This window comes from Anas platyrhynchos, chromosome Z (assembly GCF_047663525.1).
Source record: "Anas platyrhynchos isolate ZD024472 breed Pekin duck chromosome Z, IASCAAS_PekinDuck_T2T, whole genome shotgun sequence".
In the NCBI taxonomy this organism is placed as follows: Eukaryota; Metazoa; Chordata; class Aves; order Anseriformes; family Anatidae; genus Anas; species Anas platyrhynchos.
The window spans coordinates 69,860,963-69,965,066 of NC_092621.1; the positions used below are offsets into that span (position 1 = coordinate 69,860,963).

Here is a 104,104-nt window from a genome sequence, read left to right on the forward strand (position 1 = left end):
TGCCAGCACAATGTATACTCATGCTGGACAGTCTAGAGTGTTTTATAATTTAGAAAAGAAAGGACCATTATTGCCTACACAGAATCCTTACAACTGATCTCAGCAAAATTATGTTCAAAGCAAAACATTTTTATTTTCCAGATCCTATCGGATTCACAACTCTCACCAAACAGAAACAGCAAGCTGTTATTCCACGTGGGCGTTTCTGCTTATTTTGCAGTTCAAAATGCACTGTTAGCTACTCCATTCATAGGAACTGCTTGCGTGTTCCCTAGGTCCAGGGTCAAAATACATTTAAATAAATTCAACTAACAATCCTTTACAATAAATAAATGTAATGCTAGGTTATTTTTTATTATTATTTTTTTGTTTCCCAGAAAAGTGATTGCTTAACTCTGAGCAAATCCTGTATAGTCTTTCTCGGGAAGTTATTTGTATTAGTATGTGTTCCAAACAGAGCTGGAAATAAGCTATTAAATGTTAAAAGTCAGTGTTTTTGGAGCAAAAATGCCTTGCTTGTTGTATCATCACATTTGCTAGAGGACTGGGCATAAAGCTTCAGACTTTTAACCTTTCTATGTTGTTACATGTTTTTTTTCTATCAGCTTTGAGATAGCTCATTATTTAGAAGTCTCAGTTCTGTTAGCAGAGCCAGGGGTGCTCCTGACACAGCAAGAAGTGTAAATGTTATAATATGGTGTGACTTCTGCAGTTCAGTCTGCCTGCAATAAATGCCTCTACCTTTTTGTTAGACTCCTTAACAATGTTAACTACAGTGATTTATTTTTTTTTTAATGAAGCTGTATTAATTCATGCTGTCTCTGCAGTTTTTGCCCCCACAATAGATGGATGCATGTCAGCTGAAGGAAATAGCACTTTCTCCTCACCTAAGTCTCTGTACTGTGTGTGGGGTGCTGTATCTTATGAAGTATATGCCTCATAATTAATGTTCTGGTGTTCAAGAGGACAGACATTTTAATTTCCTTTATAAAAAAAAAAAAAAAAAAAAAAAAAAAGCTTGTGTAGTCTTATATGTTATTTATGTTGACCTGTTGACCTTTACCTGAAAAGTTGTAATCTCTTAATTTGTCTATATAAAGAATCAAATCAAAAATTGAAAGCCATATCATCTATCTTACTAGTGTTACTTGAAACTGAGCCAGAACTTTTTGTTGGCTTTCCATACCTGTGTTTTGCTTCTCCTACTTATCGGCAGTTGAAGCTTTCAGCCAAACAGTTTATGCTTGTGATTTATTTCTCGTGTGGTCAGTGTAATTATCTTAAAGGAATTTTTGTCAGGAAGTAAGACGTACAGCTACTACAAAGCAAAAAGGAAACTAATTAGATGCTAGGGACATACTGATAATCCTTTCCAGTGTGGGTCTGAGAAGCTGCATGTCCCTTTTGCTTTCCATTGCAAACCATAGAGAGCACAAACATGACCTAGTACTTCTCCAGTCTGTTCAGCTGTCAGATTTTTGTAAATCTCACATTTGAGGCCTGGTGAGATGCATGGGGATAGAAAGTGCCAGTGTCCACGGACAATATTAGAATTGGTATCCCATTCAAATGAACATCAGGATTCACTTTTGGTTTAGCCATCACCAACTGAAATCACAAGCCCTGGTTCCCATGGGGGACTTCAACAACCCTGATACCTGCTGGAAAGACCACACAGCTTGGCACAAACAGCCCAGGAGGTTCCAGATGTGAAGGTCAGGGGCAGCCTTGGCTGCAGTGACCATGATATCGTGGAGCTCAGGTTCTTGCGAGGAGGAAGCAGAGCAGAAACTATGATTGTGACTCTGGACTTCATGGGAGCAAACTCTGGTTTCTTCAGGGATCTGCTTGGATGAATCCCATGGATTAGGGCCCTAGAAGGGGGGAGGTGTGGGGGGTGTCCAAACAGGTGGTCAGTATTCAAGCATCACTTCCTCCAGGCTCAAGATCGATGTATCCCTAGGATTAAGAAGGCCAGCAAAAAGGGCAGAAGATCAGCATGGATGAGCAGGAAGCTCCCAGCAAATCTTAAACAGAAGAAGAAAGTATACAGCATGTGGGAAAAGGGACAGGCCATTTGGGAGGAATGTAGGGACACTGTCAATGTATGCAGGGATGTGACAAGGAAGCCCAAAGCCCATTTGGATTTAAATCTGGCAAGGGATGGCAAGAACAACAAGAAGAGCTTCTTCACATCCATCATCAGCAAAAGGAAGACAAGGGAAAATGTTGGGCCCGCTGCTGAATGGGGTGGTGCCCTGGTGATGAAGGATACAGAGAAGGCAGAGGTGCTGAATGCCTTCTTTGCTTCAGTCTCTACTGCTAAGATCAGCTCCCAGGAATCCCAGACCCTGGAGACAAAAGAGGAAGTCTGGAGTGGGTCTTTTTTCAGTGGTGCTCAGTGACAGGACGAGAGGCAACAGGCACAGACTGAAACACAGAAGTTCTGGCTGAATATGAGAAAACACTTCTTCCCTGTGAGGGTGACAGACCACTGGGACAGGCTGCCCAGAGAGGCTGTGCAGTCTCCTTCGCTGGAGATACTCAAAACCCACCTGGATGTGATCTTGTGCAACGTGCTCTGGGTGACCCTGCTTGGCAGGGGGGTTGGACTGGATGCTCTCCAGAGGTCCCTCCCTACCTCAACCGCTCTGTGACTCTGTCACTCTGTGAAAGTACAGAGAAGTGGAAAAGCTGCAAATCTGAAACTTCCCCTGACTAGGAAGCTGACACATGAGCCATTACTACTAAGTTATCCCTCAAATTCCAAATATTTATATGCTTATTTAAATGAAAGCAAAGTAAAGCAAACCAAACCAAACCAAAAAAATCCAAGCCCTTTCTTCCAACTGGCTGCCAACAGCAAGGTATATGCAAAACTCTGTCTGTGTTTTAAATGAAATGAAAGTGGTGAGTAACTGGATTTCATTGCATTGTCAAGGAAACATCGATATAATTTATTACTTATAAGATAAAAATATGGTGTGATATTAAGAGCACATCACACTTACTTAATCCTATTCATAAAATGGGAGTAATGTACCAGAACTTGCACTTCTCAGTTGTACCACATGCCTTCTACCTGCCAAAATTTCCTCTCCCCAGGCATGCAGAGTTCAAGGAGATTACAGAAAGTTCAGAAGATCAAGGTGTAAAGCTTGAACAATTTACAGAATACACCTTTACTGAGCCAAGAGGCTTCGAAAAATTAGGATTTTGCTGAATTGCCTGCTCTAGAGTTGTGTCACTGGAGTTTAATGAGGTTGTAGCAAGCCAAAAACACAAAACGTTTACTTGACTATAAAACTGATTAAATGATGGTTGCAGAGGTTGCAGTTGGTTGCATTTTGACCTTTGTTGCTAATCTTGTCAAGACATAGCAAATGGATGCTTTTACAATTTTACCTCTCTTCACCTGTTTGTGGCTCTTCTTTACTCAAAAACAAAGGTAAACCTAAGAAGTGGTATAACTGTGTTTATTCCATCTTTCAGTTGTCAGTCTGTGAGGCATCAATTTCTGCGTGAATATAAAACCCTTGTATTTACTGCAAATTGAAGATTTATGTAGATACGTAGATCTTTTGTATATATATTCTTGAAATAGTTCATTGAGGCATGATGGATGCCGCATCATTTTACATATTCATAGAGGGATTGGAGAAGAGAGAGAGAGAGAGAGAGAGAGAGAGGGAGACTCTAAGAGCCACTGAGGAATATTTAAGAAAGGCAATACTGTGATCACTATGAGCTCTTGATTTTACTGTTAAAGCACACAGGTAGAAACTACTTCTTCATCTATTCATCTATAGTCCATGCTAGAGTATGTGGGAATGTTGGTCCTTAATGGAAGGCTTGCTGGAATTCCACAAAATATTAAAAACTAGAAATGCTGAAGGATGACTATCCATGGGAATACAAAATTTGTTAGTTAACCAAAACATTTTTTCCCCTAATGTGCTTTGACTGTTGTATCTGAATATGCTGTTGCCAACAATTTCTGGAGAATTACCTTCCTCAGATAGCCTGACCTGGCCGACCTCGTACAGTTTCACCTAAATGAGCTGCCAGCCAAGAATGCACTGGTGCTTAAAACTGGTGATAATTCTGTCCTAGCAGAACTGCAGGAGACAAACAGTACTAGGACCGTGATTATAACTGTGACCTTGAGCAATAGCATCCATTTTCCAAGGTTTGCTATGATCCAGACACCTCAAAGAAACTGTTTCTTTGGTCTGGCAAGGTTTTTCTTTTGACTCTTCCAGAACAGGTAACTGCCCTTGAAACAGGTAACACTGCCCTTATCCTTTTAGCTGCACACATTCTTGCAGCTGTGAGTGCAGACAGTCATGCTAGCTGCAAAGAGGACTCTGTCCTCTTTGGCTCAGGCAAACTGCTGTTTCGTCTCCAAAAAGAGTTTAGCTACTACTTTTTTATAAAGATCAGTGTATGACCTGCTTATAAAGGACACCTTGACAGGAGATAAAAAATATATATATATATATCTTATCATTCTTCTCTTTTTGGATGAGGATCCTGAGTGCAGACATAAAGGTGGTAGAAACCTTGCAGTTAAGACGACCAAGCTCTGAGTCAGGAAGTGTTATCAGACACCTCTAGAGAGCTATCATATTTATCAATGTGACACCTCTGGTAATAATTTCTTACTTTGCTCTTCTCAGCTGTCAAGGACTAGGTCCTTGTTATACATATGTGAAACGGGAAGAATGGCTGTCCTTCAAATCCTGCCATATTCCATGGCTGCTGGCAGTGGAGGTGGAAACAGGCGTGGCTGAAGACAATCAGATGGTTTAGGTTGTTTTGAATTATTAGACTGGTTGCTCAGAGATAAAAATGGAAGTTAAAGCACAGCAAATATAGATCACAAATGCCTTTGTGTTACAGCACATAAATATGTATCTGAGACATGAAAAAATAGCCAAAATCTTAGATGGTCATTTACACCTTAGCAATACAAATTACCATTTCACAGGTAACTTCAAGGAAACCCTGTGAAAATCCTGCACTGGCAGCTAATGCAGTAATGTATCTGAATTACTGTTCATTGAATGCATTTTCACATTTGTATAAAAATATGTATTAATTACTTCCTCAAGCTCTTGAAACAAGGCCAAATTCTCAACTGTCCTCATGAGGCAGCTCAGCGTATTTCCCTGATCGTAGGAAAGAGTTGTTCACAGAAGCTTCAGCTTTCCAACTCCTGGGCCTCCGTCCTTTGATCCATACAAAAGAATGACTGCTAAAGAGGACAGTCTATTTAGAAAATTAAGGTAGGGCAGGTTAACAGAGCAGCTGAGGTGAGATGCTTTTTAGATGCATTCTTGAAGAAAAGCAAGAGAAGGGGTCTTTTTAGGTAGATAAGAGTACAATGACATGGGCTAAGCAAATAGGGAAGGGGTTTCCTCTCCTGAGCAAGGAGGCAAGTCCCAAAGAACAAATCTGGCAAAGAGCACTGAACTCAATCTACAGAAACACTGCCAAATCTAATCTAATTGAAACTTTTGTCATGCATCTTGGAATTGCTGTCAAAGATAAACTTTCTGATACGTCAAACTTGAATTGTTTTAGAGCACTGAAATACAGTATGTGGGAGTTGAGGCACACAGATGTAAGGGCAAACAGACTCTGTTAGACTTAGTTCCCCTTTCTCTATGCTCAACAGGAATTTAAATAAATGTACCTGTAGTCTCCCTGCATTCTGGTGGCCTGTGTGAACATCTACACTCTCAGCCACTGTACACAGAGATAAAACTTGAGGAACTACATCAGCGTGTACCAACTGACAACCCAGACATGTCTCTAAAAGTGAGAGTGCTTGTGTGTGTATTGAGGTCCATTCACAGTTGAAATGTCTGAGTGTAACATTCTGAAAAATAAGATCATGTGAAAGTTAAGATGGGAACACATCTCAGGTCAGCTAGTCTATTATCTGACCTCACAAGTGAGGACAGACCAGGCTGCTCACGGTATACCCAGTCTTGTCTTGAAAAGTTTGAGACAGAAAGGGCATAAGCTCTCTAGATAACTTGCTTCTCTGCTTGAGTGCCTTTGCAGTGGAATGGTACTTTCCACTTATATCCAGCTTGAAGGACTCTTGTTTGAAGTCATGACCACTGCCTCTTGTCCTCCCAGCACACACCACTATAAAGAACCTTGCTCCATCTTCTCAAAAACCTCTCTGCAGATAATAGGGAGCTGCCCTAAGGTCCCCCTGAAGCTGTCTCTTCTGCAGGCTAAGCCCTGCTCCTTCAGCTTCCACTCACATGGTAAGTACTCCAGCTCCTAGCCGTCCCGGTGGTTCTCCACTGAACTTGCTTCAATTTGTCTTTGTGCTTTCTTCCTGTACTGTGGGCCAAACCTGTATACAATACTCCTGACACAGTCTGATAAATGCTGAGGAGATGGGTATAATCCCTGCTCTAGGTCTACTGGCTGTGCTCCTGTTCATATAGCCAAGGATGTTGTTGACCCTTATTGTTGCAAGGGTGCTCATATTCAGCTCACTGTCAACACAGGTGAGACACACAGGACCTTTTCTGCAGAGCTGCTCCCTTGTCTGCCTGCCCATTCCTCCTGCCTGTCCACGTCCCTCTGGATGGCAGTGCAATAACTGTTTCCCCCAGCCTGATGTCATGTGGAAAATTGACAATTGTGCTTGGCACCACCTTCTCTGTGTTGTTGATAAAGATCCTAAATGTGGCAGGTGCCAGGAGAGACCCCTGCTACACTCCTCCTGTTACTGGCCTCCAGGCAGATTTCAAGTATAAACCATTAACCACTACGTCCTGAGACAACCCTCCAAGCAGTTTTTTCACACATTTAGTTGTCTACTGATCTGGACATGGAATATCCCAGTTGGGATATAAGAATATTGTGGCAGACCATGTCATAAGCCTTGCTGAAGCCAAGGTTTCACTGCTCTCCCCTCCTACTTGTTTTGTCCTGGAAGCAAACCAGTCTGGTCAGGTATCATTGCTCCTTGGGAAACCTGTGCCAGCTCTTCCTGATCATTGTCTTCTCCTCCATGTGCCCAGAAATGTGTTCCTTGTTCTATGATCTTCACACAGACCATACTGAGGATGAGTTTTTGGAAGATAGCACCAGGCATTATGGGCTTTATTTCATTCTTTGTATTCAGCACGCACACGTCTTCAACTGAAAGGGTTTTCTGCAGCCTCTTTTAGTGCAGGTCCACCTGGTGCTCCACCAGGGGCTCCTCCACCCATGGGGGAGCTGCAGCGTGGAGATCTGCTCCATGTGGGACCCATGGGCTGCAGGGGGACAGCCTGCTCCACCAGGGGCCTCTCCCTGCACAGGCCACAGGGGAACTGCTGCTGCCTGCCTGCAGCACCTCCTGCCTTCCTGCTGCACTGCCCATGGGGGCTGCAGGGCTGGCTCTCACCCCTCTCCCCCAGCTGCTGTTCCACTGCAGGTTTTTTTTTCTCCCCTTTCTTAAATCTGCTCTCACAGAGGTGCAAATAACATCACTTACTGGCTTGGCTCTGGTCAGCAACGGCGCCCTTATCTAACATGGGGCAGCTTCTGGATCCTTCTCACAGAAGCCACCCCCACGGCCCCCTGCTACCAAAGCCTTGCCATATAAACCCACTACAGGTATACAAAACCCAACGACATAGCTTCCTTTCTTGTCCCAGTGTATTCCTGCTACGGTTCTTTGTTTAATTTAATAACAAAGACATGGAAGTATTTCTGAGGCAGGGACGACTGGTGGGATGGAAACATCCTGGAGTGCAGTTTTCAAAACTGGAATAAGAAGTACTAAGAAGATGAAGTGGACAACAGAAACGTGTTATAAAGGATTAAGTGCTAAAGAGATCACTAGGCACTAATTTTTTTTCCTCATAAAGGCAGAGTTCTTGAGAGTCGAAGGCAGGACAACTCAGGGCAAGCCTTCCCTTCCACCCAAACGCACCACCAGAAATGCTGCTCCTCTCCAAGCGGTGCTGGGTGCGGGTCACAGCACTCGTCCTGCTCCATGGGGCAGCGAGACGCTGGAACTCTTTTTAATGAGCATCTCTCTGCTCCATGCCACACAGCGAGGCCTCCCCGCGGGCAGGGCTCCTCCGCCTCTCTGCTGCAGTTTCTCAACGTGTTGTGTTTTTTTTTTTTTTTTTTTTTTTTTTTTTGAGGGGGCGGTGAAGGATTTTTATTTTCAAACAAAGGTGATTCTGACAAACCAGGGGCTGGCTTTGCCCCAAGGGTAGGCCCACAGCGGCTGGCGGCCGGCAGGCGGCGGCGCGGCGCCGGAGGGAGAGGCCCCTCAGCGGGGCGCCGCCTCCGCCCGCCCCATGCCGACACCGACACCGACACCGCCGCCGCCGCTTGGGGCGGAAGCGAGGGCGGTCGGCGGCCGGTGCCGGGTTGGAGGAGCCGGGGCATGGCGGACGGGAGCCGCTCGGTGCGCGGTGGTGGCGGCAGCCCGGGCTCCAGCCCGGTGCTGGGCGGGCGGTGCCGCGGCTGGGCGCCGTCCGCCGTGCCGCCGGGTCACGGCTTCCGCAGGGTGACCCTGACCAAGCCCACCTTCTGCCACTACTGCACCGACTTCATCTGGGGGCTGGCCGGCTACCAGTGCGAGGGTAAGGGGCTGGGGCTGTGGTTGGGGGGTGTGGGTGGGTAAAGGGGATGTGGGGGAGGATTTTGGGGGTGCTCGGAGCGGTTTCAGCGCTGCCCCGTCCCGGGAGTGCGCTGCTGAGAGGCACCCGGCACCCCCGCGGGCACCTCCCGGTGTCCCGCAGCAGCGGCGTTATCGCAGCCCGGCCCGCTTTTTTTCGCAAAATACAGCCTTAAAAATACCCTTCTGCTTCCTCCGGCTGGAAGCCGGGGTGTTTGCCTAGTTCGGGAGGCTGTCCGGAGCGCTTTTGCCCTCCAGGGTGGCTCCTCCGAGGGGTTTGTGCCCTGGGGAGGTGCTGCCCAGCCACCTCGGCTCCGGTGGTGCCTGCAAAAAATCCCCGGTCTGAAGGCTCCAGCCTAAACGAGGGTGAGCGAGAGGTGGCCAGGGAGAGAAAAACACCCGGGGAGAGAGATAAATGTTAGGGAAATACCTATAACATCACCGGGTATGCGCATCTCCACATAGCACAGGGTGCGATATCACGGGGCGCACGTGTGTCCTTATGTCAAAAAAAAATATGTGTTTTCTTATTCTTGTTTTGCTTTATTCCTGCTGTTTTCAACCGGCTGCGCTCCTCGCTGTGTTTCTCTTTCCTGGTAACTCGCTGCTAAACGATGGGTTTCACCAGTACCTGGTGTGTTATCTGCTGGCTGGGGCTGCTTTTGACAGGTCGCGGTGCCTCCTCAGGCAGCTCGCTCTTTCTGGGTTATTTCATGGACGCTAAAGCGCTTTCTCCAGCAGTATTTGAAGTGAATCCTGTTTAATAATTACCTCCCTGCCACATTCGCTCTAACTAGTGGAATTTGATCATTGTTCTTTAGCAAGTAATAAAAGGGTGCCACGTTGATCAAAAAATCGAAAATAACCCACCCTGCTTTTAGCGAAGGCAATGTTTGCAGCAGACTGAAAAACTTGGTGGGTAATAGCTATCTCCTCCTCCCCAGAGAGGCTGGGATTACAGGTGTAATTGCAGCTGAGCTGATCTCTTACTTAGCTGGGCTCCTTTCGATGAACGGCATGCAGGCTTCAAAATGTAGCTACTCCATGGCCTTTTTCTGGCTTTCTGGATTTGCAACAGCTTCTCCTACAAATCCTCTGTTTTCAGGTGCTCAGTCACCTGATGCTCCTTGTGTCTTGATAAAACCGGTCTGGACCAAACTGAAAGTTTCTGGACTTTGAAGAGAATTGAGCAAGCTGCAGATAAGACTCCTCCAAAGTAAAGGGGCTGGGGGCAGAGAGCTTGCCAGTCATTGCTTTGAGCAGTTGTGTGGCCTAAATGGCCTGGATTTGAATTTTAATTGCAGTCATGCTTTCGGCCCTGTGAAAATGACATCTTGCGTATGTGTATTTTCTGGTCTATGGAGTTCTTTGGTAAGCTTACCAAACTGCTCAGCATGGACTGACACATGCCCACATGGGTTATGTGGCTGTTTACAAAAATACAGGAAAGTATAATGAATGCTTAGCACATTTCTGGCTGTGTGGGCCAAGATGAGTGCTTCTTTCCTTTTCTTCATGCAGACTCTGAAAAATACATAGGAGAGATGCTCCGATGCTCTTCACATAAGGCACAGAGCATCCTGCATCTAACCCCTCTGTTTTAAGGTGAAGCACACCTCTCCAGTGCAGGGCCTGTAGCACTGTGTCGCCAGAACTTTGCACAGGAAGGGAGACAAATCTGGGGAGAACTGCAGCTGTCCTGCTGGAGCGGCATAGGTATTTTTGTAAGTGATGTTTTAGATGGAAGCTGGTAGTCTTACCATGCAGACTAAGTTGTGTCTGAAGATGTTACTGTCTTATGTTTTTGTGCACGTACTTAGTTTAATCTCAGTCAAACAGGCTTGCAGATGTTTGCCCTTTTTTTTTCTTCACATTTGTTTTCCATAAGCCCTTTCTAAATGACTCGTTATTTTTCTTGCCACTTTACACTGTAGCTGTCACTTCCTTTGATAAGTATGTGTATGTGAAAGAATAAGTGATGTTTCGATTGCAACAAGAACAATGACTCTCTTGTATTCGTCTTGCTTTCCAAAGCCTGGTCATTTCAATTTTGAGTGGGTTTTGAATTTCCTCAGGCTTCTCAGGGAAGAAGCGTGTAAGTGGCTGGTTTTCTGTACGTGTATGTGTGCATCCTGTAAGTTCAATATATAAATCTATTCAGTACGTAAAGTCTACATATGAAACAAAGACAGCTGAGTTGTTATGGGTAGTGGAATTAATTTCATACACTCAGAAAATTGTGTTTTGTTTTTTTTAGCAAATACTGAATTTGAAGTTTTGGATTTATATCTATCTACCAATAAATACACTCTTTTCACAATGCTTTTCCTTTTTTATTTTTATATATCAGATTAAAAAAAAAAAAAAACGTGTAGGAAGAATTATGGATGATTCTATGACCCGTATGTTCTGGAGGCTACACATTCTTCTAGTGCTATAAATCCTTCTAATGTGAAATTAAGTTGATTTATTTTAGCCAAAGGTAAAACATTTGGGATTTAAGTAATAAGCAAGTTGGTTGGCAAATTAAACAGAATTATTCAGTCATTTTTAGGTTATTTTTATATCTTTTACTGGAGCATTTATTGGAAGACATGATTAGGGTCTTTTTTGTATTTTTTTGAACCCCTTCTGCTAGGAAAATGTAATTCAAGCACATAAGGTGCTTGTCTGGATGTGAAGGCATTAAGTGAAGTAATACTTAGGGAAATATCGTCCTTGTTTTCTGTTTTGTTGCTTATGTTTTAAGGCTTTGTATTCTAAGCAGAACCTCCAAACTTACTCCAAGGCACAGAAATTCCTGTTTCTCCTAAGCTGGTTCCGCTGCTGTCTGACAGCACTTCAACTTTTTCAGAATGCAATGCAAATGGTGAACTGGAGTTAAGTTTGTTGTAAGCCCCTCCCTTAAAAAACATAGCCATAAAGGATTTTTATTTTAGGCGAAGCTGCTGTGATTCAGATATGCATGTCCTAGACATGGGCAAGCCATGTTGTGTCTTGCTGGTGCAGGAGAACATGGAGGTGTTCAGACAGCATCTCTGCAGTGATCTGGAGATGCACATGTGATCCTGGTTTAGTTTAAATCTGGGAGCTGGACCCATAGGCAGTTTCTCTCTTCAGAGATGTGGAAATAGCAGCAGGGAGCACAGGGAAGAGGAGCGATCCCCTTGAACTCTCATCCTTTCTGGTTAGTTCTGTGCTTGGGTCAGGCAGCTGGAACATCCTTGACCCTGCTGGTTTGGTTCAGCTTAGTTTTGAGGGAAGTGAATGATCTATGAGATTCCCCAGAAGGTCTTAATGCTTGCAGTTCAAAAGAAAAACAAATTATTCTGTCTTCCAGTGAGCTTGGCTTGCTTTGTTGCATTTTAAACTAAAAATAAAAGCTGCAAGGAGGTAAAACCACAGTAAAATCTCGCTTCTATCCCACAATCAGTTTTAATTTTCAGTACTAGCTTTCTTTGTTCTCCTGTATGTTCCATGTCAGTGGTGAGGCCTTTCAGTGCGACAATAGGTGTTTGATGTCGAGGTGTGATGTGAGTTTGTGGTTGAAGTGTTGCTGTGTAGATGTGACTGCTGCATTTAAAGCTTACATTGAGCCATGTAGCTCCAAGTCCATCTGAGGAACAAACACAAACAATGTCAAAAAATAAAAATAGGACAAAACCCCCAAAACAAACAAACAAAAATAAAGCTCCAAAAGAAACCCTGAGACAGAAACTTAGCTCAGCTCTGGTCAAGTTAAAACACATGTTGGGAAAAAAGCTGGGAACATTGACTGACAGACAGAAAGATGCCATTTATTTACCAGTCTGCATTTTGAGGATAAACCATTTTGCACTAAAGAGAATTTCTTCTCTTTTCACCTTCTCCCTCTGACAGTGCTTCAGAGAAAAAATGTCATTGTCACCATCAGTGATGCGAAGGAACGTATAGGGAACTTTGCAAGGATGAGCACAGCTCGTGTAGCCAGAAGCTATATTTTGTGTTGATGGAGTAGACCCACATTTGAGTCCAGGAACTAAATTAGGTAGGAAATGACTTGCTGCAGAAAGTGTTAAAGCCAGTAATCCAATACCAGGCTTCCCACAGCACGTTTATATATCATCTCTGTCACTGCCTCGGTCTGACTTGGTGATAAATGACAAAAGCAATAAAGAAGGTGCTCATCAATCCATCACGTTGTGGAGTAGCTGAGGGCTGCAGCTTGTTCTCTGCAGGTTTTCTTTCCAGGCAATCTTTCATTTAGTATTACTTATTTTTAAAATGTTCAGGTATTCCTCAGCCACTTTCTAGGCTTATACCCTCTGGTTCCGTTCCTCTTGCAAGAAATTTTTTCAGTCTTCCTCTGATGAGTTTCCCACGGACCATAGTTCTTGCTGTACTGTGTAAAGGGTCTAAAAGCCTTCTATTCATTCTTGCAGTTATGTGGGAGATGAATGCCTGACTAGTTATTTTTTTCTGATAAACAAAGCACATTGAACTCTAAGGCTTTCCCTGTAAAGCGTTTTCCAAGCGCTGTACTTGAGTCCCTTAACAGCATTTTCTTAAAGAAGCTGGATAGACTGTTTCAGGCAGAGGTGAGGTCAGTACTTCGTGGCTACAAAGATGCTCTTCTGCTCCTGCTTTCCAAGATATTTGTGTGCATGCCCCTCGGCTCAGGTCCGGTTCCTTTCTGGGAGTCAGTGCACTGTGGTATCCCCTTTCCTCTCTCCCGTGTTGGTGGTGTGCATTCCCTGTTTCTAGACGTAGGAGTTTGTATTAAAGTGGCATGTAGCACATCTCTCCCAGTGACGCACATCGCTCTGTGTGATTACTCTGTGCTCCTGTGGGTTTAGTCATCAGCACTTTTTTTTTTTTAAGTAGTGATTTTGCTTTTATGTCAATGTTTTCCTAAAATAACCTGTGGTAGCACTAGGCATAGTATCCTGGGGTTTCCTACATGAAATAATCCCACTAAGCAACCACGTTGCACTGGCAGTTTCCTTGCAACAAGGGACATGTTATGTGTAATGGGCATTGAGTAGCCCAAGCACAGATGCTGATCTGGAGATAGGGTCTCCTGCTTATTGTCCAGTACAAGATGACATGCAGTGGTTTTAGCTTTCATTCTCTTCTTGGAAGCTTGTAGCAGATGTTTCTAGTGTTGCCTTTTTTCCTTCTTCCCTCTATCTTGTTCTGATTTCCAAGTCCAAGGATAAGGAATTTTCCTGCATCATTTTCAGTGAGCTCTTTTGGGGGAAGCTCCTCCCAGCTTGTCTGTTTTCTCCTCTTTTATTATATACACTTTAGAACTTATCTACAGTGGTTTTTTTTTTTTTTTTTTTTTTTTTTCCTGCTTACTGTCCTTTCAGAAATCTGATTCTCTTTCTGCCTTTGGAGCTTTTTTCTCAGGTGGCAGCATTTTCCTGACTTATATTTGACTCATGTTGTCCCTAGATGACTTCTGCATTTTGGTCATATTGCTTGTCTCCCAGAGTTGTTTTTAATGCTGCATTTCATCACTTCAAATTGTCATTTTTCTGGGCCACTTGTTGCCCATAAGGTCCATCCTGAGCTGGCTCAAAGTCCTTGCCTGCTTGGGTAAAGCCCTTTGGAGAAACTGCTTTTGCAACGCCTATCGAAACCAGATGAGTAAGTTACCTTCATGTATTTACTTTGACTCAGCTGCAGTGTGTGGAAAGAACAGGATGTGTGTCTAGCATAGAGCCCTACTAAACGACAAAATGATGTCTTTTGATCACTTCTTGTTCTTTTCTCTCTCTTTTATTTTTCCAGTCTTTTTTGCTTGATGGTGCCTTTAAGTTGTGAGAGAGGGCTGTGAGGAAACACACCCAAACAAAGAGCAAAAACTAATCTTTGCATTATCACTTTGTGATAGGGAATTTGCTGGAAGCATACTTCTTTTTTCTTTTTCTTTTTTTTTCTAGGTGTGCATACAATATTCTTCCCTTTAAATTGTATTGTTGCCCACTGACGCCTCACTTGTGGAAGTCCCATCAAGTCTGGTACTCACTAGAGTAGAATTGACCCCTAATTTCACTTCTTATGTTAATTTAAATATTTTTATTCTCTTGAATCTGAAAGAATGCATGTATTTGCATATATACATCTTCATGTATGCATATTTCCATGTATATGTGAATATAGATATAAAAGAGCATGTTTGTATTTTTCTGTATGTCTTTGTTTCTTTTTTTTTTTTTCCTATTTAAACGATTTAGTCTGAATGATGTATGTGGAAAGCAGGATTAGGATTGTACAGTATGCTGATACTGTTTACCTGCTTGGTGGCTTTTTAAATACCACACGTATGATATAAAGTTCATGCCACTTGCTTTGTAAAAACAAGGTAGTTTAAGATGTGAAGCAACTCAAAATGATAAAAATAAAATTGACTTGAGTTGGCCAGCTTAATCAGTCCCTGGAGGTTTCACATACAGAAGATTGCTGGAGGCATTCTGAATACTTTGCTAAATGCAGGTGCTTAGGAGAAACTGAATGATTTGAGCTTCTGGTGTTAAAGTAGGAGGAGTATGTTGTTCTGCAGGGTTGTATTGGATTACACTGGTAAGGAAATAGGACTTCCAGTTTGTGTGAGATTAGGTAGCAAAACAATCTCTGTTCCTCTTTGCATTATTGACTTGGCAGAATGTGTCATGTTTGAATGCCTTGGCTTGTCATGATGTAATTCAGGAAATGACACTGTCCTTTTTCTGCAGTACTTTCTCCGTAGCATGTGGAGATAAGAACTGGTACGCTCTGTTAAGCAGTGAGTATGGAAGTGCTCTACTAACCAGTCCCTGAAGTGTTTTGAAGGAGAATACTTCCTCAGTGCTGAAATCTTTTGGGAGCTTCAGAAGAAGACAGAAGAATACAAGGAAATTGCTAAGATTCCTCCACGTATGAAGAGCGCATGTGGGAAGTGTCTGGGTATAGAATGGAAAGGCTCGATGGGATCGAGTGCACCCTCAGCAGGTTTGCTGATGGCACCAAGCTGTGTGGTGCAGTTGACACACAGGAGGGAAGGGATGCCATCCAGGGGGACCTGGACAGGCCTGAGAGGTGGGCCTGTGTGAACATCATGAGGTTCAACAAGGTGATGTTCAAGGTCCTGCATCTGGGCCAGGGCAATCCCAAACACAAATACAGGCTGGGCGGAGAATGACTGAGAGCCTTGAAGAGAAGGAGTTGGGGGTGCTGGTTGATGAGAAGCTAGACACAAGCCCACAACTCGTGCTTGCAGCCCAGAAAGCCAACCACATCCTGGGGTGCACCAAAAGCAGCATGGCCAGCAGGGTGAGGGAGGGGATTCTCCCCCTCTGCTCTGCTCTCCTGAGACCCTGCCTGGAGTGCTGTGCTCGGCGCTGGGGCCCCCAGCACAAAAAGGGCATGGAAGTGTTAGAACGAGTCCAGAGGAGGGCCATGGGAATGATCAGAGGGCTGGAGCACCTCTCCTGTGAAGACAGGCTGAGGGAGCTGGGGTTGTTCAGCCTGGAGAAGGCTCTGGGGAGGCCCTGCAGTGGCCTGCCAGTGCCTAAAGGGGCCTACAGGAAAGCTGGAGGGGGACTCTGTGTCACGGGGTACAGTGATAGGGCAAGGAGTGATGGCTTTAAACTGAGAGGTAGTAGGTTTAGATTAGGTATTAGGAAGAAAATATTTAACAGGGTGGTGAGGGAGTGGACCAGGTTGCCTAGAGACTGCCCCATCCCTGGAGGTGTCCCTGACCAGGTTGGATGAGGCCCTGGGCAACCTGATCTAGTGGGTGGTATGCCTGCCTGTGGCAGGGGGACTGGAACTGGACGGTCTTTAAGGTCCCTTCCAACCCAAACCATTTTATGTCTCTGATTCTAGTCCTCTCTGAGACACTTGGTCTTTCTTTCAGGATTGAAAATACCTCTTGTGAGATGAAAGATTTTCTTCAGAGCTTACTTAAGATGCCAAAGTGTAAATCATTACAAACACAAATTTGCAGGGGAAAGTGCTTAGAGTTAGCATTCCTGGACTGTATCTGCTACAAAAATAGCCTTTAAATGTGAAGCAAAGGTGTGAGTTGAGTAGCACGACCTAAGAAAAACAGCTTGTTCATGTTATCCACTTCTGAAAACAGTGTTGATATGGATGAAAAGAACGGGGGATTTCAGATTTCATGGATATTCACAAATATCTAGGGAATTTAATGCTCTCTAGATGCTTCTGCAAGCTGATGCAGAAATTCTGGGAGGCAACAGAGGCCATTGCATGTACTGGTGCTGTAGTACCATACTGGGATCATTGTTGCTGGCCTGAGTGCATGAGTTGTGTGCAGCACATCTCCACCCACTCCCGGGGATCTGTCATTGGTGTCAACAACAGCCCTTCAGAAAGTAATTACAACACTTTATCATAGAAGGGGATGGAGTTACAGCTTGAGGAAATGGCACTCACAGTTACGTTTGACACCTGGATTGTGGGGACTTAACTGTGCCAATAGCAGATGCTGACTGAGAAACCAAGTGTATGACCCAAAGTTAGTGGAGGAAGAGAGGCACAACTTTCCAGAAAAGTGAAATATTGGATACCCTGTGGGAGGCACAGGGAGGGAATATGCTGTTTGTCCCATTGCAGGGAGGAGACAGGCTTTCATTGTAATATAAATCCTAAGAGCTGTAAGTTTTGAGAAAAGAGCTTTTGAATTGAAACACAGCATCTACTCCTCTTATGGTTTCCTTTTGTTGTTGTTTTTTTTCTCTTGTGTGAAGATGGCTTTCCTGTGTGAACAATACCAAGTGAAGCAATTCTTGCTTTGGTTTCTGTGCCATTGACTGCTTTAACTGTAGTTTCTCTTTTAATGATAATGAAGTTAACCACTGCCTCATTTTCCCAGTAGAAGCTGTGTCCATCAGACCTCCCCAGCCAAATCCTTGGTCAGAAATAGGCTGAAGTAGCAAGTAAAAATACTGTAATGTTAAAAATGCTCTTCAAGACAGTTAAGTATCCTCATGTCTATGCTGGTTCAGACCTCCTTTATTCTATCCCTCCTATATTTTCTTCTATCCAGAATAGCTCCTTTTTTGGCAAGTGCCTTGAGGTTTCTTGAAACCACTGTATTTTTCATTCAAGCATTATTCTTCAGTAGGAGCAAGTAGATTATTTTAAAAGTAAGTTCTCCTCCTCTTCCTTCCCCTGAGTCTGGAAGGATAATGGAGATATATCACACTAATTCAGTACTTCAGGGGTAGACTATGAATTTTATTGGTTCAAGAACTGAGCTATTGCTTGTTGAAAGATCTGGTGTAGTTGTAGGTGTTGTATATAACATTTTGACATTGCAGGCTTCTGTTCTCCAGTTAGATGTTAATGTTCAGCTTCTATGAATTATATATGAACTTATTCATGTGAAGGAGAGACCGTTCCTTAAATTCAAGATAAGTATAGGCCTGAGTCTCATCATTGACTCAAGCCAGTGTGGTAGAATTGAAATCACCACTCTTTCTTGACAGGAATCTTTTTAAAATATTTGAAATTTGTAGTAAGATAGGAACGGTGATTCCAAAAAGTAGCACAAAGATTAACAAGTTCAGTTTGGGAGCCTTTCCTTAAACAGTGTTTTATTTTTTCCTCTGGTCTGCCTTGTATGAATCATTTACCTTTAGTTTCCGGATCATGTCAATACCCTTGTAACAAACAAGCTAAAGAAAGCATTGAGTGTACTTATCCAGCTGGCCCAGGAACTTGTTTCTTTGGATTTATTTATTTTTAAATTTGTGTTTCTAGCTCAGTTTTTCACTCGAGTCCTGTAGTTTTGTACACTTCTGTCTGCGCTGCACTTTGGAAACAGAGCACTACAGGAATGAGAGGTAGGGGTTACCATGGCAACTGCTCTTTTTCTTTCCTCCCTTGTTTTGTTGTGTTTCATGGTGATGTGAAGTGTTGAGATGTGCTAAATAATGTTGAAATTACCCGTGTTAAAAGAGCAAGAGCACTTACCTTGGGTTAAAAAATACTAATAATTTGGCCGACATTTAAGCTGTACGTGGTGTTTCTTTTAAAATTATAACTTCAGTGAAGGTAGGTGGGTGCTATTGTAGTTAAGAATAACTGTGTTTTATTCTAGTCTCTTCAATTTTATTTTATTTTTTTTTTACTGCATTTTCATGTTCTGTATTCACTTTCTGAAAGGGGCAGTGAAAGGAGCTGCACCTACTAGGGAATCCAGCCCTCTGGCATGCTGGTTGTGTCACTGAGTGGAGAAACTTTGTTTTATATGAAATGCTGCTGTTCTTTCCTTAATGCATTTGAAGACTTAGGTGTGTTTTGGAGGGAAATTTTGCTTTCTTTCCTCCAGGGCACTGAGCAAATTGATTTGGTCTCTGTGTGCGTGCGATACGCATGCACTGTACCTCTGTACCCCCAGCAATGCACTCTGTGGTCTCAGGACTGCATTAAGACCTTTCCCCATACTGTAACATTCAAAGCATCACCAAATCTTGGTGTTTTGTGAGGGATTCCAGGCAATTATTTCAACACCATCGTTTTCTGACAAAATACCGTCATGGCATGTGAAGTCCTACTGTGCCTTAAATTCTGTTACAGTTTACCCTGCTGATTTAACTCAAATTCTTCTTTTTAAAACCCGAAGATGTGATTTTGTTGTTTCTCCTTTGTGTGAGGAGATGTTTTGGTGTGTGTGTCTAAACTTGCAGAAGTGTTAACAGGGCTGTTTTTTCTTTGTAGGAGACCTCTGTGTTGTTTACCTGGGTTTTCAGAAGCTACTTACTGATGTGTGACATTGACACTGCTGTGTGTGAAGTTGTGCACGCTGTGCTGGGCAGGCAACCCGCAGGAGCGATGCAGGGAACTGTGCATGGTATTTGAGGGCTGCAAACTTACAATATTTAGCTCAGTTGCCCAGGCACGATGAAGATTTGGTTGTGAGGATGCTTAGAGTGAATGTCAAATAGTTCTAGTGGAGTTTCCTTAAAACCAAGGGCTGGGGTGGGACCACCTTGTGGTTGGCGTTGTGCTGTTTTGTTCTGAATACTGCCAGCTATAGCTCTTTGTTTTGCCCAGTAACCCCAAGTCAGCTGGAGAAGGATGGTAAACAATTGACAAAGTTTCTCTTTGTAAAGCCTGGATTTGAAAGCAGTAAGTTGGAGAAGCTGTTGCAGACAACTGCTGCAGGGTGTTAAGTACCATGTCTTTAGTATTCATGACACTGGTGTGCACATCCTCCTTCGGACTGGCTGAGTCTCCCTCTGAGCTCTCCTTTTTTATCTGCTACACGTTTCTCTGCCCCTGCCTTCCCTCTTTGCTTACAGAGCTGGCATTTCTCTGCTGTAGCCCTTGTTTTTTTAATCCACAGTTCAGTTGATGGCGTGGGCAGTCTACACTAGAGGACAAAAGAGGCTTCAGCTTTAGACAAAGCCAGGGAAAAGAGTGTTATTTAAGTACTTTTCAAGGGGGTTGTCCGTAATGGCAGGTGATCTGTGATTTTCTTCTTATCCCTATGGCATCTTGCTGAAATTCTGAGTTGGCTGTCACCAAAAGATCCCTGCTCTGCCTTCCAGGAGCATGAGGAGGTACACCCCTTCCTTCCCTGCAGGTACAGGACCTCGGGGGTGTTCTGACAGATGCTGATCCGTAGGACCAGGATGTGCTCTAGGTGTTGAGTGTGGTGTTCACACCACTGCACTGGGCTCAAGGCCTTTGCAGGTTTATTTGAACTCTAAAATGTATTTACCTTGCGAAGGCAAAGAGGGGAAAGCCGTGCCATTTTTGGAAAAAGTTATTCCAGCAGTTCTCGGAGAAGCTACATACTCCGTTTCAACGACAAAGAATCTAGGTTGAATTGGTTGGATGTATCTTGTTGGTAGCATGGAGGGTTGTGGTTCTTTATTATAACACTATGATGAGTGGAAGGAATGGTATTATTTTGCTGCAGGTGCAGTGTGCTTGTTCTTTGGTCAGACCCCGAAGTGGATTGACTCTTTCTAGCTCCACAAAGGCTGCAATCTGGAAGAGGTGGCAAAAAGCCAGGGCTCCATTGCATGGGCTGGCATCTGGTTTATATGGGCAGCCTGTATCCTCTAGCCTGTATGGAAGCTACTGGAGTGCTTAATTGTTGTCCCTCAGACAGGCAGATGTCCGTGGTTCAGAGCCTGAGAATGGGAGGCTGTGGTTCCTCTTTGTTGGGCCGGGAGTTACAGCCATCCCAGAGGCCTGTTGGTGTGGCATCGCGGGTGTCAGTTCCCATGCAAGAGACACTTCAGTGGAAAAATTAATTCACTGGACGGAAGGGGAAGAACTGCATCCCTCCAGGCTCCCTTTACAACTCCACGTTGTGAACAGGATGCCTCTTCCTCTGAGAATCTTCTGGGGAAACTGTCGAGAGGTAATTTGCCAAGTTCTCTCCCAGTGCTGGAAAACTTCTTGGAAAATTGCCCTCTTGGAAATTTCTTGTTTTCCAGCAGTGAGCCAGCATCTTGTCCCAAGACACCGTGGTCCTGTCTGTGGGCTAAAACTGAAGGAAAAGGAAGGTGTTGATGCATTCTGGGTGTAAATGTGAGTTAAGCACTAGCCATCTGTCGAAGGAAGAAAAAAATCTCGTAATGCCAGGGACTTGTTCTAAGCAGAAACCACGTGCCTTTGAAATCCTGTGCCCAAATTATTTCAGAGGTGAGAAGTCTGACCCAGCTTTCTGTTGAGAGGGAGAAAGTAAAGTATATGCAAAACTTACCTTTTTTTGTTCATTGAGGCCTGTACTCAGCCAGACTGTATTGTTACTGGACATATCTTACAGCAAGGAAGGAGAGGACCTCACCGTGAAGACTTTCTTCTTGTTATATGTAGGGTGCCTAGGACTTCTGCTGGATGTGGGTATGACCTGGGGACAGCCTCTTGACCAGGTAGAAATGGCACTTTTACCATGGTGGTACAGCCTGCTTGTGCCACTGTTTCTTGCTCCCGAAGTGCAAAACCCTGGTGGAGCAAAACGCCGAGCGTGGGTGGCTTCGTTGCCTCTGCAGCTGCAGGTGCTCTGGCTTTGCCTGCACAGCAGGGTTTGGGGAGCTTGCTCTGGGTGAAGCCAGGGGATGGAGGATGGTGAGGGTGCTTTTCTGACAGGTGAGGACCTGTTCATTTGTCAGTTCAGGGCTTACCGTGCCGGAGAGGGTGGAGAAACAAAATGAGGCTTGTTGTTGACCCTGGACTATTCGCAGCCTGCTGATGAGAGAAAGAGAGGGGTCCTTGGTGCAGTACAGGGGCTCTGTAAGGTTGCCACAAGTCAATCAGGCCTACGTAACCAAATCAGTGCTTTCATGATTGACAGTCCAAGTATATCACTGAATTCATTTGACTCTGCCTCGTTATTCAGTGGCTTGTCTTGTTTTCACTTGACTGGTTTCTATGTTATTTCCGAACAGCAACATCTGAAATACAAATGAATAGGGATTCAAGTGCGCTGCCTTGAAATTACAGAGCTCAAATGTTTTGAAAACATTTCTTTTGGGTATCTGTACCTATATATAGAGCTTGCTGTCATGCAGGCAGTTTTGGAAGCGTAAAATACCACACTATCCCCACTGTGCAGGGGGAAACTGTGTTTTGGTCAGATGGAGCGTATCCTTGTAGCTCTTTTTAAAGCAGGGATAAGCATGGATGGTTAGTGAGTAAGACAAGAGTCCCAGAAAGGACCTGGCATGTATGACTGATCAATAAGATGCTCAGTAAATGATGAGAAAATCTCAACAGGTTTCCGAATCTCAGTGGATTTGCAGAGAAATGGAATCCACAACGTGGTCGAACTGAACTGTAAGACGAACGGGGGCCGGCGTTGTCTCACTGCAGTGAGAGAGGAAGGTGTTTTAACGCCTGACTTCTTAAAGCTTTCAGAGATTTTTCCATCCATGCCCTGCCATTGTGTGAGGCGTCCTGGGCCGGCCACAGCTTCTGGTGACAGCTTCTCTGGTGACATTTAGCAAGCATTGCGCAACAGACTGCTAAACTTATCCTAGGTTATGCCTTGCCTGAGAGAGCACACCAATATTGCACACAGGTCTTCGCATGTTTCTGCTGAATTGGGAAACAAGCTGGCAAGGAGCATGGCTGCATCCAGCATTCCTCTCAGTGAATAGTCCCAGTATTCAGACTGCCCTGTGGTCACAGTCCTAAACACAAAAGCTAAATGTGTCTGTGTTGGCAAGCTGTTACAATGGAAAAGGAGCTCAAAGCTGTGTAGCAAATGTAAAATTTAGTCCTGCAAGCTTCCTGTGAAAAGAGAACAGTGCTTTCAAGTTACTGATGAAAAGACCCTCTCATCCATTAGCTTGAGTGCTGCTGTTTGTATAATCTACCTGATAACAATGTGTTTTATATTCATTTTAAAAAAAGAGAGATTTAAAAAAATGTATTTTTCTCCAATCTGTGAGTGCTTAGCCTCTGGGCATTTCCTCAAGGCTATTGTCTTCTAATTATCAATGGATCTCTTCAGTGAACACAAAGGCAGTCCTGCTGAGCAAAACAGCCTGCTCGCAGGACCAAGGACAACTGCAGGGGTGAGCGAAAAGGCCCCTACATGGCAGAGAGGCGGTAAGCTTAGCTTGTGTTTTGGCCTGTGTCACATCATGAGCATGCTCTGGAAGAGCAGGAGGGGAGGAGGAAATAACCTTCCCAATTCTGACCAAAATAAAACTGTTTTGATTGTGTTAGGGTGACTTGGCCTGAGTTGTCTTGGTGCTCATATGCCCTTTAAGTCCCACTGATTCATTGTTTGGAAAGCAGAGGCTGTTTCAGTTGGCTTGCACAACAGCTTTGAAGCTCTGGTTTACTCCATGGCGTTGCTAGATTCCTTGTTTGTTTGTGCTCCGTCCATCTACAGGCAGTTGCACTTCCTCCTCCCAGCCTTCAAGTATGCAGCAGCAGCAACACCTTCTGCGCAGAACATCCTTGCCATTGTGTGCCTGTGTATTTTTATTGAACTGATCTGAACAAGCTGACTTCCATTTTTGGCTACTCTGGACCTGTCTTTTCTTCCCCAGCTGCTGCGAACAGCCTCTTCAGAAACCACTGCTACTGTGCTGAGACGTGGAGCCCTGCAGAGCTGGAGCAAAAGCTACACCATCTTACAAATGCTGACAAATAGAGTGTTGTTCTGGAAACCTTTCCAGGTCCTGGGCTGAAATAGTTTGGTTTAGTGATCCACCAGAAGTCCAGGGGGCCCTTCTGTGTTTTAGGGTAAAGTTGGGGAAAGTGGCTGAACTGAATAAACACTCGCTGTCTTTTTTTTTTCTCTTTCTTTCTTGAATTCTAGCAGTGATAGCAAGTGCTCTTACTAACAGAGATGTTTTTCGATTTGCTGAGCCCTGTCCTTTTTTCTTCTGGGAGGGGAGAGGTAAGAAATAACCACCTGAAAGACGAGATAAGATTTGCCACTTTGTGTTTTCTGCTCTGCTTTCTGTTCCACTGTCAGTAGATGCCCAAAATAAGCCCCTTTGAAGGTTGAAATAACCACCACCACCTTGCCTTGCTGTCGTAGCTAGCTGTAAAAACAGTTGCAAAGAGAAAGGAAGATAAATGGTTCTTCATGGTTGTAGCAAACAGGGCAAGAAATGCTAGACATACCTTTTAATGAGGGAGATTCAGCTTTTGCACATCAAGCATTGGGCTCCTAACAGCAAAGGCTTGAAAGGATACAGGGTGAGGCTGTGGATTGTCTCTCCTGGGTGAATTTCTGGAGCATGTTTGGCTGATGCCTGTCAGGAATGCAAGATTAGCTGAGCCCTTGAGGCTGTTTGCTGCCTGGATTTCTGCAAAAATTAATGTATTACCTACATAATTTCATTGCAGTTAACTCTGGAACGTACTGAGGTTCGTGCCCAAAATAGTACATACTTCTGCAAAAAAACAATTTTGAACAATGTAGGTATGTGCTACAGAAATAAAATGCTATTTAAACCATAGCCTGGATGTTTGAAACCAACTGGGGCAGACTTGTTACTGCTCTTCTGCCTTTCTTCATGAGCTGAGTTTCAGTTTGCAGCTCTGAGAAGGGGATTTAAATCCTAATGCTTCCATCATCCTTTGTGTTCAGGAACGTCCTCGACTCTTCTTCCTTCCTGAGTAGGTGCCTTTTTCGGGAGAAAACCATGGAAGACCTGTACATTCCTGCAGGGATTTGTTTTGATAAATACCAAGATTCTCCTGTTAATCACAGAATTTGTAGCATTCTCAGAGTGGAGCTGGCGAATGTTTCATAATTCTGAAGAACTCCTCGTAGTTCTGTCTTTGGGGAGAGGAAATGCCTGTAGCCAGAGAGTAGGTTGCAGTGTTGGCTTGATGCAGCACAGGCAAATTCAAATACTCCCTCTTGCTCTGAGTTGTTGATGCCTTATTTAAGTTGCTGATGTACAGAGCAAAGATTTGTAATAATTATGTCTAGTTAAGAGGAATATTTACGTTGCTAGAAGTACTGATGGATATCTCTTCTCACCAGTAACGTTGACAGGAAGCCTGGCAATGTAGCTGAGGGTATAATTTACCTCTCATTCATTCTTTGTCTTGATGAAAATGAGATGTATGCTACGTGTTCTAATTTATAATCTGCTGTATTGACTCGAAGGAAAAGAATCTTGGCTTCTGCAAGTTGTTGTGCTTCAGTGAGCTTCAGGGAGTCACACTGATTTACAGCATATGAGAGTGACCCTAGCTCTTCAGGCTGTGTAAGGTGTACTTTCTCTGAAAGCCTGCTCCACTCTTTAACATCAGTGCTCTCTACTGCAGTTAATGAAAATGAAAAATACTGAAATTATTGAAAAAGAATCAAAAAATTTCCCCCTGCTGGAGTAAATTACCTCTTTGGAGGAAATGGCATGAGCGCTCATTCTTTCTGTAGTACCTGCTGCAGTTAAAACATTTCCTGTGAAGCAGAGGGCTTGAAACTGAACCGCATATTCTTCGTGCTGCTGTGAGACTGCTGCTTGACTCGATGCCTCGGAGAGGAGGGTCTGCAGGACCGCGTGCGTGGCACCGTGGAAGGGAAGATGCACACACACTGCCTTTCCAGGGAGTCCATCCAGCCCCCAGCAGCAGACCCGTATTCGTGGTGCCCACCACCATGGTGTTTGCAGCCTGGAGGCAGGTGCTTCTTCAGTTTGTCAGCTAGCAATGTGAGCTCTCATCAAGGTCCTGCTTCTTTTCAGCCAACTTCGCTTGGCAGCAGTGCTGCTGCTGGTAGCTGCTGGGATTTCTTCAGCTGGAAAAGCAAAAAATTTATTGCGGATGAGTTTTGTCTGATGCATAGAAAACCTTAACGAGCTGAAGGCTGTGGCGCGAAGGAGGAGAAAGAGTCCTGGGTTGTGGTGTTTTATGATAAAGAGATGAAGTACAGTAAGGTTAGAGGTAGGGAAAACATAATTGTACAACCTGCATCTAATACAGGAAGCTACTTCTAAATGTGCTCAGTTTTTAAGATGAATACATTAAAATTTAAGCCTAAAACTGCTGTGTATTCCAGTTCAAGGCAGTAGGAGTACTTCTAAAGTTGCACTTCAGATACTCATTGAGGATTTCACCTCTATTTCCCCATCTACTGCTTCATCTTTTTTACAGATGACCCTTTCAGGATGATGTATGTTTGGAGAGCTATCATCTGTAACACTTGCAGGCAACCGATGTTGGGTAAAAGCTGCACAAAATTTAATCTAGTAGAACCATCCTTTTTTTTTTTTTTTTTTTTTTTTTTTTTTTCCATCCTGCGGTTTCCATACATTCAAGGAAATGCTGGCAATGCTCCCCTGCATACCCAAAGGGTGGTCTGGTGCCAGAGTCAGTTGTTGGCTGTAACCACAACCTTTTCTTTGTTGTTTTTTTCTGAATATCTTACCAGCAGATAGATGTAGCCATGGCTAGAGTACACGGAAAGGACCTGCCTGGAACTGAAAGTTGGCATTCACCACGTGTGAAATGCTGAAATAAAACCAGACTGAGGGCAGGCCTGCTTTTGAGCAGCAGACAGAAGCGATAAAGGGAAGCAATGAACTTGGACAAGGCTGCAGGTGGGATCTGGGCTGTGGTGCCTTGGTAGGGATGTGGATGTGGATGCTGCTCCAGTTGCCCACCACCCCCTCTGAAAGGGCAGCAGTGAGCTGTGAGTTTAAAAGGGACGGTGGCTGCTGAGGGCTGCAGGGGAATCTTTGTTTTGAGTGATTTAATTTCAGTCCACCATTGTATTGCCAGGGGCTGATGAATATAAGGTGGAGTGCTTGAAGGTGACATGCACAAATGCCTATGTAGCCTTTTAGGTTTTTTTTGTAGAGAAATGCAGAGAGTTTTCATTTGTGCTCTCCTTTCACACGTCAGGCAATCCTGTCCTGTAAACCCTCTGAGACAGGGATTTCTTCCAAGTCTTAAATTTAACAAGATGCCCCAGTGAATTATTGCTTTTCATTTAGTTTTATTTATATTCACATTAATGAGTTGAGTATGTGCTTTAATGTGTTGCTCTTATGTTTTTCCAGAAATGAAAAACTTAATGTACACTGATAGCTGGGAAAACAATTCTGAGTTACTAGTCCATTTGTGGCTGAGCTAATGTTTGTTTTAAAAACAAACAAACAAACAAAAAAAGCCATTTAGTCAACTGGGTCATTCAGTGATCGCTAACTGTAGTTAAAAGGTTAGAAGAAACTCTGGCAGGTGCTTGCTGAGAGTGGTAATTCGTGCAGGTGAGCACAGTGTGAGCTAGTGAGCTCTGGCGTTCGTGCAGAACTTAACAGAATTGTTATGTGTCAACTCACCCAGGCAATATTGAGAGGTCGTGTTGTCTCTTCATGATAGGAGATGATATTTTCCCAGTGCTGTCCATGCAACAGGCAGTTGGCAGAGATGTTGTGGTGTTTCTTTTGAATTTCTGGAGCTTGCTGTAGGTCTGCACATGCAGGGCATGCATGGAGAGAGCTCCCTGCAGCACAAAGAGGATCAGATCACACAGACAGCAAGAGGGGATTGCTGGAAGGAGGAGAGAGAGCGTGGTTGCTGCTTGTGGTGCTGGTGCGCCTGAATTGTGGGGTGTTCGGACCAGAGGCAGAGGAGGATGTCAGGATGAGCGCAGGCTGCAATCTGGGAAATATTTAGGTAAGCCCTGCTCCGGGAAAGCATTGGAGGGTGTGTTTGGAGGAAGAATTGCAGTTTTCTTTGGAGGTGCTTTTGTTAAGCTCGAACTGTGTGCCCACTGAAATGAGATGGATGCTCCTGGGTTACGAACACACATGTCGGTAGGTCCAGAGTGAGTCTTGTGTTAAGTCTGTCACACTTCGAGGAGAGGGGCAAACCTGCTTTGGTCTTTGTATTGGCATTCCTTGGTCCTCCTTGGAGAGCAATTTGGTAGCTCTACTTTTAGAGCTACAAGTGCTAAATGTGCTTGTATTGGCCCCTGTGGGACAGGGAAACGACACTTAGCTAGGGCTGTCCTCTCTGCTAGACTCAATGCACGTGACAAGCAGTGGAGGCATGTACCTCCTGAAAAACTCGTGGAAACCTTTCATGAAAAATGTTAAAATCTCCTCTTGAGCACTGCTACCTCCCGCATTTGCCTACTAACATTTCTTAATTTGATTCTGTGCAAATGGTCCCAGCTTTTCCATTGAAATTCTAGGAAATTCAGTACTTTGAATGTTGTCTCGATCTGTGACAACTTCTGGCTTTCCCAAAGTTGTTGGCTTGAATTCTTCTTTAGTACATGTTTCTGTGCCCAGCTGAACCATGAGGTGCTGCCTTTATGCAGTGACTTGGGTTGGCTGTGTAAATGGAGAACACCTCAAGGTCCGTGCCCAGGGGAGAGAGAAGGCCCACTGCTGTTGGCTGATTTAGAGCACTCTTCTGTGAATTCCTCGAGGTGTTTCTGTAGGGGTTGGTTGACTTGTTATTGAGCACGCTTAAAATTTAGGCAGTAGCCACCTGGTCTTGCAGACTTCTCTTGTCTGCTGCTTCTTCCAGATCAAAACGTTTGTGGGAGCCATCTACAGTGCGTTGCTCTGTTATTCCCTTTGTGGTCTGACTAGTTGAGAACCAGGAAAATGCAGGAGAAAGCTGCCATTTTAATTAATTTCTTCAGTCACTGAAGTTTCCTCCTTGACTCTCTCTCATCCCTTTGTGAAGTTCTTGAGAGCAGCCTGTAGGTGTCTGAAGCTTCATGTTGTCTCCTTTTGCAGGCTGGGGACCTAAGAGCCTCTGTCAGCTTGCTCCTGCCAGCCCCCTGCACCTAGACAGGTTCAGCTTAAACTTCAGGGACCACCCGCAAAATAGTGAAGAGGCTTCCTAAACAAGTGGTTGGGGCAAATGTTTTCTGGTGGTAGCGTGTGTGGTAAAACCCAGACTGGTGGGAAGTGGGCAGCTAGCTTTTTTCCTGCAGCCTCTGCAGACCTGTCTGCACAGCAGCCAGGTGCCTTCCTGCAAGCCTGAGTGGAAATGTTGTGGAGACCTGAGGGGAGACTCAGTTTCACCTGTCTACAACCTACATCTACATCCGATCTAAGTGAATTCGTAAGAATTCACCATTCTGGGTCTGACCTGCTTTTTTTGAGCAGGAGATGCATCTACAGTTATTAGATTCTCCTTGGTTTCATCTGTGCTGATGTGCTATATGCTCCTTCACGTGACAACATTTACATACGTTGGGTGTCTGCATTTTCAGCTCTGAGAATTCCTTTATCACCCCTTCGTTGGCTGTTTCTGCTGCTTATCTGCCCCATGGAGTCAGGAATATTATCAGCCATACAGGTAGATGTAACACCTGATAGCACCAAAGAGAAGGCCTCGATCTGCTCTGTTCCTGCTTTGCATTTCATTTCTGTAGTGGTCACTCTGTGTTCAGCCATGGATGGCGAATAGCACAGCAATGACTTGCAGTGGTTTTTTTTTCTCCGTGACTTCCAGACAGATGAAAAGCAAATGTCAGCCTACCACACATATTAAAAGGAGCGCTTATATGAATGGGGTCATCTTCCTTTCCATGCCACCGAAAGGAAAGGTTGCTTTCTGTGGGCTGACAGTAAGCCACAGAAAGGAGTGGGCCTGCATTTAAATTGTTGTGTTGACATGGGAGAAGGTGGTGTTGTGAAATCATGAGTAAATGAGCTGGAGAAAAGGGAGGAGAAGAAAATGATCTGCCTGTGATGGCATGAGCACATACTACCAGTAACAGCAACGTGAGTCCTGCACATGGGCTGCAGATGGGAAGCTTGACGTGGGTTTTCTGCAGTTGCTCGTGAAGCTTAGGAAGCGTGCAGCATGCTTCTGAAAACCAGGGACGTGCAAAAACTTCATGTGTACCATGATCACTGCAACTCGTGAGGGATCTGCCAGAAGCTCTGGAAAGGTGCTTCTACGTGAGGGACTGAGGCCTGAGCCTGTACGCTTAAGGCTTCGTGCTTGAACTGGAAGAGAGTAATTCTGAAAGGTGGATGACTCTAAAGCCATACCTGCATGGCTTATTAGTTCGTTGGTGCGAGGTGGTGACAACGAGATAAAGAATCCCTTGTTCCCTGTGTGCAAACTAAACCTGTAAACCCGCGGCACGGAGCTGTGGAAAATAGCATCCCCATGAAAGACGATTCATCAAACGCTGTCTTGGTCAAAATGCATTTAATAAAGCTTGGGTGAAATTCTAAACCTGATACTGACACAGTAATAAATAAATAAATACATAAATAAAATAATTAATTGCTCTTGACTTTCAAAGCTGCATGTAACTGCTTTTAGTTTTGTCTCCTTCATCCATTACGCTCAGTGAGTGTGAACACTGTCTTCCTGTTTATTGCTGTCACACGCACTAGCTTTTAGAAAAAATCCCTTTTAAACATGTCCATCTACTCTGGCAACATCAAAGAGATCTTTTGGACCACAGGCTGCTTAAAATCTCTTCTGAAAAATTAAGAGCTCATTTTGGCACTTAGAGAGAGTGAGTTTGGGGGTGGGAATGACTTGCTGCTGGCCTGCAATGCATTCAGATAGGCTCTCCTCCTTTATTTTCTATCACCAACATCTTGGTAACAAAACTGGCTGGAGACGTGTAACAGTCGTGTGGATACCATATCTAGTGGAGAGCAAATGTGATTAAGAAGATGTTTTCCCAACCGTATTTCACTCCACGTGATTATTTTTTGTTGTTTTCTTCTTTTTTTTTTCCACCAAAATGTCCCTTCTTTGTGAAAGACTTGCTTACAGTTCTTTCTTTGGTTTCCACAGTTTGCAACTTCATGTCTCATGAAAAGTGCCTCAAGAATGTCAAGATACCTTGTTCGTGTATTGCTCCCAGCCTTGTAAGGGTGAGTAAGCACACACTGTCATGTCTCTTTCATGGCACAACAGGACAGATTTATTGCTAGATAATATGGTGTAGTACAGTAGTGGCTTGTTAATATTGAAATGCTTAAATCAATCGTGTTAGTCATCACTTAAGCTTTTATGGCTGCTCAGAGAAAAAAATCTACATTTCCTTTGAAACGTCCCTGATATGGGCAGCTGTAGACAGTCTGTCTTCAAAGAGTGGTTATTTGCATTCTTTATATATTACTAGACATTTTTAATTGTGTCATTACCTGGAAGTCTCACAATAATGGAATGGGGTGACTGATTGAAATCAGTGCTCTCAGGAAACTATACCATGTATCATACTTGAAGAACTCTACCACCATTTTTTTCAACAGTAATTACACCTTACTGGAAAAATGCTAAAGCTTTTCTGACTAGTGAAGGGGCTGTGTTTGGCTTCTATTGATTACTGCTCTTAAGAATTTGCTTGCTTATTGTGACCAGAGAATAAAGGTGTTGCATTAAAAGCATAGGACTTAAAAAGAAATAATAATAAAATTAAAAAAAAATCTAAAGACAGGGCTTCCAATTGATGGTAAGAGTTCAAATGTATGTATTTTGGTTATTAATAAAGTATATTCTCTTCAGATGTCCTGTGACATTTTCTGCCCTATGACCTTAGGTGTAAGAGAGGGATTGATTTTGAAGATGTTAAGGTGTTGCAACTATGGTATTAAGAAGCTAAATTGAGGAGAAAACTGTGTGTTATCCACCTGGGGGGAAAAAAGGGGTGAGAAGCTTTCTAGATAAGTAGGAAGACACTACAAATACCATACAGAGCATTATGCAGAAGTCAAATGAGACTGCTGTAAAATCAAAATGAGAAAATGGTGAGCCTTACAGACCTCACTGACTAAAACCATGTTTATGAGATACTCACTTATAGATCTGGGAACCTGCAAGGGGGGCTGTATTTCCTTTGTATTCAGAAAAGCTTTACGGGTTCCTTTAAGTCGTGGAAGCCTATGTAGGGGATGGTAGGAGAAGGTCTAAAACAGCACGTAACTAGAGTTACAGGAAGCAGACAGAGACATTACCCACTCGTTTTTATTTGATGTGCTTTGTCTAGATGCTGCTGCTGTTCAGCCTTTGCTACATACTTCATCTTCCCCACGTACTTTCATCTTGGGAGGTGTAATTTAGATTAGGAAAAGTTGTCTGATGCACAGAATGTCGCCAGTGAAAGAATAAGAAATATTGCTATTATTCTTACAACCCCAGTGAAGGGACATGTAGGTGGTGAGAAATGTTATTACTAAGAATTAGCATCTCCACTGTTTCAGTATGCTGGCAGTCAATTGTGGCATGGGAAAAGGAATGATGAGTCACACAGCAGAGGGATCGTTAGGGGCATAGTACACATCTAATTTAGAAATATTAATTTAGTTCAGAGACAAACTTCTGAACATTTTTGACTTCTTCTTTTGTAAATTTGCTCCACATATAATTTATTGTTCAAAATAGTACTTGTTGCTTTGCTTTTGCATGTTGAATATCATGCACTGAAATACATTAATGGTCCTACTTTCACCAGTCATGGGCATCAGTTTAGGGGTTTGTTTTGTTCCCTTGCCAGTTCCTGTTCCCTACTTGCCCCAACACATACATTTGATCTAATTGTTCGTCGTTTACACATCAAATCTGAGTAATCTTACTGTGCAGTGGAACTTATGAGTGCTGTTGTCTGCTCTCAAGACTGTTTGCTGTTCAGCGTTGCTGAATTTAGCTGTGAAGTCATCTGCCTTATCCATGTTAAGTTGTAATGATTATGTTTCAAAAATACAGCATTGTGCTATTCTTTCTAGACAGGCTTGTCATCCTTGACATAGTCATCCAGGTTGCATTAATCCTGGTCTTCTGTGGAAGTGAAGTCTGACATATGGGAGATGTTGTTTTGCATGCAAGTTCTGTCGAAGTAAATGTTGAATTTGGCACTTGCTTCAAAAACAAAACAGAGCAAAAAATGAATGATGGTCATTTATAGAATGTGTGGAGAGTTTATTTTCTTAATCTCTGTGTGCTTTCAGATAACTTGAATGTATCTTTTTATTAAAAGGTCCAGTGTAGGAGGGATCACAGGTAGGATTTTTTTTCTGGTACTTCCTACTAGCATGTTAATATTCAGTGTATTACAGAAATCAGATTTTTATTTTTTTTCTAATCCCCTGCATTTCATCTGGAGAAGAGGGCAATCGCTAAAGCTCATCAGACTGTATGTCATTGAGTACTAAGCCAAACTGTCAGAGAATCATTTTTCAGCAGACATTTCATGGAAACTTTCATTCCTGAGAGTAGGGTTTCCTTCCTAGGGTCAAGTAAAGGCCCATAGAGTTGCAAGCATGCCATGGCTACATCCAGTCTCAGATAATTCTTAATGAGTTTGCTCTTTAGGCTGCCCTAAGGAGTTTTCCTGCACTATTATTAATCATTCTCACCTGCACTCAGTGTTCTAGACTGGATCCAGGTCATGATGTTTCAAAATGAAACTTCACAGGTTGGTCTTCTGAGCAAGCCTGTTTTTTTTATGGTTTGCAAGATTTGTTCCACTGCTGAGGTCTCTGCAACTTGTCCAAGTTTAAACACACTCCTCCCTACATTCCCATAGGTATTTGTCTACTCTGAGGCATGTGTTTAAAAAAAAAAAAAAAAGTCCAAGCAAAAGACAAAATAACAATGAAAACAAAATCTGTTTGCATGAGAAATGCAAGGTTTTCTTTTCCTTTGTTAGGTAACAATGAGTTACAAATTTTTGCCTCTTAAATTTGCCATGTAAGTGAGGGGTGGTTGTATATAGCTGTACTTTGAACACTAAATATAAACGAGAGTATAATACAAGTAGTTTTAGTGAAGTTGGACATTTATGATACTTGTTTTTCCTCAATTTGTTTTTGTGTTGGGCATTGCTGTAATGTTTTCTAAACGTTTCCTCTTCAAGAAGGGTTGATAAACTGTTTGCAAAATGTCCCTAAGTGCCTTTGTTCTTAAAGCCAGGTTGTCTGGAGTGGAAACATGGTGGTTGAGGCCATCAGCTTCTTGTGAAGGTTTTTATGCTAAAAATAAAATGTGGCTTTGTGGTTCTGAGCTTGGATAGCTGCTGCTTTTAGAGGTTGTGATACCGAATGAGGTTTTGGAGCTCACAGAAGTCTCTGCTGGGAGCAGCAGGCGTTGTTGCTCCTGTTTGCTGACCTGAGCCTCTCCGTCTGGGTGCTGTGTTCACATGTGTGCAGTTGGCTGTGTGGGTCAGTTCCTGTATTTCTCATGATCTGACAGAAAAATTGAAAGTAGCAGAGAGGAAAGGACACGCAGGTTAGGGTAAATACACCAACACTTCTGATAATCTGTTCTGATTTGGGCAGTTAGTAGACATGCAGCAGCAGCACCTAATTCTTCTGCAGCTGAAAGGCTTCTGCACTGGCACACAACCTCTCTCCTGTTTTTTTTTCCCTCCTTACCTCTTTCTCCCTACGCAAGAAGAAGTGGGAAGCCCTGACAAAATGGGAGATGGAGATCATCAAAGCTTGGTTACTGCTTCACTTGCCTTGGAATTATAAATCCTCGCAGACTCATTCAACTGTCAGATGGATTTTTCTGTGATTGCTTCAAGAGAGCAGAGGAGAAAAAAAAATCAGAACACAATTTTGGAGAATCACCCCTATATAGTAGTTGCAGGTGTTATGTCTTTTACATGGGAAAAAATGCTTCAGTGAATTCTCGGTGAGCTTCTTCTACTGCTTCTCATTACCAGAGAGCTGTAGAAGACATGCTGAAATGCAGTGTTTGTAAATAAGCTGGTTGCCTTACTACCGTTAAGTCTCATCTTAAAATTATTGTATATTTCATGTGCATCTGTCAAGGGACTTTTTGTCCTGTCCCTCTTGTATGTAAGTGCTTTTCTGGGGAGGAAGCCAGGAGTTAGATGTGTAACATGAATTTGAAAGCAAAAAAATGTGTGCTTAATATTTTTCCTCTTTTATGCATTATGAAAACCATTTTAGGGGAAAGTTCTTTGTTCTCTTTCTTCTTCCCCTTTTATTTGGCTATAGGCTTTGCTAGTGGTATGTGGGCTTTTTAACAGGGTGCCTGTCATAGAAATTGCTGGACTCAGGCTGATCTGATCTTAGCTGGTAGCTTGCAGGACAGCCCTAGCAGGTAGGTCTGTCCTTAGATTTCAACACTTGGCCCACAGCTGCACTGTTTCAGAAGGCAATTGATGTGTGCATACTTTCCTTGCATTAGCATCGATTAACATTTTGATAACTAATTCTGAATATTGAAATTTCTTTCCTCTGCTGTCCTATGATACTGCTTCTTTTTGCATTCACACACAATTTCAAAACTTCCAAGTGGAATGTGTACTTAAAGTTGCTTTGTAACACCGACTGATACATGGGGTGCACAAAGGAAGATCTTCAGTTTGGACACAAAGAGCAATTGACAGGCTTTGTCCATAAAAGGAAAAAGTAGAAATACAGTGCAAAATGCAGAGTACTTGTGTTGCAGAAATAAAGACCTTTCTTTAATGAAGCAGAGAGGCTTCGAGCAAATGAAAGATCTGTCCATGAAAGATCTGCGATGAGCTGGGGAGCATTTTTTTTTTTTTTTCAAGATTCAGGCTAAAATCTTTTTGCCTCAGCTGGTGGAATAGCATCTGCAGCTGGGTAAAGAATAGGCATTTGTTTTTTTCCCTTACTGAGGTATCTGGAAGATTGCAGACAAGTAGTACTTGACCTGACCTGAGACAGGTCTGTGAGATGGTTGGGGTGGCAGCTGGGCTGCTCTGTACATTGTGATTGCACTTCAGTGGAAAAACACATTAAACTGATGATCTGCTGTTCACCGTGTGCTTGACACTCCGTGGCATTTCAGAATGAGGAACAATTTTTAAAGTTATTTCCCGTGTTTTTCTTCCAAAGTTTGGAGTAATTTGTTGCTGATGATGCATTTGTTGCTGTTCTTTCTGTGTGATGTGATTGCATGGTCTTGTGCTAAGCACTCACACAGATTGCACTGAAGGGGTTAGGATCTGTAAGCTTTAGATTTCTGTAGAACCGAATCTTACTGCAAGCTGAAATGAGCTTTTATAGAAATGTGTAACACTAATGCTTTGGATTTCTTAACAGATGGCAGGAAACAAAATGGAGACTAGGAACATCTTGTACATCAGTACAAGGTCATTCTGGAGCTTATGCCAGAGTGTTAACATTATACTTTCTGTTGATGGACTTCTGATCGATACTAAATGTCATTTAATGGTATTACTAGCAGAAATTTTCTGTATCTTTCTCTGGGAATCGATTTTCGTGGTTTGCATAAAGTAATTTAAGGAACTGAATTGGAAAAGAAGTTTTTAACTCTCATCAATTATTAACTTTCTCTCTTTAAGCCCCCTGTGTGTCTGTAGCTTGCTGTACTTATACAGGTGGATATAAATTAAAGAATAATAGATAACATTTCATATTCTGACATGTTGATTCGCTGGCTTTCCAAGTCTAAGAGTTTTGATTTGTTTATATATTGGGTGCTTGGAACTTGTTCAACAACAAAAGAAATGTGGTGAATTGCTCGGAAAAATAGCCAGTGATTGATGAGCTCGTTATGTTGTACTTGCGCTTTTCCATTTTCTCTTCCATGTTACTCCCATCCCATTTCCCAACCGGCTCTGCAGCAGTTTTGTACCTGTAATTTCTAAGGCAAGTTAGAAGGACTGCTCGTAATAAACAAAGCTGCTTTCCCTTGTTCCCAAAAGTAAGAAATTGAAGGAACTGATTTTTTTTTTTTTTTCCACATCCAGTGTTTCAATCAGTATGTTGTTCTTTTATCTTTGGCACTGACTTGAGTCTTTAGAAGATTGTCACCAGGGTTTGAATAACTGCAGGATTTAGACTTCGTCTCTTTCCCTTGAGTCTTCTAGATAAGTATGGTCAGACCATGGATAAGTTTGTCTCCGGTCAAAGTCCTATTCCGCAGTCTTTCCAGATTAATCACTGCTTTACACAAAACTCTGCTTTGATCTATGGAGTGTCCTTTTTCTTCAGCAGAACTTCTCTTGCTTATTAAACACTGTGACAATAATGAAAAGCCTGCATTTCTATGCCAGTTCTGAGATAAAATAGCCAGACTCAAGGCCAGGGAGAGAAAAGGTCTCTGTATTTCAAACACCAGTTGTTGAAGGGATTGTAAGTCCATGCTGGGTGTCCAAAGCAGGTTACTGAGCACTCCAGAGCTAAAGAAAGTCTCTCTTGATAAGTCTATTGATTAAACTTCGAGCAGTCTTCTTTTCCCCTCATGTTACATCTGAAAAAACTTAATCTTGCTTATTTCATTGAACATACTCAAAGTACAGGATTGTTTAGTGTAACTGTGCCTATGCTTTCAAAGGCAGAAATGTGGGTGGGAACTAGAATTTTATAACCAAAAGGGACATTTTAGGTCCTCCAATTTTGTGTGGCCAATATGTGTCAGATTTGCCACTGGTGGTTCATAAGAAAACCCTAATCTACAAGGAAAAATTTCATACCCTTCTCAATAACCTCGGAGGACTGTTTACTCACGGATTTAGGAGGAAAAGAAAGTGTCTCTAACTATGTGTACCTTACGTCTCTATTTCCTAATCTTTTTCTGGGAATGATTAATTTAATTTCATGCTTAAATAAACCATGTTTTAGCCTTCACAAGTTTTTGGTTGTTTGGTTGGTTGATTTTTTTTGTGATGCAAGAAACAGAAGATAAATCTGATATGAAAATCTGATATGAAAAGACTGTCGTGGTTTAACCCGGCCGGCAGCTAAACACCACGCAGCCGTTCGCTCACCCTCCCCCCTCCCTCTCTGGGACGGGGAAGAGAAATGGAAAGTGAAGCCCGTGAGTTGAGATAAAGACAGTTTAATAAGACAGGAAAATAATAATAACAAAATAATAATAAAATAATAACAATAATAATACAATGGTGATAATAGGAAAGTAATAATAGTATGTACAAACAAGTGATGCACAATGCAATTGCTCACCACTCGCTGACCGATGCCCAGCCTAACCCCGAGCAGTCCGGCCCCCTCCCCCCAGCTAGCCACCCCTATATATTGTTTAGCATGACGTCAGATGGTATGGAATACCCCTTTGGCTAGTTTGGGTCACCTGTCCTGGGTCTGTCCCCTCCCAGCTCTTACTGCACCCCCAGCCTGCCCGTTGGCAGGACAGAGCAAAAGGCTGAGATGTCCTTGGCTTAGTATAAGCACTGCTCTGCAACAATTAAAGCATCGGGGTGTTATCAGCACTCTTCTCATCCTAAGCCAAAACACAGCATTCCACCAGCTACTAGGAAGAAAATTAATTCTGTGCTAACTGAAACCAGGACATTCGTCCAAAGGGCTTGTGAGATACAAAATGTGAAATTTGAAAGATTAAAAAAAGTTATTAGCCTTAATCACGGCATAATTTTATGGAAGTTATTTGGGTTCTGGCATTTTAAAGATGCAGTTATGCTTCTTCCTTCTAATGTGGATGTCAGTCTTGACAGAGCTGTGCATCTTTTAGGAAGAGTGGTCTCTAGAAGAAGTATAAAGCTCAAATGTATTTCTTCTTAATTTTTCTTCTTTCCTCCATCGTTGCCTTTTGCCTCCACCTTAAAATGTTACCATTTAATAATCAAGATATTAATATATCTTTGATATTAATCAAGATATTAATCAAGAAAGCACCTATCTTTTTAGGTTAAGAAAAGAGCATATAAGAAATAAACTTCCCAAAACTGTTGGTACAGCTCTTACCAAGGGGATACTGAAACACATCTTTTCAGCATAGAGTCACCAGGAACAGCAGTACAGATGTAGTTTGGAGATTAATCTCTTTACCATCCAGCCAGTTGGCAGAGTTATATTTGGAGAACAGGTGAAAAACTTGTGGAGGATACTGGACTATGGCAACATCACACTTTTAGAAACTGTCTTGAATGTGTCTTTAGGGCATGTTGTCTGAGGGTATATATGTAATATACAGCTGTTACTGTTTAATGGTCCTTGATTCATTTAAGAACACTTGAGAGAGGAGCAGAGGTTCCAGATACATTGCATGAAAATGAACCCAAAGGAAACCTTTGCATTCACGGTACTGTGAATCATCGGGAAGCTGACTAGCACTTAAAAATATATATATCATGTGTAAGTGTATATCTATAAAAAAAATAGGTATTTAAAATATTTGTTCTAAGGCTTACTTGAGTTCACATTGTATATGCTATCCTATCCTGCATGATAAAGCAGTTTCTATGAGCTATAACTGCCATTTGGAAAGCTGCAGCTGATAATGTTTCGCATGTTCTTCTTTGGCAGGTTCCAGTTGCACACTGTTTTGGGCCTCCAGGACATTATAAAAGAAAGTTTTGCACTGTGTGCAGAAAGTCACTAGAGTCACCTGCTTTTCGATGTGAAGGTAACTTAAAAAGCCATACTTGCGTAGCCATCTGTATGTTATCCAGTAGCATATGCTTTTCTTACGGTGCATATCTTGAGTGTGTAGGTACATATGTGCCAATAACGCCTTTACTGTGTCTGAAAGATTTTCATATTGTGTTATCCACTCACTGACAGTGGAAATGTGTACCTCAAGTTAAGGCACCACAAGTCTGTCGTGTTCATGGTGTGCTATGAGCCCATGCCTGAGATGTGTAAAGAATGAGAAGCCGTTCCGACAAAATAAAGACTTACTCTGTTGAAGTATTTTTCTTCTGTTTCCAGTGGAAGCTGTTGTTACAGAGAGATACCAGGTATTCATGTACCTAAAACCTTCCCATCTTTACAAAAGAATAGGAATACAACTTGAATATAACTTCTCTCTGTGTCACTAGACTCAGACGTCTGTTGCTTGTAAGCATTAGGTGGATTAGATAAGGTGCATTAGGTGGAAAGATACTTGAAAACATTATTTGTCAAAATAGTACTGTTTAGAGTGTTCTAACATACATTCTCTGGGGAAAAAAAATGAAAGAAAGAAAAACAACAATGATTAAAGAAATCACCCAAACAGTATTTCAGGTCCCATTAATTTGAAATATATGTTGGCACAAATACTTCACTGATTTTGTTGTGAGGCAGCTCCTTAATTCTCCCTTGACTCTCTTGTCCTAAATTTCTAGTAGCACTTGTTCTGTTGTTGTTGTAAGGTTCAGTGGAATTTAGTATTTTAAATAAATGTTGCCAGCAAGCTGTTTAAAAAAAAAAAAAAAAAAGTGAAGGAGGCAAAGGAGTCTAATGAGAGAAGAACCAATTCAGAACTGCTTTCAGAATTGCAGTTATGCTAAAGATAATGTCTCATTTGATGTAGTTGCTTAGGTGTATGTATAGGGTAAATGTTTCTCTCATCAGAGTGTTTGGACTTAAAATGGTGCAGTGTTTTTGCTTCTGTTTTTTTTTTTTTTTTTTTTTTTTTCTGGTGGGTTGCATAATGAATCTAAAATTTATTTCACCAACTGATTGGAATCTGTCATTTAATACAGTTACCTTGTGAATTGGCTGCTTCAGTGGGATGGTCAAAGACATACAGATATCACAGAGTTTTTTCCAGTGACTTGTCTTAATAAGGTTCAGAACTCAGTGTGGCGTGAAGTAAACATAAAAAAAAGAAAAATGGAAAGAAAATTTTCACTAGCTATGTCTTCTTAATTCTTGAAAATGGCTGTGGTTTAGTGGTCTATTTTAGTTAAAGCTTTCTAAATTTTGACTTTTTGTTCTTACTATCTTAAGTATTATATTTTATCAGCTTTGTACCCATTGCAAGTGGATATTTATTTTTTCAGACATTTCTAAACAAGAAATGTTTTTAAATAAGAAACACATGAAGTCACGTGTTATAATTAGGTAATAGAAATGCCCAGACACTTTTCCTGGTTCATTGAAGGTTCTGAGTCGTGTTCCTAATATGGATTAAATGGATTTTTTGTTTTGTGTGGTGTGACTTTACTATTCTGTGTTCTGAATACTAATAACTCTAAACTTGTTTTTGATACTTTTAAAAAAATGTAGTTTATAAAGCACAGTTGAGGTTAATGAAGTGTAAAAGAGCCTTCCTTTGCTTTTCAAAAATACTTGTAGAATTTGTTTTAGAAATCAGCTGGTTTAAGTGGTAAAGTTTTAAATTCAAAGATAGGCATTAGACTTGTCCTTCTGCATACTTCTAACAATTATGCTTAATGTACAATATTGTGTATTGGTGTTCTGACATTGAGATTAAAGAACTTTTCTTGGAATATTTGCTATAACTAAGATGGAAAGCAGAGCTAAGATGAAATTACCCATTCTAAGCAAGTGATTGACATAGTTAGATGTACTTTTAAAATAATTTATATAACTTGGTTTGGTCTCCATATCTTACAATAAAATATTATTTGAAATAAAAGTTTTTAGGTAAGTGCTACACACTGTGGATGCTTGTGGGGCATCTGTTCTCAGAAATGAGCATACACGCATTGTAACACCTCGTGATATAAATACATAATGCTTGAATGGCAAAAAATGTAATACTTGTAATCCAAACTCTGCTGATGATTATTAGTTGCTTTGGATTGCAGTTTTTGCTGTAAAATTCATGAGTAACAGTTGAACCTGAACTCAGGATGTTGAATGTTCCTCTTTTCTTTCCAAGAAGGACTGGCGGGGGGGGGGGGGGAAGAGGGAAAAAATGGACTAACCCAAGCATTTTTTAGTGCTAGATCCTTTTTAAAACTTTCTTTTTAAGCATCAACCAGGAGCAGAAAATTATTTGTGAACTTTTACGTAATGGATAGATTTTCATTTTTTGAGGAGTGCATTTAACATTTTAAAGGCTGTGCTGCCAAGTTATATATCTGAAATAAATCAACTTTTTTGGCAAATAGAAAGGAATTCACAACACATTCCCTATTAACTTGAACAGAAAACCTTCATTCTTTTATGAGTTAAAGAACTGCATAGATTGTTAATTTTTTTGGAGGCACTCTGATTTGAATTGATCTTTACATTCTGACAACTTTATATTTCCAGTGAGTGGAATAGCTATCTTAAGGGTTTAACTCCTGTGACACTCCTGCCCTTCACACGCACACATTTTCGTTCTAATTAGGAGTTGGGGCACCTGTTAGTAGCAGCAGGAGGGTAAGGGAAAGAAAAGCTTGGGGTGGGAGGGAGAGAAAAACCTTTTGTATTCTTACACAGTATGTTAAAGGACAGCGTCTGTTTGTGTTAGCAGACAGTGATTTAAAAAAAACAAACAATATTTTTGGTAACTTCTTGAAAGTATAATTTGGTCTACAGAAACTTGCACTATTATTGATGGTATGACTCAAAGCATCTAGCTTGCCTAGTAGCTGAATGTACAAAACTGTAAAATATTCCTGTTTCATCTATGAGTATGATCTGGGGAGAAGTATGAGCTGAGGACAGACCTTGCCACAGCTCATGTAAGATTCTTGAGCTTGGTAAAAATCCACTGTATGAGAAACTGTAGATGAACATCTGTGGTTGAGATAGCAAACCCTTAGGACAGTCTGTGCTTTGATGTGGTGGTAGATCGTGTTTTTCTGCATAATTAGAGTTAAAACAGTGTTCGTGTGGTCACTTTTTCTAGAGCTTGGAGAGTGATTTCAAAACGAGTTGTTATGCTCTAGATGATTTTATACCGTTTTCAGAATGCTTTCAGGTAGCATGGATAACATTCATGATTAGCACCTTCCAATCTTCAGGTTAAAGTCTTCAGATTATTGTTGACATCCTTGGAGCAATGACCTGTTTGAGCAGAACAGGAAAAAAATAGTTGGAGAATCTGACTGCTACCTCTTACTTTAATGCATTTTTTCATACATCTGTTTGAGTTTCTTAAAGAACTTTCTGAACTATTTCAATAATAAAGCTGAGTGTTGAGGTCTTTTAGTTATATTTTTGTTGATATCTGATATTTCAAGTCAGTTTTTAAGAAATGAAGGTACTTTATCCAAAATCAATAAATAAATAACACAAAATGCTCAACAGTCTCCACTGAAACTTCTTCCAGGTAAAGTATCTCACAGGTAGACAGTGTGAAGCTTACTTGGGAGAATGCTCTAAAAAAAAAAGATCATTTTCCTCTTCCTGACAATGATATGGTAATTTACAATGTGCAACAATAGCTCAGACAAGTCTGAGTGCGTGAAGAACATTATCTTGCACTCAAGGCTTGATGTTTGGATACAGAAGGAAAACTTTCCTCTGTTAATACTTCTACCATTCAGTTTTTTGGTTTTGATTAAATCAAAGTAGACTTCAGAAGTGATAATGGTAGAGTAGGCAGCTGTTCCCATGAAGTAGTGAGACAAAGCTGTAATAAGCTAAACAGTTGTTACAAATTTAACTTACTGTACTGGAGGAAATACAGCAGGTAGCTATGAGCAAAATTAGCTCAGCCTTTCCTCGAATTTGCTGCATTAGTTTAACACAAAGGAAATTGAGCTACACACAAGGTTGTGCTGATAAACTTCTTTTATTGTCTGTCTTTGCTGAACAAAAAAGAGCATGAAGGGAAGAAAATGCCGTGCAGAAAGGTAATGGAAGAAGTACTGGAGGAAGGGAGAGAGGGAAGAGCAGCAGAAACCAATGGATTTTGACTTAAAGAAGTTTTCTTGTTTTCATCTTCTAGTTTGTGAGCTACACGTCCACACAGATTGTATCCTGTTTGCTTGTAGTGACTGCCGGCAGTGTCACCAGGATGGGCACCAGGACCAGGTAAGTGTGAGCACATCTGCAGCAGAAAGCAGTCACACCTTGTAGGCTAGAGGCAGGGGAAAAGACCTTTTTCTGACCTTTTTTTTTTCCATGTGCTGACAATTATCAAAGCACTACTGCTTTGTAGAAAGACATTTTTGTGGCTTTAGAATGTATTGCAGATAGTGAGATGAACATAAATTCTGATAAACATCTCTATTTTTGAGGTTTATAGAAGTCTTGCTGAGAAGTCTGTGCAATGTTTACAACATACTAATTAAAAAGAAAAAAACAAAATCCATCATCTTTCTAAACACTTGTGTTGCGGAAGCTGATATGGATTTTTTTTTTTTTTGAGCTGTTGGATGCCGTGCATCCCTGGTAAATACAGTCACATCCCTTAGGCTTCCTACAGTCTGTCTGAGGCAAGACTTCCCAGGTTCTCAGTGTAAAGTATATGTGTAATACTGATCTTTCAGGATTTTTTTTTTTTAAGAATAATTGGTTTTGGTGGACTCCAAAGATGAAGCATTATGTACTAAATTTTTGGGCCATTTGATAAGGTCTTCTTGTGAGATGATATTCAGGGTTTTATTTTTATTAAGAAAATAGTTAGTGGCCTGGTCTGTGTTGCCGTTTTCTCAGAGCTGTTTGAATTGCTCATTTTAAAGTTAGGTTGAAGATACTTCTGTACCTGTTGTCTGGTGTAATGCTAAGTTGTGATGTGTTCTACCAGGATACTTACCATCACCACTGGAGGGAGGGAAACCTTCCTTCAGGTGCTCGTTGCGAAGTTTGCAAAAAAACCTGTGGCTCTTCTGAGGTGCTGTCTGGCATGAGATGTGAATGGTGTGGCATTCTGGTATGTTGTGCTGTTGGGTGTATTTGTGGGAACCATATATATATATATACATAAGAAATATATGTGTGTGTGTGTGTATATATCTATATATATACACAAATATCTGTCAGTGTATATATTCATTCATTAATTAGATAGGAAATGTGTGAATTCTTTTTTTTCCCCGTTAATCACTAGAATAAGCAATTTGCAAAATCTCGGTTAAACTTTACGTGAAATCAATGGAATTTAAATTTAATAGAGACTAATCCTTAAATATTGCAGCTTATGAGCTTGCAGTTAACTTTGCTGTGCAAAATCCAAAGTTCTTTTAAATCACATGAATTCTGAAAAGTCGAAGGCTCACCTCACCATTCTAACATGCATATTCCTCTTTCGGTGTAGGATACTCTCAACCTGTAATTTTGTGTTAGTAGTGAATATTGGTTTCTGTCTTTCCCATGACTTGTGCAACATGATGGTAACTTTCAGTAATCCTTATGAAAGCCAGTCTTCTGCATAGATAAGAATTGGTCCATCCACTGAATGCTACCTCTTGTTGAAATATAGTTACAGACCAAAGTAGTGCCAGATGGGGTGCAAGCAGAGACGTTTGTCTGGTAAATTAAATCATTAATTTGCCACGTAATTCTAGATGAGGCACACTATGTAATAATTGTTTAAAATGAAAGTCTTGTGTATTTCAGATATGAGTTGAATCATTTAATTTTTTTATATCATAAAAATAGTGTTTTTTGTATTTGTAATCTGATTCATAATTTCTGAGGTGGCAGGAGCTGTCTTTGAAAACAGCCTAACAAATATAGCATGCTACATGGCCACAGTTATAAAGGCATGCATATTCAGTGAAGATAGACCTAGGACAAATACAGAGGCAGAAACAAACCAGTCAAGTCTTGAAATAAAACTCCAAACATCTTATCTCAGAATCTGCAAGCAGGTGGAAGAAGTTGCTTGCAAGCAAGTGGAAGAAGTTCTAAATTTTTTTTTTCTATTTAAAAGTTTGTCAGTTTAACCTGCCTACATTTCCCATCTACCCCAATAAATATCCATATAGATCAGAAGATCCAGGGTATGAGATCAAAATGTTAATCTTCTCCAGATATCTGCTCAAAATCTTTAGTATTTAATTGAGACGATTTATAATACTTGAAGTTTCTTCATGTGTTAAGACTTCCCATTATTATTTGTTTTAAAAATTAATGGAGCAAATTAGAATCTAGAATGAAAAAATGTATCACTGATTTCATGAAAGTGATTTACGAAAGGTCTCTACGTCCTAGCCTGACTTTTGCAGTTCCAGTACATGTTTTGTTATAAACACACTTGCTTTCTCTGTGTTTCACAAAGTGCTTAATTGATGCTTCTATTTATAGGCTCATGCTGCTTGCTACATAATTGTCACACCAGAATGTACTTTTGGAAGATTAAGGAATATGATTCTTCCTCCAAGCTGCGTGCAATTATTTTCTCGCAACTTCAGCAAACTGCATTGTTTTCGAATATCAGAAAATTTGCAAGCAGAATCAGGTAAAAGCTTTCAAAATTGGATGCAACTAATCGATGACTGTGTTTAACTCAGTGTTATAATTTACTGGAGTGTATGATTGCTAATTTTCGCTGGCTTTTGTGACAATACTATAACTTTTTGCTGAATCAGGGCACAGGATACAGGTTCTAAATGCAGACTGAGCAACTGGAAGAGTGTTCTTTCAATAATAAGCATGCAGAAAGTAAAAACCTAAAATGCAAAAACTTCTGTGGTAGATTAGTGTTGTTGTTGTGACAAGCACTTGCTAATACACGTTTTTTATATGGCTTGGATATGTGCAAATACTTTTAATTACCTCTTTGACTTGGTGAGAGGGTTCTGCCCTTTTAAGATTTCTGTGCTGAAAGGAAATCATATATTTAGCAGGATAATGTTCTGCTGCCATCTAGAGTGTATGTTTGTTTAATAGCTCTTTAGGATGAAGAGAATTCTTTTGAACTACCAAAGTATTTTTTGTTTGATACTTAAATTATGTTCTTGTAAAGCTTTTCTTTTGGTACTTAACAATAATACCAAAGTAAATATGAAGTAGGTAAAATATTGATCTTGAAAGCCAAATGTTTGCAACTGCTCTTTTCTCAACCTGACAGGTTGTTCTTGAACTTTCTGCTTTGAACTTTTGGTGCACACGGAGGCAGCTGTTTGCTAGGAGCCATGTGTTTGCATATGCAGAATCTATGGCAGCAGTCCTGCTACAACATAAAGTGCGTGGCCCTAAGCCTACATAAGCTAGGTGTACAGAACTATAAAGGCCTGCAGGGCTGGAGGAAATCTTTGTGTTGCAAGCTTGTTTTTTTTTCAGTAAGTTATTTTTCTTTCTAATAAATTGTTCCTCAGGGGAAAGTGAGGTATAGTACATACCTGAAGGTGATGCAGTCTTTTATGCTTCCAGCATAAGAAATAGCAGAAATATGCAATCCAGATGAACTTGGTTTTGCTGGGAGATTCCTTATGAATCTTGATTCGGGTTTATTGTTAGGTATTCAACAAGTTTCCCAAAAGCTTTAATGAAGGTAAAGATGTGTTATTATTAACAAAAGTTAATCACAAACCTTTTTAACAGTCCCTTTTGGTGTATCTGTGATGTTAACCAAGTTTATCTTTTAAACAGCAGCATGCTCTTTTAGTTTGTCGGACTTGGACTTTTTTTTTCTTTAAGTTACCTCTAAATAGAATGAATACAGACCACCATGAGTGAAAGAATCCAAGGTTATAGCTGCGCCTTCTAGTCTCTTCCTTCATTTTTCAAATGATTGAAAAGAAAGATTTCAATGTCAGGACATATGGTACATGCTAACTGTACCAGTTTGTTTTACACACATTCACATTTTGTGGAGTAATTTTTTTGCATTCCTTTAATAAAAAAGTATGCCTTGTACTTTGAAATGAAAGAATGCAATGAAGATCAGTCATTAGCTGATCTAATCTGGTCAGGGACAGACTAAAGGGGTAGGGGAGATAATCATGTGCTCTTCTGAAATAATGCTATGTGGATGGCTTGGTCAGTTGTTGGTGTGCCCTCAGAGACCTAGTTATCTCAAGCCCAATGCTGAATCAAATGGTGAGAGAGGAACTGTGGTCTTTGCTCGCCTGAATGCATCTGTGAGGCTTCCTTTCCACTACTTTTCAGTGTGGGGACTATCAGGCAGGATCTGATATGATGGGTCTCCCCAGAGTGCAAATGTAAATCAGAATATTCTGTTTGACTACAGGAACTGCCTCTTCTTTGAGAGTAGGGGGAAGCACACACACAAGCAACTCATACAAAATGAGGGCTTTTTGAAGGAGGAAAGAGCATAACATCATAATGGTATCATGTGCTGGGACAGGAGGAGAAAGGGCACGTAATACAATGTGAACTTCCATTTGAAATTTAAGTTTCAAACATGCCATTCCATGCCTGTCCTGCAGAGCTCTTGTCTTAGCATATTTCAAGGGGACTCTTAGAACTTCACTTGCACAGTCTCACAATGCTGTTTGTGGTACTTTCCCTGGTATCCAGACTGAGTGAGAAAGAATCATAAAAGAAAGAGGTCAGTTCCTTTTCATCTAAGCTTAGAAAAAGGGAAATATTGGAAGTAACAATGAATTATTTTATTTCTTATTTTTGTATTTACATTGTTTTTCAATTTGATTTTTACTGAGGTGATTTATATATATATATGTTTGAAAAATATAACACAAAAGCATTATTATTGATGGTTTTTGCAGTCTATTGAAGCATTACGTAAATGTTTGGTAAGAAACCTGGTCTCCAGTTTAGGACTCCTATTAACTACTCCTCTTTGCTTCTTGGAAGGTTTTTCTCCATTAGGATTCTAACTTCCCTAATACATTTTTTGGTCTGAAGATCTTAGGGCTTTAATTTTTTTTTTCTTTCTTTGTTTCTCAGTTTCATGTGCCTTGCCCCCACATGCAAGACAGTTTTTATAAAGTTGTAGCCTGGCTTATGGCTTTTGGGAGCTCTGTCTGCATTCCAGTCAAAATTGACTGACAATTTCACTGGGTGGGAGTATGAATATCATGATATCATCCATACATTGGGTTGTCTTTTGTGGCACACTGCTGACCTTAGAGAAGAAAAATATCTCATCTTTTTGGATTTGCTTTGGTCTTCCTTTATGGATCTGATCTTGGGAATGATAACGTTGTCAGGATGTTGTCTTCAGAGAAGCAAATTTAAATGTTAGTACCTTTTTTTTCATCTTTTCTGAGTTTTATATGTGATTGCACATGCTCTGTTATCAGCTGACATTAATTTATAGCTTTTAGTGAGAGATATGAGCTGCCTTCAGAGGTCACTTCTGGAGCGCAGTTATTTGTTCCTCTTCATTTGTCTGCAAATCTGTTTTTCATTTATAGAAATTATGTGCGTAATACCCATACTTTTTACTGGAAAGCTGCTACTGCAGTAGCAATAGATTTTAAATTTATTCATGGAAACCGTGTATAATTTGGTAATAGGCAGACGTCACAACTTGAGAAAGAGATTAAATGCACTGGGTCATGATATTAAAGTTGATAGTGGAAGCTTTTCATGTATGCCTTCAGCATAGTTATGTGACAATGCAGTGTTGTTGGGTTTTTTTGTAACAATTTTATAGTACGGATTTTTATTCTAAAATAGCTAGAAGAAAATGTGCTTCTTTTGTCTGACTAGATTTTTTTTGTGTTACTCTTCCATGGAAACCATCCTTACACAGCAACTGCTTTTTTTTAAAAAGGTTAGATAAAAGAGAATCTTTCCCTAAAATCATTTTTTTCCACAGAGGAAGATGATGATGTTGATGGGTCAACACAGGTGTCAGTAAAAGATGTCCAAATTTCAACAGATTCAAGTAAGTACAATTGTAGTAAGTATTAAGTGGTGAATATTCCCATTCCAGTCTTTACTCATATAATCTTAGTTAGCTTTACCTTATATAGAGAGATATAAAAATAAACAAATAAATAAATGGCCCTTCTTCTAATGCTAGATATTAGTTTGGAGTCCAAAATTTGGGTTTAGCAAATATCCAGGGTCTTATCATCGCATCTCTGTTTTCTGCTGGTAAATTGCCATGAATGACAATCTGTTCATTACCCGGTCAAATCAATTGGAAAAGTAAGATTTTCTAAATTTCCTTTCTGCTAGTCAGTACTTCAGCACTAAGTTACATTGGAAAAGAGCATGCTGCATAAATCTCAACTAGCAATTTCTCTCAACATGGTAACTGAAGAAAGAAAGAATGATCTTAAAAATCCATACATAGCAACCAATTTAAAGGGCAGACAGCAAATCATTTCAGAGCCTTTTTCCTTTAAGATAGCTGGATCCAAATCGTGCTGAAGATACCAGGTGAATTTTTAGTTTTCATCAGGCATAGTAGAAATGAATGCATTCCTTTGTGTCAGGATTGATGCGGGCTGGCAGCAACTTATGCAGTTAAAGTCTCATACTTGTGGATCTTTCCAGGAGTGGTATTAGCCAAACTCTTATTTTTCAGAAGATGAAGCTGACTACAACTTGGGGGCATTCCACTCTCTATATTCTTATTAGTAACTAGAAAAACATAGTACTTGCTACCTAAAATATCTGCATGGATTGCTGTAAAAACAGAAATTCCAAGTCAAGCCATGATTTATTTTTTTTTAGTTTAAAGTTCTTATAAAATCAATGAGCTAATTCTGAAAATGTTGCTTGGATTAAAAAAAAAAAAGTCTAAGTCAGTTAACTGAGTTATGGAAGTGATCTCAAGTGTGCTCTTATTTCACTTTTAAAAATTTGAAGCTGGAATCTCTTGATGACTAATAAAGAAGTTATGATGAACAACCACACTCCCTTATTATGGGACCAAACTCTGATTAACTGCATTTTATCTATGAGCCTTCAGCATTCTCTTGTGTTTTAAATGACATAAGTGGTTGAATGTCAAGACTGTTGTTCTTTGCCATCTAAGGTTATTTCTCTTACTCATGGCTGTCAATGGGAACAAACTAAGTATCCAGACGCTCCAGCTGGTTTGTTCAAAACTACTAGTACAAGACAATTCAGCTTTAGACAACCTTCCCAAAAGAAGGAAAAAAATGTGAAAACTGGGAACCCAATATAATCTTGAACATGTCCTTTTTTTCATGTACAACATCCTTCTGTGGACTGGAGAAAGCAGCAATAGATGGTACATTTTCAAGGCAAATGTAAGGAATCATTATTCATGTTTTAAATAGAGAAGAAATTGCTTCCTCTTAATACGTTTTCACAAACCAGATGTCAGTGTGTAGTCTAGTGTCTTTGCTATGATTAGAAAGCTCATTAGGTAGGGAATGATTCTAACTCTTTAAAAACAAAGCATTCAGGAAAAAAAAAAAAAAGTTGAAATGTTTGAAAGCTTTCATTTAGTTATGTTAGAGGTCTCCAAATCTGGTACCCAGCAGAAGTAAGGCTGCTGTGGCTCCATGTTCCCAGGTCCAGCCACAAGCTATACATAAGCAAACATGCACCTGCATGTGCAGACACCCACGTGTACACTACGTTTGAAACAACTACATATGTACAGATACGTATGGACACTCAGATCAACATCAGGCACACTCAGTGCTCAGCCTGTTTTTCTCTCTGGCTGAGCAGGGTGAAGATCTGTTAGTGGGGATGTATATATTTGTGTGAGTGTACTCGTGCATGCGTATGTGGGAATACATATATTACATACATATGGGTATACACATACACGTGTGTGTATGTGGTTAGGTATCCGTGTACATGCATATATGCACACATACACACACACAAACTCCAAGTCTCATTGGACCCTCAGACTCCTGTAGTTTCTCTAGCAGTCAGCCTGGTTGTCCTAGTTCCTCCAGTAGTCATCATCTCCAGGTGCCTCATCCACAGAAAAACACACGCCCATGGCTCCCAGGTCACTCACCGTGCAGGCACGTCAGTCCAGCTAGAGGTTTACTGGTGCTTGTACACCCACTGTCAGTCCAGTTTTTGGCACTGTGGACGTGTGGGTCACAGTGACCTGCAGTCCCACACCAGTTGCTATATTCAGAGGCCCATATGTACACATGCAGAAGAGTGTAACACACCCAGCAAAAGTTAGAAACAGCCTTTAATGAGAAGACAGGACAGTATGTGCTGATCAGGTGCAGGGTGTGAAGTGCACCAACCTGCAACCTCCGTGTATGACCAGCCCCTTTTATGTCCTTATCCCTCTATTTTCATATACCTATTCCTCCCCATGCCACCTTTGGTTCTTAATATTCCTCTAAATACTCCATAGCAGCTCTTGTACAATCCCAGCGTGCTATTCCCATGCATCCCATAAAGATCTCCACACCCCTAAGCAGTGACCCCCTTGGTCAGTGAGGTGACACCCACATTGCTTCCCCTGCAGACTGACCTGGTGGGTGCCACTCCTGGCCTGTGGGACTGACATCCCTTGTATCAGGGCAATACAGGGCTTCTCTGACAAAGTTATTGGGGTTCCCCCACCTGCCGTTGTGCTTCTGTGCTCCTCTGTGTGTGTGGAGTCATAAGCTATCGAGTTAAACATCACAAAGGTGTGGGAGTTGTGTGCCAGGCGTCTTCCACCTGTTCCTAGAAAATACATGATAGTAGTTGTGTAATGTGGATCAGGAGTTATCCATTCATTAGCCTCTGTGTGTTGGCTCTGTATTTGCCATAGCTTTGGGGATGTTACCGTGCTCTCCTTCAGGAGTGTCTGAACTGAATTGGGTTCTGCAGTGCTGTAGTTTTCCTTAATTCCAGCTCTCCACATTTTACAGATCCCTGCTTTTCAGAAACTTTGGAAATAAGTCTAAACATATATAATAGTATTGCCCTGTAAAGGCATGCTTTTTCCTTAGTCAAGAAACTAGTAAGAAAGGGTGCAAAGTCTTTAGATTAATACTAGAAGAAAATAGTGAGTTGGTGGCCTGAATTCCCCTTTGTTTCTTTGCTCTTGTAGTAGGATTGTTGAGTGAAAAGTTAGAAGACAGAAATACTAGGTTTCAGGACTTAAATACATTAAGTCAGGTGTGAAACTTAGCCTACTGAGATACCAAAGCCAAAAGCATACAAGGACCATAAAAACAAACCTACACTTTGAGGTGATAGGTTTAACAGATGTAGAGATTTGCTGAAAAAAACGTGTGAGCAGGTTTGAAAAAGGACTGTAAATCCTTGTGCCTGGGAGCGTGAGCCAGCTTCCAAGAGCTTGTCTACACAGTGAGCAATTAACTTGAGGAGAACTGAATGTTACAGGAGAGTAGTAAGATAAACATTATGTGGATGCTCTTATTAGCGTAGTTAGTTGTATTGCTTGGGGAAAGAGTTCAGCCCAAAGTCCATTTTCAAACTAAAGTAATTGTGTCAGTCATTCTGTGAATGTATAACTGATAAAACAGGGATAAGAGAAGGGATTAAAAGTGCTTCTAAGAGGTGGATTTCAAAAGTGTGCATTGTCTGTCCTTTCTGAGTTGGGATGTTGAATTTGCTTTCAACCAGCACAGATCACGCTTGGTTTCCTGGAAATAGAATTCATTGGTCTCAGCTAAGACGCAACCACAAATGTGTTCTGTCAGGCCTGAGAAGTCAAAAGAGCAAATGTAAAAATCACAGAATCACAGCATATCCCAGGTTGGAAGGGACCCACAAGGGTCATCAAGTAAAAATCACTCCTCTAATTTCATAGCAATGTGAAGACATAGTGGATAAATAAAAACAAAAACCTTGATTTGTCCTATACATGCAAAAAATTAATCCCTGAGGAGCTATCTCAGTAACTCCTGAAATAAAATAAAAATGAGTCATTGCAGGCTCTTATTTGAGTGCCGATATTCAGGGATCTGGGAACGTGAACAGACATCAGATTCTACCCTAATTGCTTGCCAGTAATCAATAAAGGATGAGGACACTTGGCTACTGTGTAGTGAGGCCCAGGGAGCTTTTATTTACTTGAAAGCTTATCCATCACAGGTAGTGCTTGATGGCTGTTGTCTCTAAATGTCCTACACTACTTTCCTCAAGATTATGTTCAGTGGTACTTCAGGAGGTATTCATTTAGTTGAATTGCAGTCATGCTGATGTCATGATAAAATCTTTTTTCCCCAAGATAGCTTAATTAGCCTGCATTTAAAGATATTTTGAACTAGAGTCTTGAATGGTAAAAAAAGGTTGTGTGTTTCCCTGTCTTGGCTGAATTGCTTGTAACTACCTGGAAAAGAAAAATAAGTGTTCTGAAAAATCATATGCTACATTTGTATCGTTTCACTTTCCCCCTGCGGTGCATAGCCTCCTGCTAAACCTTCATTGTCTGCCTTTTCTGACACTTGTTAGAGGCTACTACTGTTCTCACTTATCAATGAATTATGTGTTGTATTTTCTTTTTCTAAATTGTCCATCACTGATATCCCATCTCCCACTTCCCTTCCTTCTCCAGTAACATTTACTCCCTAGTGTTACTGCCTGTTTGGTTTGGTTCAGTTCCCTCTCAATCATCTTGTCTCTCTCTTGCTCAATGCATCCCTTTTCCTCTCGCCCTTGATGTCTCATGCTAATAGGTTGTCAAAACATTTTCTACTCTAGATGCATTTTTTAGGGAAGTCAAGCACCTTTTCTTAATCTACTTACTGTAAATGTAATTTTACAATGTAAAAATGTTTTCTGGCAAGTATCTTTAAGAGGGATGATTGAAACATCTCTCTGAGGTTTTCTGGCATTGTTGCCAGAAGGGTATGGAGACATATTAGCTAATATTATTAGCCAGTGTTAATTTATTCCATGTCTTCAGAGAATAAGACAAGGCTTAGCAGATTAATAATTTAACTATAGATATCTAAGAATGACATGGAGATTTATGGTTTTTTGAGAGTTTTTTCCTGTGATTTTGCATTCTCTCTACTTTAATATTTTGCTAGTCTTGATGCTTGGGTATAGTTTCTCCATAGCAGCCCACTGGAAATGTATGCAAATGCATTTCAGTAGGTGTATCAAGGGCTCAGGGTACTTTCTGGCAGCACATGTGTTGTAGCCCAGGGATGCAACCTGGCAATGTGAAGATGAAGGGCATACTCCTGACCTGGGAGTCTCTCTGCCATCTGGATGGCTTTCAGCACCCTCTGACTGCGTGTGAACCATCTGCTCCAGTGAGTGCACATCCTCCGCAGGAGAAAAGAGGAGAGAAAGCTGAGCACTAAATGTGAGAGGCACCCATCAAGAGGAACCCTCTCTACAGGAGGTTTCAAAGGAAACTGACTCAGGGAATAGGGGCCTACAGTATTGTCAGCAAACATGTTTTTCACAGCATGTCTGTCCACACCCCGTGTTCTGCTAATGCTCTGCTCAGGTAGCTTACTGCAGAGGTTTGGGGGCCTGTGTTCCTTGAGTCTTTCCTTCTGTTCTGGGGAAGTGAGATATAATGTTGTTTCATTAGGTATACCTAAGTTACTGGATTAATGCTTGCTTATGTCCTGTCCCAAATCTGCTAACAGTGGAGGAAACCTTCACTGTAATTTTGCAGGCAAGAATACGTTATTTCAGGAAAGAGCAAAGACAGCATATGTGGCATGTATGGATTTTTCCTCTAAAGTTACGTTGCTGAACTTACTGCTTACAGATAACTATGCAGGTCACATGTACTCTAAAAGGTGGTTTAAATGGATTTGGAGACCTAAATCTAGAGTGGGAAACAGGTAAAACCAGAATAGGTTTTGTTACGTACTGCAGATGCTTGCTGAAATTCTAAAATTCTCCCTAAAGGGGATGCATGAACAAACAAGCATGGCTGCCAGCATCGTTTTGTGCTCCAAAACTGTCTTGGAACTAGCAATATTTGACTTGATCACGAAAACCTCTTCAGGGAAATGACGAACCTGTAAATGGCTCTCCTGGAAGAGGAGAATCCAGAGAAAGAAAGAATTTGGGACTTCCACAACAGTCTTCTAAAGACTAATAAAAGCAAAGAAAACACGCAACTCTTACCTGTTTTACTGCTGCCTTGAAGGCTGTGGTAAGCAAAATCTGCCAGTCCAGAGTTTTATAATTTGAAGTAGCTCTGAGTATAAAAGGAGAGCAGAAAGACTGTGAATAACACAAGTTCTCTTTGGAAGGATTGTTCTCTGTAAGCAGCACAGCTAACATTTATTTCTTTTAAGGTTAAACTCCAACATATGTTTGGTGTAGGCCTCTATTTTTCTTGAACAGCAAAAACTCTGTCTACTTCATTTCATCCTCTCTGCCACAAGCCACACACAAACCTTTTCACAAGCAGTGTCCCGTATATGGGGATTTTTTAGGTTGAAGTGCATGAATCATGAAATGCTATTTATCTTTTTGCCCAGGAAATTAGCCTCTTAAGTCATTTTGTCGTTTGGTAACTTATGTCTGTAGTTGACCTTTTTGTAGTTGCCTTCACGTTGAAAAGTGTAATCATGAAGAGCAGGTTCTTTTTTTTTTTTTTTTTTCTGCTCAGAGTCCTGTGATTAGTGTCCTGGCGTTGGCTGGGATGGAGATAATTTTCTATTTTCCATAGTAAATGGCTCTGAGGTACTAAGCTGCCTACTGGGGCCAACCCATAAGAATAAGAAAAAAATAATATGTTTTTTTCAAGGGAAGTCCCAATATTGTGTAGTCTAGCACAATAGGAAAAGATAATAGTTCAAAGGGAGAGGCATTCTGAAGTGAAGTATCAGTATTTGTAAAACAGGCAATAACTCCTTAAAATACCAAAATTTGATGTATGCATCCATTGCATATTACCAATACTTTTTATGTGCTACAAAACATGAGAGGTAGACCTCACTTCTATAACTTGGTCATTCTCTAATATTCAAAAATTGGAGCAGGATAGAGAAGGAGCTTTAATGTTAGAAGTTATTATAGTTAAGCTTCTTTTCAGAGGTTAGTTCAACATATCAGACTGACAGAAGATACACCTTAACTTTCATGTTGTGCACTTGAACGAGTCAGGAAGTGTTTTTCCAGGTGACTAGCCATGGTCAAATAACTGGCTGTTTAGCTTTCTGTTATCTGTTCCCAGAAGCTCAGGTGCAAGAAAGCCAACTTTCATCAAGGTGGAGTACAAGGGACTCCAACAAGGATGGCAGTGACAAAAGAAGCTGAAGATGACTTTTCACTTCATAAATTGAAGTTGCTTTGTGTGATAGGTAACTGCATTACCTTATGGAAAGCAAGATTGAGTATAGGGTGTGTTTGGCTAAGGAATGTACTTGAGATCCACATTCTTCTTAGCAAAATGGTTTGAGTCAATCCAACCATTTGCCTGATCTTAAGTGGAAAGCTCATAAAAAATCTTCAGATAAAATTGCTAAGGATTCTTTCAGGACAGCTAGAGTCTAACAAGCAGTCTACAAAGGCAGTTTGAATGAAAACAAGTACTAAAATTTGGATGAATGTTTTTATTCTCAGATGTTTGTCTGTCCTCTGGATTGCTAGAGAAAACAGTAGAGATCTTGATAATGTTATGAAAGTTCATACTCAGAACATTGGTTGTGCTTCAGTAACATATGTTTGCTGTCTTTTCTCAAATCATATTAGCCCAAGAGAAGGTCACCCAGGACACAATGTCTTTTGGTTACAATTTGTCCAGGCTACAGTCACCATGGAGATCTCTCTGACAGAAATCTGTTCCTAAAAGAATTTCACTTCTTCTGACAGTAATCCAGCAGGGTTTAAAGGAGAGGATCAGATTTTGACTATTAAAAAGTTATGAACGTCTCAGTGTGATGGCAATAGACTGTCAAGGATAGTTTGGAAGTATGAGTTGATCATACTTAAATGTGCCTCATATTGAGGCTTAAAAAAAAGTCAGTGAAGAGGTTAAATGCTATCAATCCCCCGTATCACTGGTAGGGTACTCCATTGTACAGGCCTACAGCTGGACTTCATGCTTTCAGCATTGTATCAGACCCATGCAATTCTGCATGGCCTGCTTAGGTGTTCCCTAATGTAAACCTCCTCCACTAAGGCTTCCTTGCCCTGGACTTTCCCACTGGTCTCAGAAGCCCTGGGGTGGCTGATGGCCAGTCTTACCAGTGAAAACCAAGACACAGAAGGCAATCAGTGCCTCAGCCTTCTTCATGGCCCTTATGACCAGGTCCTCATTCCAAATCGTCTGCAGGCCCACATTTTCTCCAGTCATCCTTTTCCTGTTGATTTTTTCTTGTCCTTCACTAGACCTATCTCCATATGGGCTTTGGATTTCCTAACCATGTGCCTGTATGGACAGTCTCTATATTCATTCCAACACAATTCTTCATCTCTCTCTTGTGTGCTTCCTTTTCACAGCCAAGTTTTATCAGGAGTTCCTTGTTAATCCGTGCATGCTTTCTGCCACCTTTGCTTATTTTTCCTATTTGTGGGTACAGAAAGCTTGAGATCAGAGGAAGTGATCCTTGAAAACTGGCTACCCCTCCTGGACCACTCTTCTCTCCAAGACTGTATCCCATGGGATATTTCTAAACAGATTCCAGGGCAAGCCGAAATCTGCTTTCCTGACGTTCTTCATTATGATGCTTCCCTTTGCTTTTTTCCCTTCCTTTCATGATCCTGAACTCTACCATCTTGTGGTCATTGTAGCCAAGGCTGTCCACAGCCTTTATATAAACAAACATTTCTTCCTGGTTTATAAGCATCAGGTCTAGCAAAACATCTCCTCACAGAAGCTCATTGCTTGTCTCAGGGAGGTATCATTACCCTCCATGAGGAGCTGCACCTGCTAACGTGAGGCTTCTTGCAGGTGCTTGAAGGTGTTGCTACTTCATCTCCTACTTCTTCATGACCACAGGCTTTGACAAGCACCACCATATCACCCATACATTGGCTGGCCCGCTGCTCCTAACCCAGAAGCTCTTGCTGGGATAGATCAGTTTCAGCCCTGCTCTGTTTTTAGGGTCTTAACATAAAATATTTCTTGTTCATGTACAGTTTGATAAGTGCTTGTTTTCACATCGTTGTTACATTTCGGGTTTTTCCTGTCAGTAATGCCACAGGTTATTTTTAGCATTTTATTCCCTTGTTTCCATGTCACAGTGACTTTTAAGTTAAGTACAAATGATCAAAATGATTCTCTTAAGTTAGAAAGAGTTCAGATGCAGAAGAGATTGGGTGGATTAGTTCATTTGCAGCAGAGCAACGCAGTCCTCAAATTCCTCTTTTCAGAGAGGCCTAGTTATCTCAGGAGAGGTCATAAAATTTCCTTAGAAGGTGAAATTGTATGCTGCTTGTAACTGGACATGAAACAACACAAAGAAGAGTTCCTTGAAATGATTCAATCACCCATTTGTTTCAGGTGCAGTCTTTCAAATAGCCTCCCCTTTCAGTGTTTTCTGTATATCAAATTTAACTCTCATTCTGTGTGGAAATTAAGAGTACGTATCTTATCACGTGAAGGAATAATCGTCAGCATTCATCTTTCATGTATTCGAGAAGGATAAATTAGTGTTTGCAGTTAGGGGAACAGGGGACAATTAATATTATTTGTTTCCCAGCACAACCGGTTTGTTCAGCATCAATTAGCAATCTGCGGTGCAGGCAATAACCATCTCACAAAAATCCTTTGATTAAAAAAGCTAACGTAGTGCTCTGAGATCAATTTGTGTTATATGCTTTCCACTTCATAGCAGCGTTTGTTGAATACATTTCTTGTGATGTTTATCGACGTGTGTGTCACTTTCCTGCCCCACTGTCCCTAAGTGGATTAAAGGAGGAGGCAGCCAGCCTCTTCGCAGAACAGATGCTCCCAGAGCCAAGAAAAGAGACTGGGTGGCTGTGTGCCCTTGCAGCAGGCTTGTGCATGCTCTGTGCTGCAGTCTCAGCTTGTGATGGACCTCAAATGTTGTGCAATGACATGAACAAAGAGTAAAGTGCTATACCAAAGTACCGCCCAAATCCCCCCAAAGAGTGGAGGATTGCTCCTGGAGCAGTCCCACCTGTTCTTCTCCTGTTAGTGGGTAAGGGCTGCTGCTGAAACACTCACTGATCACCATTGTCACTTTCGTCCCAGTAGAGGCTAAGATGAGTTCAGAGTGCAATGGGAGACTGTAGTGTTATTGCTTTGCTGTGCAATTAGATCGTTATATTGCCTAATGAGAATATCCTTGCTCGTTGACTGTGCCATGCCTAGTGGAATTGTTAATGAAGAAAGGCCATGATAAATGGAGAAACCTAAACAGAGATAAGTTTAAAGTCTAGCTGTTGCATTTCAAAATAATTGGAAGTAAAACCAGCAAGAATGAAGATAGCAGGATTTTTTTTTATTTTCGAGGGTAAGGGTCTTGTTTAAAAAATGCTGTCTTCAAACATAATTTTGGATGAAGCTTTAATTCTGCGAAGTGTCTCCTTGGGAAGTGACAATAAACACTGAAACAGGAATAGGTGCATTAGACACGGTTTATCTGAGTTTCAGGTGGCTCCAGAAGGGTAGCAGAGTGTCACTGAAGTGCCCTTTCAAAGCAGTTAATTCTCTGCAGTGTTTCCTAAGAGTGCTGTCACTGCAGCACGCAGGTATCCAACAACATGCATCTTTCTGCCTGGGATTCTAGCCAGTTTTCTCCAGTCATCACTTAGGTGTGTGGTGGTTTTGTTTTTTTTTTGTTGTTTTTTTTGTTCTTCCAGTTCCAGCTCCTTTTTAATCCTTATATGACAAAGGATAATTTGATAGCATGGTTCTTCAAATCTAAATGCCAATGGTATTTGAGAGCAAGAGGTTTTCAGTACCTTCAGCTGTACTATGCAATATTTCCAAACGGAAAGTGAAAGATGAAACTGGAGTCCAGCATGCGATGCACACCTCCCTTACAACAAGCATTAACAGACTGCCTGATTAACCGGTTGTGTGTACATTACAGTTGGTCTCTGTGGTTTTCTGTTAAGCCTTCAAGCATTTTAAGTCTGCAAGTCATCAGCTCCTACCCATTTTATCACTTTATGATGACTGCAGGATTGTTTATGAGCTGTTTATAACAGCTTTATTATGAGATTACACACTGTAACAGAAAAGTGTTATTCTTCATTTGCTGCAGCTGCTTTCTTCTAGCTTCTCTACTGTTCCTTAATTTTACCCTGTTGCCTGGACCAGCTATTTTAAAGACTTCCTTCAGAAAGATGCTCTCAGAACGTGCAGTGCTTTGTGAGCTGTTCCTGAAGGTGATGGCTTGGTTTTAGTTGTTGAACTGTTCAGTAATAAAGGCAGTCTTGAATGGTGAGGATGAAGAAGTGATGAAGTAAACACTATAGTCACATAACAAAACCCCACATAAAGCTATGATTACTTAAAATACTCTTCTTTGATTCCTCCATGAATGTACACCTGTTTTAAATCAACAATGACAAAACAAAAAGGTTTAGCCTCATGGCTTGTTATGAAGAAACAAATCAGTGGGTTAAAAGTAGGTTTTTAATAGTTCCGTTGTACACTTCCTGATCAGGTAGCTTTATGATTTGAGGGGTGTGTTATTGAAATACAATAATTGTTTTCATTCAGGTAAACAAACATTAAAGATATTTGATGGGAATGATGCAGTGAAACGCAATCAATTTCGACTGATTTCAATTCCAAGGATTGCAAAAAATGAAGAAGTTGTGGTAAGATACCTGGTGAAGGTCAATATTAAAATTATTTGCCCCTTTATGACACTGTATATTGCAATAGTCAAAAGCTTATTTCTACAAATGTAACTGAACAACAACAAAATTTGTAAGTGGTATAAAATAATGCAATTTGACTTCATGTGGTGCTCTTATTTTAGAATATTTGTAGATATTGTTGTTTAGATATATGTAGCTTTTGGGGCACACAGTATGTGCAGCAGAAAATGGTATGTTCAGCAGTCATTCACTTTCCTGGTGTGACACTGAAATGTGATTTTACCGATATGAGGAATACTGGATAACCAGCTCCTTATATTTCATTCCTCTTCTGTAGTTTGAAGTCCTCATTAGTAGTTTGAAGTTCATGCTGGATAGCCACCACTACTGCACTGCAATTAATCAGCTTTGAAGACTGGAGCATGCCGCACTTACCTCCATTTGGTTGTGAAAGCAATGAATTATTGATTACATAATGGCCACTCTCTAGCTGTTTCAGTACTTCATCTTGGGTGGAAACATGACTCAATCCGAAACTACATGTTCTGTACAGATTTTGATTTACTGGCCTGGGCATAACTGGTAGAGACCCCATGTTGTGCAGAATGAAGCCCAGAGGGAGTATGGGGAGGTGCACAGTAGGATGGTGAGGACTCCAAGTCAATAAAGAACTTGGCACACGAGTCTGGAGAATATATTAACTCAAAATTTTGATGATTTAAACTCACAGCTCATTAAGATTGTTACCTTGCTGGTGTGCTCAAAATCAGCAGCGATTTTGAAAATGGCTTTTAATGTTTTGTATGTCAGTGGTGTCCAAGGCAAATTGAATATGGTGCTGAAAACACTTCTATTTAGGACTACTACTTGTCTTTAAAGCATGTTTCATCAGACTGCTGCATACAATACCAGGGCAGATTAGTACCACTTGTAAATGACTTAGTGGGCTGTATTCACTGCAGAGCCTGTATGTGCAGAATTGCTGCAGGCACGGGCCACTAATGGATGTAATATTCCTCTGACTGCTTGCATCTCCCAAGGACATCACCTTAACTTACTCTTCGCAGATGTGGGGTTCAGGGCAGCCTTGTGGTTGAGAGGCTCAGTAGTTTTCAGTATCCCCTTAGTTCAAGAAGATAATGTGTTCAGAATTATAGATAATAATAGTGTTCAGAGCATAATCAAGTGTCATTTACCAATTTCCTTTTGGAATAAATTTTGCATGCACTGTGTGTCAGTTGTATTGGTGCTGAATTTTTACTTTTGACATGAATTTAAAATGACTATCACTAGGCAAAAATATAGTGTTCAAGTTACTATTTTCTATTGATAATTTTTTATAACTTCTACTAAAAATTATTGTTACAACATGGTTGTTGTTTTTTCCCTACTGTTCTGTGCTTAAAACATGTTGTAAAGGTTGATTCTGTAAGTAGGATATTTATAAGTGTCTGCGGCTACACAGGTATTATTGGTGTCTTTTCAAGAAAATGTTAATTTATCTTTCTGTGTTGTAGGAGGCTGCTTTGAGGGCATACTACATAAATGATGACCAGCAGGAGTATGAGCTGCAGACCTTTACGCAGCAGGCGCTGCTGTCTGATGACGTTATCAACAGGAACGATGCTGCAGAGGACAGCAACTCAGGCTCAGTATTCCGAGAATCCGTTCCTGAAGCTTGGATCATCAGAGCCAAACCAAAGGATGAAGAAGTGATCAGAATTTATCCTGCCTGGCTTAAGTGAGTGCTTTCCTCCTCTCTTACAAGGTTATCCTGCTTAGCTACATTTGTCCTCTGTAGTTTAGCATAGTGTGTTTCAGTCATTAAAATCTCACAAGTGTAATGGAGAATGTTGATTTTTCTTCTGTACTAGAGGATACTTTTGTTTATTTTTCTGAATGAGCAGTATGCATATTATTCATTTCAGCATGTGGAAACCTGCTCACGGTTTTCTTAACATGCATACAACACGTGCAACATGTGCAGTTCTATTATTGTACATTTGGCCAAAAAGATGTAAGTTTATTTTAACTGTATATGTAAATAAATGATGACACATACACGTCAATTGAAAGCTTGACATTCTTGGAAGAATTTAGTGCAACTTCTGATGTGAAAGTAGAAGTAGAATTAAAGAAAAAAAATCTGTTCTATTTACCACTAAGGGAATATACATTTTAAGTATACTTAGCAGTCAAAACAAGACTGTCTGATGACCTATTCATTTCTTAAAAGCCGTGAGATAAAATGTAAACACTTGGTTATTTTACTAACGTACCTACATTGCCAAACTTTACCTGGTTTTAGTTGTGTGTGTACAGTAAGAAACTCATTTGCAGTGGGCAGTTTTAATGACCAATTTCTTGAGAACTTGTCTTGTGCTTTGTCTGGTGTGGCTAATACTGAATTTGCCATTAGACTCAGTGAGCATGTTTCTTCAGATAATACAGATTTCTTCCTAACTGACAGTGAATTTTCCATTTAGATAAAAAAGGGTTAGGTCAAATGATTGTCCTAAAAAAAAAAAGTACTTCTCTTTTCTGTCTAGGGTGGGAATGGCATACGTTTCTCTACGAGTAAATAAGGAAAGCACTACACAGAGTGTGATCAAAGAAGTGCTCCCCTTACTTGGAAGGCAGGTAAGCACAAGATAATACGCGTGTCCACATACTACCTGAGTGACCCTGAAGTGGGATGTGCATGTTTTCCTCTGTAGAAAAAATACTATCTGTCCATTTGATGTTAATATTGAAATCGCTAATTCCTGATAGTCTTTTGTGACTGCTATAAAACTTTCTGTGGTCTTGTTGGTGGACCTAGGTGCTCTGTACTGAAAGTTACCATCAGTCTTTCTGGGTCAAGCAAATTTACTTGTAAGAGCACAGTGATTCTTAGTATGCAGTGTATGTTTTCTGGTTGTCTATGTCTTGCAATGCTTAAAACATGGTTATATGCAAAGAAAAACTTGAGACTGAATGGCACTTGCATGGTTTACCATCTGCACTCCTTCCAGCCTTGTTGTAAAACAATTAGATACAACTTGTAATCTTGTAGATACACGTTTTCTGTGGAATGTTATCTCTTCTTAGTCTTCCTGTCTGTCACATAGCTGGAGCCAAGATAGCATGACTTTTAGGAAACATGTTAGTAGAATTTTTAAATGTGCCAAGGCACTGGCAGTCTGAATCAGACACACAGCTGTGGAGGCGTAAAACTGTAGTGCGTGCATTTTGTTCAGGAGTTTGAGTTTGTGAGTAGACCAGTGGATCAGCTGTTTCCTTCCAGGGAACAGCCATGCTCGCAGAGGGTGACCACCTTCTGCAGTTGCTTACAGGGCACTTTGAAGCATGCATGTGGCTAGCTGTTTGGAGCAGGTAACTGTGGTCTTCATGTATACACTGTAGTGCATGCAGCTCGTTTTGCATCATGGGATGGTTCTAGGATTTGGTTTCAGCCCTTTTTCTCAAGTACTTTGGAGCTTTTAACAAAACTTGGAAATTCTCGTCTGAAACTTTGTCTCATCTGAAAAAAAAGAAACCATTGAACAAGAAAGCTAGGTACCCTGTTTGGAAAAGTTCTTTATATCCCTGTATTTGGGAAGCTATTTTGCAGTTGTGAGAGACATATGCATGTACAGGAAATCTCTTTTTTAATATTCAGAATTTATCTATTCTAAAGATCCTCCAAATAGCTCTCATCAAATTCCAGGTAAAGTAAATGTTGGCAGTTGACACCTTTAAAACCACACTTGCTTTTAACATCCATGCAAAGCAATTTTTCTTTTGAATCTCAAGGCCTGAAATTAAGACTTCCTCAGTCCCGAGTGTCACATGTTTGCAGGACTGCAGTTACACTAGCAAGTGATTGAACTTCTGGCTTTTCTTTTCTGACTACAAAGGAATTGGATGTTCCCTGTGGTGTAGCAGTACAATTTAGAGAAATAACAGTGGCACACGAGGAGGGTTTCCTTCCATCAGTGCTGGTGGAATGCCCCAGGAGGTGAGGCCTGGTGAGCCTGGTTTCTAGCTGATCTTCTCAAAGATTAGGTTCATTCCCCATCCTACATGCTGGCTGTGGAAGAGCACTGTGGAAATAGCCTAGCTGAGCTGCTGGTCACTGAAGGGAGTAGAGTTAACCGTGCTTTGTGGGCATCATTTCCCCACAGGGTTGCTAGGAGACCTGTGTAATTAAGGGCACGGGAGCCTGACACCACATGTGGGAAGCTGAACGTGTAAAATAAAGATTATTCCTGACTTGGGAGGAGTGGGTAGAGGAAGAACATTGGGATGGATTTTAAAATATTTAATTTACCATGCTTTGTTTGTGCAATGAATACCGTAATATCAATGTAAACATCTGGCAAAACGATATCTCGTTTAGAAACTACATTTACATGTTCCATCTTTTGGCAGACGGAGTGCCTCCAGAATTTCAAACTGGTAGAAGTGCTTATGGGCAGTAAGCAAGGTAAGTGAAGGAGCACTGACCAAAGGCATGTGTGTAAGTGATCTTCTAGCACTTAGTTTCATTGTAAATTATTTTAAAGGGAGGGAGGTCGTAAACAGCTGTGGACAAATTCAGATTGTGCAAAGCAACTTCATGGTCTTCCTTTGAATAATGGGTCTGCATGGTCCTTAATGATAGACATGTAAGAGTTGTGAATTTTCCCTAACATCTTGGCATGTGTGTGTTTTCGTTGTGCTGATTTTAGTTTTGATTTTTTTTTTAATTTAATTGAGCCTGATAATAACTTATACTGTTTTCAAACATGGTTAATGTTCTTTCCATCTCTAGTTCAGCGCATGGTCTTGGACAGTCAGGAACTGATTCTTAACAGACTCAAGGACATAAGAAAGGTAAACATGAAAGAGAAACATGATCCCTTTTTTATAGCAAGTTGGGAGTTCCCCTTCTTACAGAAAAAATAAGTATTCGGTTACACCCCCAGCTGGCTTATCTGTAGAGAAGCCAAATGCTTGGACTGAAGTTTGTTTCTATTTGTGATATTCTCTAGGCATAGACGACATGATAGCTAAGTTCAGAACTATTTGGGATTTTGTTTCATAATATCTTTTTGCCAAATGTCATGTCATTTTTTATTATTATTTTGGTAGACTTCAATACGTCAGATGAATCAAACAAGATTTTACGTAGTGGAAAACAGCAAGTCCATTGTACGAGTAAATTTATTTATTGGTGGCCTTCCACCTCAGCTATCTCCTGAAGAATACACAAATATTCTCAAGGATGAATTAGCTATCAAAAGTAAGTAAACAGGTGCGCTTTGAGATCTATTCAGCTGTACATAATTAAATGTAGTAGCATCTGTAGCTTCTTATTGTTTCTTTCATAATGTTTTTGATGTCTTTTGAAGAATCAGTCTCTCATCTACTCTCATGGGAGCCTTTTTGTTCATTTTAGCATGTTGGTGGCTGCACAAGAGATGTGACAGCTTATTATTCAAATGGTGATGTTACAGTACTGGAGTTACATGTGACTATAGGTTTCCACTAAAGGTTTTTAGTGGAAAAACCTTTTTAAACTGAGCATACCTTACACCATTCAAATTATGGCAGTGCAATTTAATTCCATATGCATGAATGATCTTTACCTTTATTAATATCTGAACTTTTTGCTTGAGCTATTGTCCATACTGTCCATGTGCTCTGTCCCAGGTCACAGAGAAATAAGAGCTATGTGTGCATGCACATATGGACAAGCACTCAGTGAAAAGAATTTATTTTCCTTTTTCAAAGTGTAATTGATTTTTCATAATACTCTTTCAACAAACGTGTTGTATAAACAATGTCAGGAATGTGTCATCCTTTTTGTTTCGGGAAACGAGGTATTTTTCCCAATTTTTTATGTAACTTCAAGAGGAATTAAACTAAATGCCAGGAAGGATATACAGCCACCTTTTATGAAAATCAGTTTAGCTTTTCTAACTTGCAAAGTAAACTTAGAAGAGGGAAAGTGTTAGCTGGAGGTTCTCCCTATATTTGTATAACTTTTAATATTTATTTATATTATATTTACGTAACTTTTTAAAATATTTTAAATATTTACTCTAAATGTACCCAAGGTTTTATGTGTTTATATTTTTACCCTTTGCAGCAAATGTAGTATCTGTGAGTCATGTTTATCAAGCACAAGGTAAGCAATAAGATTTTAAGTACTGCAAACAATGTCTATTTTCAAAACTACAGTCTAATACTAGAGGTTCTAAGCTCAGAGTATGTGAATCTTACTGCATAAGCAAAAAGCCATTTAGACAAAACATAACCCAATGTATTTATGAAGACCAGGGGATTAGCGTTACCTTATTAATAAAAGGTTGGCTTCGTGCCACCTATACAAGAAAGTGATGATAATCTGTCAGAGAAATGAGGTTTGAAATTGCACTTCAGCTGAATAGTGCTAACACCGCAGAACTCTTTAAAGCCCTTCAAATGCTCTCTCCTCATTTTGACTCTGAAACACAAAAATTTGGTGCTGCTCTTGAACTTGGTGGGACTGCTTTGTGGTCACTGTTTCTAGCACTCTACTGAGCTGGGGTTCAGTGGCTGGAAATCTGAAGAAAATCGGTATACTCCTCTCTGCATTCTTCCTTTGAATCATCTGACTGGTTTTTGAGCTGTTGCTTTGCTTTTGCTGTATGAATGAAATTTCACTGAGGGCAGAGAAGCTGTAGGGCTGCTGAGAGTCACCTCTGTCCGCTGCACTAATGCTTCACAGGTGTGGGTCTGCATTTGGTACGGCTTACAAATAAATGCCTGAGATTTCTCTTGTATATATTCAGGTGTTCCCTTCCCCTTCCCACCCCCATCTTCCAATATGGGACCTAAACTGACTTAAAGATCTTAAAATGATTCTCAGATCAGATCCTTGTATGTAGTAATTCTTGTTGAGATATTGTCAGTGAATTGAACTACTAAATTTTTAATAATGAGATAGAAAATGAAATTTGATAGCTTTGTCACTTCTATACCTTGAGAACAGCCAGTTAGGTATGATAAAGTGTATGGAAAGAGATATTTCTGAAGTCCAAAGGAAGTCTTGACACCTGTGTTAGTTTTCTGCTGAAGTTAGTTATATACTTGAGACTTTTAACAAAAATCTGGGGTGTGTTTGGGGTATGAAGAAAGGCTTAAAAACAAAGCAAAATGCCCAATTCATTGATAACCAACAACCACAAGCGTTGTAGAGTAACGTTAACTGAAAGATATCCTAAGTAAATGTTTGCTGTGATTCAATATTGTTGATTTTCTATTAATAGAAAATACAAAATGTCATTCTAACACATCTTTACAGGTGCTGTTGTACTCGAAATTTCATGTTTTTCTGAAGCTGAAAGAATATATATGCTAGTTAAAGATACAACTGTCAATGACAAGCCTCTGAATGCTGTGGTGATTCCTGAAGTTATGGTAAGAGATGAGGTTGAACTTAAAATTTCATCTAAAAGAAAAAGCACTACCATCAACTTTTTTTTTTTTCTGGAAATGAATAAAAAATGCATGTTGCTCAAGGAAGCCATACAGTGAGTTTATGTAAGTAGTGTGATGAAGAAATAGTAATTGAGAGCTTGTACTTAATATATCTGATATACTACTGTGACTTAAGTCACTTGTCCTATTGCTATTGAGTTGTGAAGAAGTGTGAGTGTAACACACTCAAGAAAGGGTGCAGAGAGTATAGCAAGGCTCTTTCCAGTGATGCCAAGGGACAGGACAAAGGCAATGGGCAGAAACTGAATATCAGGTATATCAGGAAGCAATTCATTTCCATGAGGGTGATGCAGCACTGGCACAGATTGGTCAGAGAGGCTGTGGAGTTTCCAGCTTTGGAGGTCTTCTAAAGCTGCCTGGACATGGTCCTGGGCAACCTACCCCAGGTGTCCCTGCTTAAGCAGGGGGTTGGACCAAAGAACCTGCAGAGGTCCTTGGCAACCTCAACCAGTCTGTGATTCTGTGAAAGACATGCAGGTACTCTAGTGGGATGAAATGACTGACATACATGTAGTTGAGATGTGCGGCTTCATTGGTTTTAACATAACGGTGATGACTTGGTTAAAACATCTGACATCTGCCAGATGCTTTTGCCATACTTCAGGATGCTACATTAACAATAATAACAAGAATAAATTGGTCGTTAAAGAACTTCATGAAGTTGGGTGTGGGGTGAATTTTCATTCTTGGATTAAAGGGTGTGAGGCTGGTAGGGAAGAAGAAGATGCATCTTCCATGGGGAGAGCAGTGTTACACAGTGGACCTTAGTCACTTCTGAGTCTGCAAGAGTTTGAGTAAAGCACTTGCCTTGACTTCACTGCTGTGAAAAGTACTTCTTTTTTCCTTGACTGGTAAAAATCAATCATTTTGTCGAAATCTGCACCTCATGCAGACGTTAGACTGTGCAAGTGTCCTTTCACAGTTTCAGGCTTGGTTCTAATTTATTACTTTTCATGGCTACAAACCACTTTGCTATGAATCACTTAGGTTTATAATAGGCTTCATGTTAATAAGGCAGATTCAAGGTGTGAAGAGGGAAATGGTTGATTGAATAAAATGTTTTTGAACCAGGATGATGTAGGTTCTGTCCAGAAGACAGGGTAGCCATAATTACTTTCTATTGACTTGCTGTGTATCTTGCAGTTACTGTCTTTCTGGATTTTTATTATAGCAAATGAACTGAGAATCTTGATTTGATTTGTTCTTTAGAACTGCATAGAAGTATGAAAGCTTCACAAAATTATTAGTGAGAACTGTGAGACAACTTCAGGTGGGAGGATGTCAAGTTCAATAGCAGGAGTAAGGCCATTAGTTGCATACTTGCAACTAATGCCAGCTTTTTTATTTAAAGAGTCCTATGCTTGTCAAAGTTTTCTGATGGGAATTTTTTTATATATATAACCAGATACTAGTGGCAGTGCTTGCATTTAGCTTGCAGTATTACAAACCATCCTTTGCATGCATGGGTATTATGTTTTTGTGAGATCATTAAAAACTAATTGCCCCTCCCATCTAGGTTTCAACACTTTTTATCAGAGATAGAATGAACGGAATGCAGAACAAAGATGGGAATGGTTTTGGATACTTGCTTTTGGTGGTTGTTTAGGTAAATACGTTATGAGCCTAGATGTGGTGTATTGGTATGTGAAGTTGAACATATCCGCTCTGCTGCTGATACGTCTGGGTTTTCTGACATTACATACGTTTGATGTGAGCTTTTTGATGCCAGACAAATGTAGATAATGCTGTCTTTTATCTGATGCAGGATACTTCTTAGAAACTCCATTTCAGGAGACTGATTAGATGAATTTATAACATATAAGAGGAGAAAGAGGCTGTACATGTGCACATACATTTTCTTTCCATTTCAGCATGTATTGCTTATATCTCACTAAAATGAGCCAAGAGTTAATATGACTAATATTTCAATTGTGGTTTGCCTGTGTCTAGGCCACACAGCTTTTGCTGTTCACTAATTACCCAGAGTAAACCGATGAGTAATTGTTGATGCTGCTTTGGTAGCTGATGGACTGGATGATCTTCTGAGGTCCTTTCCAACCTAGATTAATTCTGTTATCTTGTGATAATATTAGTTTTTGTTTATATAGTATGTACATGATCATTTAAATGCAGCAACAGGAAATACTTGTACAAGAAGTAAGCACAATATTAAGCTTGCACTCTTTTGGCATTCCTCTTGTGGCAGAAATACAAAGAAGTTGTGTATGAAGTAATAATGTGCAGCCATAGAAGGGGAACTGCTGATAAATCAAAGGCCACTGTGTTTTGGCTAATGGCTTATTCAACTTCAAACAAACAAGCAAAGCAAAAGAACCCTTCTTAAAATCAATAAAAGCGTAGAAGTGAATTAGTGGTTAGCATCTGCTCTGTGTTTTGTTAGTCTGTCATTTTCCCAATGTGTGATTTATTTGCTCTGGTTTTGGTACACCTTCAAAAGAGTCGGCCTGATTCTATTCTGGCATGGTCACATCTGCCAGAAGCAATTAGCCCTCTTCTTATCTTTTCTGAAAAGTTTTAATACAGAATCAGTTTGATTCTGTACACAGAACACTGAATACAGAAGCAGTTTGATAACTGCTTATTAGAAAGTCAATAATAAGTGTTTCGTTATCTTGGGTCTGCGAGAGCTTAATAAAATAATGGTTTTGTTTCACAATATTTAAGTAAATGGAAATACCCTCTTTTTGTTACAGTGTGAAAAAATACAGTCTTATAAAGTTGATCTGCTAATGTGTTTAAGGGGTACTTGGTTCCAGTCTTGGGCAGCATGTAAGGGTGGAAGGCAGCACAGCACTGAAGCACTGATTTGAAAGCTAACTCACCAGAATGGCAGAACAGTTTATGTAGCATTTGCAGGCAAGGAGGTCATCAGACAGCTGTAGCAAGCCAATGCCAGCACAGCAGGGGCAAGTGTTTGTGGCTGGACCTCTAATACCACTTACCAGTGGAACGTGGTCTGATGAAAACCTAGCGTGGGGGGAGGAAACCTAGCTGGAGGAGGAGGGAAAGGGTTCATTTCTATTGATCTCACTAAACATAATACCCATATTAGGGTTCCTTAAAAGAATTAGAAAGAAACTTGGGATTTACCCAAGTGGGTGAAACCTTCCGTTTCAATCATTTGTACTAATTCTTCACAGACATGTCTGCTTAAGAGCATGATAGTTTAATCATTGTCTTAGCCAAAACACTGTGAAAGGTTACTTTCCACCCTTCTGCCACCTCCCCAGTCCCCCAGAAGTCAAGAAGCGGTTCCTGGAGGTCCTGCTGTGTGGACAGAGCTGATTCTCCGGTTGTGTTGACAGACCTTACACATCATTCTTCGTCTGGTGCAGTGCCTCCTTTACAGCCAGGCTGGGGGAGTCACGAGCCCTTGCACATGGGAGATGCTGCAGACAGCCTGCTTGTAAATGTTAAATTTACGTGTTGCTTAGAGATTTCCGTCGTTCCTGGAAACAGCTCACCACCCTGGAAGATACGCCGTAATTGTCGTGCTGGCGGGCCCGTGGCACAGAACGCCTTGTTCTCTGTTGTCATTAGATGTGATTACACAGTGCGCGCAACAGAGAGGGGATTAGAGTGCGCAATAAATATCCTGCCCCAGCCCGCAGCCACGTTGAGCTAATCCTGACAAATTAAGCAATGCACAGTGACTGTCAGAGTGCCTAAATCACACGTCCTCCGCTAGCTGGCCCTGAGAAACACGCAGTAAATTCCTTTCTGAACTCCAGCCAACACAAAGCCCCTCCGCAGACCTCGCTTCTCCAGCTGAGTGTGGAAGTCAGGACCAAAGGGGGCAGGGAGTCCTCGGGCAGTGAGTCACACCTCCCCTTCTCAGAGTGTCCCCGCAGGGCTTTATTAAGGGACCAGGAGAAACTCTGCAGCATCAGGGTGCTGTCCTGCAGCCATCTAGCAGAGGGGCCCGAGCCTTTTATACAGCACCAGAGCAGCCCTGCTCTGCTGTACCAGCCTGGAAGCTTGATCTCCTGCAGTTTTTAACCCCAACAAAAAGTGATTGTTTTCTTAGAGATTGGTCCTTTCAAGGGATTTTGCTTCTTTTAACCACGAGTGGGTAAGAAGCAAGTTAAATGTAAGGGTAAGCACACTTGAGAGGGCTTCTGCCCTTTCTAGGATACTTTGTTTAGTCTACATGTGTTCTTTCAGTCCTAAATGATTATAATTAAGGGATTTATATTAGAAGATACTTGAGCAAAGATGTTTTTTTAGTGGTAGGACTATTCAGTTTACACTATGTGCAGATATTTTTTTTAATTCCAGACATCCTTTGCAGCTGGTTGAGACTCTTAGTAGCACTCAGGGTAAATGTTTCACTTTTTTTTTTTTTATTTATATGGTATTGACACTTTGCAACTAGGAAATTTAGATGGCAGTTTTATGGAAACTGGTAAAAATATATTTGCCACAACATATACTTGATTGGGTAAAATCTTACACACTTTGCAAAACACAGCTGTGCTTTTGACTGCCTTGAGATTTACCATGTCTCAAAAATCAGCGTGGTTCCCTGAAGTTCTTTGTGAATTATTTTAGTTGCTTGGGTTTAGAACCAATATGTAGAACTTGTCTGCAAGAGGGAGTAATATAAACATGGGATTAAAGTGTCACTTTAAATGTCTACAACCAATATTTTTTAAAGAATTGATTTCCTAAGAAAGAGAAGGTAATCAAACACTTGCCTGCATTCTAGTAGGGTATTTGTTTGGTGTAAGCTTTGGTCTGGTTTCTTTTCTCTCATTCCTTTATTGTTACAGTTTTTATTTACTTTGAGCTGCAGAGCTGATTTATTTTTCCTATTTTTTCATTCATCTTCTCCCCCTAGCCTCCTTGTTTTATAAAATCCCACAAGTACCTGGGCACTGAACCAAACCTGAGGTCTCAGATAGCCTGTATTGTTCAGAAAGATAAAATGACTGGAGATCAAATTTAAGTAGTAAAAAAGAAGCTTTGAAGAGGAGGAGATGGGAAATGGTAATGCAGGGCAGAGCAGAAGCTGGAAGAAGGAGCGTAGGAAGGGAACAGTTACCCAGTGGGAAGCAGCGTTTCCTTTCGGCGCTGCTCCGCCTTTGGTTGCTGGCAGGATTTTCAAAGGAGTATTCGTAACGGGATGTGGCAGATGACAGTGCGTTAGCTGATGGAGTAACAAGGAGGGCTGTACCGAAGAGCCAGAGCTTCCCTTGCTATTTTTATTAATGGCTGTGATGGCTTGAGGGGAGGAAGTCTGCCCCTCTCTTTGGGATGTGTGGATCCTTGAGCTGCTGACCTTACAATTCAAGAGGTACTTCCTTTTGGTGACAGTGGCATGCATTGTTTTGCTTAGACTTCCGCTGCTGGCTACAAATATCTTTCCCATGTACATAACAGAAATGAACATCTCGCCCTGTTTGTACGTTGCACACACTTGAGGAAGTGCTTCCCCTCTTCCAGCAAAGCCTGGATGTGGAGGCAAGGGGCGTTTTGGCTTAGCAGCCTCCACGGTACGGGGTGAGGGCAGGCCCTCAGGAGAGCTTTCCTCTGAGGTTGCCTGTCCTTGTCCTAGCGTGGTTGAGGGTTGTCTGTGCTTGCATGGTCAGTAGTGCCACCTTTGTCTTGGCAGTTTCTTTGTTCCACCAGCAGCTAGAAACTGCTGGGGCTCTCCTGGCTCCCTGTCAGCAAAAATAGTCCTTGCTTGACTGAATTCTTGGGAGTAAACACAAACATATTCAAACCGGATGTCTCTGCTTAGCTGCATCTAAACCAGGAGGAAGGAAGGGGCAAGAAGAGAGACATATTTCTCCTCCATCAGCCCACTTACCTGCTCAGCATTCCTCTTCTCTTGGTGTTTTGTGCTTGCCAGTCATGGCTGATGAAGGAGGATATTTCTCAGGCAGGCAGTGACACAGAGGAGAGACTTTTATGCAGCTTCAAGTATCTTAACACAGAGGGTCAGTGCACAGCCCTTTCAGGACAGCACAATTTGAGAAAATCTCTTGAATATTGGGACACCCCAAGCTACTGTTTTCCAGTGTCCACGCCAGCTCACACGTAGACAGTGACGTGAGGTATCTCAACACTGGATGCCAGTTTGCTTCCCCAGTTACTCGATTACATGCCCCGATTTCTCCATCCTGAGACTTGGTTCGCACCCCTGGTGGCTACGTACAGCCATCAGCTGAGGCACTGTCTCCTCCCCTCTGTAGCTGCTGGTATCTCTTCACATGTTTGTAAGCTGCTGTCATGCTGCTGCTTCACCACCCCCTGAATCATACTTGTCTAAATTGCCTTATATTTAGCACAGTTGTTCTTTTCCCTGAATCCATCCTGTCAGCCGCGTGACGAATTGCTGTTCTCTGAATGCAGTCCAATTTGTAAATACAAATTACCATTACTTAGGGACTGTGGCAAACGTTTCTGTTTCGAAGCACACTTGTCGAGATGGCCAAATGACTTTTTTAAGCTGTACCTGCCTCACAGACCAGTAAAAACCCTAAACTCTGTGGCAGGATGAATAAAAGGTGCCTTCGAACTTCGTGGTCTGCCTAGAGTCGTTTAAAAATTATGTTACAGGATGGTTGAAGGGCCAGTTGAAGACCAGTCTGGGGGGATATTTCTGCTGACTGTGCCCCTGCCATCCCCTGGTGGGACTTCCCTCAGAGTGGCTCCTGGAAGGGCAGCAGGATGCCCACGGCACTCTTGTGCTTGGAGAGCCCTTCAGTGGTGACTGCAGCAGGGTGAGGATCCTACAATACAGGCACCAAGCCTTTCTCATTCAAACAAGTATTTTTTTAAAAGAAACATTCAGCCTCTTAATGCTCCCTCATTTTGAAGTGTTTTCTCCTTGTAAATTAAGATGTATTCTAAGACAACCGCAAATCCTAAAACAAATGTTTTGATTACTTGTGGAGATAGTTCTCTCTCTACAAGGAAAATATTTGAATCCTACAGGATTCTGAAAATTACTTTATCCTTCACACTATTCTTCATCATAAAGCTCCATCACCTACTCAGCCCTGGTGGGGCCACACCTGGGGTCTTGTGTCCAGTTCTGGGCTCTCCCGTTCAAGAGGGGCATGGAGCTACTGGAGCGAGTCCAGAGGAGGGCTAAGAAGATGATAGGGGACTGGAGCACTTGTTGTACAAGGACAGGCTGAGAGAGCTGGGCCTGTGTAGCCTGGAAAGAGAAGACGGAGGGAAGATCACATCAGTGTCTATAAATATCTGCAGGGAGAGTGTCAAGAGGATGGAACTAGGCCCTTCAGTTGTTCCCAGCGACAGGACAAGAGGCAACAGGCACAAACTGAAGCACAGGAGGTTCCATCTGAATATGAGGGGGCACTTCTGTACTGTGAGGGTGACAGAGCACTGGGACAGGCTGTACAGAGAGGTTGTGGTGTCTCCTTCTCTGGAGATATCCAAAACCCACCTGGATGCCATCCTGAGGAACGTGCTTTGGGTGATCCTGCTCAGCAGGGGGGTTGGACTGGGTCCAACCTCCAGAGGTCCCTTCCGTAGCCTTCGCCATTCCGTTATTCTGTAAACTTTTTTACTGAAAATGTGTAGAAAGGACTACTGATAGTGACTTCATTTTTAACATTAGGCCAGACTGTGTAGTAGGAGTGGGATAAGGAAACTTCATTTCCCCAGGAAGACAAAATCAGCAGCTAGCCTTGTCGATTGTCTGGGTATTGAATCTTTTTATTTATTGAATCTGGATTTTTTTTTTTTACTAAGCATCAAGGAAATTTCAGGAAATACTTTTGAGATGCAGTAGTAATTTTCCTGCCTAGTCATGGTTTTGGCTAATCCTTCCTTTTCTTCATTCAGGCTTCCAAGATACCACAGAACTGCTGGCCTCTTCTTGTGTTTGTGAATCCAAAAAGCGGTGGTCTAAAAGGACGGGATCTGCTGCACAGTTTTAGGAAGCTGCTAAATCCACATCAGGTCTTTGAACTTACCAATGGTGGCCCTCTGCCTGGGTAAGTTGTAGTATTTTTAACATTTTTCTTGATGTTATTTTTTTTAGGAGTGTTTTTGTTTTGTTTTGTTCTAAGGAAGGATCAGACTCTCTTATTATGAAGATACAAATTTTTTATGTTTTGTGCCTGGAGACCAAAGTGGTGGATCAGTCCTTCCAACTGGTTCTTACTTAGCAGACTTAAGCTTTTAAGTTCTCTAAAGAAAACAGAGTAGTTCCTGGTGTATATGCTTGTGTCAAGTTTAGTAGAGTCTAATCTTGGGAAAGTCATGCGTACTTTACAATAATGCAGGTCTAATAATCGTTAAATATAAAAAGATTTTATAATCAAATGGGAACCAAAATAGAAACATCTTGCCTTACAAGAATGCTCATTTTTTGCTTTTATTTACTCTAACGTTTCATGGAAACTAAGAGGCAATTATAATAAAATTTTCTATCTTGACTCTTGAAACTTGGCCACAATTGCAGAATTAGCAGGGCCTGCCTGATCACAGCTGCAGCATTTCTCAATACAAGGAACAGAACATAATGTGCTTGTAAGGGAGGCAGTAACCAATTACTTGATTTTATCAACACCATTTTGTCACCAACTTCATAAAACTGAAAGCAATGTTTGCAGCCTAGTCAGAGTACCCTCATTACTTCAGTGCTGCTTTAACAAAGAACTGTTGTGACAAGACCTTCCAAACAAAAGCCTTCATAGGGAAATGCAGCTTATGCAGGAAGCAAGTAAAACAAGCTGCACAAACTTTTTTTTTGTCAGAGCTATGTAATTTTGATGTCTTTCTAATGTAGTTGAGGCTGTAATTTTGATAATTGGCTCATTTTGCTTTACCCATAAAATATTTCTGCAGCTTTATGGCAAATTGCTTCCACTTGCTTTTTGCTCCTTGTGAAATGTGAGTAAAAATTCCTTTGCAGGATGTTTTGGTATGTAGGATGAAAAGCCATAAAGGGTGACAGTGAACGAAGTAGTACTATGAACAAGAAGTCCTATCAAAATACCACACTTACAATATAGAAATCACTAAGCGAAATCAAAATCTCTACAAAGATTTAGAGAGTAATAGATCTTCAAACGGAAACTATAAACAGTTAGGTCTCTCTGTGTTGAGGAAGGAAGTGATTAACAATTGATCTCCACCTTAGAAAATAATAGAAGATTGTGGTTTTTACTACTTGAAAACAGATTTATCTAAAAGTGTCTATATTTCCACTCACTTTATTGAAGTTGATCCTGAGACAGATGGTGAAGGGAGAAAAAATCCGGTAAGTATGTCTTACCTTAAATAACATATGAAGAGACTTTGCTGTACTACATTGTAATGCTTCTTTTCCCCTTTTCTTTGTTTCTCAATGGAGGTTTCACACATTCTCCAAAGTCCCTTCTTTCCGAGTGCTGGTGTGTGGAGGCGATGGCACCGTGGGTTGGGTTCTTGGTGCGCTGGAGGAGATCAGACACAAGCTGGTGTGCTCAGAGCCCTCTGTTGCCATCTTACCTTTAGGAACAGGTGAGAATCAGGGCAAGTGCTGAAGTCCCAGACTTCTCACTGTCCACGGCTGTGCTCTCTTGAATTTGGAAGGACTAATTGCTGGGAAGAGTGACTCTCTTAGGCATAATCTCTAAATAATGAACATAGTAACATGGACTTGGGGGCAGAGAACACAACAAAGAACCTTCCCAAGTAGCTCAGAACTGTGTTTAGCTTTTATTTTAATGCTAAATTGGGATTGAATTTAGCAGCTCTTGAGCCACGATCTTTAAATGCTTGTTTTCTGATGTAGTGGGTGAAAGATCTGATCTCTCATACCCAGCCTACCACATGAGTAAGTGTACGTAGCCTTCAGAATTTAGCTCCTTCATTTTGTCTCTTAAGATATTGTCCTTTTTGGTGGTAGCTTATGACAGAGGTGTTCTTGGATCAGTGGGTAGACGAACTCCCAGTGCTAGCACACTGCTGACAGGTCTGCTTGCAGTCTGTGGACTGGTCCAGTGCTGGAAGTCCTGCTGGATCTCTGTGTGAGGCTTTGTGCCTGGTTGTCTTCCAGAAGGTTTGTCTTCATGTATCCATCTGACAAACTACAGGGTTTTGCAGTGAGGATGCCATGACTCAGTTCTGGCAGGTACTGGATAGCAAATGTAGTATCAGTTCATCAACAAAATGTTGGTCACAGTTTGACTGAAAAATGAGCAGCAGGGTTATTGCTATGGATGTGTCTGAGTGGGCAGGAGTTGGAGAGGGCAAAATATTGTACCCTTGGCAATCACAGCTGCACCAGCACTTGCTGTAGACCAGTAAAGTCCACTGTGCTCAGCTTCCCAACTCCATAACATTTTTCCATTTTTCCACTGTGAGACAACATGTCTGTTTGTGACACAAAGCACATATGCAACCACTACAAATAGATTTTTTTTTGTTAACTTTTCAGTCCAATTGTACTGCTTTAATGACTTATTTCATAGAATTGTAGAACAGCTTGGGCTGGAAGGGACCTTAAAGATGACCCACGTCAAAGCCCCCCTGCAATGGATAAGGATGCCACCCACTAGATCAGGTTGCCCAGGTCCCCTCCCATCTTGTAGAACAGGGCTAATACACTTTTTGATGCTTTTAGCTAACTTACAAAATGTAGTCATATTTTGGGGTTCTTCATTATTACCCAGGTAATGACTTAGGGAGAGTCTTACGCTGGGGAGCTGGCTACAGTGGAGAGGACCCCTACTCTGTTTTGATTTCCGTGGACGAGGCAGATGACGTTCTTATGGATCGCTGGACTATCCTTTTGGACGCTGAAGAACCTGCTGATGGTGCGGAGAATGGTGTAGCAGAACCTGAGCCTCCAAAGGTGAGCTGAGCACTGTTCAGGTTCTACTCTTAAGAACTGTTGTTCTGTTGAGAGTGATGAAGAAGATAGGTATTAGCACCCTTTAATCTTTTATTGCTCTCCTATCTAGTGCTTGGGCCTTGCTGAGCTAATCTGTAGGGAACATACCTTGTGTCTGGATCTAGTGCTTCAATTTGCGTAGGACTGGTTGGTTGCAGAGCACATTTGTTCATTGGCTGGCAAAAAGTATCTGAGAGAAGATCAATGGAAAGATACATGAAGCAGCAGCATACCTATTTGCTTTGCTTAGGAGAACACATATTTCTCAAGTAAGAAAAACTTTTCCAAAGAAAGCCAAATGCCTTCCAGAAGACTAGTGAAACTGGAGTGTTGACCAAAAATAAATAAATAAATAAAATTAAAGAGACTACTTTTGATCTTTCCTGTTACAGATTAAGTGACTATAAATAGCAAAAACATACAGGAAATAAATCCTTCTATCAACTTATTGCCATTGGGTATCTATATTTGCAGCATCTGTTTTATATTTTTGAAGTGAAACAGCCTTTCCCTTGGTTTGTATTACTTATTTTTGTTCAGGAAAATAAAAATGTTGCTTGTAGATGGTGACTTCAGAGCTTTCTGTGTACCCTAGTTCTGTTTATTTTCAGACAAAACCAAGACATTGGATAGAAAATATATGGCAAAAGTAAAGTAGAAAATTGTAATAATGGTAGCTCACATCAAAGATTTTAGTCCAGTTGCTGGAAAATCATAGGTATTGTGTCAGTGGGAGAATTTAAGTTGCTCCACTTCCAGGTAACTTGGTGGAGGTGGGTTGTCCTGCTTTTGGCTGGGAACAAGTTAATTTTCCTCCTATTAGCTGGTATGGTGCTGTGTTTAGGATGAGAACGATGCTGATAACACACTGATGTTTTTAGTTGTTGCAGAGCAGTGCTTACACAGAGCAAAGCCATTTCCAGGTCCTCGTGCTGTCCTACCAGCGAAGAGGCTGGGCATGCACCAGGAGCTGTGAGGGGACACATCCAGGACAGTTGGCCCAAATTGACCACAGGGATGTCCTGTACCATGTGGCATCATGCTCAGCAATAAAAATAAATACAAAAATCTTGTTTTCTTCTGATTCTCTTCCCCATCCCACTGGGCATGGGTTGAGCAAATGGCTGCGTGGTGCTGAGCTGCCTGCCAGGTTAACCCACAGCACGGGGGTAGATTTTGCCCTGAGTGCCTAATGTGGTTTTTAAAGATGAAAGGTGACAGAATCACAGGTGAGGATAGAAAAGCTGTGGAATGAGCTAGCAGGCAAAGGAAGAATCAATAGGAGAAAGAGTAGAAATCTGTAAAAAGTTGCCACATGTAGAACTATTTAATATGCAGTTGAGAGGTGAAGTCAAGGTCATCTAACATAAGATGAAGTTCAGGAATGGGATCTTCCCAATGATACCATGATATTTCCCTTCTTGATGCCAAAAATAGTAGTGGTGTTAGCGTTCAACAAGTCTTTTAGTTATTGCATAGAATCACTTGGAGAAGTTGGGTTGTCTTTGTTTCCTCATTTACTTTCATTTCTGCCCTTATTATACCTGTTTCTAGCAATTAAGATTAAATTTTCAAGTTTCTGATAGTTTGGAATTAATAACTACACATATCAACAATTCCTTGTACAGCTTTATTTTTAGTGCAGTGTTTCTGGAAAATATTTTCCTAAATCTGTCAAGATGTAAATGACTTAGAAGAATTATCTGTAACTCTTGCTTTTGTTGAAAAGTTTTGGAACCTCTTTATTTATAAATGTAAGCCTTGAGCAAATAATACAACTTTTTTTTTTTTGACAGATTGTACAGATGAACAATTACTGTGGTCTTGGCATTGATGCAGAGTTGAGCTTGGACTTCCATCATGCTAGAGAAGAAGAACCAGGGAAATTTAATAGCAGGTAATCCTGGGGGAAAACAGAGGTGAGGGATAAGTGCTGTAGTACAATATAACTTCCAACTTACACTAAAGCTGATAATCTTGCTACAGGTATTCACAAATAACATTGCCTGAGGTAAAGCAGACACAGGGAGGAACTAAAATACCCATGAACTCTTAGATACAGAATTTGGCTTTTCTTTTTTCTTTCTATTCCCTTTTTTTTCTTCCCAAGAGAGAGAGTATCAGAGCAGTTTTTGTAAGCCCTGTCATTATTATTCAGTATACTTCAGTATACAAAAATTTCAATGTCGAATCCAGTGAAATTTCAAGAAAGTAGAAATATCTCTTATTCAAAGCTTATAACAGGAGGGAAGGCAGTGCTGCTGCATGAATAATAAACATCATACGTTTCCAACCTTTGCTTAGTGGTGTGTTAGCATCTGCATGCTGGTAATAATGATTTAGGAAAAAGTCTCTGCATCTCAAGTGAAACAGAGTGATAAAAAAGGTGTGAAGAGAAACCTCCCTCATTCTGGCATGCAGATCAATCAATAAGAGTACTTTTTTTTTTTTTTTTTTTGCATTAATCACTGAAAATGATGAGGAAAAAGAAAAATCAGATTTGTTTAATTAATGAATAGCTCTTTATAGAAATTGTTCTTGACTGCTCTTTATTCCCCTACATTTGTGAATAAATGCCCTCTAAGTTGTCCCTTGGTTGCCAGAACAAGCTATTACAACTACACAGTATTGCAATCCCAACTATTAAGAATATTTTCTGGCCAGTTATGAGTGTAATAAAGTGAAATCTCACCTGTCTATCAGTGTAGATGTTGCTCATACACTTCCTAAAAATTGAATAAAATACTGTTTATGGTATGTAAATTACTATTAGGACAACAGGCACTGTTTTTTATTTTCAGTCCAATGGATTAAAAACAGCATGGGTGATAAGTTTGCATACAGCAGTTCCTGTTTTAGTCCATTAAATTGTTCTGGATTTATTTTTGCAGTGAACATAAGTAAATCAGAGTTATACTCGTTCCTTCGAAATATGCTACTCTGACTTTGCAAGGCTACAGCACTTTAGAAGATGTGTCCTTTACTTATTGACACAGTATTTAAGAGTTATGCTTGGACATTTGTTTCCCTATGTGCTTTTAATCTCTCAAATCTTTACCAGCCCATAATGTGCAGCATCAACAGTGTGATGAGCAATGACTCAGTATCGTTCTTGCAGACCTTCTCCAGGCATATTGTTGTGGTGCTAGCACAGTGTTTTTGTGCAGGAAAGAGGGGATGATTTTTTTATTTTTATTTTTTCAAATCTGAAGGGCTATATGTTTCTGTGAGTCAAGATACGGGAAAGAGATATGAATTCTGAATTGATACTCAGGTATGGTTTTGCAGGGGACAAACAGATTGTGCAGCCCAACAGTGCTGATAAAATAGGTGCCTTTTAGAGAGCCATGTTAAAACTGTTGGTTTTCCCCTTTCCCAGGATATGCAAGTGCACACTTGCCAGCCAAATTAGCATTTTTTTTTCAATAAATTAACTAAGAAGCACGGCTACTTAATGCTAAATGCAACAGCAGCTGGTTTATGGACAGGCTGCTCTTGTATGCGGAATGGGAAGTTTCAGGTGGTGGCAACAAAGTCTGCATGTTGCAGAGTCCATTGGAGGAAAACAGGCTTGTGTGTTCTTCTGATTTAAGACCTTAGGCTGGTAAATGTCCTGAAATCTGTGTGCTTTCTGTCCTCACGCTGTAGAGTGTTTTTGCAGGCTCAGGACTCCTTACCTTGGGCTAGCAGATCACAGCAAAGTGATGACTTCCCTGCAGGGAGAACAACACCAAACTTGTACCACAGAGCAGGCAGAAGCAGTGTATGTTTTGGCAGTGGTGGTTTCTCATTGTTGAGTGCCAGGCATTATGATTTTTATTTTTTACAGTATAAAGCTAAGGATCAGGGCATCTGCCTTTATTCCTCAGTTGCTGTGGGGTCCTGGAACAGTCTTTAGAATTGCCTGTTAGGGAAGAGATTACATTTCTTTGTGTCATCCAAAATTGGCAGGATGTTTCTGTGACAGGCATTCTCATGGCTGTAAGATTAGGCAGAGAAAATACTTTGCACAATTTAATGCAATTTTAAAATTGTCTTTTGAGGATACAAAACTCCTCTTGGTGGGGGAAGGTTTGAAAGTATTGATTGTTTGATTTGTCAGTTCTGGATTTTAAAGTGCTGCAACAGCTGGTGTGTCTAAATTAGTTTTTTCTATATTGGGGGTGTTGAAAGTGAGTCTAAGTAAACTTTGTTTCCTGTCAGTAGGGAACAAACCTTAATAAAATCACCCAAACATAGGCTGATTATTGGCTTTTGCAGTGGTGACATCTCCTAGGTAGGATTATTAAATTGCAAGACTAGACGAAAAGTGCTCACCTTGTTTTCTTTGATCTGCTTTCCGTGCGCTGTGATGCAATTCTGAATGCCAACTCCCTTTCAAGAGATGTTTCCTAGCAGTTTATTAATGATCATGGGAAACAGCAGTTCATCTAAAAATGCCTGCTGGCACACAGAGTTCTTATCCAGCACCTGTAAATAAAAGAGTTCCCCAAACTTACCCTCCTGCGTATGCAGCGGTGGCAGGAGCTGTAAAGAATCTGGCTTTTTGCATCAGCTCACTTGGCTTCTTAGTGCCTCCTGAAACCTGGTTTCTTTATTTTGATTTTGTGAAAGCCTGGAGAGTGCTTGTGGATGGGTCTTGCTTTCTCTGACCACAAGAGATTCTTGCTGCTTGGGCAACAACCACAGAGACGGTTCAACTTACAGCATAGTTGATGGTTTGGTGTCTCCCTGAGTCTATGGAGACTTAGTCATGGGCTCGTTAAAAGAAAAGGGTGTTTTTCAGTTTGTTCTTTCTAGAACAAACACAGGATTGTGATGCTTGAAAACAGCTGTTTACCTTCCTAGTCCATAAAACTGGTCCTATATAGGATCACCTTTTAACTTTATCTGTTCTGACTTATTCAATTAGCTAAACTGAAGTGTCAGTCCAAGCTTTTGAATGCCTTTCTGGTAGGGTGTAGCTTTATGGGTCTGGCCAGTGGGGCATTAAGTAGCATGTTGGCTATATTTGTAGCGCATCATTTGTAGAAAAACGAACTGAAGGGTGATTCCTGGGCTGTGTAGGCCAAGTCCCCACACTGGTCTGAGTAGTAGGATGTTACTTTGATATCTGTGCTCTAGGGAACCTTCCAAATAATTCTGGGATGACATCATGGTGCAAGTGTTGCAGCTGAGCTGCTGCAGAGACTCACGGGCTCCATGGGGATGAATGACCTGCATATAAAGCCCTTCCCTCCTCTTGTCATCCCCGTCAGTCATTTACAGCAGTGACTGCAATGTGAGCCTTGCCTCCAAATCGAAAACTCAAAGTCCTTCAGCCCAAATAAGGTGTTGGAGACTGCTTCAAATATTAGTTCTGTGATTCCTGCCTAAGACTGCTGTCAGTACAATGTATGTAAACAAGGGTTTGCTTTAGGAAATTATTCATTTTTCTACCAAGTGGGCAAGTTGGTATGTTTTTTGCTACTGCTAGCAATGGACTGACAACTTCCACTTGGACTTTCCCACCAAATCGTGCCACGCCCAACATGTAGATGCACCAAGAAGGGTGGTGCCTCTGTCTAGTAGTGTACGTTCAGAGTTCACCCTTCCCAGCTCAACTAGCTGTTTTGATTGTAAAATCTTCCAGTCACCTTCACAACCATTAAGTAGGTATTGGCATGGTAACGTTACAGAAATAAGTCTGTTCTTTTCTGGTCTCGATGTCCTAATAGGATCCATAGCTGAAATGGAATACATGTGCAAAAATAAGAGTAATAGTATTTGATCTCTGACAGTTTTTATGCTTCATTATGTGTCACAGGGTGCCCTGCCCAAAGTATCCTGTGGACCTCAGAGGCCAAATCTTTCTTAGAGCTCTTGTAATTCAGAACAGTGTCTGCACTTCTGTCACTGTGTCATGCTCTGCTAGTTTCTCAAGGCTTCTCACTTCATGCAACTAAAGTTTGTACTTCTTGAGGATACTTAAAGTATTTTGTTTCCTACCTGTTTTATTTTTCAGTTGCTTGTAATGCATTCAAATCAGACTTAGCATAGACGGATCTCTTGGTCTTGTCTGGAGTGGAAGCATATATTAAATGGTTATCCCTCGCCTATCGTTAATTCAGTGCAGTTTAAAACTGTTAGCATGTAGGATAAATCACTCCCAATGTAATAACTTAAAAGAACTGAACAGTCTCTGTCTGGAGAATTGACTGTAACCCACGTGCTAAGTTGGCTGTCTTCCCCACTAGAAAGTCTGCATCATTCAGGCATAATGCTAGGGACATTCTGCAGAGCTGGATTCCAATGACACCCATGTGTTAATAGGGTCAAATAGTCAAAATTCATGCTTTTTCTTTTAAGGTTGTCCTGAAGGCCATGTATCCAAAGGTTACCGTTACAAAAGAAAAGAATATCTGCATTTAACTGGCATTTGTTTACGTAACTCTTCAAATGCTTTGACATTTCAAGGGATGCCATAAAATCTTCCTAATATTTTCTTTACTCTAAAATTAGGTGTGTTAGAGCTCTGTCAAAAACTACTAATCATGTTTTTAATTTCTGCAGCTGAGTATGGTTAAATGAATTAGCAGTATGTAAAGCCTAGACTTGGGAGGGTTTTCTGCCTTAATTATTCTACCATTGCATGATAAATCAGTTAAAAATGTTTTGTGACATCTCCTACGTCTTAATCAGTAATACAGTTTTTCAGCACAGAGGTTTGCGTTTCAAAGAGGTATTGCTTCTCCACATCTCTGCATCTCCCCTTGAGAGCACATGTTCTTCTAAGTAAAAAGTATATGAAATAGTTTGTGGCTTATGCTTTGTTTCTGCAATAAAAAATTGAAAAGCTCTTTAAACATACCCACTAGAGGACAATGCTATGCTAGCACATGTTCAATGTAGTACTGTAGTACAAAACAGTACTGTTCTGGGGCTTACCTTTTAGTTACATGATGCTTGTCTGCTCCTAGGTTTCACAACAAAGGAGTTTATGTGAAAGTTGGGCTGCAGAAGATAAGTCATACCAGAAATCTTCACAAAGACATAAAGCTTCAGGTGGATCAGCGAGAGGTGGAGTTGCCAAGTATAGAAGGACTCATTTTTATTAATATACCCAGGTAAAATTGAGAGGAAGGGTCTTCTGTAGATGCATGTTTGCATGTATGCATGGGAAAACTGCTTGGGACTTAAGCATCACTCCAGAAATTAAACGGTCTGGGCTGATAGGTGACTGTTCCTGGATATTTCTGATTATTGCCAAACTGTGGGTTTGCAACTGTGCCTAAGGAGCCTGGCTCTTAATACCATTTTAGCATTGCTTTTCTTATCCTTTGAAAGTCACAATCTCACTCCAAAAAAGGTGATAGGTACTACCTCGTTCTCCCGGTGCAAACCCCTGTACATTTGCTATTTCTTATCCTGTGTCCTAACAGTAATTTGGAATGATAACCTCATCAAAGGTACATGTGGAGTTGGTGATGCTATTACCCAGGGAACTGTGGAAAACCTGCAGCTCAGGTAGCTGCTGTGGGGGCCGGGGCTGTACTGACACCAGCAGGGAGGTGAAATTGCTGTTCTGTGAGAAAGAATGGCAGTTTTTTCAGAAAGCTGCCTTCCTTGAATTTGCTGGTTATGAGTGACTTTTTTTTTGTTTGTTCAGTAACAGCAAGTCATTAGCATTGCCATACTACCTTCAAATAGACTCTTAACCTTAAGCTACCTGAGAATTGTGGAGAAGAAAAGATCAGGATTAGCACTGAGAAGTCTGTGCACCAAAAGAATAAGCAAGAGATTTGAGTAAGGAAGGTCAATACTGCATGAAAAGCAATGCCATGTTAAATTGTCAGAAGCAGTTGAAGTGATTGAAGTGCAGGAACACCTGCTTAACTACTGAGTTCTTTCAAATTGGAAGTACTTATATCAATCCTTCTTTCACTCCTCAAAGATCTGATCAGAAGTTTTTCAGATTTTAGAAAAGCTTTTCTTGCTCTCGCGGTGCAGGAGAGCTAAGCTGTCTCCCTCTCACTGGTGGGGAGCAGAGTGCCCAGCTTTTGAAGTCTGACAGACCAGACATCCCTGGCGGGGTGGTCACTGTGGTGTGTTCTCTGCGCAGCTGGGGGTCTGGAGCCGATCTCTGGGGCTCTGACAGCGATGACCGCTTTGAGAAACCACGCATCGACGACGGCCTGCTGGAAGTTGTTGGTGTGACTGGCGTTGTTCACATGGTAAGTTAGCAACCAAACGAGAACAGAGGAAATGCATTTCTGCGAACGAGTTGAATGAGCCTCTCTGGTAAATACATTTTCTCAGACTCGTTTATTTTCATAATAAACAGTACATTGCAAGTCCACTTGCACCATTGCAAGTGCCTAAAAATAGGCATCAGTGCTAGAGTTACACCATCGTTTAATCAAGCTCTTGTTTTTTTCATGCAAAAATGGTTGCAGATCATAAAGAGAGTTCATGAGCAACATCAGCTGTCTGTGAATGAATAAACGTTCAGGAGTTTAGCTGTAACTGGTATGCCGTTCCACAGCCCGCAGTGCCCCTTGTAGCCCGTGTGTTAGCCTGCTTTGAAGATCCATATTTAGGTGCCACGTGACAGTAGATGGAAAGGAAACTGAAGAAATCTGTGCTAGGATGGGAAGTATGAGAACTGTGAAGTACTCATTAAAAGAGCATGGGAAAATGCTTGATGCGGGCTTTGAACTAAGGCCTTAAACATACATGCATATATGGTGCATAAATATACATAGATATGGAACACAAATACATGTATGCATAACTACCCTTTATCATGGCGTCAAAACCAAATAGTTCATAAGATGAAAGCAATATTTCATTTTAATGTCATAAGAACTCCCACTCTTCACTTAGCATGTGTACACAAAATCTGGACATACCTCAAAGCAATCAGAGCAGAGATGCTTTTTAGAGAGGTATCTTTATAATTATCTGCCACAGGCATTCCAATACCTGTCTCTTAGAATCTGATACTTAATCCAAATGCTACATGAAGCAGATTGTATACCAGTTATGCAAGAAATATTATCGCTCAATCAGTGTAGCTTTCATTCTTCCATGTAGTACGTATTTTTTAAATGGCCTGCTATTAGCAATGCAGTCCTGTGGAATGATGCGTTATTTTTGTCTTTTCTTCGTATTTGTTTCACTATTTTAAGAAATCTGTGCTGAAAAAGTATACGTGGTCAGGTAACTAGAGACAACAAATCCATACAACCACCAAAAATGGAAAGGTGGGTACTTAAAATTGTTTGTGCAGCTCAACCTTTGGTGTCAGCCAACTTCACGGTTTTGTAATTTAGTTCTTTTAAGGAAGACAAACATAAATTTTTCCATTAGGAGAAGTAGTTTCGTAGAGATCCTTGAAAGTTTTGTTTTGTTAGAAGCACCAAGGAATGAACATACTGCTTCAGAACATAAACATTAACAAACTGATGCTCTTATTTTGTGATTTTGTGTTAAGATTTTTACCTGTATGTTTGATATGTGCACATGTTCCCCAAGACAATTTTTAGCAGCAGAGTTGCCTTTGCATCTTTTTTTTTTTTGTGGTTAACGCTGATCCTACTAGCTGAAGATGAATATGGAGTTGGATATTGTAAATCTCTGTCTCCCTGATTTATGATAATGTGCTTTTAGATTTGGGCAATTTCACATGCACCAGAGTCTGTGTGTATGGTTAGTTGTTTTGAAAAAGTGTTTACTATTTTATGGAGGAGGGAAGTAGAAGCAAATACGACTTAGTGAATGCATTCTCCTTTCCCAAAATGAATGTACAAGTGATTCCACTGTGTAAATTATTTCGCCTCTGGCAGCTCGCATGGGGATGAGTTATGCTTCATGCACTAATTAAATGATTAATTTTGCATCAGTAAAAGCATCCTATGCAGATTTTGCCTAGGCAGTTCTTTAGCTTGAAACTTAAGACATCAGGTAAGAAAAAAAACTGTATCCACCCAGTTTAAGGGCAGCTAATATTTGCGCTTCTTTGTTCACTGGGGTGTTTGATAATCCAGGCTTTTACTTCCTAACAGGGTCAAGTCCAAGGTGGTTTTCGATCAGGCATCCGCATAGCCCAGGGCTCGTATTTTCGTGTAACGCTCCTAAAGCCAATTCCAGTTCAAGTTGATGGAGAGCCCTGGATTCAGGCCCCAGGACAGATTATTATTTCTGCTGCTGGACCAAAGGTAATGACTGTAGGTTTGTCTCAGAAATCTGACAAATCTTTTGTTTCTCCAATGGATAGTAATATATTATCTTGCTCATCAGTTGTGTTCTGATGCTTAACTTCAAAGGAGCTAGTCAGCACTGTGTCGTAACTGCTGGATAAATACACAGCCTTTTATAGAGAGAATGGTTTGAGGACCCTCTCCACTGGGTCAGATGAGGCTTGTGTTTAAGAAAGTCATCCTCGATAGTCCTGAGCTTCAGCCAAGTGACTTAATTTGCACTCCTGTATTGAGATCTCCAGGCAGTATTGCTTGCTCTGAAACAGATCATAGTTATGGAGCCCATGGTAGCACTGCAGTGTGCAAGGGACAAAGCAGCTGTCTGTGCTGGAGGAGGGACGATCTGTCAGAAAGCAGCAAAGGAGAAAAGTGAATACTAGAGGAGGGAAGTCTGAGAGTCTTTGGAGATAACTGATGTCTGATTTTCCCTGGTCTTTCAGTGTATATACAGAAAAAAAAAAAAAAAAAAAAGCATCAGCTGCTTAAGAATTAACTTTTGATATTGAAATTGTGAAATAAATGTTTTGCAATGGTTGACTCTGGTGTGCAGAAGTCTACAGATTCGTCTGCTACCTTAAGGACACCTTTTTAACTCACAGCAGTTTGTTGCTATGGACGAGGCATATCCCTACAAGGAGGGCTACCAGAAAAATAGCCAGATGAAATATGAAATAGCAGATGAAAAATGAGAGTAAAGAGGGTCATACTTCAGATGTTTGGGAATGTGTTAAACTTTGTTCTTTTCCTGCAGGAAATTGTTAAAAAGAGAGAAAGAAAGAACAAACCTAAGTTGTCCTTCCAGTAAGAAATATTTCTGTCTTTAAGGCTAGTGACTGATAGCATTACCCGTATGTATGTGTATGTATATGTGTGTACATTCATATATATGCACACATATCCTTACACTTCTATATGTATGTACCTACATGTGTCTATATATTTATGTAAAAATCAGTTAATCCTAGCACTTTACAAGGATAGCTGCTTCAACCAGTAGTGTATTTCAATGTGTTTCAGTTGCAGTTCCAACATTTTGCTCATGTATTAGTTGCCTTAGGTCTGCTTATGTATATCTGACTACAGATATTTGAATTCTCACTCACCTTCTTCAAAAACTTTCCGTTTTAGGTACATATGTTGAAAAAGTCCAAGCAGAAACAGAAAAAAACTGGAAGCCTGAAAGAGATGAGAGTGGATAGCATGGCAGTATCTGAAGGAGGACGCTAAGTGGAGACCTGTGCTCGGAAGCGAAGCAGCACAACTACTGTAGATACTGAGATGGTTCAGTAAAACTGGGTGCAGACAGCTGGTGAAGAAGGGTTGCTTAGGAGCGTGCCTTTCATTGCATTTTAACAGTACTGGGTTCTGCGTCGTCTTTGAAAGATAGTGCCTCATTGTTACAAATAACTATTATGTACCACTTGCCTCATTTGAGATGTTTACTTTGGGTTGCTTTTCCATAAACCGTTTCCCAGTTTTTAATATATATGGAACTGAGGCCAAACAGAGATTCCAAGATGCCGAGATTTCTGCATCTATGTTTGCAAAGACTCTTCCCCTCCTCCCAGCTTTTTCTTTAAGAAAATCATTCCATAGATAAGTTTTGGTGTATCTTTCCATAAATGAAAATGTGTTGTTTTAAATTAATGCTCATAGTAACCTCCAAACCAAAAAAAGGCAAAGACATGAGCTGCTGAGAACTCCTTGGATAAGTCCAAATAACATAGCTGAAACAGTACTACCGTAGAAGAGAAAAAATACAAAACACAGGAGAGATGATTTCTATAAAAGGAGCCCCGTGCACAGGGAAGAAAGAAAGTACTAGAACAGTTGAGTCAAAATATTTCAGAGAGTTTATTTCCACAGCATTTAGACTGTGTGAGTGAAGGGGAAACAGCTTTTAGAGCAAGTTGTCAACTGAAGTTGATAATAGCCTGTTTTAAAGAACATTTGAATTTCAGCAGCTACCACTCTAAAAAATGAACAAAAATACCTGAGGCAGTATTACATTATACTGACTGTTTTCTATTGCTGAGACCATTATCTTTGACACCAGGCTTTGCTTCTTGCCTTTACTTGTGTTATCTCATTTTCACTTATCTGTCAGAGTTGGACTGTTACTTAACAGCAAGTTCAAAGACTAAAAGAATTGTCACTAATTAGTGTGAAACAGGTACCATTTAGTGTTCAGTAAAGTGAATTTGCACAGTGATACAGTAGAACTGAACTAGAACTGAACTGAAATACTGAAGAGTAACTTCACTGACAAAACTGAGGAGGTATTGGAGCCTGTACCATGCATCTAATGTTCTGTAGGCTTCAGAAAACTGGGGATGTGATAGCTGTCATGAAAACTCACCAATCTAGCCAGACTTCCTGTGTCTCCTGTGCGTGGTGCTAGCAGCTGTGGACCCAGGTGACTATTTCATCTCACTGGGATGTGTGTTTGCTCCTCAGAGGTTTCCTCTCGTCTCCTGTGAGACTGAGATCACTTCTCTGTGCTTACCCACCTGCTGAAGACACAGGGATCCAGTAGTTTTCTAGCTACCTGCTGGAGACTGGCACTGGAGCTGATGTGTTGGTGCCGTAATGTGCTACATGCGTCTGCTCCCTGTGGCTGCGGTCATGTTGGTCTTCACTGACATCTGACATCAGTGCTGGTTTTGTCTTGCTTTGGTCCTCCAGTGACTAACCTTTCACTGCAGGTCAACATCATAACGAGATGCCCTCTGAGCACAGTTGGCTGTGGAGCAAGAGGCCTGTGTGTTTTTGCCACGTGTGTGCATTGGCTCCCTGGAGCTACTTGAGCTCTGCTGGCACGGATCAGAGTCCACTTAGCTAGCCAGGGTGATAACTTGTCCTCTGTTGCATGGTAGTAACGAACCTGGCTGTGGATGACATGAATTTGTCACTCAAGTGGCAGCTTCAGGAAGGTTCCTCTTGTGAGCATGTCCAGAAAAACATCTCCAGCTGCTTCAGGAAACTTCACTATACCTTTGAAACATGCAAAAGCCATTGTCCTGTGTTGGAGACCATTATGTGGTTAGATAGTTCTTGCTGGGTTTGTTGACATCAATCTGTACTCTGAGCACTGTGCCATCTCCAGCAACATCTGGTCGTTACCTGTGCTTTATATTTTCCAGTTATGGTACAGACAAGGGTGTGAATGTGGGTACTATAAAACATTCATCTGTAGCATCAGACAGAGCTATGCAGCTAAGGCTATAAACAGAGACGTAACAGAGATGCAAAAAGGCCAGCTGACTGCAGTCTCTCCCAGCTGCCCAGTGATTTCTTCTGCTAACAGGTGCCTACTGTTGTTGTAGAGATGCATTTGGAGGACTCCTCTTTTCACTCGAGATTGTTATTTCAATTGTAAGTCTAATTTGTAGGAATTATCTTCATGTACTACCACATGGACTACAACTTACCATTATTCACCATGCAAACTATGAAGGAAATAGCATGGACAGTACAGGAGGAGATAGTGTGGACACTCACCTGGTCATTAACCATGGCATTGTCTCAGCTTCAGAACCTGGGCAGCAAGGATTAACTGGAGCTCCTCTGGCATCCTGGTACCAGCGTTGCAAGGAGGAGGGGTGTGCTGTATTTCAGGCTATGCCTTCTCAGGATGCAGCTCACAAATTAGAGAAGAAATCTTAAATGCATCGCTGTTCGTAGCTGTCCAGAAAGCCAGAGAAGCTACTTTTTGTCCTTGGGGTAGTTGAAAAACTGATTGGTCTTCTTTATGGTTGCTGACTCAAAGATGAGAGGAAAACTGCTAACTCTTCATTACAGATAACATGCATAAACTTTGAAGCTTGTTGGTATTGGCTATCTTCTACAGCCCGAGTAAATAAGCCTGTCTGACTCTGTTTTTCAGACAGACACCATCCTGCAGCATGTAACTGACAGTGTTCGTGTTCTTGGCTCGTTAAAGGCCTGGCTGTCTGTCTCTGTTGCTCAGTATCTGTTCTCTCAAATACCATGAAACTCTTGGGCCAGAGTATTTTAATCAGAGGGCCTCTCACTGTGATATGCCCTTCCTTCCATTGGGATTTTCCATACCTGGAGCGCTGTAGGAGCCTGTCTCAGGGTAGCAGTGTGTTAGTAAGGCAACACAGAAATATAAACACATTCTCCTTGCAACTGTCTAAGGAGATCCTAGTGGAAGATATGGAGGCTTTTAGTTTTCTTTTTTCTTTCTCTTTTCTCTTTTTCCATAAACTGACTCCCACGTGTTGTTTGAGTAGATGAGTGCCACACTGGAATGAAAATATATCTTAAGAAAAACACACTTGGCATTTAAGGTCTCTCCACATCACAGAGTGATTTTTAGTACGTTTTGAAGACAAAACAGATTCCTGGGTGGAGGAGATAGGAAAGCTCTTGCAAAGTTTTTAAAATAAGAAACTCTCTGTTGAATGTCTCTATCAAGACGTTCCAGTTTCAGGTACTGTAGAAGCCAGTATATCAAGGGGATCATACCTGGTTTTTTGGTGTTTGTTTTTTTGCTTGTTTGTTTGCTTTTCTGACAATTTTATCACACTGATTTTCTGCAAAGGCCTAGGATTTTCTTCCATAGGAGTGAGATTTCCTTGAAAAGAGGTGATAAAACTCCCTGCAGTTTTCACTTAGCCTTCACGTTGAACATAAAACAATGCAGTATACTTCACATCACCGCGGGCTGATAGATGATTCTCGGCATTGAGTGGAGAGAGGAACACTGTGTGGGTAGCTGGTGTTCACATGGCCAAGTGCTTTAAATAAGGCAGTAAGAAAAGTACTGGGAAGGAGGCTCAGTTCTGAACAGACAGCTGTTAATCAACATCAGGGACACAGAATCAGAAAGCATAACCCATGGACAGGGCGGAGACGGAGGCTCACTGCCATCTAGAGTGCACACCTTCATCCTGCCCTGCCTTCTCAGCTCACCTGCAGACGGTGGCAGGCACACGGAGCAGCACTAGCCTCTTTCCTGCTTTATTTGGTATCTTACTACACTTTCCTAGCATGGGGAGAAGAGGGATCCTGAAAGCCAAGGTTCATTTCAAATATCCCCGTGTCACAGACAAGGAAGAAGAAGGTGGTCAGTTGGTTAAAATCTGCTTTGATGGGTAAATATATTACCTCTGTCTTGAATTTAAACCTAAGTTCAAAAGCTTATCCCTGAGATAAAAACACTATTCAGAAAACTTGCTGTTTTTTCTCCCATGACTTTTAGACTTGATTGGAGTAGTTTAAATTGCTGATGCTTTCATTGCATTGATTTTTGTATGAAACTGGGTTATATTACCAAAAGCATTTTATTTCTATACATTCATATGTGTGTATATATATATGCATATGCGTATATATGCACACACCCTTAAAATAGTCTTCCTTGTATTTCCATGAAAGGAAATGGCATGTGGTTTTGTGGCTTTTGCAAAGAGCACTCACTTCTGGATCTTTCTCTCACCAGTTGTGGTCAGAAGGCAGGGCTTGCTTTCTTGCTGGTCCCACCGAGGCTCTCAGCCCACATTTCTGAGGGATGTGTACTTCCCGACATGATAGCAATATAGTCAAAGCACAACTGTGTTTATAGTATCTGCATGTGTACACTTTGAGCCCCTCTTACTTTTTCTAGGTTTTAATCAAGTCTTAGTGTGTTTAAAATCAATGGCAATGGCTGTTGCAATATTCTAAAAACTAGAAGCTGCAGCATAGTCAACTTCAAGACTTAGATAAAGAACAAAACTAAATGAACTGTTCCAGACAATTGCTCATTAATCTTCACAGTTACCCTCTTCAAAGTATTGTGCAGATTACAGTTCTTTAAAGAGCAAATAATGTACTGTGTCAATAATGGTCTGATTATCAGCTCTGTGGAATCGCTGAGCAGCCAGGCGTGCGCGTTACCTTGCAGCGGCCTGCTGGCATGTAACCACCTCATTTCCAAATGAAGCCTTGTTCTGAGGGAGGAGAAGGTAAGATGAACTTCTGCAACACCTAAGAAGGACTTATGTTGGAGACAGAACAGATGTAGCTGCATGGGTATTTCGTAGCGTGCTCCGACTGTGTGTGCAGGTACAGTGTGTGTTGCATGGCCACCTGCCCATGCTCCAGCACGGAAACTTGGGGGTGCACTGGCGTTGTGACCTTGAGAGAGCTGCCAGGAGATAGGTGTCTTTCGATCTGCACCCCATACCTCTCCCTTGCTGCCTTGACATGAACTCTGCATTTTCCTCTCCTGCTAGGCTGCCTTCCTGCCCTTTGGGCCCAACCTTTATACTGACACTGGTAACAAAGGCGTGAGTGAGCTGGTTAAAGGAAAAAAAAAAAAAAGAAAAAAAAAGGCTGGTGAGGTTGTGCAGAGGGCAGAGAATGGAGATCCTGGTCTAAAACTCCACTCTAGCTATTGGCCTTTAAGCTGCTCATTGATTTCTGCTTCAGCTTCTACTTCAGCCATTTTTGCAGCTGTGCAGCAAACATTCAGCAACTACTGACATGCCTGGGATTCGTGGTGGCAGCACTGCCTCCGTTTTCAGCCCTTGACCTTGTATTCCATCAGTGCATGTATCACTTCACAGACTTTTTGCACTTAACAGTAAAAGCAGGTTGGATAGTTTTAGGGTGTGGCAAAATTGCAATGTTTGTACTTTTTTTGTAAATATGGGGATGATTCTACAGATATAAAAATGCACTTTCAGGTAATGATGAACACAAGTTTGTAGAATGCAACTGTTTAATGTTTTAAGAGTTTCTCTGACTTGCAGTGTTCCTTGATCCCCAGCTCTGATACTGTGTTTTCAAAAGCTCTGCTTGGGAATGGGAGATGGTATCTTCCCCACATCGCAGTATGTATTTATATCTGACTGACTGAAAGTTCACATATATTTTTAAACAATTACAAATTGGCTGCTATTCTAAGATTTAGGCTTCTTAGTCTGATTTTATAATGCTTTAGAGTAATGTTAAAGTTTATTTATAATGTCAACATTTACTGACTTGACACTTGGCTTGTAGGAGAAGTCCAGCTCAAAGCCTTTGTTCCTTTGCTACTTACTGTGTTCTTGAACAGTGCAGCCGTTGTAAGTATGGAATGCAGTGAAACAAATGCAATGTATTAGTCTTAACACGCAGTTAGACCAGCAGTTTCAATGTTTACAGGACAGTGACTATTGATTGTAAACCTATACATGTCAGTTCATTCTCTTTCTGCATTCTGGAAGCGCTGTTTCTGCTTCCCATGACAATTAATAAAATAGTTGCCTTCCGGTTTAGCCTCCTAGCTATGTCCCTGTAGAAAAATTTAAATGTGGATTTTGACTTTTCTGCCATTGATTCATAGGGCAGCCTTTGTACTGACACAAGTGTTGTTATTGAATGTGTTTTCGAAAAGATTGACTTTATTTTTTGTGAAGATAATTTATCAGAGTGTTTTATAAGCAATTCAGTGTTGTTAAAAGGTTGTTCTGAAGTCTTGAAATAAATGTATGTAGATATCAAAGATGTATCCCAAAGCAAAGTATTTTTAGTAGGACACTTACTGGTGTAGTTACTCCTCTGAGCTCTTCTCGCAACACACCCTTTTAACATGTCACTGTGGCTCAAGTGTGTTATTTTGGAGAAGACTTGATTTCAGAAGACGTGGCTTCATTTACGTTGTGTGTATCCTGTATCACACTTCTGGCAGCAACTCCAAACATAAACACCAGCTATTGAAGGCTGAACTTTTCCCGATACAAACCACTGTCAGATAAGGAGTAGAGAGCCTGCCCTTGTGCTTGACAGCAGGAATGCTACATGTCTGGTGGCTGTCTGGCCCTTTGAGACATCTCTCGCTGTCCACAGGATATGCCACATGTTGGTCCTTCTGCTTTCTGAAGGAAATAAGGCATAAATCAGGCCCGTCCCTGTGTCAAACAGTTACAGCTTGCCTTGCCGTGGCATCCCTTTCTTTGTGCTGCTGATCTTGCCAAATTGGGTAGCAAGAGGTGCTTGAAGAATTACTGAGTATTTATTGTGTACTTTTAGGTGCTTATGATGCCTTCACTGCTATTTTAAAAGAAAATTGTGGGGATCTGTATCATAGCAATAGCTGTATAACTCCAGCTTTCTGAACATGCCAAAAGCAAGTAATCCTTAAGATAGTTTAATTATCAATGGTGTAGATAGTAGCAATCAATACCTTGAATAAGCTGCAAGTTCTAATTAATAGGAGTATCTCTGCTTTGAATGCAAAGCATCACAGAGGTTGTCGTTTAGTGTAGATTTCAGTGTCCCTCCTACTTATAAACCACTCATCACGTGTTAACTCTTCTCAAACTACAGCTTAAGTAACTGTGGTTTTCACCTCTGGTTAAATCAGCCAACTTCAAGCAGTTTTTCAATGAGTGTTTTAATATCAAGATATTCTAAGATGTTTTACAGAGTTTTTGTGAATCTTCTAATACGTCGTTAATAAATCAACTTGGCCCATCAAGCTAAGGTAAGCTGACCACCAAACAGTTTAGCTGTTGTCTCGTGCTTATTCTTTGTGCACCTGCCTAATAATACTGAGAAAACAAAGTGTAAGCATAAGCATTCAAGTGCTCAAAAGCCTTCCACATTGTGTGCCTCAAACTAGTAATGCATTTTCACATTTACTTGTGCATTGGTTCAAGAAACAGGGTTTTAATGATGTAACTTGTTTCTCAGTGTCTGCCTTGCAAATCACTATGCTGTGGTAATTTGTCTACAAATAGCATACCTAATCTACTAATTGGTTTAAAAAAAAAAAAAAAAGTAATTTATAGAAGATGGACCTTCCTCGTATATTTAAACATCTGTTTGTCCTTGGGTTGTGTTTGGAGAACAATTCTGTATATATTTGGCAATGTTTGTGTTTAATTTGACTGTACATTTTGCACTGATTTGAAATTCTGTATTCTAAGTATTATTTACAAGTTCCAGAGATCTATAACTAGGATTTATCTGTGAAAAATACAGTATCTGTTCCACCCTGGTTGTCTGTGGAGTAGCTGTGCTTCTTTGAAGACGGTGAAGTACACTTGGTGGGAGGGAAATGTGCCTGGTTTCCAGCGGGCGTTGCTTGGGTTAAGCATTCTATAGCCTTGCTGTGTGAGGCCGGGTGGTACTCCAGGCTGGGTGGCGGGAGGGTGGCTGCGTTGTAGCAGCCTGGTTCCTTTCTTAGGTTTTAGTTGCTACAATGATGCCCACACTGCTACATATGCACACACTCAGCAAGGGTCAAGCACTTCTGGAGCTGTTACTTCTATGGGAAGCACTGTGGCTGGACAGCCCCTGCCCTCCCTGCAGCTCCAGGCCTGCCTCTCGTGGTGTCCATCACGTTGGCATCTCCACTTCGGAGGTCCCTGCTCCATCAGCCCTTTCCCTGACACGAGGGGATTGTTTCTTCCCAATTTTTTTAAAAATAGGGGAGGGATTGTGCTTGCCCTAGCGTCTCAGGGTGCACCTTGTTCGTGTTGGTCTGCAAGCCAAGAAGCTTCAAAGTAGCTACAATCACATCTAAAAAGCATATATAGTATAACTTGATTCAGGACTACTGTCCCGGGAAAAGATGGCAAGCAAACAAAATGCTGTGGGGAAAAAAAGAATTAAAAAAATAAAAATATATATTAAAAAATAAAAATAAATAAAAAAAGAAAAAAGAAAGACAGACATTCTCATGACATAACCAAGCTGCATGCCTACCAGCTTGCTTTAACAATGGAAGGAAAATGCTCCTGTCTCTACTACTGGGAAAAGCAAAGACACATCTTCCAATTATTCGGGTTCAAGTGGTGTTGCGGCACACTAAAACATACCAGTTTTCAAATTCTATCCACTTCAACTTTTACACATATGTTTACAGCTGCAACCCAGCACTTATTTCAAATATGCAATTATGGGAGCTAGCTGGGGTGTCCAGCAGGTAAAACACATGTACCTCGAGGACCAGGGAGCTCTCTGTGGGTGCTCAGTGCGGGGCCGTCCTTCCAAATGCTGCAGGTGGGCTTGTGGTCAATATGCAGTGAGCTGGTGAACTCTCTTCAGGAGCCACGACCCAAAATCCATCCTTGTGCACAGCCCTGGAAAAGAAAGAGACATCAATTTAACTCTCCAGTAATGGGGAAGAAACAGGCAGCGATGAAAATGTGTTCCTCCTCCTCAGCAAAGCACTGCTGGAGGCTCTGGCATCACACCTGCAGGCATCTCCCAGGCTGAGGGCAATGCTCAATCCCAGCCACATGCAGGGAGGTCTCTGAACCTTCACCCAAACCCAAACCAGAGCGCACTCTCTAACTGGCAAAGGGCAAGAGGAGGACCAGGAAAGAAATGTGAGTGGAAGAGCTTCCAGGTGACCCAGAAATTCACTGTGATTTGTGGGGTGTTTTTGCCATGGACTCCTTTCGAGCGAATAAAAAGAGGGGAGAGTAGAGTGGAGGTCAGAAAACCTGTGCTGAGGACCTGTACAAGGACAGCACCTCACCTCAGAGCAGGAAATGGGGCATGGACCAGCTCTGTGCCTCCAGGGCTGTCGGGGCAAGTGCTGGCACTGCTGTGAGGACAGTGCTGCTCAGTCCGTGCCTGCTACTGAAGAGCCTGCTCAGAGCCAAGGTTTCTGGGCGTGCTGGTCACTCCTCTGCTCGCTTGCAAACTGGCTGGAGGCCAGCACCTCCTGGCTCCAAGCAGCTTTCCTCCCTCCCGCAATCCCCAAAGCCCACGCAAGCAAACACAGCAGCTCCGGAGGCACAAACATCCCCAGCAGCAAGGACATCAGATGTGGATCTTGCTGCTCCTGCTTCAAGCTGGCCAAGCTGGAAGAATTAACCCAGCCACAAGAGCCACAAACCAGCTCACAGTGAAGGCCATGCTCCCACACCTCTCCAGCAAAATGGGACAGCTTGGCCCTTCTCTCCATGAGCCTTTGGCTCCTGCTGGTATCTCCATCCTACTCACAAATCCTCATTAGCCATTCCTTTCCCCGGACTCCTCCTCAGTCCTATGGAGAGCTCTGTACAGTGGCTTGCTATACTTGCTCTCCTTTTCAAAGAGCTAACAGTTTTTCAGGCTTCCTCGGGTTTTAAGTGAACACAATGTGGATTTTTTTTTTTTCAGTGTCTTTAAATTTGTAACCATGGTGTGTCAGCAGATCTGGTCATAAACTTTAAACCCCAGCCTGCTATAACCTGTCCAAAGTCTCAGCTACACCTGCCTGCCGACAGGGTTAGTTCCTGTTAATTATAACTACTTGCCAGCTGTCTGCCAAGTGTTCAGCTGAGTGCTGGCACAAAACGAAGGAGTGTCAATGAAGTACCGTGACACCAAAGCATGGACCTTAATTCTGACAACTCTTTCTTACGCATAAACAAAGCCGCTCTTGTGCTGGGCACAGCTTTGTGAGTTTGCTGCCCAGCTAACTGCGCTTGCTGTTACACTGGAGCTTGCTGCCCTCTTGCTTCCCGACTGAGGATAGACAGACCTTACAGTGGTTTATTGGAGGCTTTCGGGAAACCCTGCCTGGCCCACCGGGTGTGCCACTGCTGCTGGTCGAAAACACTGTAAGAGCAATGGTGGACTGTAGTTACACAAAAATGCCTATAATGTAACTATTTGGTCTGTGGATGTGTAACTTAATCTATTTATTTTATTTATTAATTTACTTATTTTTCTAAAGTCCTCCTCCTCCAAAACAATCAACATTTTGGGGAAGGAAATAAAAAGGCAGTAAGGGAGGTGATGAGGGTGCAGGTTCTCCTGGGCAACTCCACAGCTCTTTTTTATGGTCCCTCACGCTGCCTTCCCCATGGTGCCTGTACCTGTCCTTCCCATGGGGCGATTCCCTGCACCAGGAGGTGTTGTTAATCCTGGACGCCCATCACCAGTGCTGGGAGCAGAGCTGGTGCCACCCCATGTGCAGCGTGGAGAGCACGGGCCAGCAGCTGCTGATCCCACCTGGAGGAGAAACTGAGTGTTGGTGCCGTGCCTTGGTGGAGAGAAAAAGCTGAGCCTTTTCTCACAGCAGAGCTCCCCAAAGAGCCTCCTGCTGCTGAAGCATGCATCACCGGTGGGTCTTGCTGGAAAGCGAGGTGCTCTGAGCCCAACATTGTCCCCAGGGAGCGGTGCCACAGTGGGATTAGGCCATCGCTCTGCCCGATGCTGCTCATGGCCGCGCCAGCCAGGCTGCTGACCGGCCCCGGGGCCTGCAGGGGATTAGTGGCACAATCGGGGCCACAATGGGGATGGCAAACGCTGCCCTGCACCGTCAGCGAGCAGTGCACAAAGAGAAACGATGGCCCAGCAGCTCCCTAAGCCGCCCGCGCTGCGGATACTCATGCGGGCAGTGCCAGCCCAGCAGAATGGCTCCTCCGGCTCACGGGGTGCCGGCGCTGCCCCAGCTCACCCAGGCAAGGGGTGCAGGGGATGCTGTCCCCACAGAGAGCCAGTGGTGTTGGCATTCGGCATCAGCCATCACCTACACACAGACCCTCTTCTGCTTTTATTTAGTTACTTTTTTATGAATATGTAATTATTCATTCTATTATCTCTGGCTAAAGAATCTCATCCACTTTAAACCTATGCCTTCATGTTTATACGTATTCAATGTGTCTTTCTCTGTAAATGTGGGTTTATGTATGTATCTAAATACTGCATCTATGGATAAGTGAATAAAAAACAATGTATTTTTACACAGGTATGCCCTCCTTTACAGGTGTGTTCCTATCCGAGCACACACGGTGTGCACATGCTGTGTGCTTTCCCACCACAGCACTTCCTGGTGCTGAGGAGGCGGCCTTGTGGCGCTGGACAAAATGGCAGCTGACGCCCACAAAATGGCCGGGCTTGCCTCAGATGCTGGGCAGCGAAGACACCCAGCTGTGTCCTGTTGTGTGCCCGCTCCATGAGCAGTCTGTGTGTGTTCGGGTACACGTATATATGTGTACACACCTGCACACACCCACAGGGCAGTGCAAGCCCTGAAGAGGCAGAGGAGGCGCTGGTGGAAGTGCCTCTCCCATCTGAGGTGGTGGTGGTGGCATGAGGTGGTGGTGGTGGCATCGCCAATCACCAGGCTGTGAAGGTCGTTTGGTCTGGGTCTCGGCCCATCAGGCCCAGAAATGCAGCCAGGGACACGTCCCTTCACTTCCTCTGCCTGGCCCAGGGCCAGCCTCAGCCAGCGCAAGCCAAACCCCACCTGGACCTGTTGTACATTTATTGATTTCTGTGTGTTTATTGGGAAGGCTCGAGCCTTTAAAAGTTGTAGGCAAACACAGAGCCGCCTGTGTAGTAAGTGCTTCATATTACCCACACGACGAGGCCTCCTGCAGGGCTCCACTGCTCCTCTGCTACCTGCACAGGGCCAAGGAACTCACCAAGTGATAATTAAAAGCATGTAGGCAGACACGTGGATGTCTTTGCTCCTCGCATTGTGCTCGGTCTGCAGCAAGACCATGCTGCATAGCCGGGGGACTCACACAAACAGACGTGCTGCCAGGGTTGAGCAGAGCGAGGGAGCTCATGAAGCTGCTTCTGCTCACCCTGCACAATCCCAGCCGTCAGGCCACAGTCAGGCTGAGGGCAAACCTTCCCAGCTCCAGGGCTTGCTAACCAAGAGCTGAGAAACATCAATGAGTAGCTTCCTGAACTGCTTCTCGGGGTTTCCAGTTTGTGTGCTGCAGGAATCCTCAGCAGTCTGCCTGGGTACCTCTCCATCGTGTGGTCATCTCACAGCAAAGCACTGCCTAGGCACAGGTTGTTAAGTTTTTGTTCCATACCCAGGACTTCACTGTCACGGCTGTGTAGACATGCCAAAAAGTAGAACAGAAAACGATTGTTTCTCATTTAAGAAACACATTGAGAATGAGTCCGTTCCCATCTTTCCATGACGTTTTATCTGGACTTTGAACAGGTTGCACAACAGAGAGAAAGGCCTGGCTGGACTGATAAGGGTAGAGACAAGCTTCATGCTGCACACACCTCGTTCACCCCTATTCCCGTCCACAGACATTTTGAGGAGCACGGTACAATGAAGTCTCTGAGAAAGAAGTGTTTGGGGACAAGACACAGCTCTTTCTTGCTGCCTGGGGAATCAAAGCAATGGATGCTCCTTCACCCTTCCCTATGTGTCTCTCTAAGTCTGCTGTCCCTGACCCCATGCCCTGAGTGTCCCATACCCATCAGTGTGTGCCCTCACCCCCCAGCTTCTAGTCTTGGTTTGAGTACTGTTTCTTCCAGACAAACAATTCCTGCATTTGTTCCTTTAGCTGCTCCTGATGAA

At 41.4% G+C, this 104,104-nt stretch overlaps 1 protein-coding gene across 3 annotated transcripts; it reads left to right on the top strand.

The window, feature by feature from the left end:
- Window positions 1-8,304: 8,304 nt before the first annotated feature.
- On the top strand, window positions 8,305-98,827 carry DGKQ (diacylglycerol kinase theta). 3 transcript variants are annotated; one of them, XM_027446168.3, is made up of 23 exons: window positions 8,306-8,615; window positions 30,869-30,948; window positions 39,322-39,421; window positions 43,634-43,719; window positions 44,435-44,560; window positions 45,937-46,090; window positions 49,382-49,450; window positions 61,100-61,200; window positions 62,721-62,944; window positions 63,753-63,843; window positions 65,617-65,671; window positions 65,999-66,060; window positions 66,319-66,469; window positions 67,319-67,357; window positions 68,516-68,631; window positions 76,555-76,706; window positions 78,071-78,219; window positions 79,374-79,555; window positions 81,391-81,491; window positions 86,554-86,700; window positions 87,696-87,807; window positions 89,641-89,793; window positions 90,964-98,827. In XM_027446168.3, exons 1-23 carry the CDS (start codon window positions 8,417-8,419, stop codon window positions 91,060-91,062), a joined length of 2,748 nt encoding a protein of 915 aa, XP_027301969.2. In that variant the 5' UTR covers window positions 8,306-8,416; the 3' UTR covers window positions 91,063-98,827. The 3 variants fall into 3 exon arrangements, with proteins under 3 accessions (XP_038026119.1, XP_027301969.2, XP_038026120.1); XM_038170192.1 differs by lacking the exon at window positions 8,306-8,615 and adding an exon at window positions 18,465-18,486; XM_038170191.2 differs by lacking the exon at window positions 44,435-44,560 and having other exon boundaries at window positions 8,305-8,615.
- The last annotated feature ends 5,277 nt before the right edge of the window (window positions 98,828-104,104 follow it).

Coding starts and splice junctions, on each gene's coding strand:
- DGKQ (XM_027446168.3), top strand. CDS start 8,417: ATGGCGGACGGGAGCCGCTCGGTGCGCGGTGGTGGCGGCAGCCCGGGC. Junction 43,720..44,434: donor AGGATGGGCACCAGGACCAG/GTAAGTGTGAGC, acceptor GTGTTCTACCAG/GATACTTACCATCACCACTG. Junction 62,945..63,752: donor ATTTATCCTGCCTGGCTTAA/GTGAGTGCTTTC, acceptor TTTTCTGTCTAG/GGTGGGAATGGCATACGTTT.